At 44.9% G+C, this 141965-nt stretch overlaps 2 protein-coding genes across 5 annotated transcripts; both read left to right on the top strand.

The window, feature by feature from the left end:
• The first annotated feature begins 7336 nt into the window (after positions 1 to 7336).
• On the top strand, positions 7337 to 28489 carry DGAT2 (diacylglycerol O-acyltransferase 2). Of its 2 annotated transcripts, XM_035560475.2 has the most exons (8): positions 7337 to 7500; positions 13795 to 13914; positions 14656 to 14763; positions 15612 to 15682; positions 21643 to 21847; positions 25592 to 25766; positions 26094 to 26296; positions 27066 to 28489. In XM_035560475.2, exons 1-8 carry the CDS (start codon positions 7461 to 7463, stop codon positions 27218 to 27220), a joined length of 1077 nt encoding a protein of 358 aa, XP_035416368.1. In that variant the 5' UTR covers positions 7337 to 7460; the 3' UTR covers positions 27221 to 28489. The 2 variants fall into 2 exon arrangements, with proteins under 2 accessions (XP_035416368.1, XP_050564392.1); XM_050708435.1 differs by lacking the exon at positions 14656 to 14763.
• Positions 28490 to 43124: 14635 nt separating this feature from the next.
• On the top strand, positions 43125 to 138337 carry UVRAG (UV radiation resistance associated). 3 transcript variants are annotated; one of them, XM_035560497.2, is made up of 16 exons: positions 43145 to 43249; positions 44847 to 45020; positions 59000 to 59117; positions 60447 to 60481; positions 62687 to 62848; positions 64454 to 64528; positions 69927 to 70012; positions 83213 to 83318; positions 85313 to 85439; positions 87408 to 87492; positions 87932 to 88019; positions 88589 to 88649; positions 90671 to 90836; positions 107270 to 107348; positions 122975 to 123066; positions 134727 to 138337. In XM_035560497.2, exons 2-16 carry the CDS (start codon positions 44985 to 44987, stop codon positions 135427 to 135429), a joined length of 2019 nt encoding a protein of 672 aa, XP_035416390.1. In that variant the 5' UTR covers positions 43145 to 43249; positions 44847 to 44984; the 3' UTR covers positions 135430 to 138337. The 3 variants fall into 3 exon arrangements, with proteins under 3 accessions (XP_035416389.1, XP_050563996.1, XP_035416390.1); XM_035560496.2 differs by lacking the exon at positions 44847 to 45020 and having other exon boundaries at positions 43125 to 43249; XM_050708039.1 differs by lacking the exons at positions 44847 to 45020; positions 122975 to 123066; positions 134727 to 138337 and adding an exon at positions 118182 to 118324 and having other exon boundaries at positions 43127 to 43249.
• The last annotated feature ends 3628 nt before the right edge of the window (positions 138338 to 141965 follow it).

Here is a 141965-nt window from a genome sequence, read left to right as displayed (position 1 = left end):
TGCGGCGGGGAGCGCTGAGCCACGCTGCTAACATATAGAAGGCTCTTGCTCTGTCCATGTAAATACTGGTTAAACCCAGACATCAACTCTTCATTTCTCTTTTTTAAATAAGAATTTAGCAATTCTGCTTGCTTGCTTTAAAATAATCAGTATTTTCAATTTGCTTGTCTTCTTTCTAGGCTGATATTCTTCTTTCTCCTTCTCCCCATATATCTTTACGTAGCCCCACGCTTGGGTCAGCCCCAAGGTAGTCTAACAGCTAGACTCGGTGGTTTATGGAGATCCTTTCCAATTTCAATTCTCTATTATATTTTACTAACAGAAGTGCTTTGGATGTCCCAGTGTCATGGGATGAGAAGAAAAAATATTTAGAGACTGCAGGGAGAAATGTGAGGGTGTGCAGGTCACGTCTAGCCCTTCAGCTTGCAGATACCAGTTTTCAGCCCAGGGATTACCACCTTTCGCTGACTTTCCTGGCCTGATCGTGCAACCCTGGGGTGCACGGGGCTCGTTTCCAGAAGCAGTCCATGGGACTTTATCACCCCCGGGTGCTAAGGGGTTGTGGGACTGAGTCTGCCTGCTGTCCACGTGCATCCGTGGAGCGACCCTGCTGGGACCCGCGGGGTTGTGAAAGCAGGCTGGTACCTTTTCCCTGCAGACTGTGTTAATTCTGACTTGTTCTGCATTTGGCTGTGATACATCCCCTACATTTAATACCATGGGGGCCTGAGGCTCCTCTGGTGAGAGTAGTGAGTGAGTCAGTCCTCGAGTCCATTGGGGTCCATGAGACCTCCACAAGGAGCCCTGGATGTGCAGCACTGTAAAAAACACTGCAGAAATTATGTGATTTTTATAGCACATAACCTGCAAGCTGTTCTAGCACTGTGGGAAGGCTCAGGTTATCACTCAGATTGGCAGAAGCAACCAAAACGCAGCATCCTGCGGGATGTTCCCGAACCCCTTCGGCCATACAACTTGCAGGGTGCCACCGGGAGGGTTTTAGTGCGGCTCAGTGGACTTCCCAAGGGAAGAAGATGAATTTCTATTTCAATATCCTTCTTCATTCATCAGAGGGAGACATTTTCAACCAAGCACCACTCCTTTTTTTGGGAAAAAGACTCACAAAAAGTCCAATCCTGCCTTGAAACTGATAACAGAAGTTGCAGCCAGACGTAGCACAGATCACAAACGCTGCCTCCAAACTGACATCTCTCTGACAGCGATCCTGAGAAGCCCTTTTTACATCATAGAAAGACCAGGAGCATCCTCCCAATTTCTAAGAAGCACCAGCACATCTCCAGCCAAGGGAAGGGACAGCCTCCAAGAAGACAACCCCAAGCCTGGGGCAAAGGGGGAAATCCCCCCAAGTTTTCTCTGTGCATGGAGCACATGGGTGATGCTCCCCAAATGGCTCAGGAAGGCTTGCTACTGCTGGCAAGGTGCTTTGAGGATGGAAAGAAGCAGGCAAATCTTATGGGACAACTCTTGGCTCCATCCTCACAAATTCAGGCTGTGTTGTATGTTTGATTTCTCTTTTTTTTTCTTTCATCCATTTTTCCTCATTGTCTTGGGACTGACAGATCCTGTACAGGAATAATGGTTGGAGGCAGTCTGGTTGCAAACACAAAGGTGCGAGGAGTTCTCAGCAAAGCCTGTAGGAAAATGCAGCCTTCATCACTGGGAAGAGCTGAAAATGCTCTTTTTTTTTTGAGAAATAAAGAGTCCAGCACCATGCTTCCTAAGAGAACCCGGAGCTGGCCCACTCTGGGAAACTCTATCTTTTTCCCCCAAATATTTAACAATGCCATGCCTTCTTCCCTCACACCCTTCTTAATGAAATAAGCACGCATAACTGAGAAAAAAACACTAAAACCACCTATTTTTTTGAACCAAGCCTTGTCTGGAAAAAACCTTCCAGCTGCACTAGAAGCAGAGCTAGTTAAATGTCTATTACTAACCCTCCAGCATGGGACCCGTTCAGCATGGGGACCAAAGTTCTTTAGCCGTACAGTTAATTTTTAGGTGCTCTAATTTTAGACTGTAGCTAGGCAGCTCTACCCTGACTTGCTGCCAACAGCCAAAATCTGGCTTTGCTCAGCCACTTGCATAAATCTTCCTATCTGTCTCGGGGGGATAAGTGAGGGTGCGGCTATTTTTTTATTATTATTTTTATATGTTTTGTGCGATTTTTTTTTTAATGCCCTCCAGCAGAAAGCTCGCTGTGAAGTATCTCTTGCAGCTTAGGCCTGAACTTTGCTTCTGCTTGTGAAAAAGAGGTGTACGTGCAGCTTCAAAGCAGAAGCAATGGCTGCGTTTCCAAACCCCCATAACGTTAAGTAACTTTTAACTTTGTGAACAAAAAAAAAAAAAGCCAGTGCTCCGAAAAGAGCTGATCCCACTTTGTGCTCGGGTTATGCCATTAACCCGAGAGTTGTGCAGGACGTGCTCTTTGTCCTCCCAGCACCAGAAATAGTGGCTGTGGCCGTATTCCTGTGGGATATGGGGCTGCAGGGTGAGTGTCGCTGCCCCTGCAAGGTGCTCAGCCATCCGAGTGAGTGTCCTCCGGGTGGGCACGCTTGGGATGCCCCGAGATCTTACCCTTCCCTTTTCTGCCCCGAAGGGCTGCCCTACAATCCCACTGGCTTTTCAGCACGGTGTGGATGGATGCAAGCTTTGCCAGTGCTTGTTCTTTGTCTCTGCCTAGGGGTGGCCGGATGGAAACGTCCCAGAGATGCATTGATGCATGCCTGAGGCGCAGAAATCACTCCAGGGAAGAGGCTCTGCAGCACCACCGAGCAAACATCCCCTTCCTAAGCAAATTCCCCAAAGGACAAAGCTGATAAATACCTGCGAGATACCAGCCAGCGGGGTGCTACAAGGAGGGCTGGGGGCAGGGTGGAAAGCACAACTCCAGGAGAAAATCAAGCCTCGGGGTGGGGACTCGGACACCTTTTTGGCCACTTGGGTGGATTCCGCTCCAAAGGTCAACCAGTGCAATGCCAGACCCTGGCAAAAAACAGGCTGGGATCGCTGGACCGTGCAGATGGCCTTGGCCGGAGTGTCTGGATGTTTCTGTCCTGTTGTGCCCCGTTGAGAAGTGTGTGATCTGGGGTCATCGGTGTGCAGGGAGGGACGGGCCAGGAGAGCTCCGAAATGCCCCGGTTGCCACCTGCTCCGCGTGGCTGAACCGTGGCTGACTTCTGCCTGAAGGGAAAAGGTTTCTCTGGGATTGGGAAGCAGCAGTCCGGGCTGCTAAAATCATAACAGCCAATTCAGAATAGCTAACACGGGCACTGCTGTGCTCCCAGGGTGATAAAATGATCCCCAACACACCCTAACAAAGAGGATCTACAGGATCACACCAGAAGTCATGGCCAGGAAGCTGGAGGGACCAAGGCGAGCTTTGAAGCTGATGAATTCAAGACTAAGGAAAGGGGTGAAGGACGTGAGGCAGGAAGTTCCTACAGCCACACAAATCCCCAGTGCTTCTCCAGTTCCCCAGCCAGATTGTATCTCAGTTTACATCTCCATGCCTGGGCCTTACACAGCTTTGGGATTTACCTGGAGCTCTGGAGGTGACATGTAGGGATGTGGGGACACACATCTCCCCAACCTGGGTGTCTCCCATGGCTCCAAGCTCATGCCCATCCCTTGGGTGATGTCTGAGCCAACCCCACACTTCCATAAGTACTCCCTGGACCGCCAACTGTTGCCATTGAGGCAGGAGAAGGATGAAGAAGGATGAAGGCAAAGAGGAACCCTCCCACCTTGGGGCTCAGGTTAAATTTCAGGCTCAGGTGAGAAGTTCCTGGGCTCTGATGCCTACATCTACTGGCAAGGGAAGGGGACACAGGGCTTTGGAGGGATCATCCCGCTGCACAGAGTAGGCTCGGCCCAAGGCATGGGCATGGCAGGTGGAAAAATAACCCTGGCAGGACTTGGAAAGGGTCTCCTTGCTGTTTTGAAAGCTTGGCGAGTTGTCAAAGTAAATCTCATGGCCTGGTGACTCAGGTTCAAACTCCTCATGAAACCCCAGCTCTTATCACCTAGTTTGTTGCTTACATCCCTCACGGTGAGACTTCCCTCCCTCTGGGCAAGGGCATAAGTATGGCTCAGGGGAAGATGCAAGATGAGGGTAGCAGTGACCTGAAGGTCTGGAGGGAGCTCCTTGGTGGGGCATGGCTTGGCCATGGTGTGTGCCTGACGAGTCCTGCTCAACGCAAGGCTTTCCCTTCCCGTAGGGTGTTCGTTTCTTTCTGCTATGAGAGCTTGGGGGGATCCTTATTTCCAACCCAAATTCCCCTGCTGCGGGCATCAGAAGAAATAGGCTGGTCTCAGGAGGAGGACACGGGGGGAAAGACCCTTTTTAGGTGTTTTTTAAGGGGAGATAGAGGCAGATCAAGGGCCCAAACCCTCCGTGTCTGAAGCTTATGTCTGCTCTGGAAATGAAAATCTATTCAAAATAACACTGGCTGGGAACAGAAGGCTTAAAAACCCATAACCAGAGGGTTGACCATAGGCAGGGAAATGTCTCTGAGTTTTCAAGCCAGGGAAGAAGAATTACAGAGATAGATAAGCTCAGCTTGAGCACACGCCAAACACAGGCAGCGTCATGCATCCACCCAAACACCTGGCCCATGGATGAGGACTGAACTCTGATCCCTGCCAGGCTTTAAAAATAGGGCAGTTTCTGCTGCTGAATAACCCTATAGGAACAAGGCATCTGTGTTGTTTGCCAGCTGCTGGATCTAAGTCCCGCAGTCCCATCCCACAACCTACCTATGATTCCCAAATCCCCGAATGGAAAAAGTAAGAGAAAAGAAAAAAATATATATAGCATTCTCAAAAGCTTTAATGGGCATTGCCCTAAGGAAAATTGCATTAAAAAAATGTGACTGCATGAGGGTGTGTTGCTGCTTTGCTGCCAGGTTCAGCTGCTGCTAAACCCAGTAAAAAATATATTTATATAAATAAATAAAATAAAATAAAGGAGCCTAAAACTTCAGTGAATTGTTTAGGGTGCCCGGAGTTGGAAGGCTGCCTCCAGCCCGTGTTACTTGGTGCACAGCCCGTGTTTTTCAGGCACAGGTGAAGTAATAGCAGGGTATTTGAAAGGATGTTATTGTTTAGGAATAATCTCTGCACACATGCGGGTTAATAATATACAGGGTCGTATGCCTGCTGCGCTGAGAGAAGAATGTAAGCACCGAGCAAAACAAACTGCGGGCACTTGCAAAAACATCTTCGGAAAGAGCACTGCGGTGTGCGTCTTCCTGGTGGGAAACAGTATCTGCATGGGGAACAGAGCCAGGGTGTCTCTAATCTGTCATTCAGGTCCGCTTTCTGATTTTCCTTGAGCTGAACGGGAGAGGAAAAAATGTCACGAGGGGAGCGCTGGTGAAAGGAGAGGGACAGGGTCTGGGTGGCCGCCAGTTCCCTGCCCGGTCGCGTGAAGGCAGCCGCTGTCCTGGGGCTCGGCCATGCCTCCATGGGTCCAGGATTGATTTTTCCTTCTTCCCAAGAAATATAGTGTCATCATTTGTGCCTCCAAGTCACGTGTCCGAGCTGCTGCTCAGCCTGATGGTAGCCTTGGTGCTCCTGCACGACCCTCTGCTCCATTAAACGATGAGGTTTTTATTTATTTATTTATTTTATTAATATATATTTGTGAGTTTTACTCCCGTGTATTTGTGAGCTTTTCTCCCAGGTTGGGACCCTACTGTGGCGTACGGAGCAAGGAAATGATCAAGATTTGGAAAATTTACCCCCAAATTGTACAACAAGGTGGGTATCCAACAAGAGAAGGGTGATGGACAACCCTTAACTCTCCGGAGGTCTCAGCCCACTAACAGCAAACTAACACTTACCTATCCACTTGGCTCATGCCGTCACCACTTGGCAATGTGATTTTTTGCAGGATTTTATCCTGGTTACGGTAAGAAAAGCTCCCATGGTCTTTTCTTTGCTTGTGGGTAACCCTAAGCCAACAGAGACGTGCAGGAGATCATTCCCCTTTCACTCGGCAGTATTTTTGTCGGTGATTTCTTTCTATTTTGGGCTCCCCTTTGGAGCTCTTATCCAAGAGCTCTTGGGCAAGACCCTTTCTACAGACAGGCTCTCGTAATTTTCCATTTTCATACCGATTTCGACAGGCCATTACAACCCCTGGAAGACGTTCCTTCGCCCAATGGGGAGCAAACAAGTCCCGGGCCAGCTCAACTCCAAAAGAGGGGATTAGGAAAAGCAAACAAACAAACAACAAAAAAACATTTTTTCACCTCTGAATATGCAATTTAAGCTCTCCACAACTGAGAGTTGGCTGGAAATGTGAATTTTTATGAAACACTTGGTGGACTTGTCTCCTTGGGCCAAAAAGTGGCGGTTTTGCAGCGGCAACACCAGGAGCCACAGGTCAAAGTGCTGCCTCAGCAGGGCACAAACCCGACAAAGGCAGGCAAAAGTTGAAGCATTTTTGGGGGTGTTTAGGTGATCGTTGCTATCTGTCTGCCATGTATAGGGAGCCCACAAATGCTCATTGCTTTCAATGGGGTTTTCCTTGCAGTATCTCAAAGCGCTTCTCAGACGCAGGTTGGTTTTATTTCCTCCACATTACAAAAGATGAAATGGGGTTGAGGAAGGGCATAAGCCTGTTCCAGAAGTGTAGAACCCCCCCCCCCCTTTAACAACAGGGCCAGACATGACCCCATTATAGGGAATCTGGTTTTATTTTGTGGGATTTGGGACAGACTGACGTGGCCCCATCTGTAAAAATACATAGAAATGGCTCAGCAGGCGAGTTAAGTTAGTACCTTAATTCCTAAATAACACCTGGATGGCTATGGATGTGTAACTCAGCAGTAGATCCTTAAAATTCCCCATTAGGAGAACAAAATGAGGCTTTCGGGGTGGCTTGGGCATACCTGCAGGCTCTCACCCGATTAACGAAACCCAGAGAGCTGCCGATAAGCACATTTCTAGGATTTTCTCTTAATTTCGTGATCCTTCCAGGAACCCAGATCTCCCCAACCCCGCTGGGGACCCTAAAATCAGCACAGAGCAGGGCGGGGAGAGCACGGGAGCAAGAAATGGACCCCGAAACCCCAACGTGCACCCCGCTAACGAGAGTCTTGGGGGATTACCCCCCCTGATATGGGGTTGGTGGCTGGGAGAATGAAGCAGAGACGGTAAAAACCTTGGGGTCAGGGTGCTCCCCCCCATAGCCCAGCGGTGCCAGGGCTGCTCCGCCCCTCCCCGCCCTCTTCCTCCTCCTCCTCCTCCTCCTCCTCCTCCTCCTCCTCCTCCTCCTCCTCCTCCTCCTCCTCCTCCTGCCGGGGCTATATAGGGATGCGCTCCCGGCGCCTTCCCCACGCCCCGGCGGCACCAGGCTCCCCAAAAAATCGCTTCTAGCCCCCTCTGCCTCCATCCCATGGGCTCGGCGAGCACCTGAGCCCGGCTCCGCGATGAAGACCATCATCGCCGCCTACTCGGGGGTGCTGAGAGGTACCCGGGGGGGGGCGAAAAGGGGGTCGGGGCCGGGGCCGGGGGGATGCTGCGGGTTGCGGGGCTCGGCGATGATTTTAGGGACCCCGTCCGTCTTCTGCCTGCCTGCAGGGTTGCGTTTTTTTAAGAAGGGGGACGGGAAAAAGCGCTGTGCAATGCCTGGGGGGGCTCCCTGCGGTAGCTCCCCCCGCAGTTTTGCTTTTAAGGGACCTTAGGGAGCCGGGCTGCTTTCCTGAAACTGCTGCGAAAACCGGGGCTGCTTTATCTAAGGGACGCTGCACCCTGCAAACGTGCGGCACTTGCTTCAAAACAGGCCTTTCCTCTTTTATTTTCCTTTTTTTTTTTTTTTTTTTTTTTTTTTTCTTCTCTGGTGGTGGTGGGAAGGGAAGTGTGGCTTTATCAGCGCTGCCGGCAGAGTTGAGTGTGCAGCAATGAATTCAGCCCGGTTTTGTAACGCTGGCGCTCACATCAACAGGTTTAAATCAAAATAATAACAATAATAATTAAAAAAAAAAGTCGCTATTTGTTAGTGCTTTGCAACGAGGGGTTCAACGCTCCGTGGGAAAGTGAGGGTTTGGGTTGCAAAGCGCAGCAGAGAGGGTTTTTTTTTCTTTTTTTTTTTGCTTTTGCACCCTCGGTGACTTCCTCGGCGAGCGAGGCGAGCTGGGTGGCGCCGGCGATACCCTGCAGACACCCAACGCTTCCTGCTGCAGGCTGCAGAGGAAAGTATGGGGCAGCCCAGAGGTTTTGCAGGAGGAAACTCAACAGTCTTTAGGGTTTGCTCGTCAAGGGCTCGTAGCCCTCTTCTGATCTTCTGGAGGAGCATCAGGGCTTGCAAGCCACCAGGTTTTTTTGCAGGAGGGTTTTTGCGGAAGCTCCCCGAGCAACCCTTGTGCTGCAAAAGGCTGCAAGAGCAAACCGGTAATTCCTCCTGGGCTGCAGAAACCTGTGCGAGGCTTGTTGGTTGAGCAAAAATTCTTCGCAGGGCTGGGAGGAACCGAACCTTGGGGAATTAAGCCCTCTGCTCTTGTTTTTGCCCCGTGTCCTTCTCAGGCCTGCATGTAGGTGCCCAGCCCCGCATGTGGGTGCGGAGCTATGCCAAAAACATGGCACCCAGAGATGTTGGGGGTGCCGTCAGGCCTGACTGTAGGATCAGCCATGAGCTGATTCAGAAAAGATCTGAGTGCCTTTCCAGTACCCACCTCCGGTCCCTAAAGCAACTTAGCTCGTTTGTGCAAGGAGCAGGATGAGGCGGGTCGCCCGAATTAACAGCAAGCCAACAGTTAAACTGAGACCTAACTGCATGCCAAGCGCAGAGAATAAATCATTCAGGAGACCTATAAAATATGTAGGGCTGACCTGAGCCCTCAGCGGCCGCCCCGTTATGGGTTAAGGATGGATCTGGGACACGTGCATAATGCAAAACGGAGCGTGGTTTAGGGACAGCGATTGGCCTCATCTCTAGCTAATCCCACTTAGTGGTGGAAAGCTGCCTTAGCTCTCCTCGGGTCAGTTCCTTCGAGGTGCCTCGTGGGGGTCTGGCAGTGATATTTGTGCTTCTTTCCCTGTTTCTGTGTGTGCTGTGGGATCCTGCAGCTCTCAGACGGGCAGAGGCAGTGCAGTGCCGTGGTTTGTGCACAGGACCTCTGGCGCTGCTCGGTCATGGGTTTTTACCTCTTCCACCACCTCCAGGAGTTAGAAGAAGCCTGTCAGGCTTCTCGCCACCTCCTTGGCCATCCTTTCCAAGTCTCCTGCCTGTGCAAAGGCCTGCTGGCCTCTGTGGTATGAGCCGGAGCGAGCCACGCTGCCCTCTGCTCTCCGGCATCTGGCTTCGTCCCAATGCCCAAGCACAGGGCATCATCACCAACCTGTCCCTACCCTAATGGATTGGCAAAGTGTGACCATCGGTGACCATTCCTTTTTTTTTAAAAAAAAAAAAAAAAAAAAAAAAAACAACCCTGGGTGATGGCATCTGCTTTTAAAAAATAGTAATAAAAACCTGGGTGCTGGCATCTGCCTGTCCATCCATCCCTGCAGGGGACCTCTCTCAGACACCAGCCCCGTGTTGGGGATAGCAAGGTCCTCGGACCAGTGCCTGGGGGTTGATGGCACTTTTGAGACCCTCGGGCTGGGTAGGAGGGGGCTGTCGCCTTCTCTTGCCCTGACCCACTTCGGGCAGAGGCTGCTGAGGTGCTGCCCTACTTCTCTGGCAGGGCTGCGAGGAGGTGCTGGCTCTCAGGAGGGATGCTAGCGTGGTCAGAGCACTCGAGGTTGTCCTTAAGCATCTGTCCTTATCTCATGTCACCTCCTCTCCTTCCTGGGCACACCGATGCGATGTAGTAGCGTGTTCCCTTCCTCTGTCCTGGACAAGCCCTGCTGGATTAACCCCCACCTCAAACTCCTGCCTGCTCTGGGTCTCCTCTCCTCGTTTCCTCCCTTCACCCCCAACTGTGACTGCTCGGACCCAAAGCCAAGCTCAGGGCCACCAGAAGATATGGATTCACTGCTGGATAAGTGTCACAGCAAACTATTTTATTCCCCCTGCAGGATCCCAGCTCCTTTCTGGTGGGGCTGACATAAACGGTGCTGTCACACGTCACCGCTAGCTCTGTCGCTGAACTCCAGAGACATTTACTGCAGCTAATACAGGATTATTTAGGTGCACATATAAGTGCCGTGCAGCTGCGTACAGGACAGGATAACTGCACCCCACGCTGGCTTTCCATAGCAAAGGTTTGTGGTGGTAGATGGGGAACCAACAAGGCTGGAAGAGCAAAGATCTTGTGTCCTGCAGCTGAGTCAGCCCAGCCCTGGAGCACCTTCTGTTGCTCGAGGGGTTTTTACAGACATCATATTCGATGTGGCAGCCTGCCGCGCAGGCTCCTGCTCTTGGACAGGAGGCTGGCTCCTCTCAAGTGTCCTAGTATTGGTTTGTTTAGCTTAGTTTTGTCAGCTTCATTGCTGAAGTTGTAGCTCCAAACGTCCACTTGCACCTTATGCTCAGCCACGGTTTTCATCCAAACAAGCCGGGTGATGCAGCGTAAGTCCTGGCTGAGAGTTAACGTGCTCGTGGTCTTGTAAACGTCGTGGTTAAAAATACCCCGAGAGCTTGTTAAAAGCCAGGCTGTATCTGTAACGCTTCTGCTTCCTCTCATCTAACTCAGCCTGCTGCCCGAGTGCTGTGGGCTGGGTTTTCTGGTGCCCACGTGTCGAGTCGTGTTTATTTCCTCTTCTGGAGCCTTTAGGTCTGCCTCGGTGCCTGGATAAATGGCAGTGCTTGATCTGCAATTAGCTGTGGCGGAAGCACTCCAGATGCTGTCCCTGGCTGGGTCCTTGCTGCTGGTGTGTCCCCCCTCCTCAGCCAAACCCTTTACTGTCTCCATGAGCCCCTTAGTAGCATCTCCTGAGCGTTTCTGGAATTAAATAAACGCACTCAGCCCATCACCAGCTGGGAGATGGCTGCCTAACAGCCCTGAGCTTCTTTGGAAGGCTGCTGCCTCAGCAGCAGCGAGGTCTCCTCTGGAGAAGTCACTTTTTTTGGCCATCTCGCCACGTAGCATCCTCCTGAGCTGCCACCAAGGGAGCTCAGCATCACCCATGAGGCCAGGGATGGTGGCGTTGGGATCTCTGCTGCATAGGAACGGGTTGCCAGGGGTGTGAGCCCAAACAGCAGGCTGCCCTGTTCCGGAATGGGCAACCATCCATCAGGACAGCTGGAAAAGATACTGGGGCTTGCAGCAGAGGAAGATGGGGGGGCTGCGTTGCCCCAGGATTAAACATCTTCCCTGGGGAAAGGACTGATGCGGATGGATGCCAAAGGCTGGGGGCTGTGGTGTCCTTCTGCCTCAAGGTTCATCACGGGTATGTCTAATAGGCCTTATTAAACTTGGTTATGAAGCTAATGAGCCCCCTAATGATTAGAGAAATTGCGTCTCCTTCGCTCATTTATCCTTTGGGTCTTTGATTTGTGAACAGTGCTTTGTGAACAGTGAAGTGAACAGTCCCTTCCTGGGAAGGAAGGGGTTTCCTTCAAGAGCTGCACCCAGGTACCAGTGTGGGATTTTTCCCCTGAGTTTAGTCCCAAAGCCACACCTCTATCTTGTCAAAGCTCTTTTGCTCCACGCCAGGTCTGGAGCATCTTCTCCAGCACGCCTGCTGGCTGCTGAGGCTGGCAGAAAGGAGGTGGGGGCTGCAAACCCCACGTGTGAAGCCTCCTTATCCTTAACCAGGAATTTAGTGTTAATGTAACATGGATGCCCATGGTATCTACTGGATCTTCTGGTGTTGGGAAGCTTGACTGCTGCCGAGGATGTTTTTGCTTTCAGCAAATAGCTGCCCCAGGGCACCACTTGTCCAAGGCAGGTGCTCAGCAGCCTGCTCAGAGCTGTTGAACCTCTGCCTTCCCTCTGCAGGAGCTGAATGCTTGATGTGGTTCGAGAAATTAGACGAGAGATTGACTTCTGCTACCCAGTCTGGTCTATTTGTGGGGCTAGCGATGCCTACAATTTGTTAAGCATCTAGAAAATGCTGCAGTCCAAATTCATTTGGAGGGTTAAACAGTTGTTTTCTCCAGGGGAAGGGGATTTAGGCGATCCAGGGCTGGAGTGTTGGGTTCCTCAGTCCAAAGATGTTTCAGTACTGTAGCTGCAGGTGCTGCAAGGATCAATTACATGGAGCTGGGCTTTTATTATGGGTCACAAACCAGCTCTAAGACTTTGGGCTTATTTTGAGGATGTAGTGGTGTCACTGGCTGTATCCCTAAAAGCTTTGCTCCTGGAAACAGACTGGCCAGACCTCATTGCGTTCCCTTCTAGCTGGGAAACTCTTCACTGCGAAGAGAAAGGTACTGGTGACAGCATCCTTGACCTCACCTGGGAAATGGGTTTAGTTATTGCTAGGAAAAAAGAAAAAAGCTTTCTTGCCAGCTGTGCAATAGGAATGTATAACTGCAGAGATGCAGCTTGCTTGATACTGAGTTCAGGTGGAAATCCAGATTAAATATCACCTAGGCAGGAGTGAGCTGGCACTGAATTTAGGCTGCAGCTCCCTGTTGGTGTCCTTTAGTAGCAGAAATGCTTGGGAAGACAGCTCTCAGTCCTCAGGACCATGTGCAGGTTGAGAGGCACTGAAGAGGAGCAGCAAAAGGAGATGCAAGCCTGGGGCAGGAGATCTGCAGGTGCAGCCACGGTGCCTTAATCCTGCTGCCTACACTACCAGCAAGAGTTAGCAAAGATGGTAGAGGTGTTTTGCGTAGTTAAAGCATGCATTAGTGAAGCTTTCTTTGTAGAAGCTACCAAAGCTCTAGAGGCTCTTCTCAGCCAGATTCTTACTGCATGAGCACTTGCTGTGGTCCCCACCACTAGCAGTGGCGGCAGCAAGAGCAAGAATTGAATGCATTTAACGTAATAGCTGCTTAGCAGCACTGCAGCCCTTCTAATAACAGGGAAGAAAGGGAAATATGTAAACACGCCTCCCGACTTGCTCATAGGCCAGCAGCTGGATTTGCATTTTAGCCTGTAATTAGGGTGCTCGTAAAACACAGTAATGAAGAGAAGTGAAGGAAAACCCACTTGCAGGTGCTTCTTCCTGGAGGTTGTCTGCAAACCCTGCAGTGAGAGGTTCCTCAGACAGAAACCAGGTCTTTCAGTTCAGTTTTTGACTAGGCTTCTCCCCACTTGAACGGTTGAAAACTCTGAAAAGTGGCTTTCAATCCTCCTTCCCCCTGTACTGGTTCAGAAATATGCTGGTAGTTTGTCTTGCCCTTGGAGCTGTGGATCCCTGAGGTCTTGGGCTTCAGGAGGCTGGAGAGCAGAGCTTGCCTTGGGCACGTGCCTGATGAGGAATAGCTCAGACCACAGCCTGCGTGTGCTTGCCTGTGATTTGGGATGGCAGAGCTTTATCTTAGGATAAAACTCTTGCAGTTTTCCCTGTTACCAAACACCGCTGCCAGGAGCTGGCAGTTTGCAGCAGGGGTGTGTGCTAGGACGTGTTAGTGCCCTCCAAGCTTTCATGGCCAGGTGAGCTGGAGGCTTGCTCAGGTGGGAACTGACATTACCCATTAAATCCCTGCCAACATCCGCAAAACAGCTGCATGTTTGCAGATGGCAGCGCTTCCAAGGTGCTTAAACTCCCTGGGAAATGTCAGCCCCTGACAAGCCTTGCTCCAAAAGCAAACTGCACAGATACTGATTTTAAGTCTGATTTGAGAATATAACATTGCAATCTTTACTCACCTCTAAAAGCAGTGCCTGTGCTTGGTACACAAATGTAACTTGACTTTTATGCTTTCTCTAGGTACAGGGTCAAGCATTCTTTCTGCTCTGCAGGATTTGTTCTGGCTATCCAAATCCAAAGTAGAGAAACAACTGCAGATCATCTCCGTGCTGCAATGGGTCCTCACGTTCCTTATCATGGGTGAGTAGCACTGTGTGGCCTGAAGCAAAACCTTTTGGCTTTTAATGCAGAAAATGTTGACTTTAGCATAACTTTCAGTGGCTGAGGACAGTTTCTGGGGCACGTGGCTATCGCAGAGCACACTCGAGGTGATATTTTGGCAAGGGTGAATTTGCCTGGCTCTGGAAAAATCACAGAAGCCGTGGATGTCCTTGATGCCTACCATACAAGCAAGACTGAATTCAAGTGCGGAAACGAGTTGACTGCAGTCAGTCAAGCAAGTCTTGCCATTCCTTTCCTGTTTAGTTTGTGATAAAAGCCCAATATTTGTGGGTGGGATCTCTGGCAACCTGGTGGGATGGTTGGTGTAGAGCTGGTGTAACGAGCAGCAGGTTTGTGTAGCTGAGGAAGAAACACCCGTGGTGTATGGCCACAAAGAAATCTTAGTGCTGGTTGAGTTTTTACTCTTGCGTGGTAAAGCAGCTGGATATATGAGAAAAGAAACACTTGCAGACACCAAAAATTGGGTGTTCGTGCACATTCTTCAAAGCAGGTAGCCTTGGAGGAAGCTCTCTCAGTCCCAAATCATGATTTTTTTTTTTAGTTAAATCCGATTTGATTGAGGATTAATGACATCAGGTTGAGACTAAGACTTCATTATGGAAGGGTCAAAAGGCAAGGGGCTCTCAGTGCAAGGGTAAATGCCCTCTGCAGCCCAAAACCTGACACCACTTGGTTTTCTTCTTTCTTTGCCCTGTCCAGGTATTGCTTGCACTTTAATCCTCATGTACATACTGTGCACAGATTGCTGGGTGATCGCTGCTCTATATTTAGCCTGGCTGGTGTTTGACTGGAACACGCCAAAGAAAGGTAAATAAGACAGAATCGATCCCCGATACCTGTGTCCTCGTCTCCCTGTTTGGACAAAGCGGCGCTTCCTCGTAATGGGTGACTTCCCTCCTCGGCATCACCCGGTGGGAGCTTTACTCAGTGAAGTGTACAAACGTCAGCCCTCGGCAGGAGCAGCGACTGCAGGCTTCGTAGGCACTGCTGCTCGTGCAAGACGGTGCTCACAGCCCGTTGCTGCGATGGGTTTGAGGCTTAGGTTCTCACTATCAGGAAGATCTGTATCGAAACGAAAGATCTTGCTGCCCTCTCCAGCTCTTGCGAGGTGCAGGTAGTGGCATGGCCATTAAGATACGGCTCCCCTGCAGAGGCTGTGTTGCTGTGAATAAATCAGAAAGTTTTATTTCTATTTCCTAAAAGCCTGCAGAAACCAGCTCCGAGACCCACTGCAGCAATGGCAGGGAGCTTTGGTGATTCCTTTCACGGCCACGTTTAAGCAATGGAGATTTGTGCTAAAGACTGCTGAAATCTTCCAGCATCTCAGCCTTCCTTCCCCAAAGGGGAAATCTGAGGTTAACCTCAAGCTGTTTCTACCTTGACTTGTCTGACACCCAACTACGGCAGAATACCAAGTCTGACCCACCCCAAATTTGTCATCAGGCCTTGCTCAGCTTGTTGAAGTACCTTAAAGTCCTCAGCACTGCTGGTTTCACCTGATTTTAGTGAATGGTGTAGGTGTCTCACTCCCTTAGAGGAAAGAAGCTGTTGATTTCCCCAGGGAGGCAGCGACCTGCCTGGAGCCCTCTAGGTTTCTTGGTGGGCACCCAGGTGGAAATGGCTTTAAAAGAGTGTTGTTTTTTTTTTCTCTCCAGGTGGAAGAAGATCCCAATGGGTGAGAAACTGGGCTATATGGAGGTACTTCAGGGATTATTTTCCAATAAGGGTAAGCACCAGCTTGTCTCTGTGCAATGAGATTTTCTGGTTTAGACTCAGTTTTAACAACCTCTGTGAAGATGACTTTGGTCATTCACTATTTCTATCCATGACACTGAACTGTAAGCAGGACATGGCTTATGTAGCATTGCCATAGCACTGCTTGGAGCAGCTGTGATTGTAAAAAAAAATAAAAAAAAAAAAAAATCTGAAATACATTGGTCATGATGGTAGGATCATGATTTGCAGAAGATGCTGCTTCTGATTTTATTGCCAGACTTCTTTAGGCAATCTGACTTAAGAAAAAGGAACCTTACTGCTACCTCTAGCTTTTTTTTTTTTTTTCATGCTGCAGCAATCCTGCTTTGTGCCTAGCACTAGCTCTGGTCTCTACTTGTAAACCTAGCTCAGCTCTGGTCTGTTTTCCAGTTATTCCCACAGGACAGCAGGGTGATGGGAATAAGGCTTCCCAGGCGATAACTGGGAAGCCCATGCACCAAAAGCCTTATTTCATAGCACTCAGTGAAATTAGTTCTAAACTCTCTGGTTCGGGGTGTTGGGGTCCAGTGGTGGGGATAGCTCCAAGTCCCTGGTTTGTGCTCGTACTTTCCGTGGTAGTTCAGGCATCCTGCAGCCAGGACGGGGCTGCCACTCTGCTCTGGGGACTGCCAAATTCACCAAAGGACTTGGAAGGAACCAGAGGGCAAATTCAGCAAGGGGGGAACTTGATGCTTCTTTGGAAGGGCACACAGGTGGAAGGACTATTATATAAGGCTGTTGGCAAGTGTTTGATCAGGCCGAGCAAAAGGGAGGCACCTTGGATGGCTATTTAACGAGCCACCCTGCTCCAAGGGAGTCCACGCATGGCAGAATCCAATTCCTGCAGGAAGCCAAAGCAGCACAGCCTGGATTCCTTCTTCCCAAGTCACTTGAACTCCCAGGGGCATGACTGTGCTGCCGGCCAACGAGCCTCTTGCCACGCTCTTGCTGCTCTTAATGGGTAATTCTGGCAGGTTTAGGTGTACGTGGAAAATATTGCAGCTGCACAGGCTGCCAGGTCGGCTCCATAGCTAAAGGGGAGCAGAGCAGGCTGTGGTGTGGGAGATGAGATTTTAAGGGCTTGCCACAAGCCCTGCTGCCTTGATATTGCAGAAAACCGAAGCAGGCAAGTTTCTCCTGGAGACTTTGAGCCAAGGGGGCCACCGGTGGTGGCTGGTCCCATTGTGTGACCGTCCCTTTGCGTGGCACCCATCATCCAGCCCTGTGGCTCAGCCCCACCGTGGGTATTAAAAGCTTAGCAAACACTGGGCTGCTCAGGTATGTGAACTGTGCAGTTTTAGGTAGATAAACTGAACTTCTTTGCAGTTTTAGGTAAATCCTTGCTAGTTCGCACATTTGCAAGGTCCCCTTCTGGCTGTAATTCCCTTGTTGCTAAAGGGGTGGAGTTGTGCAAGGTTTGCAGAGCCAAATGGTAAATGGGAGCTGAAGGGCAGAACAGGAGGGATGGCAGCTTCTATTTGGGCTTGTGAAAGGCCTGGGAATTCCTTGGATAAACTATTTATCTGTCTTCATTAAGTGGGAGATTGGTGTAGAGACAAACATTGTTTGAATCTTCTTCTGGCTGCAAAATTCACCCTGGCTGGATCCTCAGCTGCCTGTAAGGGCTCAGCAGGGCTTGGTTTCTCTCTCTGGCTGGCTTGCTGAGGTCTGCAGTGCCACACATCCACTGAGCACCACGGGGGCCAGTCACATCAGTGCCTAGAACAATTTTGCCAGCAGCTCTCATAATGTTCAGCTTGCATTTTGCAACCTCTGCGTGCAGAGCTGTGCGCAGGTACCACCTGCAGATTTAACCCATAGTCCAAAAAAACAAATAGGAGGTAGCTTCGTAGATCATTTCCCAAATCATTAAAGCCACCTCCCATTTCTGCAGCACCAAAAATGTGGGTGTGGAGGCCAAAAGTCTGCTGTCCTCGGAGGCTGCAGGTCTGGGAGCTGAGGTTTCCTCATGCCAAGCTGCTGTGAGCTCAAGCTGGAGGACCAGGCAGGATCTGGCCGGGCTGAAATGTAACTGGCATCCACCTGACAAAGCTGTGTGTCGTAACTTGGGGCTAGACCTGCTGCAACCCTCCGCGGGCTTGCTTTACAGGAGTAGCTGCAGGAGAAGCAGGCTCTGCTCTGGTGTGCTTGTTTATGATGACTTGACTCGGTTTTACACTTCACTGAGCAGCATCTGCCTCCTGAAACACCAGGGCTATCGTACCCGGAGGTACCCAGGTCGTGTTTTGTAATACCAAGTGGATCTGGGAACCAGCCTGAGTTTGCAGGAGCTCGTCCACGCTTGCTGGGGCTTCGTGCGGCTGCTCCGGCGGTGATGAGCTATTTTAGGGCACCAGGAGCTTAAGTTTGTCTGCTGCTTAGTGGCTGGCCTTGCAGATAGTGCTTTAAGCGCTAAGCGGCGCGCAAAGTAGCTGAGGAAGCTGCCAGGGAGCTAAATCCTGCTGCTGAACGACCAGGTGGGACCCGAGCTCTTGCAGACGTGGGCATGGTGCTGTGCCTGACTCGACCCTGCAGAGGCAGGCGAGGTCCCAGCAGCTTCCCTAGCCATCTTCCACCACTCAAAGGTCTTGTTTAGGCAAAAAGGAGCCCTCCCCCGTGCGTGTAGGAGCTGCCGCTGTTTATCTCCGGGGCAAATAACACTTCAGATAGCGATGACTGCAGACCTTTGGCTCTTGGTGATGTCAGGCATTGAGTGTTCGCCAGATGCGTGTGGTGAGACCTTCTCCATCTCCTGCTCAGTTGGAGGTTTTGCTTCCTGTGGGGGTTGTAGTGCGTCGGTGATACCCAGAGCCTGGAGGGGTCTCCAGCTGCTGGTTTGCATCGCTGGGAAGGGGAGAGCAGCTTCTTCCACCATGCAGCTGGGTGGGGTGCAGCTAGCTGCAGTCCTTCCATCGTTTTGCAAGTTTAGTTGTGGATCCTGAAGGAGGAGCTGTAAATTCCTGCTTTTTGCATGCTTCAGTGGCTGCTGTGGCTGGATGTGAACACTCACCTAAACAACTCGCTTTCATTCTGCTTTTTGCTGGCTCCATCTCTGCAGCCCCCTTTCTCCACGCTTGCATGCATTATTTACTCCTCCTGTTCCTGTAGATACAACTGGCAGTGCTGTTCTTCGGGTCCGTTTGGCACTCAAATATTTAACTCTGGTTGGTTTGTTTACCCCGATTACACGGCTTTATAGCTCCTGCAGGCAGGCTTAGATCTGTTTGAAGAAATTTGCCTGTGCTAATGGTCGAGCAGATGGATGGACCTTTGCTCCCACCGTGGTGTGCTCAGTCTCAGGCTGGGTTTCCAGCAGCTGGGATGGGTGTGTTGGTGCAGTGGGAAGTGATCAGCCTCCTAAGGAAAGCTTCGTTTGTGCTCAAGGCCAGGAATAAGTGCTTATAGCCCTTAAATTCCTGTTTCTAGACCAAGTTTAGGGAGCCATCAAGGCTCTGCCTTTGCTGGCACCTCAGCCCTGGGCTGAGTTTATGCAGCAGCAGCTCTAAGCAACACTTGCAGGTGCTGCACGGGCAAAAGTGGCTGGTGCCTGTGGTGTGGGGCTGTCCTGGCTTGAACTAGCAGGAGGAGGATGTTCTCCATTATATAGATCAGCCATGAAATGTGCTCACCTTCTGCTGGCCCATTTCTCATGGGGCATCCCAGGCAGGAGGGCAGCGGCAAGTGTGCGGGACAAGCTGCTGGGGAAAAACATCAATGTGAAAGGCAGAATGACTTTGAGCCTGTAAATCCCTGCTGGGAGCCTCGGGAAAGGCCTTCAGAGAGTGAGAACCTTTCTGAAAAGGCTTCCACCTCTGGGGGAAAAATCAGGCACGGCATTGCTCGCACCAAGCAATGTGCAGGCAGCGTGCTCCCGAGCACCAAGCGTATCCTTGCCAAGAGAAGCACAACTCCACGCCTCTGTAACGGGAGATGTTGGCAGACAGGCAGACAGACTGACTGGTCTGGCCAGGCTCATGCAAGGAAGGAGCTCCACGTGGGAGCCGGGTGTCCTTGCACGTGGCTGAGGGGCTGGCAGCAGCAGGACAGCACGCGTGGTGTGCCTACTGCTCCGGAGGGACAAGGACAGCCCCTCTGCTCCAGGCACCTTCCTCTGAGAGCAGCGATACTCGGTGCAGAGGGAGGATGAGGTCTTGGGTCTCTCCTACAGCTGAGCAAGACGTGACGGATGGAGGGGTTACTTGTTGTGCCATTGCTTCCTTTCCCTCCACTCTTCCAGGGAGAGAGGTTTCCAGTCTGTGGTCTTGGAGCCCGATTTGTCCAAGGTGATCAAAGCAGAGGGACAGTCCTTGCACCCAGGGGATGAAAAGCGAAGTCACCTTCTAATTAAGCAAAAAGGGAGAGGGATAAAGGTGTGACATAAGCCATGAGGCTCTACGGAGCTGCTGCAACCCCAAACGTCTGCAGACACTTCCCAGAGCCCTATGTGACCCCAAATCAAGAGGAAGGTGTGCAGGGGTAGGACACCCAGCTTGGCTAACCTGCTGCAGCTGCTGTCTTAAACCCTGCAAATGCTGCAGAGAGCAGCAGGAGCGTGGGGAGAGGAGGAGGGAATGGCATTTCTGGGCACTCGCTCAGCATGTCGCAACTGGGCTTCAGCTCCCCGTAGCATGATTCAACAAAACCGGCTTGCATGCTGCTGCTGCCAAAGTACTTCTTGGCCACAGCGGCGGGGTACGTAACGCGCGGCTTTCCGCAGCGTCACACCAGGTTTTTTCCTACAGGGGCTGACACAAAGCGCGACCTTTGCATGTACAATCAGGGGCTGCAGAGATGGTCAGAGCGTCGTGCTGAAGGGCAGCTGGGGCTTGTAGGTGCTGCCCCGGTCTGAGAGCTGCTGGGGTGCAGCAGCCAGCAAAAAATGTTATTATTGCAACTGGAAAAACAAGTAATTTTGATTTAAAATCCCTACTCCTGTATTAGCAGAGGAAACAAGGCTTGCATCTGGTTTTTCTCTGGGCTTTAGGGTACAGAGTGATGGAGCAGTCCTTTAATTTGCTCACTTGCCCTGCTTGCATACAGCCAGGGAAAGATGCTCTGATGCATGGGACACTGTTACTTATAGGGGGAGGGAAATTCTCTGGCCCTAATGGAACCAGGGCATGGGTTGTGCTGTGCATGGTTAAGGAAATTTCAGTGTTCAGTGTGTCCGTGGTGTGGAGACAGAAGGGAATATTAGGTTAGGAACATTGCACAACCCCAAATAGCATGGTCACTGCCGCTGGAGCGCATCCTGCAGAAACCTGAGCGCTGCTGTGGATGGCTCGAGGTGTTTTGTTGGCTCTTTTGGTGTGTAGATCAGTGTGAAATCTCTTGAAAGGAGAACAGTTTCCAACGGTAAGCCTCCCCTCCATGCCTTTTTCCATCTTGGAGGGTGGCCAGAAGGCATGTTAAGCGGTTAGGTCTCTTTTCAGATATTAAGCAAACTTGCTCGTGCTATGGGACACTAATTATTTTTGTCCCTTTTCACTGGGGTGTGAGCCACTAACGTGCCGAGACGGGGTTTGGAAGGAGGCGTAGCCGTGGCTAACAGGACCATGAAGAACTGGGTTGGCTTGGACAAGAGGCTTACAAGAATACCTTTGGGAAGAGTGGAGAAACAAAGGGCACAGCCTACTGCAACCAGCCTTTGTTCCTGCTTGGCTGCCTGTCCTCTTAGTGACTAAGATCAGTCTGCTTATTCTGATTGCTCAGTTTTAGGAGCCAAAGTCTAACCTGCAGCCCTTAATGCAGCCACTGAAATCCAGGAGAGCTGATATCCTCAGCCCTTGGGCTGTTCTCGGTGGGAAGGGGGACAAAAGTGATGGACTTGTACTGGGGACTTCTTGATTTATTTATTTTTTCAATTATTTTCCTTTTTTTATTATTACATTACATCTGCCTTCATGTGAGCTCACTCCGTTTCTTTCCTAGCTGGTTAAAACCCACAATCTGCTGACCACCAGGAATTACATTTTTGGGTACCATCCACATGGCATCATGGGCTTGGGTGCCTTCTGCAACTTCAGCACAGAGGCCACGGGCGTCAGCCAGAAATTCCCCGGGATCCGACCGTACCTTGCTACCCTGGCTGGGAACTTCAGGATGCCCATTTTGAGGGACTACTTAATGTCTGGAGGTAAGTGTAGGAGCTCTTTGCTTCTCCAAACCATGCCTTTGCCCCTCTTTCACGCAGATCTAGTGGAGGTGACACTGCCCATTGCAGGGGGTTGGAGCTAGATGATCTTTAATCAAAAGCATTCTATGATTCAAGTGAAAAAATGTGGGAGAAACCTGTACAACCCCTTCTCCCTGATAGCATCACACAAACATCACCTCCATAGATGTCAGACGGAAGCTGTGAATAAATGCTCAGGCTGCAAGGGCTGCTGCTTCTCTGCATTCAACCTTAGTTCAAAGACCTTCTGGTCCAAGGGCATACTAAAGATATCTGGTACTTGTCTACATCTTTCACAGCCACAACTATGTAAAACAAGTCATCCTAGTTGGTAGTAGGAGGTATTGGTAGATGAAGTTGCGCTATGTGAAAATACCAAGAATTCCCTAGTCTTTGAAACATGAGCTCCTGGGTCTCATGGCACAAGGCGGCATGCAGCCAAGCTTCATGGTGGTGGTAGATGCCCTCTTCATCCAATTGGTTTTAGATGCCTGCCAGAATTACAGAATTTGGGTGCTCAGAAGAGCCCTTTTCCTGGGAATATTCCTGTGGATGGTCCACAGAGAATAGGCAGTGATATAAACTGCCGAATGACATTTTTAGGTGTTGTTGGGTTTTGTTTTGTTATTTTTTTAATGGACTCCACTATTTTAATGATGGAGCATTCATAGGTTATGACTGGGCAGAGGAAGCAGCACTGATAACCTCCAGAAACAGCTTTTGTGTGGCCTGAACTTCCCTTTTGGACCAAGGGTGCTCAAGAGTTAGGAAGAGATGAGGAAGTAAGGTTTGAAAGACCATGACATGAGCAATGAAGTAACCTTTTTGCTGCTCCTGGAGCAATCAATATATAATCAATACCATTTACCATCAATAAATGTACTTAAAACAGGTGTCAGCCTTCTGGCTGGATCTTAACTTGTGGCTGGGAAAAGTGAGGAAGTAGCAGCATTCGGCTCGTCTAGGTTTGACGGTTTCTAGATTACTGCCTTAATTAAGTGAGGGAGAGGAAGACTACTTAGACGTGGTGTAGAAAAGGTGCATGCCCCTCCTCAGAAAAGGCAGTATCTGAAGCAAGCTGGTTGCTGTCTGCCTGCATTAGATGGAAATATTTTGGGAATTCTGCAGGACAGCAGTGCACGAGAAGCTGGGATCTGCTTTCCAGACTATTGCACAGCTGTAAACTTCATTTGTCTGTGCAGCATCAGCCATTCTGCTTAAAAAAGACCCTTTCAAGCTGCGCAAGGTGACAGAGGTGACAAGAAGAAATCTCCTGCCCATCCAGAGCCACATCCTAGAGCAGAAAGGGTTTCTTTTCTGGGGTAGCCAAGCCAGTACAGTTAAATCAGTGGGAAATCCTGCTCCCTTTGTACTTACTGGATTTAAGGAAGACTGTAGGTGTGATCTCTTGGACAAAATTATCTTTCTGAAAGCCATTATTTGTCTTTACTCTTCCTATACTGAATCTTGAGGGTGTCATTGTAAAGTCTTGGAAACTGTTGCTTGCAAAGTACTGATAGTTCTCTGAATCCTTTGTTTTGTGGACAAACCACTTTGAGTGAAATCCTGGCAAATATTACTGTACCAATACACAACCTTAGCCATTTTGCAACCACTGTTGCATATTACAGTGTTACAGTGGAGATTAAAGCTATAGCAAGCCTCCTCTGAGGCACAAGGAGATGGCCAGAAAATCCTATATACTGTATAAATGTGCTAAAGAGCACAAGTCTGCATTCGCCACTTGTCTGCATGTCTCGTCACATTTCCTGGAGGAAGGATTTCCATGCTCAGTGCTGTGAGCAGCAGTAATCTCCTGCTGACAAGTGTGAGAGGGCTGAACATAAATCGGTGCTGCTGATAGCCAGGGCCGTGTCGTCAGTGAGCCTTGGTGGGCAGGGCAGAAGTACCAAGGCTCTCACAGAGTCATTAAGGTTGGAAAAGCCCTCCAAGATCACCTGGTCCAACCACCCCCCTACCACCAATGTCACCCACTAAACCATGTCCCCAAGCACCACGTCCAACCTTGCCTTGAACACCCCCAGGGACAGGGACTCCACCACCTCCCTGGGCAACCCGTCCCAATGCCTGACCGCTCTTGCTGAGAAGAAATGTCTCCTCATTTCCAGCCTGAACCTCCCCTGGCACAACCTGAGGCCATTCCCTCTGGTCCTATCAGTGGTTACCTGTGAGCAGAGGCCGACCCCCAGCTCCCCACCCCTTCCTTTCAGGCAGTTGCAGAGAGCAATAAGGTCTGCCCTGAGCCTCCTCTTCTCCAGCCCAAACCCCCCCAGGTCCCTCAGCCGCTCCTCACAGAACTTGTGTCCCAGGCCCTTCCCCAGCTTCGGAGCCCTTCTCTGGACACGCTCCAGGGCCTCGATGCCCTTCTGGTAGTGAGGGCCCCAAAACTGAACACAGCACATCCTACTGGCTGGCCAGCACAGCTGAGTCTTTCAGAGAAACATGGTCGGGGACAGCTGTAGCTGTGCTGAATGAAGTTGGATGGGTTTTTCCATCTTCAAATCCAGCCATCTGGAGAAAGGTCTACTCCCCTGTGGCCTGGAGTTGGGGTGAGGTGGTGACCTTGGTGTCCTGTGTTTAAAGATACGCACAAAGGCTTGCAGGCCTGCCCTGGGTAATTCCAGGGGACCCATTCATTACTTCAGTTCTTGGTTCAAGTGACTACCATGAGACGTGCAGAATCAGCTTCTAAAATTAAATGGCATGTACTACTGCCCTTCGTGGTGCAATGACCTTAAGTACTCGGCGCAGCTCGGACAAGTTGTGTGGATGGGCATGTAAACGATGGCATCTCGTTTTTCCTTGGCTTATGCTAGCCAAAAATGTGAGGCATGAGCAAGCTCAGACAGTAACTGTAGGGTAAAACCATGACTTTGAGGGGTAGAAGATCGCACTTCTTAATATTTTTAGAGCAATAGAGTAGAAGTCAAAGGGTCCCTTTTTCATCTAGCTGAATGGGATCGCTGGAGTGAGGCCTGGTGCTTCAGCTTTGCAGAGCACTTCCTGCCCTGAAGTGCTGTGGGTGGTAGTACAGCCCTGCCCCTGCCAGCACACAGTTGAGGAAAGGACCTTCCCAGGCACTCATCCCAGAATATGGACTTACCTGAGAACCTTGCCCTTCTCATGCAAGGGCTTGAGATGTTATTTGGGAAATTTGAATTATTTTTCAAATTAATCGACACTAGATGTCTCTTTGTTTTCTTTGTATCACTAAAGCATCCTCACAGGCTGACTTATTCCACTACTTGCTTTTACTGAGAAACTGGTCAGATTCAGACTTGTATCCGTCAAAATCACAGCTGCTTTGCTTCCACCCTAAGGATAAACCAGCTCCAGTTTGCACGGAAGGAGGAAGTCTTAAATAACTGCCTTGTGCATCGCTGAGCGCAGAAGGAAATCCTTGCTGAAATCTTGCATTTAAAGGCAAATTTTTGAGAGCTGGTGGTGATGGAGTTTGTCTATGACGAAATCTAGTGCTGTCCAGTCCTATTAAATGCTTGCGTAGTCAAGGAACAGGCTGCCTGATAAGACACCCAGCCCTTTTCCATGACCACAGGGAAATTTGGCAACTCAACTAGAAGCAGAAAGTCCTTGCCTTGATTGCAAGGGTGGCTGGTGTCTTCGGGATCATCCAGGCCGTTCCTGATCTTGCAGCTGGTTCTTACATCTCCCCCTACTCCACAGGTATATGTCCCGTGAACCGTGACAGCATAGACTACATCTTATCCAAGAACGGCAGCGGCAATGCCATCATCATCGTGGTGGGGGGAGCGGCGGAGTCCCTGAACTGCACCCCGGGGAAGAACTCCGTGACGCTGAAAAACCGGAAAGGATTTGTGAAACTGGCTCTACGGCATGGGTAAGAGGCAACCTTGACGCTCGAGCAGTACTGTTAGCATACAAAAAGTGGTCTCATCCCCTAAGGAAAATGATGTCTTGGATGGATACTTTCTGCAGTCTTGCTGTGTTGCACAGCTCCATGCCCAAAGCCTCAAACACATGAACCTGTCCCATCTTCTGCCAAGTCTAGCAGACTTGCCATGTCTGTGCTTTGTGCTGCAAATAAAGCTCTGGCCAATAAAATCTGTGAGTGTGCAGCCTTAAAGAGTGCACAGCAACATGTGGTGCTGCAGTACTGACCACAGTCCAGGGGCACGGGGGTTCTAACACCTCTCCATCCTTCCAGTGCGGACCTGGTTCCTGTCTACTCCTTCGGAGAGAATGAAGTGTACAAGCAAGTGATCTTCGAGGAGGGTTCCTGGGGAAGATGGGTTCAGAAGAAGTTTCAGAAGCACATTGGCTTTGCTCCGTGCATCTTTCATGGCCGTGGCCTCTTCTCCTCCAACACGTGGGGCTTGTTACCGTACTCCAAGCCCATCACCACTGTCGGTAAGGTTTTGGGGTGAGCATGTGTGCCTCCCTAGGTAGCAGCATACTTGAATCTGTGCCATATCCCCACTCTAGCTTGGTCTTGGGGCTGTTGCAAAACTCCATTTATAAAACTCCGTTTTCCCTTCTTTATGAAACCTCCCAGCTCAAGCTGAGAAGGAGCCACAACAGCTTCCAGAGGCTGCAAGACTCCCATCATACTCTCCCAGGCAATTGAGCAAGTGAGCTTATTTTGGACAAAATGCTGTGGCTGTTACCTTCTCTGGTCTTGGACAGCCAAAATCAGAAGCAGCCCTACTGCTGGCAACGTGATGCTGTCTGATAGCTGAGCCTTAATGCAAACCCTAACGTGTGCCTCTTGAGTCTTCCATTCCAAAGAAACAAGGGTTTTAGGGCAATAAGTGTTTCTTTGCTATTGTGTATAGGGAAAGTATGAGAACGGCAGCTTTTAGCCTTGGTTCCTGTTAATTGTGGGGGGATTTATCACTAGGCTGCAGGCAGCAAGTGGGAATTCCCCACCATTTTGCACACAAGCCCTGCTGCTCTTTGTGTAGCTAAAATGGGAAACTTGAAATTAGATCCTAGTGGTGGGATGGTTTTGCTTCAGAGCCTAGCAAAATTGGGGAGGTAAACATCTACCACGATGGCAAGCTGTGCTATGCCAGGGTGGATGTGCTGAGCTAATGCATCTGTAGCCCTAGAGGACAAATCTCCAGGGCATACAGGAGCATTTAACCTAACCTGTGGGTCTTTCCTTTTTTTTTATCAGTTGGCGAGCCCATCACCATCCCCAAAATTGATAATCCATCCCAGAAGGAAGTGGACTTCTACCACAGCATGTACGTGGACTCCCTGATCAAACTCTTTGACAAGTATAAGAGCAAATTTGGTCTGCCAGAGACTGACATCTTGGAAGTCAACTGAAGGGACTGGCTCAGCAGCAGTACCTCCTTCTCTCAGATTCAGCCCATCTTCTCCAGGAGTCCAAACTGTCATCATGCATTTGATGAAAGCATGTGTGGGTGTATGTGTCTTCTTAAAGAAAGTGTTTAAAGTATTGCTAGACCACTTGCAAAAATAATTATTTTTTTTTAAAAAAAGTATTTACTTAAGATAAATCCCATTACAAACATCTTTCTGTCTGAAAGAGCACAACTCCCCATTGCTGTGAGGATTTGGATGGGGGAAATGATTGCCTTTGTAATCTGCTCTATAATGCTGTTGGATTGCCAGTGGTGGATTAGAAGCATTCCTACATCTACTGCGTAAGCTATTTTGGGATGGCAGCATCCAGCTGGTTCTCAACCAGAAAGTAGCAGGCTGATTTGACCAGGAGAGCAGTATTGCAGGCACGTTGCACAAGAGCTGTGCTGAGACATGCTTTACCTAGCACAAGGGCTTCTCTGCTTTGGAAAAGCCCCTTCTGAAAGCACCAGCAGGCTGCCAAAACCCAGGCAGGGCACCTACCCTGTGTGGTGCAGGGAACCAAAGGATGTGTGAGTCTAGAAGACCTCGATCCATACAGCGTACCGGATACTTTGGTGGCTGTAACTTCACTTCTTGTGTCTGGAAAGTCACTTTAGAAGCAGGTCTGTCCCAGGTGCTACTTGCACAGTGGTAGCAGGAAAGACAGGACTCCTTCATAGCCACGAAGCTCCGAGGACAAGTTCTAGGAGCAGTGGGATGGTGCAATGGTGTGGCCCCAGTGTTGCAGACCCTTAGGGTAAGCCAGTAGGGGTAAATGCAGCGGGACTGTTCGTGTTTTGGATCCCAAAAAAAAAGCATTTGGGGAAAGCTTAGGAGTAACTTCTGCCCAAAGATGGCTTTTAAATATTCTGTCCAGTGAATGTGAAGGAGTAGCCTTCTCACGCATAGGATCTGGTGAGCGACTTTTAAAAGTGTTTATAAAATGTTTACGTGGCTGCTAACAGTGCTTGTAGTGAGATTTCTTCAGAGTACAGTGTGTTTGTGTAAACCTGAAACATTGCACTACTTGCATGTCTGACCTGCCTTTGCAAACGTTCGGTGAGTGTATTTTGAGCTCTAAAATGTGCCTTTCTTCCATGCAAGAGGACGGTACTTCACATTCCTGGAATCTTGCCTCTGACGACAAACGTCCATCTGTCATATTTGATAGACTGTTGTATTACAGAGTACCGATTTTTGTACAAATTTCTAGAAATAAAACTTGAGCAAAAACAGTGGGCTGCTTTGGTCTCTTCCATGTTGTGGTATGTGGCTGGGTTCGTGTTACACCAATTATTTGTGTAATTGCAGCTGTGCCTGGGCTTTCATGGGGAGAAAAGGGGTTGGTCTGTCCAAAAGGAGACCCGTGCTTACCTGCATGATTCCTACATGATATACTCATGAGATTAAGAAAATCTTTGTGGTTTAAGGGGTGTGGGTGTGTAAGGAGCTACAGTTGACTACTTCTGTCTCTGGACCTTGTTTGCTGAGCAGACAAAATTCATGCCTTATTGCTCCTTCCAGCGAGGGCCTTTGCTGCTGCTGCCTAGCGAAGGAAGAGCAGGATTGCATCCTCCCAGCTCCTGTCTGAGCCCCCAGCCTCCCTCCACGGGAAGTGCAAACACTCCAGAAATAGTATGCATTGCTGGAAAGTTCATGTGGGCTCTTTTAGTAACAAGTGAGGGCTTAACCTGTTGTCTGTCGGGCTGGGGGGGAGGGGTCTGTGAGCCTGTTATTTGCACGGGCTTAAACTTGCTATGGTGACACTGCCGCTTTTCACAGTGGAAAAAATTAATTTTTTGCCTTTTTTCAGGCTTGGCCATAGGCTTTGAAAGCCTCCTGGTCTAGAAGATAAACCTGGCTGCTTCCTAGTAAATCTGGTCCTGGTTTCTGCTAGCAGATATTAACGCTGGGTTGCTGTGACTTGGCTAGAATGGTGCAGGGAGGAGAGCCGTGAAACTGGGAGCAGAGCCCTGGGATGCTCTGCTCCGAGCCCTCTGCGTGACCTGGGGGAGGACAGCTCTCTCGGAGCTTTCTCAAAGCTGCGTGCTCGCTTATCAAGTTTTATATCAAAGCACAGCTGCTGCTTGCAAATTCTCTAAAGCAGAGGAGGGAGGGAGCTGCTCCAAACAAGGACCCACTCCTGCGCAGGGCTGTGCTAACGAATCTCCTGTAATTGTCCCTTCTGCAAGGTGGGGCCAGCTCTGCCCAAAACTGGCTGTGCTTGAAGGGGACACCAAGTCCTATAAATTAAGGTCGAACGTGAAACTTCTCCTGAATGTTGTTATTTTCTAGCTGCTTACCACCCGTTTGTAGGAGGATTCTTTCCTTTGATCTCATCTTGTGCCCAAGGTCCGTGCTGGGCTCATGTTTCAAGCACTGTTCTGAGCTGATCTCATGAGCAAATGACTCCCTCTGAGCTGTTGTTTTCTTCTGCAGTCAGTTTTCCCTTCTCCAGTGGATAAGAGCCTTATCCAAAGTTCACCTGGCCTGTGGTGTTTTTAGGGATTTTAACTGATTTAGGAAAAGACTATAGGCACCTATACAGGCACCTATATCTCCTGCTTCCTCCCTAGCCAACATAACATGGGCACTTCTTGGGGAGGGGGTGCCTTGGGTGTACACAGCACCAGGACAAGAGAGATGAAAATGTAAAATAACCTAAGCATTAACAGAAATTAAAGGTGCGACCTCTGACTCGATGGTGGCATGCCACGGGTTGCTGGAAGGATGGAGATGGTATCAGAAGCACTGTGCTCTTATTGCCTTCTTGTCCAGGCACCTTCTGTTGGCCATAACAAGGGGTGGGATTCTGCTTCTGCTAGAGCACATAAAGCTGTTCTTAGTACTTCTTTTTCTTTTTCTTTTTTTTTTTTTTTTTTGAGAAATGGGCATCTTTGCTTTCTGGCGGACCTGTCTTGCCTTTAGCTAAGCAACTTCCTTTCCTCTGCTGTTGTTTAGCTTGGTGTTAAAGTGCATTTGCACTTCTCTGGTGCTTTTAGACCTCCCTGCAAGAGTCCTGCTGCCCCTGTCCCCTCCCTCAGGGCCTTCTGGCTTCAGTCTTTCTGCCTCTTTCTTCACCCCTTACCAAGGATGCTCTTCCCTTCTGCCTGGGGCTGGGCTCACAAATTTGCCTGTTCAAAGGGGAAGGAAAGCAGCTGGGGGCCTTTCAATCTGTTTTTGTCCCTGTTTGTGCCTCCTTACCGGCTCAAAGAAGGGGGATTTTCACTACCACCTCTTCTTCCTTGTGCTTTTAAGTAGCTTATGTCCTTTGCCTCAAATCAGAGCCCTCACTCAAGCAAACAGAGCTGGAGAAAAAGGCTAGGTGGCTAATTATATGGAAAAAAGCATGGGAATAGGATGCAAGCCACCCACAATGATTCCTGCCTCAACTGCCAGCCATAGGGGATCCTGAGCACGTTACATAGGATTATTTAGCTGCTTTTTCCCCAGCCGCAAAGCAGGGAGGTGATATTTTTTATGGCACTAGCATGCCAGCAGGAAAAATGGTGGGATGTCGCAACTTGGTTTGAGACTCTCATTAACTCAGGCAGGATAAACAAAAGTGTCATTTGCAGGGCATGGCCGTTTGGGTTTAAGGATCTTTTTTATTAGGTCTGGAAACAGAGCAGGGACTAAGGAAAGGGGTGGGAAAAAAAAAAAAAAAAAAAAAAAAAAGAAAAAAGAGAGGACATGCTGCCCTCCAGAGGTGCCTGTCAGTAACTCCACGATAAGAAAAAAGCATTTTGGGGAAATGCCAGGTAGTAATGCCGAGAAACCACGAAGCCAGCCTGGAATGGCTTTGTATTAGGCGGAGGCACAGAGGAGGAATGGATGCATTACCGTCTGGATAAATACTTTGTCAGTTTAGCCCAAGCAGCAGCGCCACACAGAATAACAAATGAATCTCTACAGTGCGAATCCTTCTGAGCTTCACGTAGTAAAATGATCCTCGGGAAAATGGTGCTAGTTGGCAACAGCTCAGTTAAATGAGGTTTTTCCCTTTCAGGAAGAATCCTGGTATCATGAAAATAGGCAAATTTCTGCCAGGGGTTCATGAGACCACCTTTTGCAGCTGAAAGGGCAGGAAACGAATAGGCCGATGCAGAGATTGCTCTGCTTTGTGGTTTTCTTTTCTCCTTCTGCCTTGGGAACATAGGGATGAGGATGTTTTAACAGGCTGTAAAAGGCTTTAAAAGAAGCCTGGTGGGGATCTGAACTCTGTGCATGGTCTGATCATTGACTGAGCCTCTTTTTTTTCCTAGATCTGATCCACTCATGCTGGCTGATGAGAGATAGGGAGTTTTTCCTGGCTTTGCTCCATGACTTCTGCTGTGCCTTGAACCAGGTTACAGTGCAGCCTGGCCCTCCCGTCTTGTTTGACCCAACTAATTATTAGCCTCTGTGCCAAGATCTCATATCTGGAGAGGTGTGGATTTGACAGATGGGCCTCTCGGTGGGTAAGGAATTGGCTGGGTGGTCGCACTCAGAGAGTTGTGGTCAACGGCTCCATGTCCAGGTGAAGATCAGTAACGGGGGGGCAGGAAAGCTGGGGAGGGACTCTTGGTCAGGGCTGGGGGGACAGGACGAGGGGCACCGACTGGAGCCTGGCAGGGGGGAGGCTTCGGGGAGGCGTTGGGAAGAAATTCTTCCCTCTGAGGGCGCTGAGGCCCTGGCCCAGGCTGCCCAGAGGAGCTGGGGGTGCCCCAGCCCTGGCAGTGCCCAAGGCCAGGCTGGGTGGGGCTGGGGGCAGCCTGGGCTGGGGGCAGGGGGCCCTGACCATGGCAGGGGATGGAATTAGATGGGCTTTAGGGCCCATGATTTCATTTGTGTGCTATCCCCAAAGCATTCTTGTTACATTACTGCCGTTAAAGATAACAAAAAAAGTTTTTACAAATACATCAACACAAAAAGGAGGACTAAGGAGAATCTCCATCCTTTACTGGATGCGGGGGGAAACTTAGTTACAAAAGATGAGGAAAAGGCTGAGGTACTCAATGCCTTCTTTGCCTCAGTCTTTAGTGGCAAGACCAGTTGTTCTCTGGATACCTGGTACCCTGAGCTGGTGGAAGGGGATGGGGAGCAGGATGTGGCCCTCACTATCCACGAGGAAATGGTTGGCGACCTGCTACAGCACTTGGATGTACGCAAGTCGATGGGGCCGGATGGGATCCACCCGAGGGTACTGAGAGAACTGGCGGAGGAGCTGGCCAAGCCGCTTTCCATCATTTATTGGCAGTCCTGGCTATCAGGAGAGGTCCCAGTCGACTGGTGGCTAGCAAATGTGATGCCCATCTACAAGAAGTGCCGGAGGGTAGACCCAGGGAACTATAGGTCTGTTAGTTTGACCTCAGTGCCAGGGAAGCTCATGGAGCAGATTATCTTGAGTGTCGTCACGAGGCACTTGAAGGGCAACCAGGCGATCAGGCCCAGTCAGCATGGGTTTATGAAAGGTAGGTCCTGCTTGACGAACCTGATCTCCTTCTATGACCAAGTGACGCGCCTGGTGGATGAGGGGAAGGCTGTGGATGTGATCTACCTTGACTTCAGTAAGGCTTTTGACACTGTTTCCCACAACATTCTGCTCAAGAAACTGGCTGCTTGTGGCTTGGACTGGCGTACGCTTCGTTGGGTTAAAAACTGGCTGGATGGCCAGGCCCAAAGAGTTGTGGTGAATGGAGTCAAATCCAGTTGGAGGCCGGTTACTAGTGGAGTCCCCCAGGGCTCAGTGCTGGGGCCGGTCCTCTTTAATATCTTTATCGATGATCTGGATGAGGGGATCGAGTGCACCCTCAGTAAGTTTGCAGACGACACCAAGTTAGGTGCGTGTGTCCATCTGCCCGAGGGAAGGAAGGCTCTGCAGGGGGATCTGGATAGGAGCGATGGGCTGAGGCCAACTGTATGAAGTTCAACAAGGCCAAGTGCCGGGTCCTGCACCTGGGGCGCAACAACCCCAAGCAGAGCTACAGGCTGGGAGATGAGTGGTTGGAAAGCTGCCTGGCCGAGAAGGACCTGGGAATACTGGTTGATTGGCAGCTGAATATGAGCCGGCAGTGTGCTCAGGTGGCCAAGAAGGCCAACAGCATCCTGGCTTGTATAAGAAGCAGCGTGGCCAGCAGGTCTAGGGAGGTGATTGTCCCCCTGTACTCGGCTCTGGTGAGGCCGCACCTCGAGTACTGTGTTCAGTTTTGGGCCCCTCGCTACAAGAAGGACATGGAGGTGCTCGAGAGAGTCCAGAGAAGGGCGACAAGGCTGGTGTGGGGTCTGGAGAACAAGTCTTACGAGGAGTGGCTGAGGGAGCTGGGGTTGTTTAGCCTGGAGAAGAGGAGGCTCAGGGGAGACCTCATCGCTCTCTATAGGTACCTTAAAGGAGGCTGTAGAGAGGTGGGGGTTGGTCTATTCTCCCACGTGCCTGGTGACAGGACGAGGGGGAATGGGCTCAAGTTGCGCCAGGGGAGGTTTAGGTTGGATATTAGGAAGAACTTCTTTACTGAAAGGGTTGTTAGGCATTGGAATGGGCTGCCCAGGGAAGTGTTTGAGTCACCATCTCTGGAGGTCTTTAAAAGACGTTTAGATGTAGTCCTTAGTGATATGGTTTAGTGGAGGTCTTGTTAGCGTTAGGACAGAGGTTGGACTAGATGATCTTGGAGGTCTCTTCCAACCTAGACGATTCTGTGATTCTGATTGTTGTAGGTTCCTTAATAAAAAGTCATAGTTCTCCCAGTCAGGCATCAGAAAGAACTGGAGTCAAGTTTATTTCTATTCTCCCTGCCCTGAGAGGATGAGTTTGGGCAAAACTAGCTCAGTTCTCCAGACATTAAGTTCTCTGACCAGAATTTCTGTAGACACCAATAGCTGTTGCCTGTTTTCTCTACTGTCAAATGAGCTCTTCCACCTCGAGCCCATAATGCTGACAGAGCACACCAAACCCTCAGCCTCCATCCTGGCCACAGGTTTACCCCTGACCAAGTGGCTGGGCTGCTGAGTGTCTTAAGACGCGTCTTGTTCAATGAAATAACAGGAGGGTTAGGAGTCCTTATCAGAACAGGTATCAGAGCCACAACATCCATCTGTTCTCCCTCCTCGTCATGTCAGAGGGCCTGGATGTGCCTTCCAACAAACTGGAAGTAAATTGTGCTAAATGGATGTATGGGTTTCATCAGTAAAGAGTCAGTCAAAATGTTCTGACCTAGAAATGATACCTGGCGAGTCAAAGATCAAGAAAGATTTCAGTACAAATGCTGCCTTGGGGATGCTTTGCAGCAAGAGGGCTCCCAGCCAATGCCAGCATCGATTTTTTTTCTTTCATATTCATTAATGGATCATCCTGCAGAGGCTTTCAACTCAAAAGGCTTGAAAGAGCTCTATAAATATTCCACACAAGGATTTGCTTTGCTCATTGGTGAAATGCAACCACTTACGGGGTGGGAAGCACCCTTACCCATCAGGTGAAGTCAGGGAATTGGAATAGCACCTCTGCAAGATGGAAACGCAGTAAAGGGACTTGAAATCAAGCAGAAGATAAACTTCTTTCAGAGACTCCTGTCAATGTGGCAGGGGATATTTCATGACCATGGCTGAGCAGAAGCTTAGTTTTTTTGCCTCTTGCTTGGATGACAGTTGTTGCAGTGACTTGGAGGCCCAGTGCTTCTTCAGCGGTGAGTTGCCATCTTCTGGCCTTGATGTAAGGCTTATTGAAATCAGAAAAACCCTTCTGCTTGGTTCACATGGGCTTTTAATATAATCCCCAGTGAGGGATCCAGGAGCAACCACTTTGGGGTGGCTGGGGGTGACGGAGCCCATGTGCAAAATGGTCACGCAGCTGCTTCGGTGTGGGTGTCGCTGTGCGGACACAGCGTCCTGCAAACAAGCAGAAAGCTCCAACTGATTTAATTTCTCTTTAATCTCTCTGAAATTAGCAAAGTCCGAGGTTGTGGATTCGCTTTCAGAGCAAAGAAGCTGCCTGTTACCAGTTCCTTCTCCAGAGCAATGGCTCGTCTTCTAGATCCACTGAAACTTTCTATTAAAGAATAATTATCCCAGGGGAAAATAACAGTTGAGTTTTTGTGTCGTGCACTTAAGCTATTGGGGCTAACACTTCAGCTCAATGTATGACCCTGTAGCAGTGCTTCCAGCTTCTTTTCCATCTCCTACCAATTAAATCCCACATGGGAGATGTGACATGTTAGCGATACCATCAGCAGACAGAGCACGTTTGTTAGGCTGGGAAGTTGCAGAGGTGTCCTGCTTTCACCTGCACAGCCCTAGGACTGCCCCCAAAAGGATCAACACCATAGTGTATAAGGTAAGACCTGTAATTCCTCTGTCTGGTGTGGTCCCAAAGCATACAATTTAGTGAATACAGATATAGCCTTCTCGTATAGCCAACTGAAAACCCTGAGGGAAAAATACTGGAAAGTAGTATTCCTTATCCCAAGCTGATTAATTCTCTCCCTTATTTTTTGTTTCCTGTTCTGCCTTTTAGTCCATGACACATTCATTTTCTGTAGGGTGCAATAAACTTGTTCAGCAGTCTCTGTTAACTTACCAAGCTTATTCAGTAATCATGAAGATTCATCCAGAGCATCTTCTATTCTGGAACACATCGAAGGGCTTTGTCTGGAGTTTTGGTTTTATATCTGAGCCAAAACAGCACCATGTTTTCCCAGCTATGCTGCAACAGCATTCAGAGGGCAAAACACCACCTTGCCAAGCCCTGATCGAGCAGGACACAAGCCATCCTTCACCCTAACCTCATACACGGGTCCTGCAAAGCCAAAAACTTGTGTGAGTTTAATGCAGTCGTGTCCCTGAGTAAGCACACCGCAGGCTCACAGCTTTAATCCCAAGTGCCATTTCCAGGAGGCCTTTTTCAAACATCCCAAGCCGTCTTGGCCCAATTCTGCCTTGCCTGTGAAACCTGCTAAGATCACAGAATGGCTTCACGTGTCAGCAATTCCCGTTTGCCACCCCAAAAACACAACGTATTATCAAGAGCTGGCTCTCGCTGCTTCCAAACTGAGAAGGTTTTGCGAGGTTCTTTGAACATTTATTGAACTCGTTAAACTTTTCTTGTTAATAGCTTTTCTTTACGGCAACAGTGGTGAAGCAATAACATCCTTCTGAAGGGAGTTTTTACAACCCCCTGCCACTTCACCCCCCTCCAGCTCTGTTAGACAATAAGCTTTTGTTTGGATTTTTTCAGCCAGCCAACTCAAACAACTTCCAAACTAACCGGCAATGCTCTGGCTGGAGTAAATGGGTTGAAATATCTTCTCCAAAATAAAAAATCAGGCTTACATATAGAGGTTATACTGTAACCAAGAGGATGAGATTGTGTCAGGGCTGATGCAGGGGCTGGTATTGTTGCAGCATCCACCATTGAACTGGATCACACCATCCTCATCATGTCTTAGCCATCTAGTAAACCTCATCCCAAGCCAGCAGGACTTGATGAGGTGTGGAGTTTTGTTTTTGCAAACCCTCACTTCACCATACACCTGATCAAAAAAGCACCAAAGATGTTCAGTTTTGATCTGTTGACTTTGGTAGGTTTGAGATCAGCCTATCTTGGTTGGGTGGCCTCATTCTTTGAACACATTTCTCGAGCTACCCAGAAAAACCAGCAGGACAAACAACACCCTTTCCCCCAAACCACAATACTTTACTGTATTGAAGGCTTCAAGGAAATAATACACACATGGTTTTAAAGCAATATGGTTGAAAGCATTGCATGTTTTTCCAGAAATGAGTTTTGTTTCACTGGCTGTTACTCTCTATTTAGTAATTGTGCTGTGGAGATGGGGGAGGAACCCAGGTGCCAAAAGCTAATGTGCCCATAGCAAAGAGACAGTCACTGCCTACAGCAATTACAAAACAATTCTTCTTGTACAACCTTGTCCACATGGGAGCAAGGGCAGTTTGTAAGGGTTGACACAGGGATCCCCTTGTTTTGCGATGCTGCTGCTGGTCTCCCTCATGAGTCTATCATTTAAACATCAGTTTGCTCTGAGTCTGAGCAGGAAGTTTCTCCATGAAAATAATGGAAAATAATGTAGATATTCTACACACCAAAGCTCCAGGAATTCCCTTCCATGCCCTCCATGGAAATTGTCTATCAGTTGTGAGCTGACTTAAAGATTTCTTTTATTGAAAGGGGACTTTGTGCACGTAATGTGACCAGAATAGCTGGATTGCGTGTCAAAGATACAACGAACTCTATCGGATGTGGGGTTTATCTGTATTGGCACACTCAGGAAACTTATGACAAGTTAATGAAATCAATTAACAAAACCATTTATGCAGCTGACAGTGATTGTGAAGTGCAAATGAATGGCAATTTCCTCACAAATTAGTAAACTCTCCTTGGGATTTAATGTGGTTTAACTCGAGCACACACCTTTGCACATTTTCCGCATTTTTCTGAACATTTCCATGTAGACCAGAACTAGCATGTATCCTGACAGCCCTTCAGCTGATGATCACAGATATATGTTGCTATTCATTCAGAAATAAGGGTCTTTAGTAGGTAGCTGCAAATGTCTTCCAGCAGTTTAAGATAATCTCTGGGGACAGTGCAAACGTATCTGCCTGCAATTAGAAACACAGACTCAAAAACACTCTGTACATAACAGGTCCAGGGTTTAGCACCCACAAACACAGCCTCTTATGTTAGTCCCTGTTGCTCAAGCTTGATGTCTTCAAATGCAGAGCTGGACAAGCTCTTTTAACCCCCACAGCTGTGGCTATAAGTAAAATTATTTAACAGGCATTCAGTGGCAAAGCTCAAGCTTTTCCCACTTCTTTAAATACCTCGAAAAAGTTAAGTGTTTAGTTCTGCACTTGGAATTCTTTCATCTGTTAGTGAAGTATGCTTGCTCACTTGAGTGGTTTTGCAATGATCTAATACCCTGTAGCAGTATAAAAAAGCATATTTGAGCCGATCTAAGGCAGGGGTAGGAATTAGCCACAAGGCCATTGCTTCCATTCCCAATGGTTCTGGCATGTCAAAACTTGCAAAAAATGAAATGAAATGAAATGAAATGAAATAAAATAAAACATAATAAAATAAAACAAAATAAAACAAAATAAAATAATCTATTAAATAGAATTGACCTGCAGTCAGACCCTCTCCACCATGTTTCATTTGAAAGGACACCATCCCTTGTGTCTCAAATTGAGTGCCACTAAGCAAGAGCAGTACTGACACAGGAGTGTGTTCAGATACAACAGAAATAGTTTCAAACAGCACTTCTGGCAACACTTACATATTCCTGAGTGGCGTTTCATCTAGCTTTCCACAGAGATTTTTAAAAATTCACTTTATTCTGCATGACAGTTTACCCTATCTTGTTAACACATCTTAAAATTCTCTTAATAATAATTTAAGGTGTTTTCTGGCCTTGCTTTCCAAACAAACGCTCAGAGGAAACCATTTCTAACTTTCCGAAGGTCAAAGTGAGTGGCTGCTGGTGTGAGTTCAGTCCACGTGTGAAGACCACATGTGTAAGTTAGCATTTACACTCTTTTCCGAGAAATGAGGTGATATTTCTGAAAACACCTTCTTTCCCTGTTAGCTTGCTGGATTCACTTCAACAAAGCAGCAGCTGGGCAGGTAATGGAGGCGGGCTGCTGCATGCATCGATGCATTTTGCTGCAGCTGCAGGAATTTAATCTGTTATGCTAAACAGACCCAAGAACATCCACTGGGACGTAATAAAGGTGGTGCTGTCATCTTGCAAACTATGCGGACAGATAACACTGGCCTTTTAATGTGGTTAGAAATTCAAATGACAAGTTCCTAGGGCGTCACTAAATTACACAGGGTCCTACGTAACACCAGGCGTACAGCTGAGATTTGCAGGACTCTTCCAACATGACCGCTCCTGTGGGACTGCTGATACACCAAGGATAAAAGAAGCCACGGCCCTCCCCAGGTGCATCTTGCAAATACTCTGGTTAAAATAATCCGCCAAGCCTTATTAATTAGCAAACCAATTATTTTAAGCCCAAAAGGGATGATTATTTTGTTTGCACTCAGACCTTATCCAGGTTATTAAGTGTCTCTGGATTTCCAGATTAGGTTCTTTACCATGTTGAATGGTGACATGAACTAGGCAAGGGCTGGACTTAACCTGTCAAAGCTGATGGAAATCAAATGTAAAATGAAAACCTTAGCCCTGGTATTCCCTAAAAAGACCTCAGTACTGCTGTGGGTATGGTATCATGTATAAATACCTTTTTTGTAATGTCCTTGTGAACAGGTCCTTGTCACAATAGGACAGGATAATAATAACAAATAAATGAATAGAAAGTGTGAAATTTGGAATATGAGGCCAAAATCTCAACTAGCATGAGCTGGAAATCTGCAGGAAGTGTAATTTTTTTTTTGAGTTATATCAGTTCCACTGCTATGAAATGATTAATAAATTAACATGGGCTTTGCTGACTTAGGCTTATGTCTGAATTTTCCTCTGGGGGAAATTTTGCTCTTTAGTACCTGAATTAAGGGTTAGATCTCTCAGTGTATGTTAAGCAGCAAATTAAATGCAATCTCCATATACAGGTCATGAGAGTCGCTATGTTGAAGTAAGTCATGTTACTTTGCTAAACAAAATCTGTATTTCAAAGGAAGAGAATTCAGAGAGTTTTCAATGAGAAATTCATTGAACTGAATAAAAATAGGAAAGCCCTGCTATTGCTCCACAGCATGGGAGTCTTTCTGCAGGTAATGCCTACTGTAGTGTAGCATGGACTTTGAATTCATGAAATCAGCATAAATTGGTCACAGTGTATTAGTTTACTGAGGACAGAAAGCACTTGAAGTTGCTTATATCCTACCACACTATTAATTTTTTTTTTGCAGTGGTGGTGTTTCATTGTTTAGTGTTTCTCTGTAACCTGCAGGAGTGTCACAGCGGTTGGGTTTGTGCAGCGAGGCATTGAATTTCTGCTGCGAGTCCAATTGTTCGCGTCTGTATTAACTAAACCCAGAATAACTCCAGCTTATGACACCCATCATCTCAGGATTCACTGATTTTTTTAAATCCTCTGATGTTTTGGGCAAACAAGCAGTGGCATGTTCATGCTGTTTCCATAAACCATTTTAGTGTTTTATCTCAGAAATAGCCCTATTCCTACAACTCCGATCTTCTCTGATATTATACAGAATTCTGAGCTGGGTTAGTTTTGCTGGAAGAAGCATATCTAAAGAATTTCTAAGTCATAAAGCATTACTAAGTCTCTTGACTTTACGAAAAATTTTGTTGTTCCAAATGTTTTTCACACTTCTGGAATAAAGACTGAAAAACAAAACAAAACCAAACCAGATTTCATTCTAGAAAGCAAGTTTCAATATTCCAGCATGAAGATAGAGTTCAAAAGCAAGGAGCACGCGCATTGTAATGAACCAGAAACCAGGAGGTGAATAAAACTGATACAACAGGTCCAAAATTACTATGTTTAAACCTCCAGCTTGAGAACATGGCTTAGGAGTCAGAATGCTTGAAAGTAATGCACTTTACTATACCACATACTGAAACAGCATGTTATTTTTTTTCACAAGAAGAAAAAAAAATAAATTTCACTAGTTCCCAGAAGATTTTCCAAAAATACATCACTGTTTGGAAATAATTCTTCTAATCAGAGACGGCAGCATCCAGAATTCAAACACAACTCCAGGCTCACAGTGTCTGAAACTTAAGCTCGAGGTATCAAATTTATTGGGCACCCCCACACAGAATCACCCGATTCAGTTAAAGTTTTGAAAAAAGACCCCACTCATATGTCACTGTGTGGTGAAACCACCCACGCTAATCAAGGGACAGTCTGTCAGCTTTATTTTTCACTCCTAAGAAGTATTTTGGGGAAAGAAGGGTGGAGGATGAAAGAGCATGACTTCTGCAAGGACGGCCATCCAGCTCCAGAAAACTTGACTTTCTGCTCTATTTTTCCTTTTTAAAATTATTTTTAATATGTTCTCCACAAACTATCCAAGACTGAAATGCATGCTAAAGACAATATTGGTACAACTACATCAACACAGCATGAATATTGCACGACCATGAACGGTGGAGGTGCATGAAGACGTGGTGGCCTTCCACTGGAGGTCTTCCTGGTGAGGACGTCCGCACCAACAACCGTGGCTGGAGGCCGCACGGGGCCGCTTGGAGGAGAGGACAGGAGTTTCCAGCGCTGCACGCTGTGCTCAGCCCTTCCAGAGCCTCCCAGCCTGGTGGGAACAGGCATTTCCAGTGCCGCGGCGCACTGGGGACAGGCATTCCCAGTGCTGCTGCTGGGGCGGCAGGACAGGCGTTCCTGGCGGAGTGCTGCAGTGACGGCTGGTTTTCTGCAGCCAGCCCGGGGTCCCGTCCCTGCAGCGATGGGGACGAGCATTTCCAGCGCGGCTGCCTACGCTGGGAAGGCGTTCCCAGCTCTGCAGGGCACCGTAGGGACCGGTGGCCCCAGTGGGACATGGGGACAGGACTGGCGCTCCCAGTGCTGCATGGTATGTGGACGTGGTATGGCGGTGGTGGGGATGGTCCTCCTGTCAGGGATGGAGGTTGCCCAAGTGGGATGGGATGGAGGTGGGCAGCGTGGAGAGGGCTGTGTCAGGCTTTCGTGTGTTGGTGTCAACGTTGACCTGATGTGGGGTGGGTTGGTGTGATGTGGGATGGGTCAATGTGGGGTGGGTTGGTGTGTTGTGGGTTGGGTCAATGTGATGTGGGGTGCTTTGGCACGGTGTGGGATGGGTTGATGTGATGTGGAGTGGGGTGGCATGTTATGGGGTGAGTTGACATGATGTGGGGTGGGTTGGCCAACAGTTGGGTTGATTAGTGTGGGTTAGCCAACTGTTGGGTCGGTTAGTGTGATGTAGGGCAGCTTGGCGCGTTGCGGGGCATCTCAGTGTGATGTTTGGAGTATGTGTGGGGTGGGCTGGTGTCATGTGGGACAGATTGGCACAATATGGGGTGGGCTGGCGTGCATGTAGGGCAGACTGGTGTGAGCACTGGAATGACGTGCGGCGTGTTGGCATCCTGTGGGGTGGATCCAGCTGTTGGGCTGGGCAGGATGATGTGGGGCAGGCTGGCGAGATGAAGGGCAGGTAGATACGATGTGGGGTGGGATGGCGTGTTGTGGGACAGCTTGGGGTGGGCTAGCATCATGTGGGGCACGTTGACATGACATGGTTGGTGCGTACATGGGGCAGGCTGGTGGGATACGGGGCATTTTGCTGGGATACTGGGTGAAATGGTGGGATATGAGGTGGATTACTGGTGGAGCCAAGGGACCGTGCCTTTTGGGACTCAGCACCCGCCCTGTGGGGACGCCGGGCCCGGACGCCCCTCAGCAGGCTCAGGCCGCTCCCCGTTGCCATGGCGACATCTCCCCCCCCTCCCTTCCCGCCCCCGCCCCCCGAGCAAAATATTTTCGTCCCCCCACGTGATATAAACAGCTCCCCACCACCACGTGACGCGGAGGGCCGAGAGACGTCAATCAAAACCACGGCTCCTCCAATCCCCAGCCGCTCCTGCCGGCGCCGTCCCGCCTTCCGGAAGCCAGCGCGCCAATCAGCTCCGGGCTCCCTTTTCCAACGGTTTGACAGAGGCGGCCGGAGCGCGGAGCAGATTGACACAGCCCTCAACCTATAGCACCTCAAAAACCCACCCGTCCTCCCGCCTCCGCGCAGCGCCGACCAATGAGCGGGCGAGCGGCTCGCGAAGCCCCGCCCCTCGCCCCGCCCCCCGGCACTGCGGTAATATGGCTCCGTAGCGAGCGGCGCGGGTCGGTGCCGCCGCCGCCATTAACCCCTTAGTGCCCGGCGGCGGCGCGGGGGGGGGCGGCTCGGGGGCGGCCCGCCGGGTCCATGCGCAGCCGGCGGCCGGCCGCTGCCCCGCCGCACCCAGGATGAGCTCGGCCGCCGGCCCCGCCGCCCTGCCCCCGGGCTCCGCCAGCCGGGCCTTGCATGTGGAGCTGCCCTCGCAGCAGGTACGGCCGGGACGGGCCGGGGGGAGGCGCGAAGGGGGGGGGGGGATCCGTGAGGGGTGGGGGTGCTCTGAGGTGAAGGGGGGCTCCCCTGAGGTGTGAGGGTGCTCTGAGGTGAAAGGGGGGAGTCCCTGAGGTTTGGGGGCTCCCCTGAGGTGAGAGGGGGGGATTCCTGAGGTGAAGGGGGGGGCTCTTCTGAGGTGTGGGATGTTCTGAGGTGAAATGGGGGGGGGTTCCTGGGGTTTGGGGGTGAGTTGAGGTGAAGGGGGGGATCCCTGAGGTGAAAGGGGGGACCCTCTTGGGTTTGGGGGCTCCCCTGAGGTGAAAGGGGGGTTCCCTGAGGTGGAAAGGGGGTTCCCCTGAGGTGTGAGGGTGTTTTGAGGTGAAATGGGGAGGTCCCTGAGATCTGGGGGGCTCCCTGAGGTGAAAGGGGGGCTCTCCTGAGGTGTGGGGTGCTCTGAGGTGAAAACAGGGAAGTCCCTGGGATTTGGGGGTGTGTTGAGGTGGAGGGGGGGGTTCCCTGAGGTGTGAGGGTGTTTTGAGGTGAAATTTGGGGGGTGTTCCTGGGGTTTAGGGGTGTGTTGAGGTGAAGAGGGGGCTCCATGGGGTATGCGGGAGCTCTGAGGTGAAGGGGGTGTTTCCTGAGGTGAAGGGTGGCTCCCCGGAGGTGTGGGGTGTTTTGGGATGAAATGGGGGGTTCCTTGGGATTTGGGGGTGTGTTTAGGTGAAGAGGGGGCTCTATGGGTTATGGGGGTGACTTGAGGTGAAAAGGGGCTGGTCCCTGGGGCTTGGGGGTCTCTTGAGGTGAAGGCAGGGCTCCATGGCATGTGAGGGAGCCCTGAGGTGAAGGAGGGGGTTCTCCTGAGGTGTGGGGTGTTTTGAGGTGAAATGGGGGGTTCCCTGTGATTTGGGGGTGTGTTTAGGTGAAGAGGGGGCTCCATGGGGTATGGGGGAGCTCTGAGGTGAAGGGGGGGGGGGTCTCCTGGGATGTGGGGGTTTCTTGAGGTGAAGCGGGGCTCCCTGGGGTGTGGGGGTGTCTCGGGGTGAAGGGGGTTCCCCTGAGTTGTGGGGGTGTCTTGGGACGTGGAGGTCCCTTGAGGTGAAAGGGGTCCCCATTAGGCGTGGGGGTCCCTTGAGGTGAAGAGGGGTCTCTCTGGGGTATGGGGATCCCTTGAGGTGAAAATGGGATTCTCCCTTAGGTGCCGGGGTGCCTTGAGGTGAACGGATGGGGTCCCTGGGGTGTCTTGGGGTGAAGGGAGGGGTGGGAGGGCTGACTGCGGGGTGTATGCTGGAAAGGAGTGAGAAGTCCCCTCCCCAGCACATCCTTCCTTCGCCTAACTCTGTTTTTCCTGTTTGCTGATACTCGGCTTTGGGTTTCCTGGGCAGCCGTCCCACTTAGCCGAGCGCTTTAATTTCGGACAGCGTTAGGAGGCAAGGTTAAGTGAGGTAGCCTAGGCTCTGCTCGAGGGTTTAGCAATCTGTATCGGCCTGTGCCCTTTCCCCTCCTGCCTGCTGCGCCTTACTTTGTGGTTCCAGTCAGCTTCGACAGCGGTGCTGGAGGGGGGGGATAGTGACTTAGCATGCCTTTGCTTTTCTTCAGAAATTCTGCGCTAGGGAAGCGCGCCCTGGAAGTTTTGGTTCGCTGCCCCTGCGCCGTCGGTGGCGCGTGGTCTGAGCTGCTTCAGCTGGGTGCTTCCAGGTGTGAAAACGAAGCCTTGCGAGAGGAAAAAATCGATAGATGGCAGCTGGAAATGAGGCTGTAACCGCTCCTGGGGTGAGACCGATTTACCAGGCCTTCACTCAGGGGCAGAGGAAGGATGGAGATGGCTCTTGGCCGCAGGAGCAGGGGGAGTACTGACCCTGATTTGAGAGCAACTACTTACTCTAAAACGCGGGCCTGTTCCGCGTTAATGAAGATAAACACAAGCTCTCTTTTGGATGAACTTTACAGGGTGCTGAGCGTCGTTCAGGGGATCAAGTACTGCCTTCTGCCTGCTAAATTTCTGGTTTTATTCTTTCCCAGGCTTGTGCAAGAACCGAGTGAACGCTGCAGGGAGAAGCCTTAGTATTAGTCACTGGAATTCATTTGTGAAAGTGAGACCAAAACAATCTTTTTTTTTTTTTTTCCTCCTCTGGGAGTAGAAACTTTTGTAGGAGTTCGTAGGAACAGAAACTGAATCATCAATTAGAGGCTGTTCCAGTCAAGTAAATATTTAGTTTGAGTTCTGTAGGATGCTCGTGGAGATGCTGCAGAGATGTTAATTGTAGCAAGCAGAAGCCTGCAACAGTCTGAAGTGTTGTTTTGCTGTGTGCTCTGCCTGTGTGTCTGTATTTTGTGCCAGTGCTTGCCATCGAATCGAGAAGCTCTGAAACTGCCGTCTCATACGCAGATAATACAGTGAAAGAGGATGATTTGTTACCTGAGCTTAGAAGTCTCTTACCGAACTGCAAAATACCTTCAAGGGGCTGTCTCCCTGCGGGTGTTTCACTGCAGAAACGAGAAATCGAATGGAAAAGTCACTGCAGTTTAGTGCTCCACCTGAATAATGCAAAAAATGTGTCTGATCCGAGCGGGTGCTGTGTAACGCAAGGTAATGTTTGCTACCTGCTAGCACGGAACGTGACCCAGCGATTTGTTTCAGTAGGCAGCTTTCTGCAGAGCACCTGGTGCTGCCTTCTTGGAGTATAAGGACGAATGTGAGGTGGTCGAAGTCATGGTTATAAATCTCGCTAAAGAGTAAATTCTCAAACTTGTGAACTTGAGGTGAGTGCTTTTAATGACCGAAGGTGTGAGTTCAGTTTAGATTTAATATTACCTGTGAAATTCACGTTGATTAGAGGCAGGATGACCTGGCTTAAGAGTGCATTTTGCTTTTTTCTACCTTTTAAATGGGAGAAATAGATGGTGGAGCTGTAAAGAAATGCATCTGGTTAAGCGTAATTCCAATTTGTGTCCTTAAGTAACTGTTCCATTATATCCTTTTTTTTCCCCCCCCTCCTGGAAGAGCAAGTCTAGCAACTGAAAAAGTCTTGAAACAACTGCACTTGAAAGCAGAAATTCTTTAGCATTATCTCTTCCTGGCTGCTTGATGCAAGAAAGCCAGGAGCGTCGTGATAACTTCTTACTGGTTTGTAAAAGCTTAGAAGAAACTTTTCAGTCCTGTCTTTATAAGCAGTTCGAAGGAATAGGGGGACTCAGACCTTTCGGACTTACAATCTAGGTGGGAGAATTTGGACAAAAAAATGCAGTCTTTGACGTAGAGCGGCCGGTCACGCTGCAGTCAAATGATCTGCTGGATGTTACTGTGTTAATTGCTGACCAAAACAGATACCGTGTGTGGTTGGCTAGAGGCAGGAGCTTGCTAGAGCAGTCTGCTTGGACTTCAGCACCAGTGCTTCCAGCACTTAAACTTCTCCTTCATGCTGAAACCGATAAACTTTTGCTGTTGATTCCAGCTTCACTACTTTATTGTGAACAAGGTGAATTACAATGGGGGGAGGCAAACAAAACCCAGCGTGGATTTCAGTGTAACAGGTGAGCGCCAACTCAGACGTGCAGCAGCTTACTGCCTCTTTGCCTGGGATGAAATGTCACTTCTGAAGTGATGCTTCACAGCTCATGCCCGAGCGGTTTCACTCTGCACCAGCCGGGGGGGGTGGGGGAAAAAAGCTCATCAGCTGCTTGACTATCAGCCAGCTAGAAGGTAAAAAGTTTGGGCTGCTCCTGTCGTGAAGTTCACAGGTCTGACTGAGCAGCTGCAAGAGGCTTTCTTCTGGAAATCATCTGTGCATTACTTCCAAATTATTGGAGAAAATGACATGTGATGCTTAGACTGTACATAAGGCATTTTGTGCCTGTAATGGGACTAAGTAGTGCTTCCATCTCTAGTAGCGAGACCTGCTTCTTTCCCAGGAAGTTGTTCAGCTCTTGGACCCCTATTATTGATAACTTGATGTAGAAAAGAATTCTGCTCTCTGGGTAATGGACAGGGAAAAAAAGCCAGCTGTTGTAGATACTAAGGGATGCACTAGGAGCCGTGTTCTGAGCTAATTTTCTTCTGACAGAGTTTTTAATTCCTGCTTAGTGCTGGAAAATTGTGTTTCAGTGTGCCCTGTTGTGCTTACGTCCTAGGCGGGTTTCAAAGGTGAGTGATTCAAACGCTTTGGATGTGTTGCAGAGGAGGGTGGGTTTGGGGGAGCTGGAAGTGCTGCAGTGAACGTGGACGTGGTGGTAAGAAGGGAAGGGGTGAGCTGTGTCACTGCACGTAGCCGTGAACATTGTCAGGGCAAAATCAGGTAACCCAGCATCTTCTGTGTCTTTTAGCTCGTAGCCATCTTCTGTCAGGCGATGAAAGTTCCTGTGGAATGGAGCAGCAAAGAATTTTCAGCCCCAAAGGTCAGAAGCAGGTGTTCAGGCAGAGCAAACGTTTAGTGAAGCTTCACAGGGACGTTCTGTAGCCTTCGTTCACTTTCAGACTGGGATTCATAAAGAACCAGTTGGAATTTGATGCTTTTTTTTTTTTAAGAGTCCAAGGGCAGTGTTTGGTAAATATAACTCTGGTGGCTTCAGTACCAGCTTAACTCTGGGAGCAGCCTAGCTTGCGTTGCATGGGCAGAGGGTAGAGATGGGACCTGGACTGGTTCCTCGTTGGGCCATGTGAGGCTTCCTTGCTCTCTGAGCTCCAGCAAAACGCAGAGCATCACCTTTGTTTATACCCAGTGCTGATAAGGACTTGTCAGACTAGATGTGGGCCGGTTTCACGGAAGGCATGTTGGTATTTCCAGTAGTTGGGTAAAACCGTCGTGTGGCCAGGTTGTATTTTCTGTTACCCCAGCATTGCTCAAGCAATTGGTTATCCCTGTCCTAAACATTCTTGGCAGGGAAAAGTCCCTTGCTTTGACTACTGAAGATGAAAACCAGATTGAGGAATCGAAAAACTTCAGTCAGCCAAACAAGGCTCTGTAGCAAATACCTACTGGTAGGAAGGAAGTCCCCCAGAAATCTTTGCGTGTGAAACCACACCGTAAGATTTCTCTTCCATAACTTGCTTGGGATGGAAAGGGATTGAACTCGAAGACTGTGAAGGTTCTTTTGGGGTTTATATTCTTCCTTCGTGGTTCTTACTGTAAAGAAGCGGGTAGTTGTACAAGAAACTTCCCGTTGAGCTCCATTTATTTGAGTAATGTATGCTAAACATCGAGGAGTCTTGGGGCTTTTGGAGTCTCTAGCAGTTGGATGAGCTTGACGTAAATACCTCTGAAACGTGTTACTGAGCTCTGTGAAGCCAGGACACAAAGGAATGGAAGTCGCAAGTGAAGTGAACTGTAAAGCAAGAGGTGGAAAGAACTTTCCAGGAACACAAGTTCGTCTTGACTGAAAGCATTTCTGGCTTCTGATAGTAAATCCCAGCTTATTTTTAGCAGTCGGAAGCGACGATCCGGGGTAATTAAATACCTCAGGTACGTACATGCTTTTGATATTTGAAGCGATCAAAGCGAGTTGAGGTAAAGCAACATGAGGTAAATTAGAACGAGTTGAAAATTTCCAAATTACTTTCTTTAAAGATGCACGCAGCTCATAAATAATGCGGGCACCGTGGCGTAGACGGGTGATTGAAGGTGTTGGCAGCTGAGTTTGCGAGGCGTTGTGTGTGGGAGAAGTGAAGAAACCTGCTCTTTGGGCTTGTGGCTGCACACGTACCAGCTCTGCAGCGAAAACAGCATGCAAAAAGCATCTCTTCTGGAGGCAGCTTTATGTAGCTATTGTTACATATTCCAGTGAGTAATATGAAAACAAATCTGACTCTTAAATATTTGACTTCCTCTTTCCTACGAAGTGTACTGGGGGAAATCTGAAAGGCAGATGGAAAGTGGTGCATTTGAATGCTGCTTTCACTTCTCTCTGACGCGCACGGTCTTCAAACGTGGAGCGGGGAGGGAAGAAACCCTCCAGTAAAACACCAACGTGGGAGCGTTGACCTGGCGATCACACACACGCTGCTTTCTCCAGCTGCATCAAGGTCTAGCGCTTGGCAGAGACAGATGCCAGTTAGGAGGAAGTAGCTGCTGTGAAACTGGAACTGTAGCCCTAAAGTTGCAGTTAATCTGGGGTAGGTCTGCCTGTTCATCTGGGGTTAGATTTTTGCTTTGGATAATGTACTTTTTTTTACCCCCCTTAGGAATGCAAGTGTGTTTTGGAGACTGATCCCTAAATATGATCTGTAGGAGACTGCTCCGTCAGCTGTAGTAAATCAGATTTGATGCTTTATTTAGGAAATATGGAGGGGGGGGCTGTCAGAAACTATTCTGCTGTTTGTTTAGATGGGAGTTTGTTTAAGGTGTTTGGTGGTAAAAGGTGTTTGTTTAAGATGGGAGTACTGTATGTGTGTAATCCCTTGTTGTTTGTACCTTAAATAAGCACCTAGCAAGAGGGGCTTTGTCTGGCCAGTGGGGTCAGTGCCTGTAGGATTTTCTCAGCCTCAGTTCAGAGCAATATTTTCTTGCACACCGGGAGTTCTTGCTCTTTGGAGTTGGGTTGTTTGCCAGCTCGCTTGGGCTGTTGCTGTTGTGGTGACCACAACCAAACACAGCTGTTGAAATAATACAGAGACGGAGCTTGATTTGCCTAAGCCTCCGCGTGGCCTTAGGATTTTGGTATCGAATCCTTCCTGTTAACGTTACATTTAAGTGAGTTGTGTGTTTTTGTCGCACCTAACCGTCCTGTTTGCATCCTGAGGCTGAACAGCCATACCTTCTGTCCCTGTCCCTACCTCACCTTTTAAATAAGAGGCTCTTCCTGCAGCGACGAGCACAGGTTGATTTGGGACGTGGGAAAAAGGATGAAGATGCAGAGGACCAGTGAAGAGTGCGAACAGTGAGCCCGCACTGCGTTTCCGTCTTGTTCTTGGTTGTCTCCTTGGTTCTGAGCCCTAGGAAAGGGACGTGGATTTTCTGCGTGAGATAATGGTGTACAAAAAGGAAGTTTCTTGCTCCTGCATGGTCGCTGGCTGCTCACCCCCTCGCTCTGAGGTAGAACTTGGTTTCTGAGGTGCTCCCCAGGGTAAAGTCATTAAATAATGAGGAAAGGTCTTTGTAGTCGTCTCTGGGAGAGAGGATGCAGGGGAGAAAGGACCAGAGGGCTTAGTTTCTTTGAAAAGTAATACGTAGCCATTCTGCAGTCAGCTCCCCTAATTGTTTTCTGATACTGCTGTTGCTGTTTTAATCGCCATTAGAGGCGTAGGTTGTGCCACAGACTGCCATGTTTTGTTGAGATCGTGAAGGGCTCCTTCGCTTTCCAAGAACAATTTTTCTCCATCTGTGTCTACATATGCCGTGTCAAATACAGAGCCTTCTTATTTCCTTATCATTCCTCCTTTGTGTTCTCCCTGAATCAGCGGGGGAAGGCTTTTGGACAGCATCTTTACTGTGCTGACCGCTCATGTTGAACTTCCCAGCGCAGGGACAGGAGGAGCTGTTGCAGAGATGGATGAGTGGAAACCAGGGAGTCTCAGCACGCTCAAATGAGAGTTTCAGAGGTTTCAGACCCTTCAAAAGTCTTTCAGATGTCTGTGTTTTCTTTTTTTCAAAAAGAAAAGGGAAGCACCTTCATTTAAGGAACTGTAAACTAGAATCCACAATTAAACAGCTGTGAAAATGTTGAGCCCATGATGAAAGTAGTCTTGTCTTGTGCTTATTTAGTTTAGGTAAATAGCACTGCACAGAGCCAGCGTCTCGTTCCTGCGAATGTGAGAGAAGAGTTGTCTGTATGCACATTGTATCTTCACAGGAAAAATGCAGCTACAGTCCTACAGTGTCTTTGAACTGGTGCGGGCCTCAGGCGTTACTCATACAGGTACAAAAGACGGTTGCCAGGAGGAAATTAAGTGCTTAAAAAGGCAAAGAAGTTACTAAACCGCTGTTGGATCCCATCGTTTGTCACAAGGAGACTGAGATACGAAGGGGGTGCAATTACAGGGAGATCAGCAAATAGCTTGCTGACCTACTGACGGTTGTGTGAGGGCCTCGCTGCCTCCAAGTGCATCCCGGAATGACATGAAAATAGAATTCCCCAAATTCCTTATGGTTTGGCCTACAGAACTGAATAGAAAATGCTTCTGCTTTGCTTCTGAAATGGACCCGAAGTCGTGTTTGATTCTCTTGACTCAGAGCTGTCAAAAGACGAACTGTGGAAAGTGAATGTTTCATTGCGAAACTCCGCAAATCTTCCCAGCAAGTGTGCAAATCAGAAGACAACATCTTCTTGTTCCTCGAGTACTGTAAGCAGGGGTTTTAAGTAGCCATGCAGCTGAAATGCTTTGCTCTTAAAGGCTTTGCCTACTGCAGCGAGCTAGGCCAGCCCTTCTGGGAGGTCTGAAAATTTAAGGCAGGCTGAAAATTTATCTAAAATTGAATGCTGTATGAATTCGTGTCTACCATTTGTCTGCTGAGTACGCAGGTCACACGGCTGCTGCTCAGTATTCACACTGGTACACGTTAAGTGAAAGCAGGTAGATGGTGAAAATCTGGGGAATCAGAATGTTGTAATATCAAGGTGCTGTGATGACAAATGATGCTCGTGTTGGCTGAATACAGTTCATGTTTTGATAAGCTTTTTATAACTCAAGCTTTTATGCTTTAAAGGAAACAAAAAAATGACTGCTGAGAGCCACAGAAGTGTTCAGACCCACACAGCTGATCTGAAAAGCACAGTTCTGTTGAGTTTGAAATAATGAGATTTGCTGCAGTGACATTTCTGTTACGAACTAATCTTTGCACCCTGCTTTAATGCTAAAATAGCTGGAAGGATTTTGCTTAAATTCTTCCAGAGTCACTGCGGGTCATCAAGCATGCGAGCTAGGAAACTCTTAAGAAAGCTGGGGGAAACGGGAATGTGTAGCAGCTTGTGCAGAGGTCAGGCTTGATCCTGGCCTGGAAAGAATTCACGGAATATTTCTTTTAAAGAAAGGCAGCAGTCTGAAAACCGGAGAGAGTGTCTAAAGGCAAAGACTACGTCATGGTGTTTGAGTTAAAAATTCTTACAGGTAGGGCACCCTGTTTGCGGCTAAATAAGCAGAATTGGTGCTGAAGCTGTAGCGCCTGCTGAAAGTCTTTTATAATACAACTTCTGGAGAAAAATGGATGGCTTTTCAGGTAAGCAGGCCGCTGGGAGAACCCCCGGTGCTGAGTTGCTTTTGGCAACGCTGTGCTCCTTAAGTCATTTCTGTAAGTTTAGGCTTTGCTTGTTCAGGATGGTTTCCAGCCTTGTCACACTGGTTTCACCCCTGTGTGTTTACACTGTATGGGAAGGCAAGGTTGTGCCCCCTCGTCCTCCCCCATCTACTGGTTCGTTCTTGAATAAGAGAGGCTAAATTGAGCTTGTACGATGCCTTGCCTGCGATATGGGTTATGTGGGGTGTCACCGGGAATTATTTGATAGCATCAAGATGGAGGGGCCCTGAGGACGTCTTTTATAAACCCATGGCTGGATTGGAAAAATTCTTCCTGGCCAAATTTAAACTTCCTTCAGGACGATGTGCTCACATTTACCGGGTCCCCTAACAGTCAGACTGTTCCAACAGCTTGTGAATCCTGCTCAGGAGCATGGGTGCAGCAGGATGCTGACATCCCTTTAACATCTGGAGGAGTTTGCAGCTGTTGCTGGAGGTAACTAAACTGCTTGCCGAGCTTTAGTTTGGAGGCTCCTTCGACACCTCTGCAAGTTGATTGGAACGTGCCAAAGTGCTAACGTGTCTGCGAAGAGCAGGAACTCGTGAGCAGGTTTGCTGAAAGAGTCGATGTGAGAGAGGGCAGTAGGAGGAAGGTGAGGGATAAAGACCAGCAAAGCCTCCCCCTTTTCCCAGCACCTCATCCCAGTGCTAATAAAAACGGTAGGCTTCGTGTGAGGAAGAATGGGCTTTGCTGTTGCTCAGATTTATCATCTGAGCTTCCCAGTTCGTGGCTGGAGCCCGAGCTGGTGGCGTGGTAGATCAGCAGCAGAGATAGCAAACTGTCTGACTGCGTTCTCATCCAGCCTGGATGGAGTTGCGTTTTCTTCTGGGGTCGCTGGATTCTTGCGAGAGAATAATAAGGTGGTGTGGACAGGACAGGAGTCAGAACTCTGCATTCTTGGTTTTGCTACCCATTGTGTGACCTTGAACAAATAATTACGAAATGCCAGGAATGCTTGAGGCGGTTATAGGTAGTCACTGCTCCGTGTGGCTCCGTGAGCAGCTGAGTTCAGGCTACAGCAGCGCACAGCCCCTCTGTCTTCTGACTCTGTCCCTCTTCTCTGCTGCCTTCTCCCCCATTTCTGCAGGGATTTTGTTCATGGTACTGGATTGTTAGACATATTCGCTTGTCTTTTTGTTGGATTAGCCTTACCATTTCAGCTCCTCAAGCCCAAAGGGAAGCAGAGCGTGGTGTCTGGATCACTTTAAGCTGCTGAATTTAAAAAAAAAAAAAAAGTTATCCTTCCTCTCCTCCCGCCTGCTGTTCACCGCTTTTGTGGTGGTTACATCTGTGGTGAGCTGAATTGGAGGAACCTGCTCGAGTTTAAAACTAACTCTTTTTTTGCTCATTTTACCTTGGCTGCGTTCTCTGACCCTCACCATGAAACAGCACAAACCCACAAGAAAACACTGAGGGATGGGGGACAAACAGCTGGATGCTTGGGGGGGTGTTTTAGGTGCTTAAAGATCGTGGTATCTGTGTGTGGAGGGAAGTGAAGCAATAAAGGACTGGGTGTTTTCAGGCCTTTAAAGCTCAGAAGACTTGGTAGGCTGAAGAATTGTGGGATTATCTGGTGAAAAAGCGGAGTATTAACAAGGATGTTGGTCAAAATGCTTTATTCCGGAGCAGCCTGACTTGTTTATGGCCTGTGGTAAATCTGGAAGGATTCCCGGAAGGTCGTTGAATGGGAACAGCAGATACATTAAACAGCTGATAATAGTTCTTCAGAATGGTGAAAACGGAGTGCTTTCCTTAAATAAGAAGAGATGCCTGACTTTTCAGAGGATGGAAAAGTGCATGGAAAGTCCCGCTTTGTAGCAGCTCTGGAGGCTGCTTTTGAACTGTAGGAAGCCACATCTGTGGCTCTGCGGAGGGGAGAGGTGAAACCTGATGGCAGGTCTGCTCTCGGGGTTTTTTGACAGCTTTCCTGAGCAGCCCCTCTATGTATCTTTGGGATATCACAAGCTACAAGCATGCAGCTATGTTTACCTCTAACAGTGTAAAAGAACCTGGTCTGTATCTTTTATTTGCTAAGGGATCATGAGTTTCTTACTGGTTTGTGTTCACTTACTTTCAAGGTAGGAGGAAGAACTAATTTCTTTTGTGTAGGTTAAAGAAACTGGAGACCAGTGGTGGGTGGTGCTCCTCAGGGGTTGGTATTGGGACCGGTGCCATTTAACATCTTTGTTGGTGACATGGACAGCGGGATCGAGTGCACCCACAGCAGGTTTGCTCGTGACACCGAGCTGATGACACGGTGCTCAGGGGCTGGAGCAGCTCTGCTGTGGGGCCAGGCTGAGAGAGCTGGGGGTGGTGGGCCTGGGGAAGAGAAGGCCCCGGGGAGAGCTGCCAGCGGCCTGCCAGGGCCTGCAGGGGGGGCAGGAAAGCTGGGGAGGGACTCTTGGTCAGGGCTGGGGGGACAGGACGAGGGGCACCGGCTGGAGCCTGGCAGGGGGGAGGCTTCGGGGAGGCGTTGGGAAGAAATTCTTCCCTCTGAGGGTGCTGAGGCCCTGGCCCAGGCTGCCCAGAGGAGCTGGGGGTGCCCAAGGCCAGGCTGGATGGGGCTGGGGGCAGCCTGAGGTCGGGGGACATGTCCCTGTTCATGGTAAGGGGGTGGAATTAGGTGGGCTTTAGGGTCCCTTCCACCCCAAACCTTTCTGTGGCTCTGTGATTGTAGAGACGCTACGTAGCAGCTGCTTCTGCTCAATTACAACTCCGACTAGCAGTTAAATCAAATGATAATAAGGCCTGCCGTGCAATTTCACTGCTTCATTAACTTTCTTGTGAAGTTCAATGGCCAGGACAACTGTGGCAATCAAAATAACTTGCATGTTACAAACCCTAACATCAGCTGTTAGACCTGCTCTACCACCGCACCGAGCAGTGATCCAGACTCGCCGTCACCGAGGCTGCGCGTGCCAAATCCAGAGCTGTTGGGGAAGTTAAATTTCCTTTCTAATGCTGTCACTTCTGCCTGTCAGAGCTTAGCTAAATCAGGGCTCTGCTGAAAAATAATATTTTTGCAGAAAGAGATCTTATTAAGGTGCCTCGCGTGGTGTCTGAGATCTTCGGTGCTGTGCTGCTGATAGACTGTAAACTGTTTGAGGAGCTCGTGGTGAGAATTATCTGTCCTTATCTGCATATTTTGCTTCTCTTATTTTAAGAAAGCAAATCCTGAGCAATCAGCTTGTGGGCACAGCTGGCCTCTTCCAAGTTTTGTGACTCGGGAGGTTGCCAAAGCATGCATTTATTTATTTTTAGTGCTGGTGTTTTGGTTTTAAATTGGGCTTTTTGGAAGGGCTGTTCTGGAATGGTTGCAGAACATCTCATCTGTAAGCGATCCCTTCTTGCGACGAAGATTTTTTTGGTACTTTTATAAACGGAACAAATAGCTAAAACGTGTATCTAATGAGAAACGACTGCTTTTTCCTGCTTCACCTGACAATAAAAAAAGGGATTATTTACACCTGTTGTATTCAGGGTGAGGTGTAACGGGTCACTTCTCTGTAAAAAAAAATGGCTTCACAGTCACTACACATTGCCTGGCTGTGAGCCGCTTTTCTCTTGGCCTGTGAAAGCACCAGGCTGTAGCCCCGTGTGTCGCTGAAGCCGGCGGTGTCGTCGAAGCGGTCCCGTCGGTGTTTGGCTGCTCCTTGCTGCCCCGTCCCCTCTGTCATCAGCGCAGCTGCTGGCGTAGCCGCCCCGTGAGCCGTATTGAGGAGCTGCTCTGGTGAAAGGAACCCAGCAAAGGGGAGAGGTGGGTGGCTTTCACGTTCCCTTAGTGCACCAGTGCTGGTAGGAGCCCAGAGGAGAGCACGAGCAAGCCCCGGGGCTGGCAGCAGGTGAGTTGTGAGCTGCCAGCGATAGCTGAGCTGTGGCACAGCGAGGTTTTGTTGGGCATCTTCTAACATCTCAAGCGAAAAATGAAATGAGACACATAGGAGGTAAAACTTAGCAGAGATTTGAAAACACCTCGGAAATAAAGGTCGCTGTCGCAGGGCAGCTGCAAGGCTGTGAAGGGTTTTAGCGCCTGTTTGACTCGTCTCTTGGATTTGCCTCTGTAGCTGATGGTCTCCTGGCTAAAGCTAATTATCTTCGGTCAGGAGAGGTTAATTAGCTCCGAGTGCTGCCTCCATAGAGCTCCGAGGGAGTCTGAATAATCCGGTGTGGCATCAGTGATGTAGTGGCAACTGGGAGGTCTGTTTTCAGGATCCAAGTCCCTCTCTCGTCATGATCTGAGGAAAGTAAACAGGGAAATTGTCTGTACAGTTGGAAACTTGTTCCCTGCCAGGTAGGCTAATGGGCAAGTGGTGGGACAGAAGGGAGGAGGAGAGCGGTGGCTAAGTGGGAGATTGAAATAGGCACTCATTACCTGCCCTGGGTTGAGACCTGCGCCCTTGTGGTCTCACAGCCCCAGATTTATGCTCTCCCAACTGGTTTGGAAGGAGTGAGGCTTCAGATTTTAGGATACGTTCCAGACTTTGAAGGGCGCAACCAAGTTGCACAGCACGGAGATAAGGACTGGGCTGAGGTCTTCAAGACGCAAGTGGAGGTTATGACGCTTCAGAGCTTTTTCAAAACCCCGTCCTATATAATAAAGGAGGAGAAACTCGTTTGACTTCGCTTGAGGGTGACCTGAACCAGTCACACGATGAGCTTGCAGTCCTAAAAGGACCCAGAGAAAGTTGCCCTCGTTGGGTGTTTGGCATCAGAGTTTCTTTTATGAAATGGGCAGGAGAACTGCACAGCTGTGAGGTTGGAGCTGAAATAACGTACAGGGTCCATATAATTTTTAAGTGAACCTTATTCTTCCAGCTGACATTCTTGATGCCAGTTTCTAACACAAAAGACTGTGTAGTCTTGCAATTAAGCTGCTTACAGGATTATTATTTTTTAAATCTTACACTACATGTATATACTAGGAAGCAGTGGTGCTGTGATGTTTCTTGGCATCCTGTCTCAGGCCCTGTTTTTACAGACTAAGTCGTAAATAGACTTTGCAGCAATGAGGCTGGAGCTTATTCACCAGTGGCCGTGGGTCTGTCATGTGAACAGAGTCCTCCTACGTTAGTTTTCCTTCCTGTGATAACAGCCCCCTCGGCTGTCACGTTGTGATTCCAAACCTGATGCTGGCCTCTCAGCCCTTGTTAAAAACCCAGGACAAACGGCGGACAGGCAAGTTGCTGTCTCTTGGTTTTGCAAGCATTTCAAGTCCTCTTTTGGCAGATGCAGGAGGGTTTCTCTGAAGGTGGGTCCAGACTTGCAGATTAATGTGGTTTGGGGGGAAAGAAGCACGCTGTGAAGAGAAGCAGGTGGTAAAAGGACGTACTAAACCAGTCGTTTGAGGCTTGTCGGTGGTTTGTGGCCATCCCAAAAGGACAGGGAGCCATTTGTCCACATCCCCGAGGTAGGTGGGGGAGACACTGGTAGGCTTGAGAGGTGGTTTGGGAGAAGGGTTTTGTAATACCATGCTGAAGGGTTTGGTGAGAGCTTCATGTAGCCAAAGTGGCAGCTCGCTGAGGGTCTGTGCTATGCACGCACAGGTTTCCAAAGCTGAAACAAGATGCAAAGCTAAGCAATAATTTCAGAAATACTAGACTACCCTACAGAATTGCTTTAAGTAGTTAAAATGAACGATAACCTGGCAAGGATCTATATTTGAAGGTGAAGGGCTCGGTGTGCTGTCAAGCTCAGGATTTTGGTCACAGCTGTGAGAGCTGTTCTGGTACCAAGAGAGAAAGAAATGCGATGTGTGTTCCCACCCCCCAAGATACAGTATTATAGCAAACTAATGTGGTATTGGGGTTGGATGAGGTCACTAAAAGTGAAGATTTTGGTGATGTTTTTAGTTCATTCAAGTCAAGAACTTGTGGACCAGAATTTTCAAAATAACATACTGTATTGAAGCCAAGAGAAGGGTTCACTTCTCCAAGCTGACAGACATCGCGGGTGTGACTGTGCCTTGGTTTTTCCCTGAACTTCTGGATACATCTTTCTGATATGCTTTGTTTTTATTTAAGGGTGCTGTAACAGTTTCCAGGATTGCCGTGACTTCAGAAAGCTTTGTTCAGCCAGTTTCACGTGGCTCTGGGCTTGGTGGTGGATTATGTTAGAGATCTGTCTGCTAGTTTGTGTTGGAAATAATTAAAAAGTATTCCAAATGTGCAGAACGCCTGGGTGATGTTGCTGCTGTTCGGTGCTACTAATGTCACGTATGGATGGGAAGTAATTAATAGTTGAGATGATTTGGATGCGTTGTGTAAAAGTTATGTACAGGACACGAAGAATAGCTCGTTTTGTATATCAGCATTGCTTAATCTGAGCTCATGGGGGATAGTTGTTGCTCGCCCAGACAGTTTATTATGGCTTTGCTGAATGCTTAATGTTCACGCTAGCTCTTTGCCCAAAAAAAAAAAAAAAAAAAGGTGGAGCATCTGGTGTTTTTGTGACGACAATGCTTTGGAAATCATTAAAATACTTAAAAATAAATAATCTCACACTAAGAATTTTTTTTCTTGCTTTTAGCGTCGACTTCGTCATCTTAGGAATATTGCAGCGCGTAACATTATCAATAAGAATGGTTATCGCCTCCTGGATACGTACTTCACTCTTCACCTGTGTGATAACACCAAGATATACAAAGGTAAACCAGGCTTCTTGCCAACTTTTTTGCCAGTTACTGTTTGAATTCTTATGCTGCTAATTTTGTCCTTTTTTTTTTTTTTTGCCTTGATAACCTGCTGCCATTATTTGCTTAATCGACACTAACGGTGGAAAAGAGCTCTTTAGTTTCCTGAGCCTCATAAAATCTTACAGGGTAGGTAGGCAAGGAAGCAAAACAGATGGCAGCTTTGGTAGAGCTTCTTAGATAAACCTATTTTTGTTGCCCTCCTTTACCCCAGCCAAAAATTGGAGTTTAGGGAACTTAGGAACTTCCAAGCGCACAGAAAAGCAAAAGCTTTTGGAGCAAGAGTTGCTTTGTGTGGGAGAGAGCGTTCTGCTCTGTGGGTACCAGATATTTTACAGAGCATACACCAGTACTTGCTACTATCGAAGATCTACAAAAATAGCATTGTCAGCCAGTGACAAGAAGCATCCAGTCATCTGTGCTGCTTTTGATAACTGTTAGATTTCATTTTTCTCTAATGCTTTGCTTTCCATTCCAGCCCATCGCTCTTCATTATGGGGAGATGTTGTTAAAAACATATTTTTATGCTTTTTTTGATACTATCTATGCTTGGAGCTTTGCAAATGACTTTTGTTGCTTCTAAGTTTTATTTCCAGCAGTTGAACCTTGCTTTTTTGAGGATGCTGTTGTCAGAATATGTAACTTGTGAGCCTCCTGCTTGGACTGTCTTGTGGTGGTTGGTCAAACCTGTAATTGATTACTGCATCTGAAGGGTGGTTGTCAGCCTGTAGTTGTCCACCTAAAGACTTTAAGCTCTTTTTGGCTGGGAGAGCCAAGGTCCATGTGTCAGCAGTTGCTTATTTCCACTTAAACATAGGGTTCTTTGTACCTCTGTGAGGTGATTTGGCTGTTCACTTTCTAACCATCCGGAACAGGTCACCCTTGCTCTTCAGGAAAGGAGTGCAATTAAGCTTATCCCTCCTGCACTCTTCCAGGAAGATGTCACGTAACAAACTAGTCACAAATGGCAACCAAATGTTTTAAAGTGCTGGAACAGGTTTTTTTTTTCCCCCAGAAACCAAAGGCACAGGAATTCCTTAGGATCATCTTGGGTATAAAGATGAAACTTAAATTTAAATAACGACCTTTAATAAGTAAGTGTCAGTGAGTAGTTTAAAATTCAAATAAGTTTTGGACTAAAAGTCTTTCTTATGAATGTTACTGATGGCCTAGACCCAATGGCATTTGTCTTTGGTGTTACTTGTTCTAGCTTTTTTAATTTCAAATAAGATTTGTATCAGTGTTTGAACTAATTTAAGGGTATTTTTTACTTTTTTTCTTTAGAATTTTATAAGAGTGAAGTGATCAAGAATTCTCTGGTAAGTTACTTTCATATAAGAAAACCTTTCCTTTTGAAATTGTGTGTTTGCTGCAGTGTATAGGTTTCTCTGCTGAGTACTGTAACCATTAAATGCATGTTTTTACTCTGTTTCTGTTAGGAGCATCACGGTCTCCTCCTCCTTTTCAGGTTCTTTTCACAAGGGTAGGAATAGAGTGAGTGACTGTATAGTAGAAATGCACGTTTTATACGGCTGTGGAACAATGACCTGTTGGTACCTCTGCATTTGGGACTAAACGCTCAAAAGGCAGCGCGTTTTCATGTCAAAAAGCTTAACCTCAACATTAATCAGTTACAATATATCAACACTTTAAATGCTGAGAATGCCAAATAAGCAAAGTAACGTTAGCTGAATTTCTACTAGTGTCAGTAAATGTATTTCTCTCACTGAAGTATTCTTTCAGTGTCTGAGAACTGAATGTGTCATGCCTAAGGTCTGTTTACAGTTCATCTTTTTTCGTCTTTTCTCTGGCGTTAGCAACAGAAGCAGCTGCTTTTATTTAAATGTCTGCAATTTGCTTATTCAAGGGTGATTGTATACCATTTGCTGGGTGTACAGATTCATTAGAAGTGTCGTGTAGTTTAGCAGCCGTGGTGTAGAAGCAGAAACACTAGGCACATCCTCCCAAATAAAGGGAGAGTCAGACAGTGCTGTAGGATATACCACTAGATTCTTGGAAAATCTTTGTCATGTAGGTGAACGGTGAGGAACATCTACCTGCATGTATAAACAAATGTATATTCTCTACAGAGCTAATAGCTTTAAGAAACCGAGTATGGGAACATCTTAGTTTCTAAATTCTCCAGTTCAGAGCAGTGGAAGGACCAGAACTGAACAGTTTACTACAACTGAGAAGGGGTGGGTCTCTGTGGGAGTAGGATGTTGCAAGTGTTGGGCAAGGCAGTTTGAAAACCTGCTAAGTCTTTTTAATGTCTGCATCAACGAGGTAGAACTGCGCTGTTATGGCACACTGGGCTATAAATGCTTCAAAAGCCTTCTGAATGAAGAAAAAGCTGTCTGCATCTGCAAGGCTCCTTACTCAAGCTTGTATTTCTTGAGACCTTCGGACTTTCAGTTCTGCCTATTCCATATCAGGAAAATGAATAACAAGAAGGGAAACTAAGTGAAGGAAACAGGATGACAAAAATCTATATAAAAGGTGTAGCACTGAGCAAATTCCATACATCTCCTGTGGGCCTGGTATTAACGACCTGGTGTTCTTGTCTGAGTAGCTACCAAACATCTCTTTTCCTTGGGGAAACTTCCTTAAGTTTATTCCTTCTGTGAAACTTACTGGCTAGCTTTGCTCCTGCTTTTGTTTTGGAGGAGTTCACATTTCTGAGACCAGGAAATCAAGCAAGAGAGGGAGATATATATTTCCTATTTCTGTATTCGGACACCCTGTGGTTTAAGGCCTGTGGAAGCGCAAAAATTGCTAACTGGCTCTTGCTACTGTCAGTGTTGGATTGACTCGGTTTTGGTTGTAGCTTGAGCCAATTACAACAGATTCTGTAAATCCTTATTTAAATGTTATCAGACATGAGTCAGCTTTTGGAGTGTTTCGTGTTTGCAAATCTGAGTTCTAGTGGAATAGGAGGAAGTTCATCATTCAGCTTAACATATGCTACTTTGTGCTGAGATGCAAGCTCGATCCCTCACAATGAAGAGGAGCTCTTTGTGGCATCACTTGGGGATTGCCATCAGCATCGGTCAAAGAGGAGGAGAACGGGAACAAACCTGTAGATAAATTATGCCAACTTAATTATTGGGGGAATAGGTCAGAGTTTTAATTCAACTTTTGCAATGAAAGCTATACCCTGGTTTTCAGAAGCTAAATTATAATGTGGAAAATAATGTTACTTCCACTTTAAAAGTTCTTGATTTGGCTGTACTCAATTAATGAAGTAATTCTTCAGCGTCTTGTAATAGAAGGCAGCAGAGCTCACTGTTTCTGCAGTACTTTACAGCATATAGTATTTAAGACAGGAGTTGTCTCTTGAAATTAAAATAAGGAAGCAGCTGTTGGTTTCAACTCTTTGTAAACCCTGAAATGGCTGATGTTTAGGTGTCTTTTTTTCCTAAAATCCGTGTTTGACGTGGGCTTTGCTACATTCTGATATTGTGCCTAGATGTTATGACTGCTTTCAGCTGAAGTTGTTCTTATCCCTCTTTGAATACCACCAGAATCCAACATGGAGGAGTCTGGACTTTGGAATAATGCCCGATCGTCTTGATACATCCGTCTCGTGTTTTGTTGTGAGGATCTGGGGCGGCAAGAAGGAGCACTTTCAGCTTTTGATCGAATGGAAGGTCAACCTAGATGGTTTAAAGTACTTGGGACAGCAGGTAATGTGGAACAGGTCTTCTCTACTTCTGACTTACAGAAATGAAACAGCTAGATAAATATAGAATACTAAGAAAGGAAATGTACACATTTGAAGGGTGAACTTTAAAGTCTTATCGTCTAGATTTGTGTTAGTTTACTTCAGAGCTTTAAATCCTGACTGGCTGAATGTTTATTTAGTTTGCAATCATTGCCGACTGAGCCTCCCAAATGATACCGCTAGCACTTGGTGCTTTAAATTGCAATGCAGAAATTGATTCAAGAAAGTAGCAGTGTGATTGTACATACAGTTAAATGAACACAGGTCTTAACATTTGTGTATTTTACAGTTTCAGTTCATTCTCATAGGAATGACATGGTCAAAAACCTTCATTTTGAAGATTTTACCTTACAAGATTTAGAGAATTGATAAAAGTTTGGTTTGTCTCCTACTAGTAGCCTTTTGAAAGAGGTGAACAGCGTTTTCTGTATTGTGAAGCTTACAGTGAAAGTGGCTTAAAAGAAACCTCTATCACACAAATAATAAAACCACAAAAATATGGTGCCTTTTTAAATCATGTGTTATAATTCCAGCGGGCACTTCTGGACTGACTAATTGATGAGATCTAGCAGAAGAGCAAGAGTGAGGAAAAACTCGTGGGTTGAGATGAAGACAGCTTAAGTGGAAGCAAGAAGAGAAGAGGGAGGGTGGAAAACAACACAGAAGGGATGCAAAAGTAGTCACTCACTACCTCCCACCAACAGACTGATGCCCAGCCAGTCCTCGAGCAACAGCTGCTGTGGACAGACTAAGCCCTAGTTTTTGTTTCGGAGGGGAGGGCGATGTTGTGTGGCACGCAACTTCCCTTTGGTCACTTCAGGTCAGCTGCCCCCTCCAAACCTGCTGCTGCCTCCCCCAGTGAGTAACTGCAGGGGTGGAGTGGGAAACAGAGGTGGCCTTGATGCTGCGTGAGCACTGCTCAGTAGTAGCTGAAATACTGCTGTTACCAACGCCGTTTTAGTCACAGATCTAAAAGACAGCACCATATGGACTGTGAAGAAGAAAATTCCCTCCCAGCCAGACCCTGTATCCCTCAGTGTAGTGTCTTTTAATATTCCCTTTGTTTTTACTCGAGGGGAAAAAATGGCTCCCTAAAGAATATTCTCTAGTGCATGCTTTTATTTGAAATGTTCTTTACATGAACAGCAAAATATTAGACACAGAACTTGTTCAGTATTACAGCTATTATGACCCCAACAGCCTATTTCTGAGTATTGTTTTAGGTTAATATCACATAAATGCCAGTTACTCTTGAGGCTTCTTTGATTAATTTGCTGGTCTCTTAATTATTTTTTTTGATAGCTTGAAATGCAACAACAGGAAAGATGCTCTGGCCACTGTTTCTGATCTCGAGGTAGAATGGCCGAACATAATCAGTGACTGTTACTAAAGCTGTAAAGCAAATGTTTTTTTCTGTGGTTAAATTCACTTTTCTGTTTCATTTGCTCCTGGAATTGCAGGTGCTGAGGAACTGTTTGACTATCAGTCAAATGGAGCAGTTTATGCTCATCTGGACTGTAAAGCCATAGTAAGTTGACCTTAAAATGATTTTTTTCTTCTCTTACAGATACATGCAAGAAACCCAAACGAGATTATTTTTGGTCTCAATGATGGTTATTATGGAGCTTCATTTGAACAGAAGGTGAGGATCTCTTATTTGTTCTGGCTTGTTAGTGCTGGTGACAAGCTGAAATTCAGCTTCTAAACTTAAATCTTCACACTCGAGTGCTCAGAACATTAAAATGCTTTGTTTTGAGGAGTGTTTTTTTGACATGACAGAGCTGTTATCTCACTTCTGTTGCCTGGACAGTTGGAGCTATACATGGGAGACTTAGAGCTTAGCATTTTAAGTCCAAAGAAACCCCGATTACTGCAAATAAGCTTTGAGACTTTGTTGCTTGAGGCAGACACTTCATTCACACTTAAAGCATCTTGAAAATAGTGGGCTATTGAGACTGATTTTCATGGTGAATGTAAAACCACATTAAGTTGTGGTTATTGATCTTAAAACGAGAACTTGTAGCTCTTAAATTGAAGCTATTTGCCCTGTTGCAACCATTTCACTGTAATATTTGTTTGTCCAGCTAGTGAATGCAGCCAAATTATTTTATAGCAATGCTGATTACTACATAGATGATGAAAAAGGTTAAACTTACCTAATATAAATGGCACAGCTGACAGCTTTTTTTTATCCCAAGTTGCAGGTGGCAGTTCTGTCCTATGGATAGGTTGTGTAAGGAGTCTGTGGCTGGGAGAGAAAATGATTTTTGACAGTTTCTTCGTGTGCTGGAACCAGCAAGGTCCAGTCTTGTGGGGATAATCAACCCCACAGGTAGCTGTTCTTAAATGGGGAGAGTGCAGCAAGCGGCAAGGTGGCTGCTTGTGCAAAAACTCTGACTATATGCAAGCCTCCAAATTGTGTTTGGTATTTTGGAGGTTATCCTTCAAATATAAATGCTCTGGTATGTAGCTCAGGCTCTGCTTTCTGGTGCTGTTAACTCCGTTTTCCTGAAGCAGGATGCAATGCCAGGTTTTCATGATTTTAGTATTAGTAATCCAGGTTTGTATTCATCCAGTGATGGTAGTGCTGTCCTTAGTCTTGCTCCCAGGTATGTTTTGGTTCTTGTAGTTCTTGTACGTGCTCTTAGCGAAGTTGCAAGCACAGTCCTAGCATATGAAGAACACTTTTTTTTTTTTTGTCCTTCCCTATAATATATTCTAGCTGCAAGAGCTAGAATACAGAACTTATTTTGTCATCCTGTTCTCGAGCTTCTGGTTGCTTTTAGTCAGCTCCTCGACCTAAATATCTTCTGGTATAGTACGTACCTCCGGTATGTAAGTGACTTGTCTGCAGTTCAAACCAAACTTCTTGGCACAAGGTAACTCTTCCTGTACCTTCAGAAGCTCTGTGTTCCTAAGGGGTACTTCTGTCTTAATCTCTTTTGCTTTATAATTTCCTAATTATCGATGCTGGTTATCCCAAATATTACACCGCCTCACTTTGGTGGGTATACTGACTTGTGTATAAAGCACTGCCTGAAATCTTCTGTATGGAGGGATTTTTTGTGTCAGGTGTGTGGCTCTGTCACTGTGGAAGCTGCACCTGATAACTTTTCTGCTTGTCTGTGTCAGTGTTTCCTGATTTCTTGGGAAGCTTTTTTTTGATGGTTGGGGGGAGGGGGGGGTTAGGTCTTCATAATAGTTCAAGACATAAGCCTCATATTGAAATTTTTGATGTAATAGGCAGATGGGATAGCAGTTCTGGTTTCCTTGCAGTGGCACATAATAAGCCTTGTGAAAATAGATGTGTACAAATGCCATTCTGCAAGTCTAATGAAAACCCTGCACACAAAGACACATCAGTCAGTGTTGGATGTGTCCTCTGTTCTTACACATCTCATTATGAATAAAGTTATAGCATTGTACTCTTAGCTTATTTTTTTTTTCCCCGCATTGTTCCAAGTTAGCCTAATTAATTTAATAATCCTTTGAGCTACCATTTAAATAGCCAACCTAGATTTATGGATTCTTACAATTAAGTGCATTTTATTAATAGGGAAACTAAGTTTTTATGGTTATAAATTTCCTTTTCATTCATTAATACCACTTATGGGCCAAAATAAGGAAATTGTTAGAAGCTGACTGAAACATTCTGGGGACTTCACGAACTCAGTGTTTCAAAAAGCACTGTGGAGGTACTACTGAGCACCACTGGATCCATAAAATACAAGTTCCTATTTGCTGTGTTAGCCACTTATTTATAGTGAGAGGTGGGAGCCTGGAAAAAATAGTATCAGAGCAGTCTGAAGTAGGACAGGAACAACAAGCATTGTCACAGCTGTTTTAATGCTGGAGATGTATTGATCAGATGGATGCATCCCTGGTAATCAAACAGCAAGAGCAGCATGCCCACGTCGGAATGCTGTAGTTGATAAATTGTTGACTTTGAAGTGAAAAAGGAAGGTTACATCTTCACTAGGTGATGCACCTTAGTGGTTTAGAACCTTCAAGCCCACTTTTTTTTAATAAGGTAACCTCCAAAATACATGTGTGGGTGCTCAGAATGCTTGCCTGTAGGAAGCGCCTGTCCTATTAAAGAGCAAAGTAGAATTGGTAGAGAAATTGTAGGTAAACCAGGCCCTTACACTGTAGCATTTGTTGTGTTAGCAGGATAAAAGAACCATATTTTCATTGTTACAATATCACTGACTCTTTACTTGTTTTCCCCACTGAATGTCAGAAGGCCTTTAAATTCTGTATCCTTGGTAATAGAGAGAGATTTGGAATTTTACCATTCTCCCATCTCTTCTATCCAGCAGCAACGTAGCTATTCCTGGTACCCAAAGAGAAAACACTTTCCCTGGGTAATGTTCTTAATCAAGTTGTTGTTTTCATGTGACATTGGATACTTGGATCATGGTGAGAAAAAGGTTGGGAAATACGGTTACAAAAGCCTTTCCATGTGCCTTCTGAGCCCTGAAGGGTTTTACTTCTTCGCTGTAGGTATCTCTCAGTGCTCATATAACTCCTAGCATTTACAGTGAGGTTGTGTAAACGAATGTGTGCTTAAGGTCAGAGCAGCTATTGTGAGCAAATAAGCTTTGACCTTAATCACATTTGACTTCTCACTTAATTGTACCTCCACCTTCTGCATTTGTTCAAGATTTTTTTATTATTTCATAGTAAATTATGCAGTGATTTTGGTAGAAGACTTCAGTAGATTGTTTCTGTTGCAACAGCCATGTCCTCCTTTCCTGCTTTCCCGTTTCCTTTGGTTCTGATATGGGACCGTTAAAACACTTGTTCATTATTGGTTTCATTCTCCCTCATAATCATACAGAGAAACTGTCAGGATTTGCTTGAGCTGGACCAACGTCTGAATAAGAAATAGATGTGAGTTTCAGATCTTTGAAGCTGTCAGCCTGGATTTAAAGTATTCCAGACCCTTAAGCGTTCTTTTGAATCTTTTGGTTTTATCTGAGACTGAATGTTTGTGTGTAGCACTGGTGTTTGGCCAGCTTTAACGAAGTAAGGTCTAGGTGCTATACTGGCTTTCCTAGAACCAGCTTTTTCCTCCTCTTTTCCTCAATGTCTTCCTGGCTTTCAAAAATTTTCAACCGTTTACTGTTGCTAGCCTATAAGACTTTCCCTCTCTCCTGTGGTGATATCTTTTCAGAAAGTGCATTTAGGGAAGCAGGTAAAGCTTTTACTTTGACCAACTTAAACACTTTCTTTGGTTCCTTAAAGAAATAAAGCAAGAGCTAGCCCGTACGGCTCTCCATAACTCGAACCATTTGGCTGTGCTCAGGGACAGACAGAACAGTAAGTTATAATCCAGGGACACTGAGCTGTAGCTACGTTTTTGAACAGTCAAGCAGTAAGACCTTTGAAAAGCTGATCTCTCTCTCTACGTGATCTCTCTCTACAGCACGTGGCCTACATCAGTACAGGTAGAGGCTGCACAGACTATATTTAACAGCTAGATCCTGGCCAGTTTACAGAAGCAAGGCTTTTATGTGTGCTTACAAATAGACATGCCTGTATCTGTAATAAATATTGCAGCAGAAAAGTAGACAAACTCCACTTCTAAAGGGTAAGCCTCTGTGATAACTAAGTTTGAAACCTTGCCTTTGCATCTTCTGTGAATTTCCTCAAGGTAGAGTAGTTTGTATAGACCACTCTGTATCTGCTTTGTTGTGGATTTTTCAGTACAGTCTTACAGCAGGAGAAGGAGAGGCTAAAACATGCAGCTGCTTGGAGCTCTTTTCTTCTCCCAGCAACTTCTAGGCCACTCCACGTTTTCTCCAAAAACCTTCATGCCTCACTTTCTGAAGGCAGTGTTTGATGAAATGATAGACCTCATGATATAAAACGTTTTCAGTTTTCCACCATCCTAGCTGAATCAGGGTTTAAGGTGTCTTTCTTTTGGGGATTTTTTTTAGGGGATATATGTATGGATTTCAGCATTTAAGATCGATCCAGCATCTTGGGAATGGGATTGAGGAGCTGAGGCAGTGCTGATACGGTGTCTCTATTGCAGTATGATTCATATGTAGCGTATAGATCTACTGATTTATATAAGTGGAGCCTTATTTTTGGTGGGAAGTCATGTCAGCTGCGTGGCCTGTGGCTAATGCGGTTGTCAGTAGATGTTGACATGTGACTCTGCATTTCAACATCTTGAAATGGAAACAGCCTGCTGAGGCAGGTAAAATATACGTAGGTAGGGGTTGTTGCAGTCGTATCAGAGCACGTCCGTATCACCATGCTCGCTGATCATGCGTACCACCTGGGGTTGCTTCATAGCTAGAATAACGCCTTCTTTCTGCAATCCGTTAAGTCTGTGGCAATGCTGCCGGCTTGTCTGACCTAGTTAGAATTCACTTTGTCATGTGAAGAACCAGTTCTGAGAGTTTGTGGCATTTCATGGAATTTGTGTGGCTATGCCTGACGTGGCAAAGTATGATATTGGACGCTTGTGACGTAAAGAACGGCTCTTGGCCTGTGTTGGTGTCACGCTTCTAGTGCAGAACGTAGGCTCTGGTCTCCTAGGGATGACACAGGGTGTTTGTAACTTCCAGAAACCGGTTCGCATCTTTCAAAGCTTCAGATTGCTTTGATCTTTTAAACACATGGAAGCACGAGTGAAGAACAGGGCTTACCTAATGGTCTTGTGCATCTCTGGCACGGTGCTGAATGCGGAATGGGCTTTCAGCTCTGAAGAATGGCAGTACTGTAAATCACATCCTGCATATAAAATGACTTCGTGCAGTAATGGATTACAAAGTTCAAGTTCTGTGTCTAGAACACAGACAAACATGCTACTGACCTATGATTTTATAGGTAAGTGTTCTTGTAGGCCGGACTTGAGCTGCTGCTGTTGCCGCCTTCAGTTGCTTCTACCAACAGTATGTAAACTTGTATGAAGACAGATCTAAAATGCGTTAAATGCAAGGTCATTTGTTATCAAAGTGCATGCATTTGGTCCAGATGGAAACATTTTTGATTTTTAAATTACCATTTTTTTTCTTTGCCTTAAGGATCACTCAGGTGCCCTGAAGAATAGTCTTCTCCAAGTGGATCAGAACTGTGTTCGTAACTCTTACGATGTCTTCTCTTTGCTTAGGTAAGATTTTTGAGAATATTCTGCATGACATTTTAACTTCTTTGGGTATGTGGAAGGAGCCTTTCCAAATAATTAAATAAAATTCGGTACTGGAATGTGCCAAGGAGCTATTTAGATAGCGTGGGTTTACTACTAGCGATGAGAAGATGAGCCTTGATGTGTGTTTCTTGGTATCCTCTAGGCTATTGCCAGCGGACACTTGAGCACACTGACCTAGAGCTGGCCCAGGAACTGCCTTACGGATCTTGATATCAGGAAGCTTCTTTGTTAGGGAACCTCTCTGGAAAGCCCTTACTGTGTGTTCCTCAACAACACAAAAACTGATTTAAATAAAATAATGAAAAGAAGCACCTTGTTAAAAGCAGCTTGAATGATGCTATAGTTTATATGATAGCTACACAATAAAGACTGTTTTTTTTTCTGTTGAGCCCCTGAACTGAATTTACATTTTCCATAATCTCTCGTAATCCAGAAGAGAACTGTTTAGTGAGGAAGCAGTTATTCCGGGGTGTATAGTACAGGACACGTATGGTAACTGCACTCTTGTTTGTCCTTAGCTGTCTCTCTGGTGAAAAACATGAAAGGTTGGTATGAACGTAAACACAACATCCTTTTTCAGATCTGTTTTAATTATAGCTGTTCAAGAGTGTTAGCTGTGGGGAAGTGTAACAGGGTTTAAAAACTGTAAGTAGGTTGGGTTTGAGCAGCAGGTTGTTTAAAAGGCATTTAACAGGACAGTTTGCAAACTCCAGTTCTGAAGCAATAACAGTAGGTATGTTAAAAAAGGAAAACTTTTAGAAGCAAATGTGTAATACGTTTTCAGAAGTCGTATTTGATCAGTTGTAGAAATTGTCATTTGGTAGTGCTAACAGTAGGTGTCACTGTTGCCTGCGTGAAGCAGTAGCCCTAATTCTGTAGTGAAGAAAGTGGGAGGAAAAGTTGACTCTAGATTGCTTATTCAGAAGTCAGTCTTTTATATGTTCTCTTAAAATTTAAATGTGCTTTTTCTTGATTCTGTAAAACACTTAGACATTTAGAAGGCAGTCTTTAGTTTGTCTTTACTTCTAGTGGAAAACAGCCAGTGGGCATGTTAGGAAGTTCTGGTTACACTCAGACACAATCCATTGGGAGAGAACTTTTATACTACCTAACGTTACACTTTTGTTAAGAGGAAAGAAGAAAATGTATGCTGGTCAGCCTGATTGTTTTGTTCACGAATATTTTCCCTGTTTCCTTTACATTTCTTTGTAGTGTGAAGCACAAATGAAAAAACATTCACTTTTATGCCAGCTGGTCATGAACTTGACCAACTGGAGCCCTGTGAAATCTGAACTTTTCTGAAAGTGTTTGTCGTAAAGCTGGCAGGACATGAAGATGTCAGCTCTGCTAAAGCTTCCCTTGCTGGGTGCTCATCAGTGCTGTTCTGAAACCTGATTACCGGAGCTGTGTGCTTTGATCAGGCCTGGGGAAGTGAGAGTCCAGGTGCACTCCTGCAGTTTCTAGGTGTGCTGTTGGGTGTAGCTCCTGTTTAGCTCTGCCTCTGAACTAAGAGGAACTCCTTTATTTTGTCTTGTCCTAAAAGGAACGTTTTTCCAGTCCTCAACACCAGGCCTGATGTTTATATTTCAGTGGATTCTACGTGTCTTATCAAGGAGTATATACTGCATTGTCTAGTTCCAGCAAAAGTTGGAATGTCTAACTTCTGGCCTTCCAAAGGTGCTATTTTTCTGCCTCTTTCCTTCCTAGCTGGGAAAGTTCTTTGGGAATGGAAGAGAGATCCTCCTTGTAGTCCTGAATTCCCTTCTCATCTGTCACATTAACTCAGCTTTTTTTTTTACAGGTACACTTTCTCTACCCTTGCTTACCCTCGATACCTATTTCAGAAGCCTGGTGATAGCATTTACTACTTCCTAATGATCTCTAGTCTCTTCTTGTCAGGTGTGCTTTTTCTCTTACCACGCAGTCCAGTTTGTCACCTCCTCCAGGAGTCCAGACTTGAGTAACTAGCCTGTGAACTCTTTCCAAAGGTAGTTTTTATATGAGCATGTTCCTCTTAGAACCAGAAGAGAGGGACAGGCATAATTTGAGTTGTGAGTCATTGGACAGGACGTGCACTTTGGGAGGAAACGAATTGCTGTCTGCCTGCTTCTGTCCATTGGCTGTAAAGAGAACAGGGATGTGTCTACACTGTAAAGGTTTGCATCTGGTCACATAAATCCCACGTTTTGAAGACTTTCTCGTGATACGGTGTATTTGTAGTAAAAACTCACAAGTTGCACATGCGGTTTCGTAACGTTTTTGTGAGATTGTGAGTGTGAAGAGCAGCTTGTCCTGGTTTTTCTTACTTCTCACAGAAAGAAGCAGGTCCCGGTGCTGGAGGTATCAACATCTGAGTTATTCTGAAGGAACCATGCTGCCAGGTAGCCACTGTGCTCAACTGCATGACATGAAGACTGCAACCATGTTCTAGTCCAGCCCTTACCTCTTACAGACTGCAAAATGAGGACTTTGTCTCCATCAGCTGTCAAAACTGCTTTTTGGGGAAGAAATTATTTTGCACTTCTCAATTGAAGTGAATAGCTAAAACTTAGGAAGCTTGTGAACATGCCTTTATGAAAAACATATGCTTGGCTCTGATTACATTGATTAAAAAAAAAATCAATTAGGAATGCCAGAGTGCAAACAGTAGAAAAACTTGAGTGTTAGATTAAAATGGTGCCTGTGTGCTCTGATGCTTAATTATATGGGTTTACAAGTTAATTAAGCAAGAGGAGAAGTTTAAATACCCAGACAGCTCAGCTTTACATGAGGAAGTTCTCAGCACCCCTGTAGCTCATGAGCTTTCATGTTTTGGGGCAGGGACAAGAACCTCAGGCAACCATAGAGCAGCTAACAAGTTGTTCATGCCATATGGAGATGACGAATGTTCTTCCAGTCGTTCGTTTTAAAAAGGCTAACGAACAAAAATTAACCACCCCAACTGGAAAGCTAAAATTTTGGTCCCCCCCCCCCCCGGCCATATTGTCCTATTTCTCAAAAAAGAGGTCACTTAAAGGCCTTCTAAATATTATGTAGGTGGTAGTAATAGGGTTATACAGAAACACGTTTCACCTTTCACATAACACTCAGGATGGGCCAAATGCATCTGAGGTCATGTTCTGGACACGTCTCCATAATCAAGCGCTTGGCACATTTGCAGTACTAAAGGGAATAGATTTATATTTAGTATTCACTGAATTTTCTCTCCTTTTTTTTTTCCTTTAATTTTTCAAAATAGACCTTCCAGTATTAAGTGGTATTGAGAGGATGGGATGGGATATGCTGGCAAATCACTAAAGAAAAGACATAGTCTTGTATGTTAAAATTTTGCTTTAGTTCCTACATAGAATACAAAACATTACTTTTTCTACATCAGTTTTTTCATGGTATTGTGACACTTAAAGCAGTTGAGCTTCTGGTAGTATTTATGCCTCTAAATATGTGAGTGCATGAAATTCTCTCAAGTTCAGTATGACACAAAAAGTGATGGAAAGACGAGTGAAACTTGTCCCTTCGTGGTTTTCCTTCCTATATTCTTCTCTCCAGACAAAACCCCTTCCTCTCTGAGCGCGCTAAGACCCTGGCCCAGGCTGCCCAGAGGAGCTGGGGGTGCCCCAGCCCTGGCAGTGCCCAAGGCCAGGCTGGGTGGGGCTGGGGGGCAAGGGGTTAGAATTAGATGATCTTTAAGATCCCTTCCAATCCAAACCATTTGGTGAGTCTCTGGCTTTAACCATTCCTTCAGCAGATGTGATGGCATGTTTTTGCTATTTGGCAAGCTAGTTAGAGCAAATTGGAAACATTTTAGCTGTATTTTTTGCTCAAAATAAAATGAAAAAGGTTGTAGAAATAATAAAAAGAAAAATCTGAAGTTAGTACCACATCAGTGCTGGAGATGCGTGTAAAACAGCAGCTCCGGGCAACTGCTGGAACGTTAATATCACTTAACCTAGCTGATGTTGATTTAAATGAGCCTACTAGGGTGTGAAAGGGCTTCTGCTGCTACTGTGACGTCCGTCTGACCTAGAGGATGAAATCTGGAAAAGAAGAGTAACTCCAGAGAGCATGTAAGTTGTGCCTTCATTAAACAAAACAGCTTCTCACAGCTCTGCTGATAAGAGAGCAAGTCTGGTTGCAGTGTCCCAGACAGGACTTATCCAAGCAGGGCGTACCACCCAGTGAACAATTGCCCTGTGCTTCACGTCACAGCACTGATGGCCCAGGTTTGCTGACGTTAAGTGGCCCAAGCTGGCCAGTGACAAGACATTGCCCTGAGTAGGAGCAGAGCTTGACTTCTGAACTATGAACTAGTTATTACCTTCCTGGTTAGGGGCTCAAAGAAACCTGCATGAACCACATTTTTCTTTGAGTCAAATGCACAGCTATGCAGTATTGAGCATGGTCATGTTGATACATGACAAGTAGAAATAGGAGTTGTTACGAATTGTCTTCCACCTCAGTGTCTTAAATATTCTCATCGTACTTCTCAGGATCTGTCATAGTTCAGGGATTTGCTGGAAGTGACAGGCTTTGTTTCAGGATTTGCTGTTTGAAATGTAACTCAATTTAAAGAAGGTAACTTAAATTAAAGAAGAATGCATGACTTAGGGCTGAAGAGAATTGAGGAACATGAAGGTAGGCAGTGTTTGTCAGTAGGCTGAAATCTGGGGACGCTTGTAAAATCAACTACCTTAAGAGATCCTGACTAAAATGTCAGGACTCCATATAAAATCAGGTTTTGTTTGGCGCTACCTAGCTTAGGAAAGAAGCTTTTTAACAAACACACTGCTTGGTGTTTAGATTCTTCTGCCTTTAGCAGTGGCCTTAACTAACAGAAGCCTTATGCAAGTTAATCCCTGAATCTAGGAGTAAAGAGATGAAGCATGCAGCCCATGTAAGCAGTTACAGTGTTGAAAAACTCATTAGTAGCTGAGAGGAGTTTCTCAGAAACCACAGAGTCCGTGGAATTGCACATGCTAAACATGGTAATTGACTCTGGGCAGCTATTTTTAGCTGGAAACTATGCTAAGCTTGAGGCTGTTTTTCATAAGCTCTGTGAGTGGGGAAGGAATGATGGAGTGAAGGAGACCTTCCTGTGCTGGAAGTGCTTGGTGCTAAGGTGTGTCACGGGGGCATTGGCTTCTTTCCAGCCAAGGAGATGCACGGGGCAAGTCGTGAGCAATGCAGAAGCGTCCTGTCCTGACAGCCAGCTGCTCAACCAGACTTTGCAGTTGTATAGGTGCTGTAAGCAGCAATTCTGAACTTCTGGTGAGGTGAAGATGAAGAAAAACGGGAAGAAAACAGCTCCCAGCTTCTCTGACTCCACTCTGACAGTGGAGCTGTGCAGCAGGTAGGTTTCCATCTCTAGCCTCTGCCGTTCTGCTTGGGCAGAAGTAACGAGCAGCTCTTTGCTTAGGATATTGGTAGATGCAGAGTAAGGAGAGGTAAGGAAGATTTTCTGCATTTTAAATGCATTGAGAATTAAGTCTCTTGTTTCAAGCTTTTTCCTTCTCTGTCTTAGAGAAGGATCCCAAGTCATAGCCCTCGCCAAAACCTTTCTAAATGTTGTGCTTATGGGTGTCATGTGGTAGGAGCGGTGCCACATCTAGGAGGGCGGCACATCAGCAGCTTGATGCTTGTACAGAAAAGCTAGAACAAGACACTGGGAGTCTCTCAGTAACCAAATTGCTGGCTCACGCTGCAGGCTTGCAGACTGTCATGTTGCTGCTGCCGTCACCCCTTCCCAGCAGATGTGGAAATACTCTTCCAAGCGTGGTGTGGGTTGTGGGGTTCCTCTTAGCCTGACTTGTGCTCTTAAATCAATAGGTTCATCCCCTAAAACATGCCTTTACTAGTGATAAGTGCAGTGGTTTTTCTGCGATGGCCAGACTTGATGTTTCTAACTGGGAAAGCTCTCCACCTGGAAGACTTGGCTGTCCGTACTGTGTAGGCAGCCAAGACCAGGCAGGCATCCCCTTGGCTTTGGACGTGAAAACCCAGGTGGCTTAAGGCCAGCCTAAATAAATAGGAACTGTAATCGGACCTCTCGAGTGCCTCTGTGTACGTTAATAAGCAGTACTGAAGTGGATGAACAGTGCAACGAGTGTGATCTCTTCTGGCTTAAAAATCACGTGGGTTGGAGTCGCGGGGTGGCGTCTTCCTGGGAAGTAGTGATGGAGAAGGAGAGAGGGAACTGAGTTTTTGAGAGGCTCCTTGGGGATTTTGATCTGTAGAAGCAGACTTTCAGAGAAATCAGTTCCCAGGCATTTTACTGGTGCGGTGCTAAGCTATCTGGACACTGAGGCTAGTCAGTCATCAGAAGAGCCAATTTATAAGCCTGACTTTTGCCAAAATTTGTAGGAGAGAACAGCGTGGGTCACAGCAAGTTGAAACAGTCCATGAAGCACAAGAGATTTGAACGTAAATGGAGAGTTGGTAGCCTTCCTCTGCTGTTGGTCTTATCTTCAGCTTTCCTAATGCGCCATGCGGAATAAAACACCCCTACAGTAGCAGATCTTCAGTGTGAGTGGGATAGGGATGTTGCTAGCTTCTGATCAAATTCAGTCTGAGAGCACTGTTTTGGAAAGAAATTACACAGAGCCGTGCAGAACTTAAGAAATAGCTTTCTTCTTCTTTTTTGATGGCATGTAAAAGATGTAAAAGTGAAGTGAATCAGTTCAAGTAAATCAGAAGTCAAACCCAGTCCTCATCTCTGTTACAGCTTTACTAGAGTTGCTGAAAAACAGAGCATGTCACACCTAAATAACTTTCTGAAAGTGTCTAAGAAGGAGGATTTTGTGAACAGTTGCACTGGGAACTCTTCCTTAGTTGAGTTACAACTTTGTTCTGAGTATGGCTGTAAGAATGGTAAGCCAAGTTCTTTATTTGTCACCCTGGGCAAAAATTGCAATGAATGCGTGTCTCAATACATAACCGCCTCGAGGAAGGTCTTTACTACACTTTGAGAACAAGTAAATGGATTAAAAATGCTCACTTTGATAACCAAAAACCCAGTGGGTAGGAGCAATGCACTCATGACGGAGAAGTGGCAGATGCTCCTGTAAGAGTTAGGACCATCCTTCTGCCCTTTGGTGGTAGATCTCTTCTACTTCAGCCCCAGAGTACTGTACTTCTTGAAATTAAACTTTGATTTATCAGAGTTTGGGGATGGCTTCCAGAAGAAGCACAGCAATATACAGCTTGAAGAAAGGAGTCACCTGAACATTGACTGGGGTTTCTCCTTCCCCCTCCAGTGGGTAAGGCTTGCGCTCAGCTGTTGCAAACACCTTATCAGGCTTGTGGACTGCATCTGGAAGAACACAATTAACTTGACAGCAGCTGTTTCCCTTTTTGGGTGGAGCCTGTAATCTATTAAACCTAAATTAATGCATCTTTTTCACTTGTGCAGTGAACTGTAGTCTTAGGCTTGCTTACTGCCTTGGAGCTAGAGTTGAAACTTATATTAAGATTTGTTGGCGAGTTACATGTCAGCAAAAGCCAGCAGGATTCTACCAGCATCACTGTCCTTCTGGTAGGAATCCTCTTTATGTATTTATGCCCTTAGAAAATCTGTATTTGCATGTGATTTACCTTTCTGCCATGTGCAGCATCTTGAACGTGATCCTGTCTGTTGCCCTGGCAGTGAGGTTTCTGTAAACACAAACCAATAAGCATGAGTATAATGGAAAAAAAAAAAACTTTCTACATTATTTGTCACAATTACATTTGTTCTTTGAATAAAAAGAACAAGTTGGAAATCCATCCCAGTGGTGGAGTCATATCCGTGAATTGGAATAAGAGGACTGGAGACATCTCAGGCTTTGCGACTTCATTTCTGGAGGTTCATGCTTCGCTTCAACACTTTCACCTTTTCTGCTCGTACCCCATGTGTATCGAGGGTGATCTGTATGCTAGCTAGCTCCTTCAAATGTTCCTCTGCTGGAGGCCAGGACCTCCCCTGCTGCCAGTCCGATGGATGTAGCTTTTTCGTCGTCCTCTCCATTTGCAGATAGCTCAAAGCATCCACTATTGTAGTGTCCATATGGATTCGATTATTCAGAAAGTTCGTCCTACCTATGTAAGTCAATTCATAGCTGTTTGAAAGGGCGATGGAAAGTATCTGTGCTTCAAAAGCTTGGTCTTCTGTGAGTTCCTTCCTGCACTGACTGATGTAGACGTTTAATGCCATCAGTGAGTGAGTCAGACTTGCATTTTATTCTCTGTTTACTCCCTACTGTCTTCTCTCATCCTCCATCTGCTTTTGACAAAAATGAATAGGTTTCTGGGGGAAGTGGGGAAAGGGAGTATATGAAATAAATCAGGAAAATTTTTCTTGTGGGAAAGTAGATGTAGCAAATGATGGTTTAAGGGGCTATGTAAAAAAATCTATGCTATAGCTGGCTGGCATTCCCTATAATATAATTTCTGGACTGATATAAGAAGTTAACTTTCCATTTTTTGTATTTATTAGGAAAGTCCTGGCTTTTTTTAATGATAGGATTGGGTATTGTACTTCCAGGATCCTGCATCTTGCTCGTCGCCAGAAGTGTTCTGCTCCGTTTTCGAAATCCCTGGTAATAATTCTCAGTTTAAATTTAGACTCATTGTGAACCAAGGTTGTTCTGGCAAATGGGACTACAGGCATTTATTTCTTCTTGTGAGAAGTAGTCGTAGTATGTGACTGCTGTAATTAATTGAGGTATTTATGGCTTAAAGTTTTGTACACGAGAAACCCAGATGTCTGATGGAAGCAAAGAGATACTTGGAGTGTATGATAGAACTATGAAGCAGCGTATCAAATGTCTAATAAAGCTGAGACTTTTTGATTAATGTGAATATAAACTTATGTTAGCTTAATAAGCACAACTATCACAGGACTCCAGCCTTTGTTTTTTCAAGATTGTAGCCAGGAATGAACTTGCTATGTAAAGCAGTAAATCAGCAGAACAATTCACGACCGAGAGGAATACCTTGCTTACAAGAGGATACAGCAGTGTCCTAAAGGGAAGCGGTTCAGCTGAAGCTTCAAACATTGCCTTGAGCTTGTTGCAAGCTGAAAGAGAGCAAACGTGGTGTTAGAGCATGTTCCTGAGCTGTAAAATCATGTCAGACCCCTTCCTTGGGAAGCTGGGAAAACCACTTTATTGTGCAAACAAGACAAGGGTGTTATTGCAAAGAAGTCATGTAACAGTGAAGAAGTCCTAAACTTGGCAACTTGCTTTTTCCAAGTCAGTACCCAAGTAGAATCGACTGCCAGACCAATAAATCCAACCCTAAAGATGTTCAAAGATATGAAATTACTCAGCTTTTTCTTGGCAGGGCGTTGTATGCTAAAAACGTTTCAAATCTTACAGCCAAGGTAAAGAGTAGCTTTTTGGGGGGAAGAGGAAACACTTATTTTGGACTTGAAAAGCATTGAAGAAATACCCCAATTAGCCCATATTTCATCAACTGGGGAACTAGGAAGCGATGAGGGTAGGTGTTGAATTTTTGCCTGCAGGTTCTTGTTAGATCAATTAGGGATGCAGAATTTGCTGGTCTTAGATTACAGTACATGGCTGATGTTTTGGTATCCATCCCCCCGCCTCTTAAACTCCCAAAGGAAGGGAACGTTTTTGCTTTCGTCATAGTCTCCCTCATCTCAGAAAGATGTGATATGGGAATAGAAGCAGAATGACAGCTTCACCACTGAACTAGATTAGGGTGGCCTCCCCCTGCAAGGAATTTTAACGTTTGCTTTGATTTCAGAGCTTCCCCGGGCAGCAGCGTGGGACTCACCTGAGCTTGGACAATTACGCAGCAGCTTTCGGGGCCCCAAGCTACAGCAGTAAATCTGCCACGGTTCTGTCCCTCTGACTCTGCTGCTGGCTGACCATGGCCGTGAGCTGCTGCAGGGACACCAGAGCAGCCTGCAGGCGCAGAATGACGACACTGTTGGCTAAGCTCTCTTTAGAAAGACCTGCATTTCTGCTGTAACTGGCTTGGCTTTCCTGACCACTGAAGGCAATTTGATAGCAGGCCAGCAGTGGCCTCTCGAAGCTCAGAATTAGCTCTTAAAGTGCTGTGTAAGTGCTAATTTTAATAACAATAATACTAAAAATCCCTCTTAAATGATGTAGGAAGAATCCTGCCTTGGCTGATAGCACGCAGGTTATGCCATCGGTTGGCTCGGAGCTGTCGATTACTAAACCCGGGCGGATTGCACTCAAGGCACAGACTGTGCTAACTTCAGCCCGTAGCTTTGGACGTGCGCTCAGGCTAGAAATGGAAACAATATGTGGACAATTAGTGTTGAAACTTCTCTCTGCTAATTATATCTAACTTCTAATCCAGATTTATGGCCTAAACTTGGTGATCTCTGTTCATTGGTGCAGGCATAATTTATTCCTCCAAAGCCTATTGTGCCTGTGAAGATGACAGACAAATTTTCCAGTTGGATGTTCTTCAGGCTTAGCTTGTGATCCTGCAGTCGGATGACTGCAGATTTCCATGTGGGCTGCTCTTTTTTCGGCTGGAGAAAGAAGATTTCTGACTGTTCTTGCTTTTGTGACGTGAAGTCCCTGAAATTTGCATCTTGGAAGGCTGAACTTCAGATGTGGCTGTGACCTTTCTGTTACCGTTTTAAAGTTCTCGGGACAGCAGTTCGCATACAGAGGCTGCAGGAACGAAAACTTGCTGATAGTGGTTGACTCAGTGTAAATGGCTCTATTTGGCATCAAGGCAGCCGAGTTTAACTGTAGGACACTTTTAATCTTGCAAGGAACGTCAGGATGTTATTTGGCTTAAAAAGAGAACCATTTAATAATAATAATAATAATAACAAAAAAAAAACATTTTTTAAAAACAGGCTTGATTGCTGAATTAATCTGTACAGCAGTCTCAAGGTTGGGAATATACTTTTAGATAGGGATTATTAAAAAATAAAGAAGCATCCTAAGGTATGCACTGGTGTGAGAGTCATCCCAGATATCTACGTGTTCCTTGTACTTGGGTGTTACAAAACTGTAGGTTGTTAGCTGAGCATTGATCAAAGAAAGTGATACGGAAGGTGACCCTCTAACAACTTATTTAGTTTCATAAATACTCTTTCAACGAGCAGAAGGCTTCTCAGCAGTGGGATTTTGCTACCTAAGTGGTGTGATGTTGAGACTACCATGGTGCTTTCTTGATTGCCTAGCAGACTTGATGAGAATGCTCTTCCAGTGTAAAACTGGATGAAGGAAAGGGAAAGGTACGTTTCACTTGGTTATTGCTCTTTCCATATACATCTTACCTTTAGGTAAGAATTCCTAATGTCTGGAAAGAAAACATTTCAGACCTTTGCAAAAGGGCAGTCTGGAAACTGTTGGAGTAGGAAACCTAAGCCCTGCTGTGTGACGTGGCAGCAGAGCCCTGGGTGACGTTTGGGATGAGCAGCAAGCCTTGGTTTTAACCTGTGTAAGCACGTGTTGTGTAGCCAACAGCCTCAAGATGCTTTGGTGCACCTGCAGGAGGTCCCAGGGCTCTATTCATGATGTGGGACTGAGCCTTTAGGTGAGCCAGTGCTGTTGGCCTCAGCAGTCTCTCTTATTTTTATTAATATATATTTTTTAAGCCCCCAGCCATGTAGCAGTCAGCAGAGCCATGCTGCTTTGTATGTGATTTAGGTGGGGTACAGCTACCCCCAAAAGATCGTAAGAGCCTATCTTCAGAACAGTCTGAGAATCCTAGAAGCATTAGGGTTAGAAGATACCTCCAAGATCATCTGGTCCAACCATCCCCCTACCACCACTGTCACCCACCAAACCATGTCCCCAAGCACCACGTCCAACCTTGCCTTGAACACCCCCAGGGACGGGGACTCCACCACCTCCCTGGGCAACCCGTCCCAATGCCTGACTGCTCTTGCTGAGAAGAAATGTCTCCTCATTTCCAACCCTTTATTATAATATGAAACAAAAGTCTACTTCAGAGGGTGGTGTTAAGGAAAAGCAATGGCGTGAAGGAACTAAAGGTAGCTCTGGATTTAATGTATTCACCATGCATATTCTTGCATAACATGCAAGAGTCCGAATTGGTAATGACCTTGTTTAATATCACTAGCACTAATTCTTCCCTGTTGTCCATGTATTATCTCCTCTCCGTGTACTGGTTTGCTGGGCTAGCTGGTTTTGATGACGTCTTCCTGCTGGTTAAACTAATCCCTAATGTCTGCTGTTGCCTAAAGGTAGGGTGATGAAGGGAGGCAGTATGAGAGGGGCAATACTTTGGGGTTACTCACACTTGAAGCATGTAGGCTGGCTATCTCGACCTAACTGCATACAGACCATTAAAAACCGCTCGCCAAAAACTTTAAATAGCAATGCCTCAATTGCTCATAAATCTGGAAGGTATTAGAAAATGTATAAGGAAGGAGCTGAGCAGCCTCTTCTATATACTGCAGCGCCTTGGTCCTTGGCTCACAGAAAACGTGCAGCCTTCCCTTCCTTCCTTTTAGTAAAAATTAAGTGTTCCTATAAGGCAGAGTTTAATTTTGGCTAAGCAGAGGTGGTCATTAAAGCTTGTATTGGAACAGGCTTGGTCCGTTGGCTGTGTTTGCCCGGCCAAATGTTAACTTCGTGCCGTGGGATTCTCTGACTGCTTTTTTGCTGTTCGGACCAGGCCTTAGCGGAGTTAAATTCTTATTCCAGCACCAGGGCTGCCTGAATAACGGTCTAAGAAATGGAGAAGAAATTAATTGTAAAGCAGTGGATAGGAAAAGTGGACCTCGTGCTTTCGACTTGGGTACCTCTGTGTTATCTCAGGGATGTTTGCACTTTATTTTAAAGTTGGCCCATGTTAATGATGCTCACGGTAACTGCCGTGTACCCATGCCTTCACTCTATGAATTGTGTTACAGCTTAAATATTACACGAGAACCCTATAATCATTGCTTTGCATTATCTATTGAATTAGACAAATGAAAGACATCTGTCACTTGATTGAATTTAGTGACTTGCTGGTTTGCTTTGACCACTTATTTGTAAAATGTGTAAGTTATAGCTCTTCTTTTAACGTTTCATTCATTTCAAAACCGAACCTGGCAATCCAAATTCCCATTGCCTCGGCTGTTTTTGACGTGCCTGGTGTGTTCCACACTGGGACGTGTGGGGAACCTTTAGTAACAGCTGTGACTTCTCTTTACAGGCTTCACAGAGCCCAGTGTGCAATTAAACAGACTCAGGTAACCGTTCAGAAAATAGGAAGGGAGATTGAAGAAAAGCTGAGATGTACATCGACAAGCAATGAACTGGTAAGTTTGGTCACTTAAAATCTTATTCTACGGGCTTGTTGAAGCACCATGATGTACTGACCATAAAATTGCGTTTTTTAAAAAACATGCATGTAAAATCTTTACTTAAACCTGGCATTTCGAATGGAAACTTAACTGAGAAGTGTAATGTAGCGGATTTCAGATTTGTGTGAGCTACTCAGATGGGTTTATAGATTGCTTGTGCTACTTTAGCTGTATATCAATTGCTTTGATACTCTAAAAGCATAAAAACTGCACAGGAAATATAAGTTATATTAGGAAAATCAAACTTTTAGTGATAAATCTTGATGGGTTCTTGTGGTGGATGTAAAATGGAATGAATCTGCTATCTGCATCTTGTTGTACCCTGCTCCCTATGCAAAAACATAGTGTACTCAGCTAGGTTTAAGATGTGTCAAACTAAATTAAGGGTTTGATAAAATGGAAGAGTGGGGAAAACCCTTAATTGCAGCGCTGCATTGTAGATGAAGTCAACTCCCTTAAGAGCGATATAACATCTCCTGTCAGTGACTCCAACCTGGAGCTTGTTTGCCTTCTGGTGGTATCTTGGCTGTTAAAAAGCTTTTAATCATCTTCATCATCTTTTTCCAGTTATGGATATCCTCGCCTTTCCATATGAAGGCTTTTCCCTTATAAATATGTGGAGCAAAACTACATGAACAATGTTAGAACCAGAAATGACACTGATAATGCATGATACAGCTTCTTAGTGAAATGGCACATGGTATAAGGAAATGATTACCCACTTCTCCTTTGTTTAGTAGTCAAAACTCTTCCTGGGCTTCCATCCCTCTTTATAAATGGGTGAGCTATAGCTTCATTCCTTAATACTGAGTCACGTTTCCTGCTGGAGCCTTGAACCAGAAGGCTGGGCGCCCATGTGTAACTGAAGCAAATAAGGAGGAGAGGGAAGAGTTCAGGAAGAGCTGCCTTTTTCTCATGCAGTTAGCGTTGAAGTAACATTATCTCCATTAGCTGCTGGGAAAAAGTGAAAGCTGGCGGCGTTACACGAAGTGAGTGTCTGGTGCTGCTTGCAGAAGCCACGCTCGCAGCGATGTCTGGCTGCCCCTTCACGTTTTGTGCTCTGTCCAGGGATATGGCTGGGCTGGAGGGATGCAAGTTTTCTTTTTCCATTTTGAATCCGTCTTCAGTTATTCTTAACAAGTGTTCCAAACTGAAAATGGTGGGGCGAAAAAAGATTAAAGAAGAACTATATTCTCCCCATCGCCCCCCCAAAAAAAACAACCAAACAAGAAAACCAACCCACCCTTTAATAGAAGAAAATTCTACTTCACTGTACTTGGAAGCGTAATTTCTTAGTGAAGAAAACGCATCAAAGAAAAAAATGATTATTTTAAAGACACAGGGGAAAAAAAAAAAGCCTTAACTTTTAAAGGAGGGATCCTTCTAACATAACTGTGCATAATGACATAATCTGTTCGCTGCTCTGTGTTCTTCCCATGTGGATCCTTTTTTCTCATCTCTCTGAAGCTGGGAACAGAATTTAATAGCGCAGCTCGACACTTCCAGCCTTTTTCCTGCTCCGTATCTCAGTTTAGCCCAGGCTCCTCATTGCTCAGCTCCTCTCTTGTTACCAAGCCCTTTGCCAGGGAATTCTTGTGCTGTTAGCACTCTGCTGTTACTGTCCACATGCTTGTCCTGTGGAAATTTCCTGCTGCATCTCCATCTCTTTATTTCAGCCCTGGGCTAGGCTACATCACTGGGCACTGGAGAAGAGATGTGTCCTGTAGGACGAACAAAACAGACCAAAGCTGAGGTTTTCTCCATCCAAAGTAGCAAAATGATTAGGGTCCCTCCTTATCTGTTGTCTCACTTCTTAGTCTGGCAGACACTAGTCTTGTCCTACTTTTCCCTTTCCTCCTATCATCCCTTTTACAGAACTACTTATGTGAAGGAAAAGTTAAATAAAATATTTTTTTATATTTACTTAAACTCTGTTTTTCTTCCAATAGAAAAAGGAGAGTGAATGTTTACAGCTGAAGATCCTGGTGCTACGTAATGAACTGGAGAGACAGAGGAAGGCCCTTGGTCACGAAGTAGCCTCATTGCATAAGGAAAAGAATACTTTGCATGACCGAGGTGAGTGTACAAATGTTACTGCTTCTGTTGCAGATGTTCATAATCCACTGATCAGAAGCACAGTAGCCTAGCTGTGGTGGTTTTACCCAGCTGGGCAGCTGAGCTCTACCACAATCACTCGCTCACTCCCCCTCCTCAAAGGGAAAGGGGAAGAAAATAGGATGGAAAGGGCTTGAGGTTTGAGTTAAGGACAGGGAGATCACTTAACAATTATCGTTATGGGCAAAACAGACTCAGCGTAGGAAGATTAAAATAATTTATTACCTATTACAAACAGGCTAGAGCAGTGAGAAACAAAAGCGAAGTAATAATACCTTCCCCTCACCCACCCTCTTCCACCTCCTCCTCCTGAGTGGCTCGGGAATGGGCAATGGGGGCTGCGGTCAGTCCCTGACCCTTCATCTCCGCTGCTCCTTCTCGGTCCCTCTCTGCCCCTGCTCCCCGTGGGGTCCCTCCCACAGGACGCCGTCCTTCCCGAACTGAGCCTGCGGGGCTGCCCACAGGCTGCAGCTCCTCCACAACTGCTCCCACACGGCTCCGTACCACGGGCTCCATCCCCCAGGAGCAAACCGCTCCAGCACGGGTCCCCCACGGGTGGCAGCTTCCCCCACACCCCCCGCCTCTGTGGGGGCTCTCCATGGGCCGCAGCCTCCTCCAGGCCACATCCACCTGCTCCACCGGGGGCTCCTCCACGGGCTGCAGCGTGGAGATCTGCTCCGTGTGGGACCCATGGGCTGCAGGGGGACAGCCTGCTCCACCAGGGGCCTCTCCACGGGCCGCAGGGGAACTTGTGCTGCGTGCCTGGAGCACCTCCTGCACTGACCTAGGTGGCTACAGGGCTTCTTCTCGCTCCCCGCTCTCCCAGCTGCTGCAGCACAGCAGTTTTTCTTAAATCTGCTCTCACAGAGGCGCAGACATCTCTCACTGGCTCGGCTCTGGCCAGCGATGGGTCTCTTCAGGTTCAGCTGAAACTGCCCTTTATCTGACATGGGGCAGCTGCTGGGCTATGCTCACAGAGGCTGCCCCTGCAGCCCCCTGCTACCAAAACCTTTCCACATAAAACCGCTACACTAAATTATGATGATGGTGATCAAAGTAAAGGTGCTGTTTTGTCTTTTTTCTTTTTTTTGGTCGAGCTTTAAAGTGTTTCTACTTTTCTTTAGATAAATTTTACAGTCAGATAGAAACTCTACACCATCTGTTATACTGAATTCTGGATAGCACATTCTTGTATTCTGCCTCTAAATAATTTCTTAACGTGACACTTCTCTAAAGCAGCCTTAAAACTGTGCTTAATTAATTTTCTGAAGAAAATGAGAAGAGTTGCACTGTATTGCAGTAAACCGTGGCATGCAGCCATATTTTAATGTCACAAGGGATTTTAATGTACCTGTTAGTCTAAGATCCCATTTTACGTGTTGGAAGACAAAAATCAATCTTAATGGCTTATTACGTAAGTGAAAGGTGAAATGCTTGGTTGTCTTGGCATTTTATTTTACTCTGAAAGTGTCCTACAGTAAAACTCTGTGGTTGTCTTGGTTGGAGCTCACCAGCAACCAAACTACGTGGCTGGCTGATCTTGTTGCAGGACCTTTGAATTCCCAGTAGAGTCCAAAATAAAGAGTCGCTACTGAAAATGAAGTGCGTGTTGTTTGCTTAACTCTGCCAGTGCCAGTACTTGAGCTGCCTTAACGGAGTTACCCTACTACTGTGGACGTGAAGGGAACAGGTGTAAAAGGAGAATGAGCTTTCATAGGTTGTGCTTGGCTGGTGAATGGTGTGTGGTGCACGAAGACAGGTGTGCCTCCTCCTGCACTGTCATTCCCCAGCTTGGCAGCATGTCACAGCAAATGGGCACCTGAGACTAAATGGAGGGTTAGTGCCAACGCTTGTGTCGGTATCTACTCTTACAGCTTCAGATTTAAGAAAATATTTGATGCTAATTGTTTTTCCTGTTTCCTCATATAGAAAATGCGTTTGAGACTGAGTACCAGAAGCTTCAAGAGCATAATGAATCTCTGCATGAATTAAGAAAAGAATGCACTGCTAAGAGGTAAAAGGACCCGTGATTTTTTTTTCCACTAGTCTGCAATCAGGGAAGACATACAGGTTTGAGAAGCGACTTCTGTTGCACCAAATTCTTCCTTATTGTTGCCCTAAAACTTCTGTTAAGACCTCTCGGCTACAGTTTGTAGTTATCTAAAGTGATAATTAACAGTAGCAAGTCTAGAAGAGAAGGAAACGGGCTCTCCTGCACGTGTAGGCTATGATAGAACGTATGTCTATTTTGGTGAAGCACTGCTTTGTAATGGTTAATTGTTGTAGTCCAAATATGCCTATAATAGAAGATAAACTGAAAATGAAATGTTGCTTTGTCTCTTTAGCCATCCTTGTAGAATTGCCTTTTTGAAGGGGGTGGGGGTGATCGGGGTTGATAGCTTTACTTAAAGCTTTCCAAGAAGCTAACGATTTTGGTTTCTTTTCCCCTGCAGAGAGCTGTTTTTGAAGACAAATGCCCAGCAGACCATTCGATGCAAGCAGTTGCTGTCGGAGCTGTCTTACATCTACCCTATTGATCTGGTATGTTTCAGATGGTCTAAAATGTGTATTTGATGTAAACAGGAAGTTCGTTTCACACCTGGAACAAACCTTGCTTTTCTGTAGGATCGAACTTTTCCCTCGTATTGCTTTTTACAACTTTTTCTTGGATTTGGTCCGTAAGTTGTAAACCTCACACGGAGAGGACTTATGCCAGCATCATTCAAATAGCCTCAGCTGTAAGAGCAGAATGTATATAACTGTAACTTAATGGATACTTGCCACTTTGTATGTAATTATTTAAAGTAACCTTGACAGTAGGCTAGCTGAACTTTACTAGAGTGCACAAAAACAGATGTCAAAATATAGAGCTCCTAAACCTTTTTCTGCAATGAATTAAGGTAAAGCTCTTCCTTTAAAAAAAAAAAGTTGCATTTACTTTTTGAATAATTCAAATGTTACTAAACCATTATCTCAGTCTGTCTGGGTTTCATTGAATATTTAGTTTTTCTTTACGAGATGCTTTGTTGTCATTGGGTTTTTTACAGGCTTCTATTTTCTGGCTGTTGTTGTCCCATTCTCACTTCTCATTGTTGATTTTAAACTTGCAGAATGATCAAAAGGATTACTTTGTTTGTGGAGTCAAGCTTCCTAATTCTGAAGACTTTCAAGGTAGCTGGATATTCTTAACTTGGTTCTTACAGTTGACACTGCTTCTAAACATGATAAAATTAAGTAAACTGATAGTAATTATGGCTAATGATCCACATTTCTGATTGGAAAGGTCTGGACTGGAAGAAAGCTTGCTCATTATTTATTCTTAGAAACTTCCTTCATGCTAGCTAGGAACTGACTCTTAAAGTACTTCTGTATTCAAAGTATAATTAGTGATACACTGCAGCAGGTTATGCAGAGAGGATGTGGAGCCTCCTTTCTTGGAAATGCTCAGAGCCCAGCCTGTGGTCCTTGGCAACCTGCTGTAGCTTATCCTGCTAAGAGCAGAGGGGTAGGAATAGGCAATTTCTAGAGCTGCCTTCTGAACTCAGTGATTCTAGGGGGAAAAAAATTGCGTTTTTCCTAGTTTCAATCTATAAATAGTGCTCAGGCGATGTGCATAAATCTCCATTTAGTTTGTTGCGGTTGCTGATGAACTTACCCAATAAACATCTGGCATAAATATGACTTAGCTTCCTGACGCTAATTCCTGCTGTGGTGTGGCAGGATTTTACAAGTCAGCTTCTACTGTAACTTTGCACATCATCTTTTTGCAGAAGCAAATCCGTATGCCTGCCTGTGTAAGGGTCATACAGGTAACTGCGTGCATTCATCTGTAGGTGTTGGACGTGAATTGGAACTTTGTTAAAAATCCCCTTGGGAATTTCTTGCTCTTAGTACTTGTTCACTCTGCCAGTCATATGGTTTCTTGGGCAAAAACCTCAATTATCTAACTCTTTAAAGGCATCCGAGAGGAGTTAATTTGAACTAACAGCGGGCATATTGAATGCTAGAATAATGGAGGAATAATGTTTAACACATTAATTTGTTTTCTTGGTTGCACCTGTGAGAATGAACTCAGCTCTGTAATTCTTGAGAAGGCAGTGGTGTGTGTCTCTTGGCCTGTTTTCAGTTTACTGATATTAACTCCTTACAAAAGAATGACTAATTCTCTATCAAAGTCTCTGGAAATACTGTTTTACAGGGAAGAAGTACTCAGCATTCAAATTAGTGAAATACAGAGTTGTCTAACTTGCTGTGTCTTAGTTCAGACTCTTAGAAAATATTTTAAGAAGTCAGGCATCTCAAGTATCAGTGATTTTATTTGCAAAAATAGTGTTGCTTCAAAGGTTGAATGTTTTAAAAAAGGATTTTGTTAAAGGATTTAACATTGAAATCCACGTATCATCTCTTGTTCTAGAAGTCAGCATGATTTCAGATGTTGTTGAGCATCATTAAAAGCTTTCTTAGAGTGTCCTCAGTTAATTGCCCGGGACTCCCTTGTCAGTAGGGATGATTCTGTTGTGGTGTTTGTATTGGTATGTTCACTTATAAAGAGGAGGGGAGGGAAAAACTGAATCAGAAAGGAGAAGCCTTTTACGTGGCTAGTATTTGGATCCTAGAAAGGATGTAATTTGAATCTCAAGACCTGTGTATTCCCAGCAGGTGAAGCTTTAAGGCTGCAACCTTAAATGTCAAATTAAAAATGACACTTTAAAACAATGGGTTAATCTAACTTCTTCGACTTACTGCCAGACAACAGAGTGCAGAACCTGGGGTCAGTCTCTCTGCAACTGATCTCTCTAATGAGTAAAGCTGTGGAGGAATGCAGCTTTTTTCTGACCCTGATAATATGTCACCTGCATATTGAGAAGTGCAGAAAGTTTAAGTCTTGAATTATGTCTTGGGATTTCTTCCCACTTTTCCATCTCTTCTTTACCCTCCCTGACCCAACCAAACTTTGGGAAGAGTAACTTTAAGCTTCAAAAGTGTAAAATTGGAAGGAGGATATGTCATCAGCCATTTTGTTACCTTTAATAAGAGGCAAATGGTGAACTGAAAATAATTATAAAGCAGTCTGAATTTGTTTCATTTGTGTCTATTTGTATGTTATAACTTCTGACAATTTCATGAAGTACTGAGTCTGTACTGAGATTCAACTGATGTATTTAATGGATTTTTTTTATTATTATTGACAGCAAAAGATGATGGGAGCATTGCTGTTGCCCTGGGCTACACCGCTCATTTGGTTTCAATGATATCCTACTTCTTGCAAGTGCCACTCAGGTATCCCATAATCCACAAGGGCTCCAGGTCTACAATCAAAGATAACATCAATGACAAATTGACAGAGAAAGAACGAGAGTAAGTACGCCGTAAATATACTTTCTTCAAAACAACAAAAAACACCTAAACTTGAACAGTTTGGGGTACTGTGATGGGATACTGATTATGAAGTTATTTGGTACTGTGTTCAGTAGGTGTGGGACAGGAGTTTGAGTTCCTGTGAGCTAATTATAGTCCAGTTTTGTCATTCTACATCTACTGAGAGCCAAATGCTATTGATTAGGCATCTAATAATGATAGAAAAACTTAACTAGTGGACCTTGTAGGTAAGTTGTGGCTTCTGATTGGAAAACTTGCCTTTTGTATTTCTCTTCCGGCTATGGGAATAAGCTGCAGACACCAGAAGCAGCCTTCAGTGGGGAGTTGCTGCAGGTGCTGCTGTACTGCTTGATACGCGACAAAATAAACAGCTGTCTTTAGCACGGAGGACTTTTTAAACAGTTAGGAAAGAGTTTTGTGAATTGTAACCTACTAATAAGTCAACTTAATATTCAACGAAGAGTTTTTCATCTGGTCTATAATCATTGTCTTTCAACATGGATCTAGGTTATTGTTATTGTTAAGCTGCTGGGAAGCTGTCTTGCTGTCCTTAAATCCACTCCCCGAATGCCTCCTGCGTTTTGGCACCTTGCCTGTTTTCCCACTGTCTTTCCACCTGTGTGCTCAAATATGAAAATAGTGGCAATTACTGGTTAAGCTCCACTTTGTAGCCTGCAACCACAGAACTCAAAGGAATGCAGCGCTGACCAGCTGCGGGAGACCAGCTGCTCCGCTCTGATCCTCTGTGTCTCTGTGGGCGGTTGCAAAGTCAGGCTTGCAGCACCAGTAACTTTGTTTTTCATTTGCAAGATTTGGAGAAATGAGCAAAAGAAATGGCTGGAGGAAAATTAACTTGTAGAAAATTGCTGTCTCTATTGCCTCAATTTCTTGATCTCTTAGGATGCATACAATCAAAGTATTTTAGTATTTTTAACGGCATTTCTTACAAGTCCCAGTCAAAATGGAAGGGTCTTTTCATACTGTGCATAACTGGGAGGTTTGGGATGCTTGGAAGTGTCTGATTTCTTTTTTGAAGCTCAGTGACCTTTGGCAGGACAGCTGAGGTAACTTGCCTCGAGAGTTAAGCTGTTGCTGAGCTTTAACTGTTCTGACGTGATAAAATATGGACTATAGTAATTGTTCTGCAAACGATTTTGGGGTAAGTTATCCAAGAAATCTTTGATACCATTTTAATAACTTAATAGAACGTTAACGTGTTTAGCTTCAGCTTTACTTCTCTAAGCATATGATCGTCCTCTTGCCTGTTCATCACTTTCAGATGGGTATCAAGCTAGAACGTTTATATCTGGAAAACGCATTTCTGAGGAGTAGAGCTGTCTGTGTGTGGGTGTATAAAGATTAAACCAATTTCCTGTTGTCCGAGACAAAGTGGAAGGTTTAGTCCTTTCGGCTGGAGCCTTCCAAACCTTCATGACTTAATACTTTATTTCACAACAGTTTCTGAAAAGGAGAAAGTTTAGCTAAGTATATTAATCCCTATTGGGCCATTTACCTGTGTTCTGCAAGATTTTTTCAGGATTAGCTCCTGCTTGAGGTCTTCTCTTCCCAGCTATTGGAGAGTCAATCCTGCCAGCTCTCAGAGGACTTGAGTTGCTATAGAAAACCTCAAATGTCTGAACTTGCAGTTTTCTTCCTAAACTAATAGCTCATGTTTCTCATGTGCTCCTAACTGAATAGAGCATAGCAATTAACGTGCATTATTAAATTTCTTTACTTCAGTAACCTGTCCTTAAACAGCTTTTCTAACTCCAATGTAAACTGTTGAGTAATTACAGTGAGGTTTTCTGTGTACTCAATCTTTATTACAACACATTGCATCGTAATTATTTACTAGATTAAGCATTTTATTTGGCTTCATACTTTTTTTTGGACTTCGGGGTTGCCCCGAATTCATATTAAGAGCTTTAAAAAATTGGGTACTGGGGGAAATAGCTGATGTTTTCATTCAAGAGAAATTTCATAAGTACGTGTTTGTTTTTAGTGTTATACTGTATTATGAGTGTATTACTTCACTCATCTTTCAACTTTCTGCAACAGCTTTTTAAAGTCCTACTACTAAGCTGGTCAAGCATTTTGAGAGCTTTCAGAATGTAAGTTACATTTGGGGAATATTTTATCCACCTCAGATCTGCTTGCCTGAATGAACAAGGCCACTTAAGTCACAAGATTCTCGCGGAAGCCTTCAGTTTTGTGTGCTGCCGTTACTGTTATGTTGGTACTAAAGAATGTACAGAAGTAGGAGGCTGTGGTGAAAACGTCTCTTCCATTTGGCCCCATTACTGATGGTGGAACCAGATAGGGAATACATGCCAGTGGTGTACAATATATGGTCTTGTAGATATTAGTATTAATTACCTATTTGATAGCTTTTCTCTCTGTATTCCATTAACTGATTTTGATACTACTAAAATGCTGTAAGTTTTCTCCCATAATATGACTTTCTGAACCAAGGTAAGGAAAGAGTACAACTTTCAGTAAACAGCTCGCATTTCTTCAATGGTCTCTTTCAAAACCTTCAGAGTACATCAAATATCTAAGAGGAACGAGTACCCTTCCCAAAAGTTCTGGATTCTGAAAGATTTCAAAGGAAATTATGGATGCGGAACTCCTAAATCTAAGCTAGTTAGCAGAGCAACGTGTTCCTACCTCCAGTGGCAAACATGCTTAATACCCTACTTCAATTCCTTGGTACTGTTCTTGCAGAATAGGAACATAGCACCTCATCTTGTTCTCATAAACCTGGTAAGAATGCTGAAATTAAACTATTTATGACATGCTCTGATGCAGTCTGTCAAGCCCTGCATTTAACGCTTCTGTTAGCCTGTTCCCAGATTTTTAAATAAAGCACAGTTTCCAATTAAAAAAAATAAGGGGTGATATGTCTGGAGCAAGACTTGTCTACGTTGGTGTTGCTGCCTTTGTCATAAGGCTTTTAGATAGTGTTCCCTCAGGTCTCTTCTAGCGATACGAGCTAAAATCTTACAAGGTAAATGTCTTCATTTTGCAAGCTGGGAGCTACCGAATCTTTTTAGACAGTATCGGTCTCCTTGTTCCTTTTAGAGTGAGTACAGAAGTAAAGTGAGTATAGAAGCATACATTTGTCATCTGCTTGGGAGTATTTTTAGCTTCCGCATTGACTCAAAGCTACTTGATTTCGTTATTTTATAATTGAAATTTCACATGACTCTTGTACGACCTGCCAGTTGAAGATTTAAGAATAGGATACTAATTTCATCAAATCACATTAGACAGCTTGGACGTACGTATGCTTCCCAAAGAAAAGCCATGCTCTTCAGAGTTCAAACACCCTTCTTTTAGCTTGTGTGTGTCTGGGCAAGTGAAATGCATTTTCAGAGCAATTATTTCTGTTGTATTTTTACATTTTCATTCATACTGAATCTTTGAAAAGATTTTCAAGGACTCTTCTCTGTTAGATGTGTGTACACAAACAGCTCTGCTGCTGCATTCAAAGGCTACCTCAGGAACTAAGCAGTTACGTGAAGCAGCTTAAGGAGGAGTGAAGTTGAGCATACTGCCAATTACCTGGGCTTTGGCTCAAGTAGATTAAAAAGCTCAAGTAGACAGCTTTGACGGTCAGTACTGTCTAGTGACTAAAATCAAGATTCAGAAGGACAGGCTAACGAGAACAGTTAAAGCTGTTTGTCCTGAAAAAAAATAGCTGCTTTAATTTCTGCGTAACTCTCTGTAAAATTATTGAGCAGCAATTGAAGTATTGTTTTGAAGCAAACCTGTGTAGATTATCAGCGTTTTTCATTTCTGATGAAGTAGCGCTGTAGCATAAGAGTGGGGATGGCATAATAAAAGTGGCAGGTTGTTTCATGGTTGTCCACTGATGTGCCTAGTTGGAATTATGTCTGTTCTGCACCTTTTTTAAATTATGCTAATTCTTGTCCCCCCGAACACTTTCTGTTGTCACTAAACATAGGGAACATCTGTCTATCATTGTGTTACTGGGTCCTTATAGAAATTAGGATTAAAGTTGTGTACCCTGTTTGCAGCTTGAAGTGATAGGTATGATCCTGAAGAAACTTTCTGGATATTTCTGTGATGATGGGTCGTGATCCCTAAGTAGTCTTTTTTTTTCTTTTTCTGGAGGTCAGTTTCATTATTGTAGTGAACTTCAAGTGTGCCAGAAGATTATAATTAGTTGTTATTTTTTATTGTGATGTTTAGGTGGGTATTGCAGAAGTAGCTGAGCCAGGATCATGGAGCACTGCTGGCACCTGACTTGATCAGAAACAACATCTGAATGCATCCAACCTCTTATATTATTACATATACTTTTAATTTTGCTGCAGTTCTGTGGCTGCCAAAGGCTTAAAGCCTGGTTTTCTTTCATTGCTGTAGCCCGTTTGGTAAGTGGCAAATGTCTGAATAATTAAAACCAGGTCATCTTTCACCAGGCTGAGGCAGTCTTGTAGCAACAGAAGACCGCAGCAGACAGGAAATGCAGGTGACCTTGTCAGATCTTCAGAATGCTTCTGGACTCCTCAAGGATGTAAAGTTATGAGTGAGTTTTTCCTAAGACAGTTTATTTATAGCTAAAGCTGACACATGCGAGTGCTTGGCCGAGGGACTGCAGCCCTGCGTACGGTGTGTGGTGAACGTTAACATATTTGCATGGCTTGTTGATTGAGCCTTGAATTCAAACCAGCAGGTTGGTTTAGCCTAGTTTGGGGTGCTCTTAATTGGTTGAAGAGGCCAAACTTGAGAGAAGTGGAAAAGTTGGAGTAGTCGGGCCAAGCGCACTTTTAATCTGCACATGTTGAAGCAGTTCATTCAGTGGGCTGGGGTTATGTTTAAGGCATACTCATTTGCACTAAAGAAGCAAGCTTCCAGTTTTCTGTGTGTGGTTCACGCAGAACTAAGTCAAACAGTCCCAGTTATTGCCAGCTCAAGTTCTGATGCAATAAGTTGCTCTGCTTGGACCTGAGTAAAGGAAAACTTACTTCCAAACCAGTTCTGCTACAAGATTGCTTCCAAATTCCCTATCTTGATGAACTGTGGTGCCTTTCGCTTCAGTGTGAAAAGCTGGATTTGCAACTTAGAGGAGAAAAGCTGAGCAGGCATGTGGATAATTTTTCGAATGTTTGGAAACCACTTGTTGAATGAGCTCAGTCTAAACGTGATCCTCGCTTCTGTGGTCTCACTCCTGTTTCTAAGAACGTGAAAGCTGAAAGTCAGGGGGTGGTTATTGCTTTGGGTCCAGTAGCAGATAAGCCATTTGCAACACAGCAATCTGAAAAGTCAGGATGCAAGTGAGTGAAGAATAACTTTTCACTGATGCTGACATCTTCCAACTCGACAGAGAAATCTTTAATCATCTTTGCTGCTTCAGCCGAGATAATAAAATGGCAGCTTTGGGAAGAAATCTTGGCAAACTTAAATCAGATGGAGGGAGACGGTTTGTTAAGAAACCTAATAGCTGTCAAAGCAGAGCTGATTCTTTGTGGTAGATTGAGTGCGTGTTAAGCATTCGACTATTGCTCAAAGAATGCTTTTTGCCATGAACTTATCTTGAACTGTATTTTTGCGTTCCGCATTCTTGGGGGTATTTAGCTAGAATGCAGGGTTATTTTATTCTTGATCACCAAAATAATGCTTTTTGCCTTCATTGGGTCAGCATATATTAAGGTGAGTAGATGAGAAATTAGCTCAAGTGCTCCTTAGTACACATAGATATTATTAACACTGGCTCTGGGAGCAACAGCTTTTGCATGCTTCTGGCCAGTCTGAGAAAGCAGAGTTTGTTTACTGCAGTAGATGAGACCACTGACCCCGGACATCTACAGCTGAGAAATGTTTTTGTGAAGACATACTAGTCTGAGCTTACTCCCATTGGAACTCTATCCTCCTGCTGAGATTATTTTTCAAAACATTACTTCATTTTTCAAGGAGCAGGGACTTGACCTGTTTAAAGTGTCCTCTCATTAAAAATGATCCTTCGGTGGCAGGGAGATTTAAAGTTCTGATAGCGGGGTTGTCTGCTCTGTCCTTACAGATAGTCCTCGCGGTGTGACATCCATCACGGAGTATGCAGCAAGCCTTGAATTCAAGCTGTAATATGTCAGGGATATGCACAATCGACAAAAAGCCATCAGCGTTGCTAGTTCCGTGGCTTGCTGGCTGTGCTTTTTAGGTGTGTGAAAGTCTTATTTGCTGAGCCAGTGGAATGATACCCTTATATTTTTATAAATCGGTGACTGTCTTATCAACAACTGCTTGACTTTCATAATCTGGGTCTTTGGTTTCTTTTCCTGTGTACAGCCTGTACATATTGAAGCTATTGTATGTTCTCCAAGAGCAAGGTCACGACAGTTACACTTCTTAATGGAAAGATGGCAGTGCTTCTGCTTTTGATTATCTTATTGTTGAGCTATTCAGATAGGCATTTTGAAAATACGCTTCATACAGTTAAACTGCCAATATGTTTTCCTTTCCCAGTAAACTAATTATCTTTGTATTGTGTAAAGTTTGAATGAGGATATGGTTTTTTCCCTTGGCAGTCTGTATTTTTGTCATCAAGTTTGTTTTACAAGTATTTGTTTTCTCTCATGTAGAGACTAAAAACCATAGAGTAATCAAATCTGAATTCACTTGTGATTCATATTCGTGTCGTAATCTCATCGCTAACAAAGCAAAGTGTGCACTTGTAATCTATTTTACTGCCATTTCGTTTATTTGACTTTCAGTTTTACTCACCAGGTGGGGATCTTACTTCTTCATTTGAAACTTCTCCAATCCTGCTGTTTGTTGGCAGACTAGTTAGCTGCTCCTTTTAGGCTGTTAGTGACCCCAAGGTGAGTTTGTGACCCCCACCATCAACTGGTAGCTTGATATGAAGAGGATCCACAGCACTCTGTGCTGTGTCTCTGGTTGAGGAGTCTGGTGGTGAAGGCAGGTTCGTACCGCGGTCTTTTAGTTGTGTTCCTTCCAACAAACACCAGCTGCTTGGGCACGTTACTTCAGACCTGTGCCAGTCTCTGCTCTGAAGCTGATAAATCCTTGGCATAGCTTATCTGAAAAGGAAACAGGTTTTGAAGCTGTGCAGCCAACGCTTCTTGTGCTGTGATCATCTGCTGGAGTGATGATGAGTTGGAAGTGCTGGGTATTTTGGTGGCTGTGGCTCGTTAGGAACCTGTTTTCCTAATATTTGATCTGAAATGTCCTGGTGAATAGAGGTTTCGAGTGAGATGTCTGCACAATGGTTGCCCTCTTCACTTAAAAGCTCTCAAGGTTTGCTTTATTCAGGTAGGGAAAGACCCTAGCACTCTTACACCACTCAAGCTTTCTCTTCTAGATAGGACATTCCTTTACAGTGAGCAAACAGGATGTGGTTAGGTTGGAGGGAAAACACTGCTCCTTCCTCCCTGCCTGCCCCTCACAGTCCCCCAGAAGAGGCTGAAGTTGAAACTTATACTTCAGTAAGTACTCATACCTTGTTCTTGTACGTGCCTCATACTTCAACCCTGTCATGCAAGAACTTGTGACTTTTTCAGGCCATTATCTTAGTTGGATTGGGCTATTTAGTTCTATCCTCATATAGGGTATCCTGTCCATGGGCTTAAGCTGGAAATTCATCATTTTCTGAACTGCCACGTTTTTTGGTAGTGTGTGTGAAGCGCAGTTGTTCCCTAGATCTGATGGATGACTCTCTGCTATCACCCCAGGGACTGTTACAGAAATTACATCAGTTCTTTATCTGTATAATAGTGAATAATTGGGTTTTAGCTGTGTTCTGCCAACTCTACTGCAGTCATCTCACTGCAGCCGTTCTGCTTACTGTCCTCAAAAATAAGAAGTGAAGGGAATGAAGCCACCTCAGGTTTGTGTTCTGTCCCAAATTCAGTGGATGCACTTGGGCAGGATGTAGTCAAAGTGCAGCAAATACGGTGATGTGAAAATACACTGACATTGGCTTCACCTAGTTGTTGAACCAAGTTTCTGGCCTTCAGTTAACTAATAGGTAAATACATGTTTCCTGTGCAATGTAATTAGTATTTTTTAGGTGTTAAAATGCATCTCCTATCTTAAACTACTTATTTTAAGTGTGTCATGTCTCCAACAACAGGCTCTTCTTAGTCTTTATTTTGAGGTAAGCTTTCTGTGAAGGCGTTTGTTCAGTTTCTTAAAACACGCTGCTATTACTTCACGTTGCAAAGCTACAAATATTATTGGTCCTCAAGCTTTTACGTTATTTTGAAATTAATGTTATTTAACGCAATTCCAGACTAGCTTGAGATTTCACCTAGATTTGCCAAATGGGATGTATTACGATATATAAACTGTGCCACGCTTCAGCCTATGGAAAACAGTTAGATGGGATGTGTAAAATCTTTATTTTACTGATTTCTTCCCCAAAGAGCTTTCTGAAGTAGAGATTAAATTTTGAGACTTTTAATATAATTTGGGATATGGCAGAATGACTGAACAGAAGAGAATAAAAGATCTAAAACACATGGTGTTTTACCAAAGTAGAAGCAGGTGAAAGCAGTTAAAAAAGAAGCAATTTCTTAAACTTTAAAAATAGTTTGTATTAAAGACAGGCGGTTCTGGACAATAAAAATTGGCCACCAATATATTGGTACATATGTGATTTTTTTTGGGGTACAGAGGAGTTCATAAATCACAGAACACAACTGAAAATGTATTTGGGCTTGAATTCATAAGAGATACTTGAGGTCTGAAATAAATATATGGAATAAGGATTTTTTCAGCTTTCCTAACAGTTAACATCTGACTGAAGCAAGAGTCCTGGGGTGATTTACTGCAAGTTCATCGACAACTGAGGCTGCGATGTAGAACAGCTAAAGATTAGCTCAGTAACACATACAAGGATATGAAGTTAAATGTGATCTTGATGGTTGATAAGTATTTGTCTGAGAGCAACTGAAAAAGGCAATTCTTAGTGGTTAGAATAACCAGGATAGTTTTTAAAAAAAAAACAAACAAAAACCTAATGCCTAAAATAAACAAATTTGGCTAACCAGAATTTTAGCTTTAAATAAAACTCTAGTTTTTCCAGAATCAATGTGTGACATAAGCAATCTTCGCCTTTTTTATAGATTTTTTTTTTTTATTTTAAAATACATCAGTGTTCATTAGCAGTTGGCTGGAGATGCTATAGTATCAAAGTTCCTGCCTGTGCTGTTTCAACAAAAACGATGCATTTAGTCCATACATCCAAAGGTGAGTAAGAGATGGCATGAGGTTAAAAAAACAAAAACAAACACCTAAAAACCTCTATTAAAAATAAATTAAAAAAAAATCCAAACAGTAGGCATCTCATCTTGAAATATAAATAGAAAAGGGAAGATCCTTGCAAGAAGTTTTTCTTTTAGCAACAGAAGATCATGGTTGTCCCCATCATACCTCAATTCATAGAAATAAGGATGAAGCGAATGCTGGAAAGTAATTTAGACAACCTTCCTACCCCAAGGAGGGATGAAGTTTATTTAGAAAGAAGCCTCAGGTGGTTTGAACGTACCTTGGAGACATTAGGTGAGGATTTTTCTGTACTTTTTGCTTTATGGTTAAAAAATGATGTGCTTTTCTCTGTGGTGAACAGGTAGTTTCAGCAGTACGGAGTGAAGGCTGGTGGTCTCGTGGGGCATTTTGCAGCTTTTGGACTGGATTACTGCAGGGATGGCGTAGAGATGGCTTCAGCCCCCTGGACAGGTGCAGCTGGCAAAGGTGTTCATTGAAACTCCCGTCTCCCCATCCTGAACCACAACACAAATGGTTTTAGACACAAAGACTACAATTTGAACTGAAAAATGAAATCTGTCTTGGTTTTACATGGATATTTCTGTTTAGCTGTTTCCATCTTAATGATTCAGCTGGAGTGGAAATGATGGCAACCTGCCACCCTTAGTTTTCCACACTGACTGGAAATGCACGTATTGAATTCCTTTTTAAATAGGAAGACCTCTAAATGAGAGGTGACAATTTAGAACCCCGTCTACGTTCTCTGTAACCTTAAAAAATGTGATTTACTGTAGTAAGGCTGTACTTTTCACTTCGGTTTCTAGGAGGTATAGCTGAATGTTTAAGATGTACCCTTCTTGACTACCACATTAGACAAAGTCTCGGTAGCATGAAGACCAACTCCAAACTAGTGGCTTCTGAAGAGTCCTGTTAATTGGTGTAGCTGGAGTTGGGTACTTAAAAGCTTAATACCCCTTATAATGGCATTTCTTTATGCAAATATTCAATATCTGCTTCTTTTAAAACTTATGAGGTGTTGCAGGATCTTTGAAGGATTCAAAATTATGTCTGTCCGTGATGGTGGGGTGCTGGTTTTGTAGTTTTGACTTGGAGAAAGAGTAGACTTTCAGCCCGTTTTTATTTAAAAGACTGCCTTGCGGTTACTTTTCCCCATCAGAGTTGCTGTGAACAAAGCACGTAACCTTGGCCTCACTTTTTCCTTTTCACAGCTCTTTTGGGAGGCCTTAATGAGGCTTAATACTCTAGAAACTTTCACGTGGAGTCTACAGTGTAAAATAATACCAATGTTGACACTTCGCTTAACCACTCTTGTAGCTGCGATTTCTTCCTTTCCCAGCCTTGTTCACGTGGGCAGTTTACAAGGAAAGTAGTGTCTTCCTTGTAGGCTTGCTCTAATCTGTTCTGATCCTTGAGTGCAAGCTTTGATTTGTCAGTCTCACTTCAGTTTCTTACAAGTAGATGTCTTTGGTCACATAGATCAGCAGAACTCTAAGCCTTGACCTCTTCTTTGGGTTTGCTTACCCACTGCCCATCAGCAAAGTCTCTCTATGTGTAAATAAACTGGAACTAATTTGTTCTGTACTTCAAAAACTCATCAATTCTTGTCCTTAGAACTGCTCAGCAGCTAGCAGAATCCAATGTTACACAGAAGACTTCAGTGCTAAGCATAATAACCAATTTGAATATTAGGAGCCTTTGATGGAGAGGAGAAGGAGAGCTCTTCATTGAAGAGCTGTTCGTAGCCAGCTCCCTTCTGACTTCCATGTCCGTCTTTCTAGGACCAGGTTTAAGTGGAAGTGTTCTTTATCCAGCAGCTCATGTCCGCTTAGGAAGTGTGACAGCAATTTATAGGGGATGGGTTGAAGTAAAGCAGTTGATACTGACTTGCTGGCATGAAGATTCCAGGTGGAGACGAGCTCCTAATTATCCTTGGGAATCCCCCAAGTGGGGGGGAGAGGGTAAGGTGGAAGCAGGTCAGTTGCCATCGCTGTCCCAAGCTCTGCTAAAACGAATTAGTCAGAACTGAAAATGCCTTGTAACTGCCTCTGTGAATTTATTTTTTTTGCTGGCTCCCAGGGTAAATGAGAACCAAAAGCTCTTCTTGAGAATCTGGGAAAACTTTGGGTCTTGGACACATCAGTGTTAGTATAAGCCTCGAGTGTGCTTTGTGGCTGTAAGCATAACGTTCTAGTTCACCGTGGAAGAAACTGTTCTGTCATTCTTGTACTTGTGATACCACAATAAAACTTTTGTCCAAAGCAACGTGCCATGGAAGGGGAGGTGAGCTATGTGTCTAAAAATGTAATGCATGTGTGTTTTGCAATTTATTATGGATTTGCCTCCGTTCCTGCAGCATGGTGCAGCTGGGTAGCGCTGCTCATCTGACTTGTATCCCAGTGAGTCCTGTAAAACAGAGCACATGACTCAAAGGAATTAATAAAAACATTACATTTGTCACTCCTTTAGCATTAAATAAGCAAAACGTGAAACTTCCAGAATAAATGTAAGCTTTTAAGATTGAGAATCCTTTTTGTTTTATATTAGATCTTAAAAGCGTGTATTGACCATCTGGCTAAATTCAGTCTTGTGTGCAGTTCGGATCGCTCTTACTTTTTCTCTACCTTCTGAATTCAGAGTGAGACTTTTTTTTTTTAATTTGACGATTGTGCTAAAGATTTTCAGTCCCGAAGCTGCCTGTCCACGCTCCTGCCAGCTTGTTCCTTTTATCACTTTATGCTTTTCCCCAGCACAGGGTCTTACTGCTGACATGTCCGGTGTCTGAAGTGGAGCAAGAATAGCCCTGAGTGCAGTTGAAACCGATACGGAGACAACTCCAAATTGGTCCCAAATTGGGCTAACCTGTTATAAGTTACTAAATGTTGTGCTTTTATTTCTTGCATCAAGTTAATGTTCTTGAACTACGATTCTCCTTATGAGCTACTGTTAAAGTTACTGTTCAGCTGACATCTGGCAGTAATGTGCTCTTTAGATACAGATACAGAATGTTTACTGTAAACTCAGGTTGTATCAGGGCTATGTTTCATGAAGTCTGCGCACTAGTGGAAGGTAATATTCCATAGTCATAAGATAAATGTTAACCTATTTTTACAAGAATTCACAAGAGTGAAGAGTGAACTGTGAAGAGCAGAAACTGTTTTGTTCATAACTTCTGCCTGTGCTTGCATGGTGGCTTTGCCAGGAAAGAATGAGAGGATCACAGAATAGCTGAAGCAGGAAGGGACCTCTGGGGATCTTGTTCCCAGCCTTTCTGCTCAGAGCAGTTTCCTTGGGACCAAGTGCAGTCAGTTTTGAATAAGCCCAAGGATGGAGACTATGGATGCCTGTCCTGGCAACCTCTTGCAGTGTTTCATCATCCTCACAGTAGGTTTTCTCTCAGATTCAGCTGGGGAGGCTCACACAGATTCTTTCAAGAAGCTATTTAAGTTGATACAAGTTTTTCTGGGCTCTTTGTTTCTCACCAAGAGTGATCAAGACTTGCACGAGGCATTCAAGGAAGGCAAAAGACACCACAGTCATCTTTGTGCCCCTTTGCTGGACTCTTTCCAGTATGCCCACGTCTTTCTGCTGTTGGGAGCCCAGGACCGGACCCCGCACTCCAGACATGGCCTCACCAGCACTGAGTAGAGGGGAGGGATCACCTCCCTGCTGATGCTCTTCCTGATACAGCCAAAGATGCTGGTGGATCTCTCTGCCACAAGGGCTCATTGCTGGCTGCTGTTCAACAGGGTGTCCACCAGGCTTTCCAGTTGGTCAGTTCCAGCCTGTACTGGTGCCTGGGCTTGTTCTGCAGAACTTGGCATTTCCCCTTCCTGAGCTCCACGGGATTGTCGTCCGCCCATTTCTCCATCTGTCAGTTACTCTTCCCAATTCTCTTATCAGCTGCAGACGTGCTGAGGGTGCTTCCTTGTCCCATCATCTGGGTCACTAATGAAGGTATTTAACAGGATTGACCCCTGTATCAGCCGCTGCGTTACTTGTCTAGTGACTGGCCTTCAACTGGACCCGTGCTGCTGGCCACAACCCTTTCAGCCTGGCAGCAGAGCCAGCTGTCAGTCTGTCTCACTGCTTCCTTATCTAGCCTGTACTTTATCGCTTTGCCTGGGATGAGGCCGTGTCAAAAACATCACTGAAGTAGAGGAAAAGCAACACCCGCTGCTCTCCCCTAACCCACTGAGTCAGGTTGGTTATTCACCCTTTGTGAATTTGTGGTGACTGCTCCCAGATTTCTTGTTCATAGCATGATTGGAAGTGGCGTAGGGGAACGGACTCCATCACCTTCCCAGGGCTCAGGGTGAGCTTCCTGGACTGTCCTTCTTGAAGATGGGAGCGACGTCTCCTTTCTTCTGAACCTCTTCCATCACCTTTCAGAAGATGATTGAGAAGGGCCTTAGGACAGGAGGAGGAAAAATGCATCTTCTGTGCCAGGGGGTGATCTCTGTCAACTTCAGAAACCCTTTTAAACTGACGACTTCCCCAACTGCTTGGTAACTGCTCTCAGACAGTCTGTTCTGGTGATTACACAACAGATATTTGTGGCTTGGTTTTTGTTCTTTCCAGTAAATACATCACACTTATTCTCATCTTAGGTATGTTCTGTTTTAAAGGAGCTTAATGATTTCCCTCCCACCCCACTCAAACGCAGCAGCAGGAATGGAACCCAGGAAGGTGGATGTTGAAGGGGAACAGGCAGGCAGATGCCATTCTGCATTTTATTGAGTGTTTTGTGATTATAAAGCTACTAAAAGAGTCAGTTTCAACTGTAATTTTTGAGCATGCATAACTAAAACCTCACACAGCATGCCAAAGGAAGAGATTTAGCTTGCAGTCATGCTTTTCTAAGAAGCAGGCAAAAACAATTTCACGTAGGGAGCCAAGAGTTAAAGTTGTATTCGATTATGCTCAGTGAAGCACTATGTAAAATGTCATGGTTCCTCTCCCTTAAGTTTATTGCTTGTGACCAGCCCTAATGGGCAAGCAAGATAACACACAAAGAAAGGAACATCAAAGTTGGTAATATTTTTCTGTATGTCATAAATGTGCATATGCAAAGACATCCACTGACGTTTTTCGAGACTTTCATGTAACTTACTATGTTATAAAAGCTGACATGAGGATGTATGTAGTTTAGATTCTTTCAAGATTAATTAATGGAAGTTAGAAATGTGAATATTAACAAAAAGGAGAAGAAAAAACACACGAAGACCAACCTGATAAACAGAAAGCTCAAAAAAAGCTCAAAAAGCTCAATCTTCACCATTTCAGCTGTCAGAGATGGTAGCGAGCACTGTGAAAGAGTTTTATCCTCTTTTCTCTACTGGATATGTTGAAGGGCTCCGTGTCTAATAATAGAATACGTGGTTCCCATTACTAGTGGCTTAATGAAATACTATCTTATACCGAAACAGGGCTTGTGTTCCTAATGGCACTTTTATTGTCAAGCTTGAGTGAGTTTTATGCCGTTAATTGTAAAGGTATCCTTTAAATCTAAATCTTCCTCCATTTGGGTAACTGTAATTGTAGAGATTGAAACGAATTCCTTTTGATTTGTATTTTACACTTAGGATAACGCGCGGTGGAATTGTTGTAGCATGTGGTCATTTCAAAAGGTTTTGTTTTCTTGCATGGGGAACCAGCTGGATTTATGGATCTATTAAGCAAGGTGAGCTAGATGTATGCTGTTCAAGGTGATTTTTATATTCCTCAACTTAAAGTGACCTAGTGAGTTTGAAAGTAGCATAAAACTTGAAGCTGACATCTTAATATTTGATCTGCTGCGATCGTGACCTGTTAACCTTTAGCTTTAATGGTGCTGTATAATTCTCCTTAAATGCTGCAAATGTACTCTACTGTGGGGCTGCAGTAAAGATTTTCTATTTGATTGATGTTAAAATACACTTTGCGTAATCACCCCTCTGGAGTGTGTGTTGTTTCTAGTAGATATCGATCTCCTGTGTTTGTTATCTTAAATTTGAGAGGGACTTTGCTTTCTGATGTAATGTGGGTTTAGTGCAGATAATATCCTCAGCATCTTGATTAGGGGCTGCAGAACGTAGGGTTCTTTAGGAAGACAAAAGTTGGTTTCATGGTGTAGCTCCCATAAACGTTAAGTTACAGATCCTACTGAATTACCGGCTTGACCACTGTTGACCTCAGCCTCTGGTGGTAAGGAAGAGTCAAAAGACAGTCCTCAGAAAGGCAGTTTACAAGTATTAAAAGTTTGAACTGCTTCACTTAAGCAAATATTCCGTGCACATAAAATTGTTTCCGTAGAGAATGTCAAAGAATGCTTTAGGGGCTACAGCGGTGGGTCTATAGTCTCCTGCAGCAGTTGAGACCAGAATAAGTTGTGGTTCTTCCCATAAACTGTTAGCTACACTTAGATACTAAGAGCCATGGTTTATTGTAATAGTACAGAATTAAACATTAGGAATCTATTTGCATGAGTTGTGAGAGCTATGAGGCTGTAATTGTATTGAGCCTCGGCTGCACGTGTGAAGCTTGTTGGAAAGGTTTTCACAACAGGATGGGGAAGAAGGTTGCTGGGGCAGATGTCCGAGGGAGCTGAAGGGTTTTACATGAGGTTTAAGTGGGACGGAGAGCACACGAAGATGAAAAATGGTTTGTACCATGTAATTGTTCTTTTGGTGTGTTGGTAAATGGGTCTGCAAGGGTCTGTAAAGAGATTTGTACTCTTTCAATCACAAAATAACAACTTAATCAAAAGAGAACGCCTTTCTTAAAAGGATTTCATTAGGAAGCAAGCTAACCAAATGCAAAAGGCTGAATACAAAGGAGTATGGTGGAATCTGATATTATGCTGCGTGCTTCTTAAAACACGCTTCATTTAGTGAGAGGAACGTTGCAGCACTGGCAGGGTCATAAAGCATCTTCTAAAAACCTGAAATACTTCAGAAAACGCAATTCATTAGCTGAATTTTGACATCAATTATTAAAAGGCTGACTGGAGTTGCAGAGGGCTCCTGATAACTTCCTCTGGAGGGGGTTCCTGGGCAAGGGAAGTACTTTAAATCTTTACCTTTCCAGTTGTGGAGTCTGTGTCTTTTTCAAGTTCATTTAAACATCTGAATAACTTCACCTTTAATGCTTTTTTTCCCCATCAGATTTCCTTTGTATCCAAAAGGAGGGGAGAAGCTTCAGTTTGAATATGGAGTGTATCTTCTCAACAAAAATATAGCACAGGTTGGTACACTAAGATTTTATTATTAATATCTACCATCTGCTTAGTGTCAGTGTGGCAAGAGTGTGCATCTGCTGTCTGGTGATGCTGTTTTCCGTGGAGAACAATGGTGAACTATTTGGAGGTGTTCTCCAAATCACAAGCTTCACTTGCCTTCTTGCTTCGTGCTAAGACTTTCTCCTGTGCTGCTTTAAGAAGGGCTTGCCAGCTAACAATTAAATTTTCCCTTTCAAATAGTAAATACTGTGAGCGTACATGCCCTGTTTGGAAAATTGTGAATGTTTTCTGTTATTTTCATTACACTCAATTCATCTCATTCTCATTACTGTGTCATTTAATTTTGCTTTATTATTAACTGCCCTTTTACCTCTATACTTTTGATAAGAAAAGTCTTGCCAATGTATGACTCTTAAATTTTTAAAAGTCCTCTAATCATCCTCATTCCTTGTTCTTATGTGTTTTAAAAATCATCCTTTGCTTTGGCAAATGAATGAGATTTTTTTTCTTAACTTTTACAAGTTTACAGACTTTTATTCAAGAAGCACTAATACCTGCTGCCCACACGTTTGGTATGGAATTCAGAAAATAGCCAAAAAGCTGGTCTCAGAGGGACCTGTAGAGGCTGTTCAGGCTGTTGCCCAACCCTAGGGCAGGGTCAGCTGCTCTGATTGGTTTGACAGTTTTATTCGTGAAAAATCAATTGCGGTTTTTTATACTTAATTTCTGGTTGTTTTTTTTTCCTTCCCAGTTCTCCTTTCCATCACTTCTTTCCTGTTCTAACCCTGAATTAGAGAAATGTTTTTGGGCTGTATCATTTGGTTTGTTTTTTAAGCTTGGGTTGCATTTACCATTTTCCAGACTTCTGGTATTTTGCCCGTGCTTAGTGTATTTTGGAAGATAACCTCCAATGGCTCTGAAATTACTTAAAGGCTAAAATGTCTTAAGATGAAGTTAATCAAGTCGTGCTAATCTTGGAAATTCACTTAACCAAGCTGTTAATATAACTTAGACTGTGACTCTTTGTTGCTGGCATTAATAATGGCAGCCAGCTGTTCACACTTGACTTTCGTGGGGAAGACTAGAGCAAAAGAAGGGATTAAATACTCCCTTTCCTCCAAACAATTTGATAGCTTTCTCTCTCCATTAGTACCAAATCAGTGCTGTCCTTAATCTATACTTGTGTAAATACATCAGTTCGTTCTGTCGCTTGTGACTTGTGATGCTGCTTGCTTTGCTTTTCAGCCTCTTCTGGCTTTTGCCCTTGTGATTCTGTGAGTTTGCTGTTCAGTTGTATCATGCAAGTACTGATTTATTTCTTAATTAAAATTACAAACTATTCATCGAGCCCAAGCCGGTAGTCTGTTTCCTGCAGTCTGGGTTAGTTGGCACTTGTACCTGTAGTGTCTCTTCTCTTTTTTAAAACAGAACTCTCACCGTGTCACTTCATCTGTTTTTTTTTTCTTTTTGACTCGTCTCCTCAGAGATGTTACCACTGACCGACAGAGATCAGTCATTCTGGTTTTGTTCTTTTCCTATTTCCAAAGGACTGTGAACTGTTGAACTCATGGTCACTCATTCCTGTTGCCTTCCAAGTCCTTGCAGTTGATTTCCAAAATCATTGGCATGTTTTTAAACTCATAAAAGTAAATGAAGACTTTATTTTAAAGTACGTATTTGTATTTTAAAAGTTTCCAAGCTTGCATGGGGTCACTGCTGCTGGTACAAGCTATAATGGCCAAACTATTTGAAGTGGTTTGTACAACACCAGTGGTTCACATGTTACGCGTTGAGAATGTATGCCGTTGAATATAAAAACATAATAAAAGTAAATCAGAATTTGTTGGGGGGGGATTCTACTACTTGTTTAATCAGGAAAGTGTTACTGAAGTCCACATAAATTGTTGTAGTCACCTTTGCTTTGACATTCTTCGTCAAACATTGCAGTTTTTATACTTCTGCCAAGAGGACGTTGTGAAAGCAGTGCGAAAAATCTGGCGTAGCAGATGGATACCGTGGAAATATATCACAAAAGTTCTGTGCTCAGGGGCTGACTTGATCTGGAACCTGAGATTGTTTGAATCCTTTGTGCTCCTTTGGAGGCTGGAATGTAATAGTTTTAGAATATCTTAAGGCTGCTTTGAGAAAAGCTTCCAGATAGGCTTAGTTCAAGTGAGCGTGAAAAGAATACGTGTAAAAAGATTGTTTGGATGGACAGTGAGAGCTGGTCTCTAGACCATCACAGCCTGTGAGGGAACCCTTTTAAGGCCCCAAAGCGTTGGCCTCAATTCAGGGAATGAGTTCTGCAAGCAAAGTTGCTCTGTCGTGATTTAGTCTGGATTGGATGCTTGACTCCCTCTGACTGCTGGGTGAGGATCGGAGGAAGATGAGAGCAACGCCGCCAGCTCTAGCAGAGTTAAGGGAAGAGCTCAGGTCTCCATTGCCTTACTTGAATGCATCATGAAAGTCTTGATCACCGAGGGTGAGAAGCAAAAAGCCCAGAAAAACTTGAATCAACTTAAATAGCTTCTTGAAAGGATTTGTGTAAGCTTCCCCAGTTTCACAGAAGTTTTCTTGTTTTTTTTTTGCTTTCACCTGGAGTTCTTGGGGCAAGGAGAAATGTGAGTGGGGAAGAAGTGCGACTGGGTTGATATTAACTAAAATTACTGAAATCAAAACTCTTCTAGAGATAAAGTGGTACTGTTTTGTAAAACAGCAGGATAATAACAATGAAAACCACATCTTGCACTCAGGAGAATTCAGCTGGAATTAGACGCAGCTCGGTGCTAGCTCGATAGAGCAGTTATTTGGAGAAACTTGCTTTGCTGTTACATTCCGAAGTCAAAACAATGTGTGTTAATTCCGAGAGTTCATAATAACTTCCATCTGTACGTGAGCACAAATTGTTTGAATCCCCATATTTTCTATTCATAATATTGAAGCCCTCATGATGTTCAGAGTAGCTTGTTATGTTGGATAATATTAGGTACGACCATAAATTTCCAGTCGCGCTTTCAGCTCTTTGACTGTAACAAACATACAAGCGTGATATTTTTAAAGGGAAATTAATGACTTGTGCAATAATATGGACAAAAAAAATCGCTGTCGTTCCAGGGCGTTGTCAGAGGTGAAGCAGAATACGGTTGCTAAAAATGGCAGTGAATTGGTTGGCTCTCGTAAGTGTTAGGTATTGGGAGATACTGACAGGTAGCTGGCCCCACAAACTCGTTAGCTGCTCAGTTATGGATGCGTGTGGAGTATCAGAGGAAGGTGAAAATTTAACAGGAAAATGGAATGAACTCTTGCATAGGTGTTCACACCATGAAAACCTCCCTTTCGAGTGGATAAATATCAAGTCGTCACCGAAGAGTTGAGTATTTCTGCTCAAGCTGAGCACAGCACACAGCATGGGTAAGGAAACATCTCCAGAACAGTGTTCTCATCTCTCCAAACGTGGTGTGTGTCTCACAGCTCATCTCGATCATGGACACGGTGGCCATGATAAGTTGAGCTGTCACAAGTCCTTGAGCAGCGTAGGTCTTGGTGCTCCAGGCCTTTTGCTCTCAGCTCCTTAAATTTTTTATAACCTTCAAGCGTGGGGTGTAAGTACAGCGTCTGAATCTCAAATCATGTGTCTGCAGAAAGAAAGAAGCTTTCCTGCTGCTTGCTGGCTTTTTTGCTGTCTCCCTCCTGCATTCCCAGAGTCTTAACAGCTCAGGCCTGCCTTTGATGTAGGTTCTTCATTGCATATGAAGAGATGACCTTACTAACCATGACTTCAGTGACCATCCCTCTTGAGGTGAGTCCTTAATGAGCACACACAATGTCCTTGCTGGAGGAAGCCTGACCCTAAGTTGTATACGAGTTGACGTTACATGGCTTCTTTCCTCCTGTATTGGTTATTTCTAACCCATACATATACAACATATAGCCATTGAAGAGAGTGTGAGTCTGCCATCTTGTTCATGAAACTACCAACTCCTTTAAGTATTCACAAGGTTGTCTCTTGCATGATATGTGCCAGTCACGCTATTCCTTATCCAGTTGCAAGATTGCTTGGAGAGGAAATAATTACTTTATAGCTATAGAGCTAGATTCTTCTGGTCCCAGCCAGAAGGGGTTTCACTGCAGCTATTTCATGTCAAGAGGTCAATGAATTCATTTGCAGCTCTGCATACGAAATGATTTGGTTTTCCAGTGAATCTCTAAAGGGGATAGAAGTTGATTATCTTCTAGATTTCTTATTTGGAGTCTCAGCCCAACTTCCATATAGAATCACAGATTGGTTTGGGTTGGAAGGGACATAAAAGATCATCCAGTTCCAACCCCCTGCCATAGGCCGGGACGCCGCCCACTAGATCATGTTGGCCAAGGCCCCATCCAGCCTGGCCTTGAACACCTCCAGGGATGGGGCATCCACAGCTCCTCTGGGCAACCTGTGCCAGTGCCTCGCTGCCCTTTGAGTGAAGAACTTCCTCCTAATCTCTAACCTAAATCTCCCTTCTTTTAGTTTAAGACCATTCCCCCTTGTTCTGTCTTTATCTGCCTGAGCAAAAAGTTGCTCTCCATCTTTTTATAAGCCCCCTTTAAATATTGAAAAGCTACAGTGAAGTCTCCATGGAGTCTTCTCCAGGCTGAACATCCCCAGTTCTCTCAGCCTGTCTTCATAGCAGAGGAGCTCCAGCCCTCTGATCAACTTCATGGCCTCCTCTGGACCCTCGCTAACACCCCACATCCTTCTCGTGCTGGGTTCCCCAGCCCATCTGGCTTTAGTGGACAAGACCTTGGAACGACGGTGTTCTGTCCTTGCATCAGCTACTGGCTGTTGAAAGGAGGCTGACAAAACAAACAGTTTTTGGACTCTTTTACAACTCTTTGTTTCCCTAGGGCTAGGTGGAGGAGCGAATGTGTCTAGCCTTACCAGGTTCATCACTGGGGTTTGTCAGAGAGACTCTGCAGTTGGTGGCAGTCGGAACAAACCTTCCCAGCCATCACCTCCAGGTCTTGTGGAGTCGTCTTGGTTTGTACTGCGTGAGTGTTTTTCTGATCATGTTGGATACGTGTTCAGGATCGTCTCACAAGTCAAGGCTTCTCTTCAGATCCAGCCTTGATTTGTTTTGTCTGACAAGGGATGAGTGATGTTAGTCTGATATTCCTATCCACATTGGCATGGTTTGTTCAACCCTGGCCAGCAAATAGTTCTGCTTTCATCTGACAGTCATTAGCAAGAGATGAACTTTGCTATTTGACAGGAAAAAATCACTCGAACAATCTTCTGTCAGTTCTCCCAAGGAAGCTTGTTTATTTTCACATCGCTGCGCTAGAGATCCACGCAAGGAACTCTTGTCTAGCCCTCCTTTTTCATGTCCAGAGTCGCAGCGTCCACATGGTGGCAGGCAACATTTACACGCTTTATAGAGATGTTGCTCAGCTATTGCTGCTCTCCTGGGAACGCTGCTCGTTGTTCTTGTAGCTTGTCTAATGCACGAGGTAAGTAACCTTCCCAGAAGCATGGAAGAAAAGCAAAATTCTTAATGTTTGTGGTAAAACTGGTATCTTTCTATTAGCTGCATGAAATAAGTCAAATGCTTATGTGCTAGGGCAATATGTAAGAAACTGCTCTGAAAATGAGCTCTTAAACATGAAATGAGGCAAGATGTCCAGCTCCTGGCTCTGTTAGGCTATCTACCATGTGAGAAAATCAACTTTATAATAGAACCTATTAAACTTTTCCATGGGAAGTTGAACGGCAGAAATGTTAGGAGTAGAAATTTGTTTTGGCAATAAACACTACCGAGCAGAAGTGTCTTAAAGAGTTCTGTGGGTATCGGTGTAGATGCAGTGGTTATGACCCTTAGAGCGTAGGATACTGTGACTTGCACACTACATCTTTTATGAGGCCCCTAAACTAGGATCATAAAACGTACAGTTCAGAAAGAATGCACTCTCTGAATTTGTGGCCAATTTAACTGCACAGGGAAAAGTGTTGTTGAAAGAGCACAGGTTGAAGCCAGAGCCGAGTCCTCATCTCGCGAAGTGCCAAGCATTCATTTTAATGTTAAGAGGAAGGGACTGCACCTGAAAAACCACAAAGTACCTTCTCCAGCTGCACAGAGCCAAAAGCTTTTAGGAGAGGTTTCATTCCTGAAAGTCTCCGAGGGCAGCAGCGGGCTGATACCTAGCCAGATCATTTAGAATTGGGGAATTTACATATGTTTTTTTTTTTTGCAAGCTTGTTGGAAGGCTTCCTTTTTTTCCTTTCCTATCTCCCATGCCAAGATAAAATAGGTTGAAATGAGGCTGGATTAGCTGTAACAGCAGTCACCCTTTCATTCAGATGAAAGCCTGCCTATCCTTGCCTGGAGGCAATCTGCAGTGATCAGCGAAGGCTCGCCGAGGAGCAGACCTTGGCTCCCAGCTCGTACTGACCACAGCACCTGCAGCTGGAGCCTGGGCAACGTGGTTGGGTAGGAGGATATTGCTGGCACCACCTGCTGTGCCTGGAGCCACTTCTCCAAAATAATTTTGGGGACACATGCCGGCAGGCATGCTCTGGGTGTTAGATCACTTGTGTTCTGCGTAGCTGTCATAGTCTCTGCACGTTAGCTCTTTGGCCTGCTAAGTAAGGATCAAAAAAATGAGTAAGTGATTAAAATAGAACCAAGATTCAGTAATCAAAAGGCAAATGGGCTCCTGATAGAGTTAAGCTGACATGCACACATACGATTGCCAACTTAAACTGCTTTGTAGTTCATGTAAGCGTTGCTTTTTGAAATTGAAAGAGATAGGAGAGCGGGAAGTCTGTTATCAAGCCATGGCACAACATATTAGTGTAGGAAAAAGATGTGGTATATAATATTTCCTAACGAGTAGGGTGTGTGCTCTGGAGACAAAGCTTGACTTTCAGATATAAAGCATTAGCACCTGTGGAATTCAGACCTCGTTTGTGCTCCTGTCCCTTTCTTCGGGAGTCCTTCGGGAGCCTTCTCACTTTCTGCTGTGCTGCCATCTCTCCGTGGAAGGAAAACGTGCTAGGACACATACAGCCACTGGCTTGTCCTTTCCTGAAACCTAGCTTGCTTAATGAGTAAGAATTACTTTCACCTGTCACAAGCAAGCAAGTGACAAGTTGTGACTTCTTTTTCGCTGAGCTTCTGTTGTTGTTTTCATTTCTCCATCCACCCGTGCCCTTTGTTCTTCTGTTGTTCTGTGCTCTGTGGGGCAGGGTCTGCCTCATACTTCTGGATGGGATTTGGCACATCAGGGCACAAATCCTGTTTTGAAAGCTGCGGCTATGACAGCTGCTTAATCACCCATAAATGCCTTTCAGGCTTGTTATGTACCATGGTTGAAACTTCAAGCAAGTCATTTTCTGACAAAAGGAATAAAAGTGTCTGATATGTGTTGGCTCGTTGAGTTTTTGATCAGTCCAGAACGCTTAGAAATACAGAGCTTGAAAGTATTTATTTTTCAAGGGACTTGACGTACTAAAGGGAACATAAGCACCTTTCTTTGGCCTGGTGCCTAATTCACATAAACATTTCTCAATATTGTGTAAATAGTAATAATAAAAGCTGTTTCAGTTTGCTGAATATAAGCTGTTAGTTGTTCTTGAGAAGGTTGTTGCTTAATAGATTTTGATTTAGTGACCCTGGCTTTAGCTTTTAAGTTCAAATATTCTCTATCATATATGAAATTATTTCCAGTATTGGTGTGGCTTAGCGTTTGTTGGTGTTTGCTGAAGGATGGCATTGTGGTGAAAGGAAAACAGTCTTACCCAGGTTAAGCTATTGGTGTTATACTCCGTGAATGAGAAGTCTTTCCACTTTATTCCAAATCTACTATTTTGTCAGAAGTCAGTCTCTTTTGCCTGCTAAAAGTAGAGTAATGGATGCCTGGGAAGACACAGCTGAGGTGATGAAACATTGGGGCAGGGAGCTGAGAAACCCCAAATTCTCTGCTTGGTCTCTGGTACGGGCTTAATCACTTGCTCTTTAAATGATGCTTTCTAGAAGCAAGAGCTTTTTTGCTTTGAAGTAACAGGTTTCAGAAGGAACAGATCTGGATCAGTGCTGTAGAAAAACTGCCAAGAAACTCAGTTTCACCCATTTTATGTTGAAGGAGTGAGTAGGACCACATGCAAATTTCCCAAAAACTTGCTTGGAAACTATTGCATGGCTCTGAACCCTCATCAAGCGAGGAAACCTCGTTGGTGGCAGAGGTGTTCACAGGCATGTGCAGATGCTCGGCCACCCCCTGGCTTCTGGAGTAGCCCTGGTGAGGCCACGCAGCCTCTCAGCTTGTCACAGTCGCTCTGATTTCCAGCCTAATGAGATGGGTCAGTTCACTGTACTTACCTGTGCACTCACAAAACTACTACACTTTTTGTGTCTGTGGGTAAAAAAGCAAACTTAAAATGTTCTCGTGCAGTCGGGAAGCTAAAGGTATAAAGCAAATGGTACGTGTAAGACAGAGGTACAGAGCGTTACTTGTCTTTCTCGTGGCTTTTGTACATTTAACCTTTTGTTCTGTGCCTGTTGCAATGATTTTTTTAAATACAAACATTTAGGCTGAATGAAGTCATAGGAAGTAAGTGTGCCCACATCTCATAATCCAATAAACATCGCTGTGATGCCGGGGTGTTTTAAGTTCTGACCTGAACCTGGAAAGGTTATGCTGCATAGTTTCATCTCATCGAGCTACAGCACAGCAAGTCTACAGCTGAACAGTAAACGTGGTTTTAGTTATTTGAGTGCTTCACTGGGGAAAGGGGGAAGCTTTTCTGAGGCCAGTAACTGCTCTATCTTCTAAATTGCTTTTTTTTAATGTTCTTTCTGTAAAATGGTCCTGGTATATGAGAGGCACCTTTATGGGCAAGGGGGCCCACCTATGTTATTTTTATAACAAGCCCCCTAACCACCAAATTTTACAGGAATGGTTTACCGATGTAAGAGGCTGTTTCGCTCAGCCTGTCTCTGACAGTGGTTTCCCATATCCTTACTGGGACACCGGACTCGAACCACGAAGGCTAACGTTTGAGACCTCTCTGGAGAGGTATTGTGTTTACTGTCAGGAAGGGCTTCACTAATACGAGCAAGAGTCCTGGAGGAAACGCAGCTTTTGGCTCATCGAGATGTTTAGTTCTGCAGTGTGTTGTGCATGTACTCAAACACGTACTCCGATTTCCTTATTTTCTTGTGGTCTATCTCCAGTAAACGCTCTTGCTGTGAAACCAGAATCCAGTGTTAAATATCGCCTATTATCAGACTTCGGTTTTAAAAATTTGAAGAAAACTTGTAAATTTCTGGTGGGATTTTACAGCTTGCTGAGCATTAACATTCAGGCTGCTGCTGCTTGCAGATAATGGTTAGGCTTTGTGTTTTTGTGGATGCGAGATGAAGAAGCAACTTAATGCAATTCTAAGGTCAATCAGAAGGTAGAAGGGAAGTAGATCTGTTATCAGTAGAGAATATTTCCCTTGTCACTGTTGAATCACTTCTGTACTTGCATTTCATGCCTGAATTTCCCCTGCCTTTCAGATGGACGTGGATTAAAATCCTCCGGGGCGAGAAGGGAGGAAAGAAGGCAGATTGTTTATGGGATAGCAAGAACCAGTGGTGAGGAAAAAGTTACCGTATGAACTTGATGTAGTTTGTGAGAACTGAATGAATTAGAGCTCCGTGCTAACTCAACGTGCGCAGACACTTAGCCATAACATCAACGTTTCCCAAATGTAGCATTCACCCTCTTGGAGCAGTGACCTTGCAGCATCTTGACTCTCAGATGTCACTGCTACAGACCTAAGTAAAAGAAGAGGTGAATATCTTCTTCCTAGAAGCCTCTCCCTTATCAGTGGGATGGGATCAGCCTGTTTTAGACCGAACATGTTATAAAAATAAGTGTGATTGTAAGCAGCCTTTCAAGGGACAGCATAAAACAGTTGTTATCCCATTGCTGCTTTGATTCCTGTTTGTGTGCTTTATTTGTTATTGCTAAATGTGATGGGAGTCCTTGAAGGCAGTTTTCCTGAAGGCTTTTCTTATGCATGCTGGGTCAGCTTGAGCAATTTTGTGTGCTCAGTGGGTTAATGGAGGTACATGGATTTTCAAAGTGGCTGATGTCACTGATTTCTTCTGTTAGTTTAGTACTCTTAGAAGAATTGCAAAATTAACATCTGCTTTTCGAGGTGGACCTCTGAACAGCATTGAAATCCACTTGGGAGAGGAAGGCAGGTGTTGGCACATCAATGTACAAGTCAGCAAAACAGTAAAAACAGCTCTGTATCTGAGCACTTCTTGTTTTGGATGAGGATTTTGGGTGAGGACTGTCACTTCTATGGCAGTCTCTGTTCCTTCCAAAAGTGAGGTTGACAAGAACTTTACAACAAATCTTCATCTCAGTACTTGCTGTATTGCTTTCTTACCTCTCCTACTTCCTAAGAAGCTTGGGGGAGTAAATCGTTAGATTTACTTCCAATCTTGATAGATATTAATACGCTGCCAGTCTTTTAAATATGAAAAGTCAAAATGAATTTTAAATTCTTAATTTTGAGATAGGCTGTCTAAGGAGCTAATTGATAGCATGATGTGTTTCACTAATGTTGCAGCTTCGGGGTTCTGCAGTAAACCTCCAGAGGGGGGAACAACCAGCTAGACTTAATGAAACAAAGGAGAGCAACACGTTAAGAGTGCAAATAATCTCAAATTTTATAATTTCCCCCCAAAGGTATAAACACACACAACTGTTTATATAGCAGCAGGCATTATTTCACTGATCCCCCAAGGTTGTTTATATAGCAACAGGCATTATAACAACACTTTCTGTTTTCATTATTGCAGTGCTTAGTCATCTGAATCCCAGCCAGTGCTCCTTCGTACTCCGAAAAGTCATCCAGGATCTTGTAAAACAATTAACTATGTCATTTTATTAAAACTTGCTTTTTATATTTGTGTCCCAGCGTTTGACATCCTCTGAAAACCTTATGTATATGCTTGGCTTCTAACCAGTGCTGTGAACTTCATTGAAAGAACATTTTTGCTTCTATTTTTGTTTGTGTGTGTTCGCATTTGTGGAGCAGATGTCCTTTTAAGTTCTTGAAGCTATTAAAAAAAAAAAAGCCTCGTTTAACTGAAAATAATTCCAAAACTGCTCAACTGCCCTAAGAATACATGAACATGGATAGTGTAATAGTGACTTGGGTACCCCTGTTGTGTAGATAAAGATAGTTTTACAACAGCACGCTACCACGTTGACGACCTGCTGACTGAAGTACCTTTTGTCTGAGACCAAAGAAGTGCAAAAATGCTGCAGGTTTCGGTGCAGACTCGAGTATTATGCACAACAAGCACTGAAGTGGCCGGTGTCCTGAACTTTATGAACAGTCTGAGCTACGAGACTGCTCCCACGTGTCTTCGAACAAGATGAATATGGCTGGGGAAGCAATGTGGGAAATGATGAACAGATGAGTTTGGGATTGGAGTCGTTGGGAGCTCCTTTAAAAAAAAAAAAAAAAAAGGGTATTCCAGACCAGGTACTCTGTGGTTTCTCTTTGGAAGTAAATGCATGTGCTCTTGTACCACTAGATATTAAATACTCTTACGGGCATTAGGATAGGAAATGGCCTACTCTTTGCACCTAAATGCAGGATATCGTTATTTTTCTTAAGAGGCAAAAGCCCTAATTTCAATCTTGGGTGCAACCCGATATTACGCAGAAATAGGAAGATAGCTAAGTGCTTTCTTTTTAAGCCAGTTTAAGTGAAGAAGTTTAATAGCTCTAGTATTTCCTACCTTATGGAGTTTGTAGGAGTGGCTGAACCCATGCAGGTTTGTGTTTTAGTTTATTGGCAAATGGGGTGGCTGTGCTTGTCATGATCTGGTGAATGAATACTTATCTTTGAGCTGTTATCTTTAGAAGGGGGGTAACCTCTTATGTCATCTTACGTGATTTTAATTAAGTATAGCTGTCTGATTGACAAGATAAATGACCTGGAAGATGTTTGGGTAGCAGCAGTGGATTGTAGAGATGCTCAGGGTGGAGCTGCTCCCTGCCGAGGCACAGGGAGCTTCGATCCAGGCACTGCACAGAAGGAACTTCAGGTAGAAGCTGGAGCAATGCAACACATTTCTTCTACGCAAAGCAAAGAGTTTAAACCAGTCGTGCCCTGCTTGCTGCAAGTTCAGGTGAACTTGTTTGTCGAGCCTCACCTTCAGCTAATGCTGTGGTGTTTTGTTAGCTGGAACAATTCTCTTAAATTCCATCAAAAGGCAAAGAATAGAAGCCTTTTAGTAGGAAGTTAATGTGTGCTTTAAGAAAAAAGCTTTCACTCTGGGAACTGTTGTTTTAAATGCAGCTTGTTTCTGTGCTTATGGATCTCTGCGATGATGCTGGAAGAAATAGCAGAGCATGATATAAAATACCCGCTAGTGTGATAGGCAGGTCTTTTATAAAGATAGACTTGTCCTTAATTGTCCTTAATATAAATTTAATATCTTATTTCTTTAGATTCTTCTGTACAGGCGCTTCCCGAAACTGTCTTAGAACAAATCAAAACTCAGAGACTTTACAGAAGCAGACTCAAGGCAGCTACCTACTAGTAGTTACAAATACTGTCTTCTCTTCCAAGACTACTTATAACACTGAAATTAAGTTTATCATACAGGTTTTCTAAGGTCAGAGGTTACAGATGAAAGTTTTCTGAAAAAAGGATCACGTTAGATGAATTCAGGTTTGTTTTTAAAGATCTTAGAGAACCATACTCTCTTCGCCATTATGTTTTCCTACCCTCTTTACATCTCGAGTTAGCTAACTTGGAAAGCTCTCAGTTACCCCAGAAGCCAAAGTAACAAAGCTCAGTGAAATGTTGAAACTTTCTCATTTTGAGACGAGTAAAAGGAATTTATCTGTGATTGAAGGAAATTAGAAGGTGAGTTATTTTCTTAAATATCAATACCCTTAAGCTCTTCTGTCTTGAACTCTTCATAAAGCGTGTGCATCCTGTTTGCTGCCTCTTGCTTCTGTGGGGTAAGAATTGCTGGTGACTGGTTTGAGAGCAGAATTAGGAAGCTCTGTGAAGTGCCTGATGTCTTCAGCTTGTTTCCCGGTGCGTTTACTCCGTGATTTTGCTCAGTCACACGGCATTTCACGCAGCACTTGGGAAAATGAAGCTGCGTAGAGGAGCTAAATATTAGTAAGGAAATGGCAATTAATATTTTATTGCCTGAGCATCGTTAATGATTTACTTACGGTCCCGTGGTGTATACACAGTCATAAATGGGAGCACAAATCTTGGGCGCTTGTTCATTCAAATTAAAACAGGCACGTTTTCTTTGGATGGCTGGTCTGTAATATCCTGGAGGAACAATCTAATCTTTAAATAAAACGCTGCGCTTGTGAGTGATACTTGGTTCCTTTGGAAACTTAGCGTGGGGCGGGTGGAAATGGTGCTGTTTAACAGCAGCAATTGAAAATCAAACTGCTTCTTAGGAGAATCAGGACAGCATGCAGGCACCTCCTGCTGCTCCTCTTCCTACCCAGACTCTGTTTCACTGCTCTTCTTCTTGCTGCCTTTCTCTCTGCATCTTCTGCTGGTGAGCACAAGGAAGAGAAGTTCTGTTTTCTCAAATAAAAGAGAAATCTCAGGGTTTCTCCTTCTACATTTTTTGCTGTGGGCTGTGCATGTGGTGGGTTCTCCAGGAGAGAGATTTTTAGGTTCACTTTGTAAATATATCATCATCAGCTTGTACTGATAAAGTCACTTAAGGCAATATCCCTTTTCTTGAGGCAATTACAAAGATGGGGTAGAATGTAATTTATAAAGTTAAACCCATCATTTTTTTCTAGAGGTTTCACAAAACTTGCATCCTAACTTTACATACTATTTATACTATATTTTTTTTAGCAGAAGCAATGTTTTTGTACATGTCTTTTGATACAAGTGTGTCTCAAGTGCATTCTTCTGATCTTGGCTGTTGGAAATAGAGGTCCTTTAATCCAATTCTTTTCATGCTATGAAACCTTAGAATTTAAGGATGACTGTAAAAATGGGTATTCTATAAAAAAAAAAAAAAATGATTGTAGTAGGAGGAACAAATGTAATGGTTTTAATTTTATTTTTTTTGCTTTTTTCATTTTTTTGCCCCAGGCTAGTTCTTTGGTTAACCAAATCCACTGTAATCCCATCAGGAGAATGTGGTGATCATTTAGTAATTTATATTGTATGCTTGTCTTAATCCAGGTTCTGTCACTGTAGCAGAAAATATGAACCCAGACCCACCATATGACTTGGCTGTGTCCATATGGAAATAATAAACTATGTAATAAATGGCCTCCTGTTGTACAATGCAGTGCCGAGGATGATTTTCTTCCAAAGCAATTTTTCTTTCTAAAACTCAGACAAGTATAGAAATCATTCCCAATTTCAAGAGCCTTTTTCTATGGAGAAACTGTTTAGGTCTTTGTTGGGGAAGTCGCATGGGCTCCTGGTTCAGGTCAGAAACCTTTCTAACTCAGAGGATGCTTGTCTACATCTTGATTTCATGAATTACGGAAACAGGTGTGTAGCTCAAAGAAATATAATATTTAAGTGGTATTATTCAATATTTTAGCAGCTAGCTTCATCAGTACCGAATTTGTGCAGGTCTGAGGCAAGGTGCAGCTTCTAGAGGGTTTTAATATCTGCTGACAACTGCCTATCAATTTGATACTGCTTCATTCCAATATTCTTTATAATGACACTGGAATTTAGGGATATTTTCCATATTTGAACCACACGAGGGATAAATCACCCTGCAGATCTTCCCTGAAGTTTTGGGATTCAAACCTGAAGACTTTCCCTTCCTTCCGTGTGCCATTTTCTTCAAAGGCGTTTTTAGCCGGGGACTTTTTAAGTGAGTAGTTTATAATGATCAGCAGTGAATTAAACTGTATGTACTTTGTTTTGATAACCTGAGGGTAAAAACAAGTTGCAGTTTGCATGGAGTCAGCATATTGGAGCTTTTAATTTCTGGTTGCATCTCCTTAATTCCAGGTAGGAATTCATACTTGGGCTAAAGCAGGTCGATGTTAGAACCTGCTCTCTGAGCCACGTGGCATTGGGTTTAATTACGAAAATAGTATAAATGTTGATATAAACTGTTAAAAGAACCCAGATTTAGTTCAGCCCTGTGACAGTCTGTATTTTTACTAGTTGATGTTGCTGTAATAATTCCTCTACTGATTCCAGCTAACACTGATACGCTTAGGATGACAGACGACACTTGCATGGAAATAAATTTTTCGAATCGGTGAATGTAGGACATTGTGTTGAAAGTCAGTCTGCTCCCTTAATAACTGTGCTTTTATTAAGCTGTGAGGCCACTCTCCCGTTACAGATAGGAAACGGAAAAAGTGTAATGAGGTTTAACAGTCGTATTGACTGATCATTTTGTCCCTGTTCTTGGGTGGGTTTTGCTAATCTGAGGTTATGAGTATTAAATGGAATATTTCCTTAAGGGTAATAGATCTCATGGAACTGCTTGATTATCCTACGTTTTATTTAAAAACCTGACAAATTAACCGAGCATATTACTATATCCATTGGAATCTGGGGTTTGGAAAGCCTTCCTAATTCTACTTTTTCCTGTTTTTGTAGCTTAGATATCAACATGGGCTGAGTACTCCAGATCTAAGGCAAACTCTTCCTAACCTGAAGAATTTCATGGAGCTTGGGCTAATGGTTAGATGGTACGTATTTTTCTATGATTGTATCTTTCTTTTTCCTTGTGATTTAACCTTGTAATTTAAAGGAGGTGGATGCTACAGGAAATATCACGGTAAAGATTTTTCACAAACGAGCAGCTCCTCTTGACAAGTGAAGAGCGCTCAGTGAAGGTAATTACTTTCTCAAACTACAGGCTGCACATATAGTAAAATCTTTTTGGCTTTTAACTTCTGCTTTTGTAATGTCTTTCATGTGATGGGCCCGCGACACTTGTGGGGGGTTTGTGGAAGGGAAAAGACTGTGTAAAATGCAATGTTTTTACCGAAAGGCAGTGAAGTATTTTGTTAAGACTACATCTAAGGGCTGGTAGTAGATGCACCTTGTGTATTGTAATAGTCCAGGAGGATGGGAGGGCAGAAAGGTGCTAAGTAGATCAGGTCTTACAGCCTGGTCAGTGTCTGCCCTGCCATTTGTTTTAAAGTTTAATCCAGGTGAGCTGCATGGAAATCTGAATTACAGTCAACACCATCTGAGCATACTCGCTGGTAAGGAAAATAGTCATTGCATGTTGAGTGTTGCTGCTAAATGGGAAGCTACGTTAACCAGGAACTGAACATTATTGAAGCCTTCCAGGGAAATCTTAATTGTTTCTGCTCTGATTTGCTGTGGAGGATCCAAAATCTTCTCCACCGTCTTTGTAGAAAGTCAATGCAAACTGGTTTCTGTGTTACAAGACCAAGCTAGCGTAGGGTTACTTTGCAGAAGCTGTTTGAGCATGAGTTTTGAGAAATTCTCCTTAAAACCACAGAGATCATAAACTTCAGCAAATGTCAAAGGCTATTTACTACTGAGTGTGCTTCTGCAGGTAGTAGATGCTTCATATTCTTATTTTTTATCTATGGTCTTTGAATTATGACTGCTTGTACACTGTCTTCCTTAACAATTTTTGTCCTGCATTCCTATCTTCATTCTTTGGGTGCCCGAATCCCACCCAAACATAGCACTGTGCAGTTTTAGGAGTCCTAGGTTAATTATTCACCCCAGCCCCAAGGATGTAGAGGTCATGTATGGTCCCTGTGCCGTTACCTGGTCTTGTGCAGATGCTTTGGATGCTCCAAGGTGTTGAAAATACTGTCCAGTGTGAGGTAACCACTCCTGTTTGGTTTCTTTGGTGCCAGATCACTTGATGATGCCCTGGTGACAGACACGGACTCCATCACTGCTTCAGTTCACCTGAGAAATAACTTTTTTTTTGGCGCAGATAGTGCTCAGTTAGGTTGGAAGGCTGCTGCCAGCCTTCCTAAAGGAAACTAGTGGTTTCTAATGGGATAATGAAATACTAAGCACTAATAGGCAAACCTGAATATTTTGGGGGCATATATACAGCTTCTAGGAGACTCGGAAAACCATGTTTGAACAAATTTTAAAATCTGACGTGAAATGACAGTAAATATTGTGACAGTGGTAGTCACAAAGCTTTAACAGTCGATGCTTTCTAATGTATATAGCAATGGATATAACTTTGTAATGCTGTTTAGATTGTATCTGAATCCTTTGTGTGTTAAACCAACAGAAGTAGCGAGGTCTCTATTAGCAATGTGATGCAGACTACTCTCTGGTCACTCTCTGCATGACAAGAATAGGGGCAGCACAATATAAGGTAGGTTTTTCTGGTGATGGAAACACTTGAATTGAGGCAGAAAAAGTGTAGTGATAAATAATCCTTCGTTGAAATCAAGGTGCAAACCCTGCTGATACACAGCTTTTTCAATTGTGTTCCCAATTCTGCAACTTTAAAAGATTTTGCTTTTCGAAAAGATTCTTATTTCTGATTTCTAGTAGGCTCCTAAAATGTTGCTAGGCTCTAAAAGTATTTTTTTTTTTCCTGCAATATACAGAATGGGGGAAGGAGAACACTTCACTCCTAAAGGCAGATTCCGATCACATGCATGCACTTCAGTACAAAAAAGGAGGAAAAAAATTTGCTGCTCCAGTTGAAAGTTACAGGAGCAGGCTTTTCAAACAGGGTTAGTGCCTTAGCGAAGTGCTGCTCCGTATCAGACCCTGGGACAAAATATCTACTGCAGTGAGTAACAGCAACTAAAATCCTATAGGATGTCATTGTGCCACAGCACTTTCCAGCCCTTATTTCTGAGTTGCTCTTCAACTTTGTTATCCTTTATCCCTTGTATAGGAATTCTGATCAATGGGAGCTAATCTGGTTTCCGAATCATTTCCTTTGACTGGGAGGATAGTTTTGGCAAAGAAAAACAAGTAAAGGAGGAGAAAAAGTATCCTCTTTGACTAGTACTGTAAGAAGTGTTGCCTAAAGGAAATTCAGCTCAGCCAGCAAGACAGTGGAAGTAAGCAGGCCCTGAGAAAAGGAACCTCAGTCCCTTGTACGGTTTAATACTGTCAGTAATCTCAACCACAGCTAAAAAGATTCTCCCTGCTTTTCTTATCCCCTAGCAAGGTGTGTAAAGAAAAGCTTTCTTCATCAGGAAAACGAGTTTGTGGGTGATGTACATCCCTGTGATCCAGAAGTCCTAAGATGCTGTGTGGTCCCCTAAACAGATCTGAAAAGGAAGGGCTAGAACACCTAACCCATGACTTCTGGCACACGTGTGTACTCATCTGTGGGGTGGGAGGCGTACAGGGTGATAAATGTCTCCTTCAGTCCTGAATAAGCAGAGCTGTGATGACTCTGGGACGTGTTATATGGGAAAAACGTTCAAAGTGTAGGTACCTGTTCTTCCCTTCTCATAGACCCTAGCCTTGAAAACTGTTAACGGAAGCTTTAGTTAGGCATTAGGGCTTTTGCCTTCATACAAGCAGCGTTGTTTTTTTTCTCCCTGTTAGGTGAGACGCAGTCATTAGCAAGACAAAACACATTTTTGGCGGGACAATATTTCAAAACATGCAGGAATATTAAGCATCGTTCTCCGGGAATATCGCGTTCCCTCCTTGCCCCCATATGAATGTCTATGCCTCATTTCCTTCTCACCTCCAAGCCTTGCATGCATAGTTGTTCATTTGTAACTTTTTTTTTGTTAAGGCTAATGATTCTAAACAAGGCTTCTTAGTGCTTCCTAATAATATAAATGGAAATGAGCCTTTACAGGGAGTCTAGCTCAGGGGGAAAACTGGCCAGGCTTTCATAATCGGGCATTGCAGTTGAGCCCCATACGTAGCGGAGTACAGATGCCCACTGTCTCGTGAATAATATCTGCTTACATATATTTAAGCAAGCATAAAAGCCACCAGCTGTTAAAATGAAGATTGGAAGGGATTTTTCGTTTGCAGGATACAGTAGGTGAGTAATCCAATACCCTCTGCCACAGACCGTAGTCAGCAAAGTATTTCCAGGTTATCCTTCATTTGCAGGAGGGAGAGTAGGAGCACGTGAGGTAGTGATGAGTTTCTCTTATTTACAGATTCGTTTGCACAGACTGCTTTGTTTTCTGTTGCTCAGCTGCAGGTCTTCACTTTCCTGTGTTATCGCTGTAGAGGGTTTTTGCTGAACTGCTGTCAAATCAAAAACTGGTAAACACCAACACTCACGTTGTGTTTAGTTTCTCTTTCAGCAGGACATACTCATCATTTTTGCTTTTCTCTAGAAACATCTGTGTTTCTTTGCAGCCTGGAGTGGAATGGAATCCCCTAGATAATCGGGGTAACCTAAATCCTTAGTTATTTCAGGCTTAACCTCCTTCTCTGATAAGTATCAGTTTAGATCTGAGTACAAAAGAGTTTCTTTACTCCTCCAGACCATAAAATAAAGACAAACAAAAATCCCCACAACTTTAGTGGATGAGCCAACTATTTCCCACTTCTATCACAGCAAATTTGGCAGTTGTCTTTTACAGTCTCTGCCCCAGGCTTTTGTGAACTCCATTGTTCTGCCTGGAGCCCTGGGGCAGCCCTTGGCCCCATTGCAGATCCGGTGAGCCTGGAGCCTTTTATCAACGTTTAATTGCGTTGCTGCTGGATCCCTCTGCCTGGTGAGATTTGTGTTGTTTTGGTTTCTCAGGCACGACACTGAAATGATTAATACATGTTTTCACATCCCAACTTGCATGATTTATTGCATCAAGCTTGCAGGTCTACAAGCTCTGCTTCCCTCTACATGTCTCTCCTGGCACCTATATTCTGCCGTGTTTACTTTTCTTTCCCTTTACCCCTACTGCAAAATATTGTTTGTATTGTATGTAGATGAAATCAAGAAGAAAATCAAGCGTGTTGGTTCCCACACATGCTGTTACGGAGGCTACAGAAGTGCAAAAACTCATTTTTCAGGTATCAGGTCTGGCTGTTGACCAGACTCACTTTCTGAAGGTGAAAGATAACGAACCAGAATTGTCGATTTAGTCTATCCCAGTTGTGGTGCCCAGAATCTTTTTCTTTTGGGGAATAATTCTCCCCACTTCCAGTTTCTTAGTTGTGGGGTCTCACCAGCTTCCAGAAAAGCAGCTCATTTTTTAAGACCAGCTTTTGCTAATGCAAAAGACTCTGTGCAGTCTCTCTGAAAATCTCTCTCGAGCATATTCCAGCTTTTGAGAGCTTAAATCTTTACTTAGACTGCACGTTTTGAACTCGAACATCATTTTATTCCTTTCTGCACGTTCAGATTTATCTTTCACAACTCTTTGGATCATGCTTGCATTAAATCAAGAGACTTTCAGCTTTTTCTGTCCTTCAGCTCAATTCAGTTTACTCTAACTTTGAGGGTTAGTATTTGTGGTTATTAGTAGCAAGTACAGAGCAGGCTGCAAATTTGAGCTGTCCAGTGAGCAGATATTTTCCTAGTGAATAAATTAATAGGCTTATCTAATGGAGACAATTGCATGTATTCCTTTAGAAATTCACGTCTGTAGTCAGGAGATGTCCTTTGGAGCCCTCATCAAAAAGCTTTACCCCAAAATACTTGTTATGCCAAGGCTTAATCATTAAATTTGAGTTTTGGAGGTATCTCTTGATTCATATACTGCTAGATTCAAGAGGAGGCTAAAACTTAATGTTCGAGTTAAGAAAACTCTGGTAGCTTAATTTATGATGATTTTTTTCATAGAAAAATAGCGTATGTCAGAATTTCTCAGCTGCCAAACGACGCAGTTTCACCTTAACTTTGTATTGGCAGCTTCCCCTTGCAGCCCTGTCGCTATTGTGCATTATTTAAGCAGTAATCTCTGAGAAGGTGAGAAACTATTATTGCTTTTTAGCACAGTTGACATGATATTGGCTCGGAGTTGTGCTTGGAGCTTCAAACATTTCAGATGGCTATAAACCAACTTAAACACCTTCATTTAGTGTTCTTACTGCCATGAGGTCATAGTTTGCAACAAAAAAGATCAAATGGTGTTTAAGTTATTTTTTTGAAAGTATTCTCATACCAAAGAGCTGTAGCTGTGGATTTTGGCTCTTGGCCAGACAATCAAGATTTAGTATTTTGACCAGCTGTGATCCAGTAATGTTCCTCCAAGGAAACATTTTGTGGGGAGGAAAAGATACATATTTGAGCCTGTGAATTGTGTTCTGTCTCTCAGAGTGCTTTACAGTTTCTCGGTGCCCGTTGCAGACAGATTAAATAATTGCAAGTGAATCTGACCGAAGGAACTTTTTATCAAAACTGGAAACAGATTACAACAGGAATCTGTTCTCTGGGAAAAATAGCTTTAGGAAGGTTTGTGTCCTCTTTCAATCACTTTAACTTACATGGTTACAGCATGGGATTTGTGTCTTGCACTTCAGGTCTGCAAGTCTCCCCGAATGGACTAAGTATTATAAGTAAAAATGAATATTTTGGGGAGAAGGCAGCTACTTTGTAGTTATGCTGCCTTGTAGCTGAAGTTAGACTATGTATGAATTGATGTTCTAGATTTGGATTCAGTTGAAACACGGAGACTGGTGATGATGTAATTCTCTTATCTGTAATGTCCAATAAATCTGAGTTTCCCTTCCATTTTTGTTTTTAATTTAGCAATCCTGCATCCTAAGAGCAATTCAACATACTCCTGTACGTAACTCACTCTAGTCTGGTCCAACTTGATGACTTAAAGCCATTAAGGCCTGATGACAGTTCATCAAACCAGGTTTTATACTCCACTAGTCACAGGCTGTTCCTTTTGGACAGGTGTCCACATCTGTTTGCCATCTCAGAAGTTCAACCAAGTAATTGTGGCTGGAAGCTGAACCAGCTCACCCCAAGTAATTCAGGTCAAGGTAGTGCCTTGGAGTAAAGGCCTGCGCTCCTGCATGCCAAACTTTTTTCACTAGTGAGGATACCTTAGTCTCTAAAGTTTCTGGGCAATTGGATGTTAGTTTTTTAGCATGATGTGCTTTTTCTTATTCGTTCCGTGAGCTGTGAAGCTGATAAAGAATCTCTTTCTCTGGGCTTTGCCTTGATGCAGTGCTGTGAGTTCTGGTAACGATACAGCCTTTTCCTCGGGGAAAATGCAAACAGGCTAGAGACCCTCCATCAGCTGCTCGTTTTTGTAAAATTTAATAGCAACCTAGTATTTCTGAGCTCTGTGCTTCTCTACGAACATTTCTTCTGATCCAAAAGCTCAGTTTGACTTCTCATTCTCACGTGGCAGAAGGCGAGGGAACAGGTTAAGATCCCTTGACTTAAATACTTAATCCACTCTAGCTAAAAACTGTTTAGTTTTTATTTTATTTGCCTGCAAATATTGTCATTGTTCTATTTTAAAGCATAGAGAAAGCTGTGCGTCTTACCAGGCTTGCCTGCTAGATGTTCATCACTCAGCGCAAGCTGGTTGCTCCATGGACAAGAAGAGGCACCTTGAGAGGGTGACAGTGCCATAAACAGCTCGCAGGATGGTGTTGCCCACCCTTCTCTCCAGTGCTTGCACTTTTGTTTTTTCTGTCCAGTGACTGTGGAAGAAGTCTAGGCAATGAACTCTTAGGTGGCTGGTCTCCAAAGTCCTCCATGCACATTTATTTTTATCTACATGCTCGAGCTAGTATTTGATAAGCAGTTAAGCCATTCTGCTGACTTCATTCCCACTCTCCCAGCTTTGGGCTATTATCCCCGTATTTATTCCTGACTGAAGCAAAGCCCATCCCAGTCATATTGGCAGCAATGAATGGTTTCAGAAATCTGCCTGCATATGTCTCCAGCAGCTTAAAACCTGATCTCACAGGCTGAAGTAAGGTCCTTTTAATCACGCGTAGTTTAAGGAGCCTGACTGCAAGTGCTCTTTGTTTTAATTCATTAGTTTGAATGCTTACATGATAAATGAAGATGATTCCTGCTGCACTGCCCTACGGGGCAGCCCTTCTGCACTCTATTAAAGAACTGGGAAGTTATTTTGTAAACGAGGGAGATTAGCTCTGCATTGCTGCTACATTTAGTCTGTTGGATCACTTAGTGTAGATCATTCTGCCAGTTCAACTTACGAAGGAAGGGAAGATTTTTTTTGGCTGCGGGACTAAAGAGGTATTGTTCAGATAAACATAACGTGTTAGCTTGAATAGCCTTGTCATAACAAGTTCTTTAAAACCTCTCCTGGTCCCGCACGCTAATTAATGTCTCACCCTTTTACCCGCAAGGCCTAGATTTACGAAGGAATTTAGGCATGTTGCTTTTTTGGAGGAACTTAAATTTACATGCCCACCAGAACAATTTATAAAGCTGCTTCTCTCAAGCTAATTAGACACCACAGGTTTTCGTGCTGGTCTACACAGACACTTAAATTTCTGCTGCTACTGCACCTTCATAGAAGAGTTGCTGTTGTGCCTAAGCTGGACTGATCAGCATTTGCTGAAGGTAATTTGGGGTTTGCCAAGCAGGCAGTCCCGTGCCATACTTTTTGACATGAGTATTTTTGACCTTTAAAGAGTCATTTTTGACCTTTAAAGAGTCTACTGTAAGAGAAATGCCTTTGAGCAAGTTTAAAGTACAGTTCAGTGCGACAAACAGAGCAGTGGCAGGTATTATTCATGCATATAGTGAAAGCTTTGCTTTGGTTTTGATGTTTCCAAGAATTACTTATATCTTGTGTGACAGTTTCACTCTGCAACTTCAGGAGCTAGGATTAAATTTAGGATTGCCTTCTGCTCTTCTCTCCCTACATGACCTCCTCGTCTGAGATGGCTCTTAGGCTTTTTAGGTCTTGCATTTTCTGCTGCAGGGTGATATATTCAGCAGGAGGACCCACTCAAACATGTCTGTAGGCTGCTGGTCAGATCACTGTGGTTGTCACGAGACTTGTCTGGACCCTTTTCTGCCTGCTTACGTCTCAGGCAAGAGCTTTTATCACTAAAATACCATGCAAAGAGTCAATATCCTTGTGACTATTATGAGAAACATTCATCTGTACTTAAATTCACAGTGTACAGTTGAAATTCTTCCAGGATTAGGTTTTGATCTCTTAAACGCCTGTCCCAGGGCTGTGGGTGGTTGAATGAAATTCAGAAAAATGGCAGACTTTCCCGTAAGCCTTTCTCATCGTTGTGCCTAAATCAGAACATAGGAACCTGTCACTGTTGCAGTTCTGATACTTTGGTATCAAAGTCTTTCTGCACTATGCAAAGGATAGAGGATCTTGTAACTTCTGCACCTACCTTATAGACTGTTTCTGCTATCGCTGCTGAAGTCCCTTGGTGAATCTGGACCCAAACTGTCAACAGAAAAATTAACAAGATGCATCTATGTGTCTGCCACCAGTTCTGCATGAAAAAAGTTAGCCCATTTTGTTTGTACAACATGAATTAGTCTGTCTGTTCCTAGTCTTTTATTTCAAATGTGTGGGTTGTTCCTTTGGGATACGTAGCCCTCCTGGGTTCCAGCTGAACAGGAATAAAGTCCTGATTGACTCATCCCTGACAGCTTGATAGAAACCAAGGATGATGGTATTGTTGTTGCAGGGGGTGTTGTGCTGGAATCAGATTTGAGAACAGCCCATTTCTCTTGGAAGAGGTTAGCAATAAATGTCCTTTAAGTTTGAAGAGCAAGCTTGTATGAGAAAGGCTTCCACTTAATTTCCCCACCTCCTTTTTTTGAAATGCATTCCTGCTCAGCGTTTTAAACAGTGCTAGGAATAAAGACAACAGCTCTGTCAAGTAGGTGCAGTCTCGGGAAGGCGTGCTGTCAGGAATTGACAATACAATACAAAAAACATAAACGTGAACTTCAGCACTGCTTCTTTTTCCAAACCTAAAACGCTCAACTGAGCACGTAGCCCACCTCTCCTCTTTGCCTGACGCCTTCAAGTCCCCTGCACTTAGAGCCGCAAGGCGCTGGGGCACCGCAGTGCATGTATCCAACCCCTTGGGGCACGAAGCTCGCAGCTCTCCTGCTTTCTGCCTCTCGAGCCTGGTGGCAGGTATAGGCCCCTCTTAGCAGCCAGCGTGATCCCAGGCTGTGCTTTGGGCTCGGTTTTGTAGGGAGAGCAGAAGAGGGAAGCCTTTCCTGCCTAGTTCTGCAAGGTGCAGCCTTGTTTCTACTCAAAGTGCGAGGTGCATCTCATCACATCTCTGTAGTAAGACATCACAGCATTGCAGGTAGGAGGGAGGTAGTTCAGCTTCACAGCTTCTGTATCTGGAGTGAATTCTGGAGTCAGGAGAGCCTTAGTTACCTTGTACTGAAAAACGTAATGAACAGTGGCCTGTAGTAATCAGATACCACTGGTCCTTGAGGAAATCGTTCACGTAAACAAAGGATGATGTACCCTTTGACCCAAAGATGCGTCTTGAATATGATCTGGCTTTATGAATCTTGGAATTTGTGAATCGTGGAATCTGGGAGTAAATTCCTAAAAGTTACCATTTGATAGTAAAGATTCTAATCACTTGATACAGAGCAAAAGAATTTGTTTTACTGCATTTTGCTATTAAAACTGGAAACGTACTTCTCTCTTTTCTTCCATGTGCTCTTTCTTAAGGAAGATTCAGCAAGCCTGGAGGAAATGTGGACAAAGCCAAGACTTGAGATAAACAGAATCTGATCAAATTTGTAATACTGAGTGCTCATTTATTTTCTGAGCCAAGGCTGAAAGGACTAAGCTGGAGGAAGGGAGGGGAAAGCAGACAGTCCCTGCTATACATCTGCAGTGCACATTGCCTAAGCAAAGCGTGCAGGTGCCCTGCCTCAGATTTTTGTTTGTCATATTTATTTGTAAAACGACGTAATGGTTGATTGCACAGGGGTTGGATAAAGTATTTAAAAGCCACGTATAAAAGTCTCTGGTCAGAAGGGGACTGAGGGCTGATCTCTGAGACCGCTTATGAGCATCTGTGGCACTTGCTGCTTTTTGTCTTAGCATCTCCATGCTCTGAACCTTTGCAGACAGAACTGTGAATGTTGTTAGTTTGCATTTTAAAGGTCAAACTGCAGTTGCAATCTAAGAAGAAGGCTGTTGGGTTTGCTGCTGGCTGCATGTGGGGCACTTACCTCTCTCCTACGCTGTCTGCAACTGTAAATTCTGACGAGCAGCCTTTCCTGGAGGTAATTGGGGTTGTTAGAGGAGAGGAGCGAGCCCGACACGTGTTTTAAAGGGCAGCCTGGGAGGAAGTAAGATGGGAAAGGAAATTAAAGAGCAGCAGTACCGCAAGCAGCCCTCCTGTGGGGACGCTTATTTTTCACAGAGGGACCTTTTGCAATCTAGCTTATCCTATTTACAAGTGGAGGAAAAAGAATGGGATGGAAAAGGATCCACACTAGGGGCTATTCATAACCGCTGTTACAGGATTTTTCCCTGCAAGACAAATCCCAAAATGTATCGGGCGTTGAGTCGAGGAAGAGTTCCTTTGAAATGAAGCTAATGAAGGAGATTTACATTGACAGCAGTTGAATTGTAGTTGTATATTCTGAAGGTTAGTAATAGCTGTATTCAAAAAAAAAAAAAAAAAAAAAGGAAGGAAAATGAACTGGGCACTTAATGTACAACTATTTGCATACAGGTTGGTGATTATATTTGGATAAGGATTAAACCTATGAAAGAAAACTCAAATAACACGCCCCAGATGATGTAAAGCGGATGTTCCAAATTACAGACCCTGAGATAGTGTAAGTGGTCTGGGGAACGGTATGAAATAGTAAAACTGAACTTGTAAATTAAGCCTGATTACTTCGTGTTCCTCAAGAAGCTGAGGTTGACAGTTGTCCAAAAAAGCTTTGGAACAGTTGGCACAGAAAAGCAAAAGATCTGGCAAAAATCATCCCCTGCAAATAGCAAAGTTAGCATCGCTTTTCTCCTTTGTGCAGCTGTCAGGAAAGTCCAGTGTTGGAAGAAGTTTGTAGAGGATTCAACCATTATTACTCACTTTTGAGGAGTTTGTGATGGCCCAGCACAGGCCATAAATACATAAATATACGGTCAACAGTAATAATTCATAAAGTGCAGCTTGGTCCTATAAAATGGTGTTAACAGTACGAATTAGCATAATGTGGTGGTTTCTTGGGTGATTGACTCTTCAACCATGGAGTTTTGTAAATGTTCCCCGCACAATCTTGCCGGCTTTCAGTAAAGCTGTCCTCTGGGGTGTCTTCTGCAGTTCATATGGCATTAAACACGTTTGGGGTTTTAGCACTTTAGGATACAAGTGGTTTGGCCAAACGGAGCTCGGAGTTGCGATAAAATAATTGCTTCAGCCTTTGGTGAAACATCTGTACTGCTCGCGAGCACGCCTGACAGCTCTGATTTATCCTTCCCTTCTTTTATAGTGATCGACACCATACATCCAGTGCAATTCCAGTTCCAAAGAGACAGAGCTCCAGCTTCGGCAGATTGGACGTCGGCTTTTCCAGTGGGCTTCCTTCTCCGGATAAAGGACTCCGAAAACGAGCCAGCACGGGAAACGAGAGACTGCAGCACAAGACTCCTCCTCCTAGTTACAACTCTGCTTTAACGCAGCCTGTAGCCATCGCAGCCCGCGTGGGAGAGTTGGATAAAAAACCTGCCTCGATACCTTCCTCCTTCGATACCTCTGCGGACTCCTCGAAAGGGATCACCAAGAAAGGAGAGGACTCGTGCGGCAGTTTGAACGGAGAAAACGGGAGCCTAAACAGTAGCCAAGACCGGCAGGAATCTTTCGTAGGACATACTAGTGCAATAAACGGGGCGTTGCTGCCCGGTGAGTGCGCTGGCACCGCCAGCAGCGAGCAGCCTTGTGAGTTTCGGCCCCCACTCGGCCCCGTCCTTTGCTGCACCGTGGAGCAAGCAGAGGAGATAATGGGGATGGAAGCGACGGGGTTCAGCTCGGGAGATCAGCTCGAAGACTTTAACTCCATCCCGGTGGAGCACGCCGTGGCGGTGGAGTGTGACGAACAAGTCCTAGGGGAGTTTGAGGAGTTCTCTCGAAGGATCTATGCACTGAACGAAAACATGTCCAGCTTCCGCAGACCGCGTAAAAGTTCGGACAAGTGAGCTTGGACAGGGGGGTTGAGAGCAGACGTTGGGGTGAAATCAGTGATCTGGAATAGAGATAAAATTGCACTTATTCTTTATATTAATTATATATATTAAAAAAGAAAAACCTTAAAGCTATTCCTATGGTGTTAGAAAAAATGACTTGTTACTGAGCACGATAACACAGGATCATGGTATATTCACAGCCCAGGTAAATTTTGATTCTGCTTCCAGTCCTTTTATGTCTGGTATTTATAATCTTTTTTTTTTTTTTAAGGCAATGGAGTCCATTTCTAAATGCTTTCCTGGAAAAAAAAAAAACTTCAAGTGCTGATCAGGCCCTCCTATGAATATGTTTCATTGATTATTATATAGAGCTAAATTTATTTTAGTCTTTTCAGAAGGAAAAAAATTTAAATTACAGTTATGGTAAGACCTCTTTATGTTTTCCCATGTACTCCTGTGTTTTCTTGAGCAACGGGGTCAGTGTTACAGAAATGCCAAGACTTAGCTGTCAGGGGACAGCTTTGTCTTGGCCGTGCTGCGTAGTCACACGAGTTCTGGTTTGCACCGATGGGTCTTCAGCTGGCGGTGGTAAAACCTTGCCCAAGAGCTGAGCACGTGGGGGATCCCTGCGCTTCCTTGTGCAAGGATCAGCTTCATTCTTTCCTCCTTTCCTCCACGCTCACCACTCCTGCCAGCAGAGCCCTTGAGGACTAAATCACCTTAAGGTTTCTTCCAAGAGCCTCAGCAGTTCCCTGTTTTGCTTAGGTGCAGCCTGGCCAAGCTAATCCGTGGAGGCCTAACGAAGGCACCGTGTGAGTGGGGTTGGTGTGCCGTGATCCTCGGCGCCCACCGTGGGCTGCCAGGTACTGTGCAAACGTCTTCATAAAAAAAAATTAAAATAAAAACCAAAAACCCAGACTGAAAACGCAGTCAGCACTTCGGAATTAGGTGAACTTGTGGAGTCGCTCCACCCTCTGCAGAAAGGGAGGCGCTTACCATTATTCCTCTAAATTAATATCCTCTTAACTCTACCATCTGTGCTTTCAAGGAGGAAACTTCCTGCTGGAGGTGCAGGTTGGTGTTAGCTCGGTCCCCCCTGGCACGTGTGTTCAGCTGCATTCATGGGAAAGCAATTTGCAGCCTGCTTTGTGATTCCTGGTATTTGTTTGAGTTTGGATTTCATTGCTCTTGCTTACTATATTGTATACCCAAGAATTTGGGCTCGGTTGTGAGCTCAGAAATATTAAAAAAAAAAAAAAAAAAAAAAAAAAAACCACAAACGTATAGCAGAATAAAAAACACTTCATCACGCCTGGCTTTTTTTTCCTCCCTGGTCTCTGCTTTCTTTTTGAACCAGTGACCTAGTCTTTTTCCTAACTGCACCGTAAGGCTAGCCGAAATTAACTTCTCAAAATGTGGCTATGTATAATCTCAGCTATCTGTTGTCGAAACAAGATGTGTACGTGAGAACCAGTATCCATAATAGCACTGTTCTAGAATATGCATTCTCCAGGTAACACCTTAATGATTGTATTAAAGCTATATTCACACTTCTTCTGTTAGCTTTTAACGGTCGTGTCTGCAGTTGAGTTACTGGATTGAGCCTTTCTACGGTTGATTCCTGATTGAACACAATTCCAGTTCGGGCATGAATTTTGGGCACGTTTGTGAGTATCGTCTCATGAGAAAAGACTTTTCTGTTCCAACCTTGTGACAAGTCCCTAGAGGAAGTGCTGCAGCAGTGTAGGGCACTGCCATCGTCTTTGCGAAGAGCTAGGTAGGGAGCTTTCCCTGTGCTTTGGCGTATTGAAAGCCAGAAATAAACACCTGAACCAAGCACAGCACGTTTTGTTGAGGTGGGCAGAAGATACTCTGTCCTGTAACTGGATGTCTTCTGAGAGCAGAATAACTTTAGGCAAAATTCAGCACTGTTGAGTCAGTCGTGCACACTGAGGGGTAAAATCTGGCACACGAAACAGCACAGGACGGGCTTGGGGCACGCTAATTTTCCTCTAGCTGTGTGCAGTGGTGACTTTCCAAAGCAACCCAAAGAGTAGCGGCGAAGTCACGATGCCTCCTAGGCAGGCACGGAACATCTCGGCGTAATTAAGCAACCCGTGTAATTAGGCTCATAGAGCATCAGTGAGACTTGGGCTTTTTGTCATTAGCTGCACGTTTTCTCAGGTGGCACCCAACCAAATGAAGTCTAGTTTCCTTGCGTTGCCGTTCCTGTGTGAGCCCTGTAACTCTTAATGTGTCAAACGCAACAGTTGACTTCTGTACCCATATCACCGAGCTTCATTAAGAGCTTTCCATGGATGCATCTTCAGTAGGCCTTAAGTTGTCCCCAAATTTTTGCTGTTTTTGTCACTTCCTAGGCAGAAGGTGCGAAGGGGAACAGCATCGCTGGGCTGGGTAAAGCATCGTCGAGCATCTTTGCTGTGAAGGACGGGGGATTGTACAGACTGCAGTCACTTCATGGCTTTTTTTTCTGTGACTTTTTTTCCTCCCCCCCCCCCCCCCCCGTAAATTATTTGAAAATAGCATGGTGGGAGGGAAACAACGAGCGCGACTGAAGGTGAGATGATTTATCATGGCGTGCTTTAAACTGTCAAGAGCCTTTCAGTTCCTGCACAGCTGTGACGCTGTTAAATGTCTGCAAATGGAGCAAACATTTCATTGCAATCTTTTCCCCTCACTAGGAATTCCTGAGATTTTTGAGAATATTAGTTTTGGAAGATCATATCCCACTCTATTTTTATAGCAAGCACAACAGCGTCGGCTTATCATTGCTTGGCCAGGTATTTAAAACAAGCGAAAACAAAATATCCCATAGTAAGTGACACATTAAAACTATGTTGGTAATTGCGGGAAAGCTCATCTGTATTTATAAAATAAAACTGATTAGTATCTCTCAGAAGTTGTGCGTCTTCTGTTGGTGGCTCCTTGGTGTTTGTTTTCCCTACGAGCCTGATTTGAAGTGCTCTGTCCTCCCCGGCCCCCCAAACCCTTTGGCTTGTCGTTCACCAAGCCCCTATTGATCCCAACGTGAATATTTGGGCAAGAAGCCCTGCTGGAAGACCCGACTGCCTCCCTGGCTCCGTTTCACAGGAGAAGGTGCGGCGGTTGTTTGTCTCCTTCATCCGAAAAGATGGCACGCAGCTGGAAAAACAGCTATGGCCGGTGGTGGGGCTGGGAGGCAGCTGGGTCCCTCCAGCTGCGTTCCCTCCTCGGGGAGGCATTGCTGCTCAGCCAGTGCCTTCTGTATCAGCAGCATCCCTCTGCCTGAAAAGTTGGTGTCCCACTGAACTGGAGGCTCCTCACAAGCCTCGGGAGGAGACTGCCCATGCCACGGGGCTGCTGGGGGCCTTCCCTTCCCTTCCCTTCCCTTCCCTTCCCTTTTTTTGGGGGAAGATTGAGGAGAGGAATTTTTCTTTGAGCTGTTTTGCAACCTTGAGCAACGTTACTGAAAGGCAGTTACCTTCGAGTGAATAGTAAGCTCCAACTATAAAAGGGGCTGCATTAGAAGGGTGCTGGAGGTGCTTCTAGGCAAACCTTGGGCTCTTTCTGTACCTTGGTTTGTCACCTCCAAAGCGGCCAAAGAAGACTTTTCTTCTTCGGTTGTGTCCTAACCTGTGTGCAAAAAGGCTGTAACATGCCAGCAAGAAAGTCAACTCCTGCAAGATTTCATTGCTGGTTAGTTCAATATCAGCTTATTTTCTGTACAGTAGAAAGCAACACCGTTTTACATTTTGTTTTACGTTTTGTTTTACATTTTCCAATTTAAAAAATAAAAAAATAAGAAATTGGAAAGCTTTTTTCTACAAAGTAATTGTCTGATGTCAGCTTTGGTGCAGATGAAATCTGTCCTGCGCATTGCATTGACTAACCTGGCTTTTAATCTGCTGGGCCCTATTCAATCTAACAATTAGGTTACTTTTTAGAAGTTGTCCTGATAAAACCACGTTTGAATTCCTGAACCAGGTGCCTTTCCTTGACTTGCACGACAGCAGCATCTGTGCCAGCCTGGATGGCCTTTGTTTTGGCAGGGAGAAGCCCATTTCTGGGTCACGCTGGCTCTGATAAATAAACCTAAACCACTACCCACCATAAAATAAAAATGAATAATCACAAAAATCGCTTTCCGGGGGATTATAAAGGATTCATTGATGCAGGTCTGTTAAGGCGAGAACTGCTTGAGAAACCCACGTGGATGGGCGCTGCTTTCCCCCTTCAGCAAGCAGATAGATGCCTTCTGCTCCTGCACGGGACGATGCTCTCCCAGGACTCGTATCAGAGGAGGACGTAGCCTGGGTTTTCTCTTCCTCGTGGACAGCCTGGTGGCTCTCGTGGGGACAGCGAGGACATTTTGTGACCCAGCTGCAGCGCAGCAGCCCCCAGCTTGGTGCTGTGCACCCCCCTTGATTACCCTCGGTGCCCGAGACCAGCTCAGGCTGTTTCTTTAGGTAAAACCGAGTGTAGTTTGCTTGGCTGGGGAGAGGTGAGAGGAGGAATAAATCTAACACGTGCCCTAATTATTGAGTTTGGGCCCTTTTAGCAGCAGTGCCCTGGCCCTCCACCTGCCAGCAGTGGTACACAGCGTGTGTCTGAGGGGCGGCGTGGGACTGCAGCAAGCAGCCCTTGGCACCCGCAGGACACCTGTCAGAAGGGTTTGTGCCATTAATTTGGGTATCAGCATGGCCTTCATCCCCCTTTTGTGCCAGGGGTAATGCTCGCCAAGGAGCACCACCGAGGGCAGCTCACACCGTTAGGTGATGGTGCTGGAGCCGGCCTCGTCAGCTCTGTGATACTGTGCATTTTTTGGTGTCTCTGGTTATAAAAAGTGTCTGCAGGCCAGTGTTTGCTCCTCTGGTCTTGCTTTCAGGAGGCTGCCTTCTGATCTGAGACCACAAAAAGCCGTGGTGGAGTTTAGGGATGTCTTTTGGGGTATTGCCTGACCTGGCTCAGAACACGGCCAGTGGGTTCAGAAATCATTTTCTCCCATCCATCTTCTTTTTCCCTGCAAATTTGCACCAGTGGTGAAATTTCATTGCAACCTGATGCATCCTCAGTGCTGTGGGGGAGGCAGGAGCTGTCCTGGCAGGAGGACAGAGGCTCCTTGTGCGTAGCTGTCCTCTGATCTCGGTCGTGTGTGCCCTATGCAGGACAGGGAGGGAAACCCTCAAAGGGAAATGGGGCGAACAGGGGGGCATGGATGTTCTGATAATATCTCACCGAGTTCCTCCTTTCTTTCCCAGAGGTTTAAGCCCCAGAAGCAGGGGCAAGGACCCAAGCTGGCGTCTGTCTGACTTGGTCCTTGAAGCTTTCACTTGGGAATGGTGCCTGGTCTGAAAGACATGAGGATTTCCACTGATGGCCCACCTCAGCACACCTTGATACCTATCCCCCAGCAGAACTCAAATTCACCTGGTTTTAAAAGTTGTTTTGGCAGCTACAGCTGCAGAAATGCAGGGCTGTGACGTGCTTCTGGCCCCAAAATATTTGGCCTGAAAGGCAGGAATGTGGCTCCTGGGTGGTGGTAGCTGGTCCTCGCCTGCCCCGTGTTGTGTTGTGTCTTTGGGCAGGAAACCTTCAGTTCCTCTGCGGGAGGAGGACAAAAGCATCCTGTGGTCTGGGACCTCCTGTTTAAAAGGGAAATGTTAGGCTGAAGGGCAGCTGGGCATGTCTAAGACTGGGAGATCCCCACGTGTGGGGAGAGGGCCAGAGGCCCTGAGTCGCTCTGCTCCATGGGCCTTCTGTTCGAGGGGTACGGAAGGTCCTTGCAACGCCTCCTGATTCCACTTCCCATCCACATTTACCACAACAGGGTGGGTCCAGAGCTGGGCTGAGTCTTTAGACTTGTCTTATCCAACCTGTTATGCTGTGCGGGCTGTGAATTTTAGCTAGATTTGTCAGTTTAGTCAACAGGCTGACAGCATCCTGGCCTGTGTCAGTAGTAGTGCAGCCATCAGGGCCAGGGAGGTGCTCGTCCCCCTGGGCTCTGCTGTGGTGAGGCCGCACCTCGAGTGCTGGGTTCAGCTTTGGGCCCCTCACTACCAGAAGGACATCGAGGCCCTGGAGCGTGTCCAGAGAAGGGCCCCAAAGCTGGTGAAGGGCCTGGGACACAAGTCCTGTGAGGAGCGGCTGAGGGAACTGGGGGGGTTTGGGCTGGGGAAGAGGAGGCTCAGGGCAGACCTTATTGCTCTCTGCAACTGCCTGAAAGGAAGGGGTGGGGAGCTGGGGGTCGGCCTCTTCTCACAGGTAACCACTGATAGGACCAGAGGGAATGGCCTCAAGTCGTGCCAGGGGAGGTTCAGGTTGGAAATGAGGAGACATTTCTTCTCAGCAAGAGCGGTCAGGCATTGGGACGGGTTGCCCAGGGAGGTGGTGGAGTCCCTGTCCCTGGGGGTGTTCAAGGCAAGGTTGGACGTGGTGCTTGGGGACATGGTTTGGTGGGTGACATTGGTGGTAGGGGGGTGGTTGGGATGATCTTGGAGGGCTTTTTCAACCCTAATGATTCTGGGATTCTAAGAGAGGTGTGGAAGCCC

This window comes from Cygnus atratus, chromosome 1 (genome assembly GCF_013377495.2).
Source record: "Cygnus atratus isolate AKBS03 ecotype Queensland, Australia chromosome 1, CAtr_DNAZoo_HiC_assembly, whole genome shotgun sequence".
Lineage (NCBI taxonomy): Eukaryota > Metazoa > Chordata > Aves > Anseriformes > Anatidae > Cygnus > Cygnus atratus.
Note: the sequence above shows the minus strand (reverse complement) of the source record. Positions and strands in the feature narration are given on the sequence as shown.

Bases quoted from the DNA above. Each gene is read 5' to 3' on its own strand.
- DGAT2 (XM_035560475.2), top strand. From the start codon at position 7,461: ATGAAGACCATCATCGCCGCCTACTCGGGGGTGCTGAGAG. The intron at 13,915-14,655 runs GTGAGTAGCACT...TGCCCTGTCCAG, and splicing joins CCTCACGTTCCTTATCATGG to GTATTGCTTGCACTTTAATC. The intron at 14,764-15,611 runs GTAAATAAGACA...TTTTCTCTCCAG, and splicing joins CTGGAACACGCCAAAGAAAG to GTGGAAGAAGATCCCAATGG.
- UVRAG (XM_035560496.2), top strand. From the start codon at position 43,169: ATGAGCTCGGCCGCCGGCCCCGCCGCCCTGCCCCCGGGCTCCGCCAGC. The intron at 43,250-58,999 runs GTACGGCCGGGA...TCTTGCTTTTAG, and splicing joins TGGAGCTGCCCTCGCAGCAG to CGTCGACTTCGTCATCTTAG. The intron at 85,440-87,407 runs GTGAGTGTACAA...TTCCTCATATAG, and splicing joins GAATACTTTGCATGACCGAG to AAAATGCGTTTGAGACTGAG.